The 123,257-nt window shown below is 43.5% G+C and overlaps 1 protein-coding gene across 3 annotated transcripts; it reads right to left on the reverse strand.

The window, feature by feature from the left end:
• Nucleotides 1-58,400: 58,400 nt before the first annotated feature.
• LOC140209500 (1-phosphatidylinositol 4,5-bisphosphate phosphodiesterase delta-4-like) lies at nt 58,401-101,600 on the reverse strand. 3 transcript variants are annotated; one of them, XR_011889003.1, is made up of 6 exons: nt 100,316-101,600; nt 88,464-88,614; nt 78,134-78,366; nt 76,175-76,273; nt 72,808-72,953; nt 58,401-58,980 (listed from the first exon to the last, which is right to left on the reverse strand). XR_011889003.1 is itself a non-coding variant. In XM_072277743.1 (2 exons), the coding sequence occupies exons 1-2, from the start codon at nt 62,309-62,311 to the stop codon at nt 58,646-58,648; spliced, it is 399 nt and encodes a 132-aa protein (XP_072133844.1). In that variant the 5' UTR covers nt 62,312-63,325; the 3' UTR covers nt 58,401-58,645. The 3 variants fall into 3 exon arrangements, 1 of the variants encoding a protein (XP_072133844.1); XR_011889002.1 differs by lacking the exon at nt 100,316-101,600 and adding an exon at nt 92,207-92,467; XM_072277743.1 differs by lacking the exons at nt 72,808-72,953; nt 76,175-76,273; nt 78,134-78,366; nt 88,464-88,614; nt 100,316-101,600 and adding an exon at nt 62,248-63,325.
• Nucleotides 101,601-123,257: the final 21,657 nt, after the last annotated feature.

Here is a 123,257-nt window from a genome sequence, read left to right on the forward strand (position 1 = left end):
GGAACTGTTCATAGTGTAAATTATTTAGTTTGCCCTATTGCAAAAGGCTTGGGAAATTCAGAGGTGAAGATCGCGAATAATATTTCTTATTTTGAAGATGTGAGAAGATTTGATTCCTGTACAGCTGTTGGATATCAAGTTAAAACATACACTTGCAAAGATTCGGATGGAGCAAGAACATGGAGTGAGGTTATGTAGGTGGGGCGTCTGGGAGGTGAGGCATCCAGTGTGGTATTGATTTTTAAAAATATATCTTTTCTTGTGTTTCTATGTGCCGTGGTTCATTGAACTGCACCAGTGTGAGAGAAATCTGATAAACTTAGAATCGTGGTGGATGCAGCATCAAGATACTTGCGATTAGTGGAATTACTGCAGAACAGGTACATGAAGTACTTTGGGGAGAAGATTTGGGAATGACAGTAGAGGGAATGGGCTGGTGGTTGAGGGTGATTGTATATGGGGTGCTACAGACTGATCTTTACAGTTCTTACATCAACTTCCAGTTCTTCATTGGAATGCAAAAAGTCTGTTAGCCAGTGGACTGGAATTTAAAGCATATGTGTCACGTTTTGGTGTTCCCTGAAGTGATATTTCTATACAAGAAACTTGATTGCAATCTTATTATTCTTTAGAATTGATCAGGAGCATTGAATCTAATATGTTTAATTTTTTTGTGAAGGCCCTGAGTTCAGTTGCTGATATCTTTTACAGATGCCAGACGGAAAGTTTTATGTCCTCCCTGACTTGGTTTGCTAATTTATTTATGATTACGAGATCTCATTGCTTACTTGTAAGTTCACAGCTGTTGTTGATTACTTATTATCACATTGTTAAGCGATTAGGTTTCATTCATCAGTCCAGTTATTTTATATCGTTTGTACATTCCATTTAGCCGCTATTAGTTAGAAGCACTCTGTTAGAAGTCGAAGGAATCTTAATCAGTATTTGAATCTACCTTTCATGAGCACGCCAAGATGTACTGCCTTTATTCAGCTCTTTGTGTACTGTAACACATTGGTGAACAGTAAAATCATCTTCAAACTACAACAATGCCAGGACTGGAGTTTACCTATCTATCCAGCTTAAGAAAACGGGGATACCAGTGAATGAAGGCAGAATGGGATTGTCGGTAATATACAGGCAGCTGAGGCAATTATTGGGTAGATCTGGGGTTCCTAATTTGTAGTATATTCTGGGACCTGAGACAGGGACGGTTAAATCGTATAGGACCCTGGTGAACTTTTTAATGAAAAGGGGCTTGTGAGGGAGGATCTGATCCCCATCATGGCTCCCTTCATACTCCATTACAGTAGGTGGCGGAAATGCACCTTCCTGATAGGTGCAAGCCACCATTAGCACTAAAGAAGAATAGTCTTTTGAACCATTCCACACTACAACGAGATGGACTCATCACTTCACAATCTCCCTCATTATGATCTTGCCCGTGACTACAAGAAAATGCAGAGGATTATGGATACTACTGAGCACATCGCAGAAATCAATCTCCCTCCATGAACTCTTTCTACACTTCTCACTGCCTCAGTAAAGCAGCCAGCATAATCAACAACACCTCCACATTCTTTCTTGTACCCTCCCCCATCCAACAGAGTATACAAAAGCCCAAAAGCACCTTCCACCATGCTGAAGGACAGCTTGTACTCATCTGTCCTTGACAATAGGACAGATACAGTAGGGACAATGAAGAAACTCTGCAAAGTTCAAAGTAAATTTATTATCAAAGTCCATATATGTCACCATATACAGCCATGAGATTTATTTTCTTGCAGGCATACTCAATAAATCCAATAACCATAACAGAATCAATGAAAGACCACACCAACAGGATGGACAACCAGTGTACAAATGACCACAAACTGCAAATACAAAAATAAGATAAAATAATTATATAATTACATATAATAAATAAGCAATAAATATCAAGAACATGAGGGCTATGAGGGGGGAAGATTTAGATGGATCTTACAGCCCTTTAAAATGTCGTCATAACAACATGGGTTGAATGGTCTGTACTGTGCTGTGATGTTCTATATTCTGTTGATAGATTCTTGACCTCACAATTTACCTTATTATGATTTTGCATCCTATTGTTTAACTGCACTGCACTGCGCTATCTCTGTAGTTGTTCAACTTGCTCATTGTAAACTCGTAAAAGATCTATAATTACCGAGATCCAATAGTTTTTGCCGCACTTTGTGGGTCCGGTTAGTTGAAAGAAACAGAATTCGAAGAATTGATTCGTTAAATAAAGCAATTTCTGATGCACATCCAGGAGGTAAGAGAGCTTCCTCCGTTCTTGAATTGTCAGAGAAATCATCTGATTCTGCTTCAGCACACCACTTAAAGGGAGTTTATGAGTGGGAACAAAACTGTATTTTACTTTGTTGTGGATCACTACTGAGAAATTACGAGTTGCAACTCTAATTGGCTAAGAGATGAGCCTTCATAGATCTGTGGGTTAAGAATAAGTCCTGATGAAATCTTGGGCACATCTGGCTGCCAGCCCTACTAAAAAATAAAGCAATTTGTAAGCCAATCATCATACCTTACAGCAACTATGACATCGAAATGTGAAGAGTAATCATTAAGATCAGACTTAAAATAATGGCCAAAGTTCTCCAAAAACCCCAGAGAACAGTTAACAGTGTGGGAATCGGTGGAGAGAGAGAGTGATCTTTGCGGAAAGATGAAATTAAGAGGGAGGGAAAGATGTGCTTGAAGGCGTGAACATTGATTCCTCAAACTTCCAGTGATTACAACTTCCCCTTTACCATTCCTCATTCTTGTTTCCTTCTCAAATATTTTCTTCTTACCTGCCCATCACTTCTCTCTGGTGCTCCTCCCCTTTCTGTTTCCTCCATGTTCTTCTGTCCTCTCCTATCAAATTGCCCTTTCTCCAGCCCTTTATCACTTCCACCAATCAAATGTCCAGCTCTTTACGTACCTGCACCCATCTCTTTCACCTTGTACTTTTTCCTCCACTCCCCCACCCTCTTATTCTAACTTCTTCCCCCTTCATTTCCAGTCTGGACAAAACATCATGGTCTGAAGTGTCATGCAACGGCCATTACATCAGCAAAATCAACAACAACAGTCCAACAACTTCAATCATTTTGGGTTTGTGCAATTGTAGCAGAGCATGGGTCGATTCATATGCTGAAATTGCTGTACCTCTCACTAGTCTGCTGAAAGCCAGCAAGTACTCCGACAACCCTGTGACTCTTAAAGAAGAACAGATGGAAGCATTTCAAACTTTTAAAGTGATACTAAGTACTGTATCTGCATTAGGAATCCCTGATACGTATGTCCATTTACCCTGTATGTCAAAGTGAAGCATGACTACATGACAGTAGTTTTATCTCAAAAACATGGAGACCAGCAGTGATCTGTTGCCTTCTTATGGATGTCCTGGATGAGGAAGAAGAAAGGTGGGTTCCTAAGTTTGGTGATAACACAAAAGTTGGGGGTGTTGTGGATTGTCTGGAGGGTTGTCAGAGGTTACAGCAGGACATCAATAGGATGCAGGTCTAGGCTGAGAAGTGGCAGATGCAATTTAACCTAGATAAGTGAGAAGTTGTCCATTTCAGTTGGTTAAATTTGAAGACAAAATGTACTATTGATGGTAAGACTCTCAGCAGTGTGGAGGATCAATGAGATTTTGTGGTTCGTGTCCATAGGACACTCAAAGCTGCTGCACAGTTGATGTTGTGAAGAAGGCGTATAGTTAGATGGCCTTCATCAACCGAGGGATTGAGTTCAAGAGCAATGAGGTAATGATAAATCTATATAAAACCTTACTTTGGCCTCACTTGGTGTACTGTGTTCAGATCTGGTCACCTCACTACCGTCAGGATGTTGATACTATAGAGAGAGTACAGAGGAGATTTACAAGGATACTGCCTGGATTGGAGAGCATGCCTCAGGAGAATAGGTTGAGTGAACTTGGCCTTTTCTCCTTGGAGCTACGGACAACCTGATAGAGGTGTATAAGATGATAAGATGAATTGATCATGTGAAAAGGCAGAGGCTTTCTCCCACAGCTGAAATGGCTAACACGAGGGGGCATAGTTTTAAGGTGCTTGGAAGTAGGTACAAGGAGGATGTCAGAGGTAAGTTTTTTTACACAGAGAGTGTTGAGTGCGTGGAATGCACTGCCAGTGACAGTGGTAGAGGCAGATACAATAGGGTCTTTGAAGAGACTCTTAGGTATGTACATGGAGCTTAGAAAAGTAGAGGACAATTAGGACAATTTTAGGCAGTACTGTACAAGTTGGGCACAAATTGTTCGCTGAAGACCTGTAATGTGCTGTCGATTTCTATGATTCTGTGAAGTGACAGCTGCTTGGTGGTCCAAGTATTCCACTGTTCTTGTGGTAACAGGGCAACCTACATCACTACTAGAAACTCTCGATCTCAAAGTCACTGATATACACATTATCTGAGAAGTTTAGTTGATTATTCTGTAAAACTAACCCCAGTTGTTCAGTCTGTTTCTCAACAGGTTTCTGCTGTTTGAAGTGGTCTCTTGGAAGGAGGACACACCTTGATTCCTGGCGCGTAGGTCCTGGTCAGAAAAAAAGGAACCACTCAGAGCTCGGTGGCAAGGTCCTTAGCAAGTACTGTTAATTACCAATTCAGCAGTCAAGGTAGAGGGTAAAAGTAGGTGGATACACACCAGCCACTACAAGTGAGCTAAAGTGACTCCAGATTAAGACACGTGCTGTGGGAAGACTTTAAGCACAAGTAATTTGTGAACTGTAAATGTGCAAAACCCAAAAATTGCTCCAACAAATTTAAACTTGTGTAAGTATTCCTAATGTATCCAATCATGACAGAATAGTATAGATGCTTTTAAGAACTCGTATTCCTTTTGTTACTGTACGATCACAGTAGTTTCTAATTATTCTGTAACGTAGGAAGTTCTAAGATTTTCTGTCTGAATTTTCAGATACAGTGATTGTAACATACTACCTCATTGAATCAAAGGGAAGACTGTTGGAATCGGTTTTATAAGATATCAGTTGAATTAATGCAAGACTAAGTGTTAATTGTAGTTTTTTATTGACATAATTTGTATCTATAACTAACTTGAGTATTTTTCACAATATCTGATGTTCATCCCCACTTACTGGCAGAAGACGATATAGCACTTACATAATATCTTTTCATTTTGCAATTGGCCAAGTGTTGGGCTCATTACCCATGCATCTGTCATTGTGCAACCACTGATTACATTGTACTTGTTTAAGAAATTTCCATTAACTCAAGTTTTGTGGTAATAGATTTTTCAAAGGCGCCATCTTTTCATTGAATCTATTGTATCTCTTTAATCTCTGCTTGCTTCTCGGCTCCTCACCTACTTTCAAATTCTCTGTATCTTGGTTTAAACTTTAAAATAAACGATTGTGAAGAATCAATGTTTCTTGCTCATTCCTGAACTAAAAGAAGCCAAGGATTGAAAATTACCGAAATCCGACACATGACATCCTGACCTCTGCATTGAGTACCTTGACTGATGAAGAGCACTGTGCCAAATGCGTCTCTTTCCATCTGGGCTACCCATTTTACCACATCAAGGAACTAAGTACCTGCATCCCTAGTTCTTTCTATTCTACAGCATATCTCTCAAGAGCTCAATCATCTACTGTGGATGTCCTGCTCCAAGTTGTCTTAACAAAATTGGACATTGAACTTAACTTTATTTCATGTAAACTTTACTTGTCACTCCTTGGCTGGTAAAGTCCAATTGATCAAGATTCCATCATAATCTTAGCTAACCTTCACTGTCCATCGTATCACCAATTTCAGTATCATCTGCAAACTTACTAGCCATACATCTAGATTCTCTTGCAAAGTAACGAATGAAAGACGGCACAGCACTGACCCCTGTGGTACACTGCTTGTAACTAGCCTCCCGTCTGAAAAGCCATCCTCTGCCACCCCTTGTCTCCCACTTCAAGCCAACTTTACACACTAATTGACAACATAGAACAGAAGAGCACAGTACATGCCCTGACACTTGTGTTGTGCCAACCTTTCAGCCTGCTCCAAGATGTTACCAATATGCCAGTAATTGTATAGAAAAATAAGGTCGTTTTAAATGACTTGGAGTTCTTAGGAGGTGAAGTCCTGTTTTAGCTGACAAAGCTGAAAGTTAATGGATCTCTGGGCCAAACAACATATATGCAAGGGTACTTAAAGAGATCTGTGATTATATATACAAAGCACTAACATGTACTTTTCAAAAGTCATTGAAGACTGGTGAAATTCAAACTCAATTGTAAGGCCAGTGATGTTGTGGGGATGGAACTAGACTCTCTGATGGTGGTGTCTGAAAAGAGAATGCTGTCCAAGTTGCATGCCATCTTGGACAATGTCTCCCATCCACTACATAATGGACTGGTTGGGCACAGGAGTACATTCAGCCAGAGACTCATTCCACTGAGATGCAACACAGAGCGTCATTGGAAGTCATTCCTGCCTGTGGCCATCAAACATTACAACTCCTCCCTTGGAGGGTCAGACATCCTGAGCCAATAGGCTGGTCCTGGACTTATTTCCTGGCATAATTTACATATTACTATTTAATTATTTATGGTTTTATTACGATTTCATTCTTTATGGTGCAACTGTAACGAAAACCAATTTCCGTCGGGATCAATAAAGTATAACAATGACTTGACTGGAAATGGGCTAATGTTGCCCTGGTATATAAGAAGGATGAAGAAAAGCAGCTGATGAGAACATGAATGTTAGCAAAAAGCAGCATGGGTTCAGAAAGGGAAAATCATGGTTTAGTAATATGCTGGAGTTCGATAAAGAGGCAACTAAAATTTATGATGACAATAGAAAGGTTAATATTATTTACGTTCAGAAGGCTTTTGACCAGAGGTTAATAATCAAAAGTAAGGTGTGCAAATGGGTGCAGAACTGACTCAAAACAGAAAACACCCAGTTATGGTGAGAGAATAATTTTCACACCTGTAAGATATCAAAATGGGGTTCAGCAGGGTTTGGTTTTGGGAGCACTGCTGATTTTAGTTTACACCAACGACCTAGCCTTTTAAAAAGCAGTCATATGCTATGGAAATGGCAAAATGCCATCCAATGTACCAGAGAGCATGAAAAGTCTAACCTCATTCACCCTTCCTCAAAGACAAAAGCCCAAGGTCACTTAATTTTTCATCATTAGATATGCTCTCTAATCCAGACAGCATCCTTGAAAATCTGCTCTGCACCCTCTCTGGTCCTTCCCCGTGCTTCCAATAATGAAGTGACTAGAACTGAAGACAATAATCTAAATAATCTAAAGTGTTGTCTACTGAGAATTTAATAGAGCTGTCCCTTGACTAATGAAGACCAACAGGCTCTCCTCTCTCTCCGCACCAATCCCATCCTTACCATTACACCCTCAGACAAAGGAAGTGCTGTGGTGAACTGACCTCTACCTTGCTGAGGCAAGGCGGCAGCTCCCTGACACCTCCTTATACCGACTTCTTAGAGACGACCTCACTGCAGACTATCAGAAAACTGCTGTACAATCACTGACCTCACCCATTGCCACCAAACTCATAGTTCTCAGACCCTGCATTGCTCGCTTCTACTTCCTACACAATATCCACAAACCAGACTGTCTGGGAATTTCTGTCTCCACCTGCTCCTGTCCTAATAGCTGTTCTATCCACATTGGTTCAGTCCCTTCCCACCAACATCCACAACACTTCCTATACTCTCAATCTTCTTGGTATTTATCCTGGCCATAAGTGCTTCATTTTCACCATGGATGTCCAGTCCCAGTATACTTCCAACCCCATCAAGAAGGGCTTAAGAAGAACCAATCAGTTCCGCTCCACCACCACCGTCCTCCTGAACTGGTCCTGATCTTCAACAGTGTTTCCTTTGGCTCCTCCTATTCCTTCAGACATGAAGGATAGCCATGGGCAGCCGCATTGCCCCCAGCTATGTCTGCCTCTTGGGTGGTTATGTAGAGCAGTCCATATTCCAAGCCTTCCGCAGTAATGCTCCCCAACTCTTCCTCCACAACATGGATGGTTGCATTGGTGCAGCGTCAAATGCCCATGCTGAGCCTGTCAATTTAATCAAGTTTGCCTCTAACTTCCTCCCTGTCCTTAAATTCGTTTGCTCCATTTCGGACACCTCCATCCCTGTTCTCGATCGCTCTTTCTCCATTTCTGAAGGCCACCTGTTGATCAAGATCTTTTATAAACCTACAGATTCCCACAGTTGTCTTGACTAAACCTCTACCCACCCTGTCTCCTGTAAAAATACTATTCCTTATTCTCAGTTCCTTTGTCTGTCCCATGATTCAGTTTTCCTTTCCAGGACATGAGTAAAGTCCTCCTTCAAGGAATGGGGTTTGCTTTCCTGCACCATTCTTGCTGCCCTCACCTGCATTTCCTTCATTTCCCAAACATCCACACTCACCCCATCTTCCCATCGCCTTAACAGAGTTCCTCCTGTCCTGACCAACCACCCCACGACGCTCCACATCTGATACACTATCCTCTGCAACTTCCGCCGGAAGGGATCCAACCACCAAAAATACTTTTACCTCCCGCTCTCTCTGCTTTCCACAGGAATCAACCCCTCCATGATTCACTTGTCTATCTGTTCCTCCCCACTAATCCCCCTCCTGGTACATATCCCTGCAAGTAGCTTCAGTGTGACACCTGCCCATTCACCTCCTCACTCACCTCCACTCAGGGCTCAAAACTGTCCTTCCAGGCAAGGCAACATTTTACCTGTGAATCTGCTGCGGTTGCCAACTATGTCCAGTGTTCCAGATGCAGCCTGCTCTATATTGGTGAGACGCATCCTAAATTGGGGTACTGCTTTGTTAAGTCCCTCTGTTCCATCCACCAAAAGCAGAAAATTCCCGGTGGCCAACATTTTAATTATGATTCCCATTGCTACATGTCGGTCCATGGGTTCCTCTTGTGGGTGGAGGAATGACACCTCATATCCAAATATACACCTTACACAGTATTCTGGGTAGCCTCCAACCTGATGGCATGAAGATTGATTTCTCTGTCTGGTAAAATAATATATTTCCTACCCCTCCCCTCATTTTCTATTCCCCATTCTGGCATCTTCCTTCTTCTCAGCTTCCTTTAACCTCTCTCAGGGTACCTTCCTCATTCCCTTTCTCCTATGGTTCAATCTCCTATCCTATCAGATTCCTTCCTCTCCAGTACTTTATCTTTCCTACCCCCCGGGCTCCACCTATCACCTTCTAGCAATCCTCCTTCCCCTTCCTGCAACTTTTTATTCCGGCATTTACCCCTCCCTTTCCAGTCTTGAAGAAGGGCCCAATATGTCGACTATTTATTCATTTTTATTGACTGTGTTCTATCACTAATCAGCAGTGGAAGAAGAAAAGGCGACCTCACACAGATTCACGAGTGAAAGTTTTAAAAAAACAATGCTTCATGGCAGTTTCCAGAGTTTCAATTGGGCCCAATCAGTGAACGGGATGGCACGAAGTGTTGACTTCATATCGGTACACAACTGAAGATTCAAAAAATAACAGAGCTTTGTGGCAGTTTAGAGTTCAAAGTCCAAAGTAAACTTTATTATCAGAATACCTACAGGTCTGCACATACACCCCTGAGATTCTTTTACTGTGGGAAAATCTATAAAACAGGAACTGTAAACAGCAAACCAACTGTGCAAATGCAGAGAAAAATAAATTGAAATAAATAACAAGCATGAAATAACAATATAACAGAGTCCTTAGATGAGTGTAGTTGTCCCCTCATGTTCCAGACCCTGATGGTTGAGGGGTAGAAACAGTTCTTGAACCTGGTAGTACAAGTCCTGAGGGTCATGTACCTTCGCCTGATGGCAGCAGCGAGAAAAGAGCATGGCCTGGGTGAGGTGCTTTGATGATGGATGCTGCTTTTTTACAGCAATGTTTTCATGTTGATGTGCTCAATGATTGGGATGGTTTTCCTGTGATGTACTGAGCCGAATTCACTACCTTTTGTAGGATTTTCTGCCAAAATGCATTGGTGTTCCCATACTAGGCTGTAATGCAGCCAGTCAGCACACTTTCCACCACACATCTGGAGAAGTTTGCCAAGGTGTGTGATGACATGCCGAACCTGCACAGACTGCTGAAGAAGTAGAGGCACTGTCGTGCTTTCTTCGCAATAATATTTATATGATAGGTCCAGGACAGATCCTCTGAGATAGTGACACTCAGGAATTTAACATTACTTCACCTCTGATCCTCCAATGATTAATGGCTCATGGACCTCTGGTTTCCCTCACCTGAAGATTACAATCAGTTCCCTGGTCTTATTGACATTGAGTGAAGGATTATTGTTATTGCTCCACTCTGCCAAGTTTTCAATCTCCCTCCTGTTCACTGATTCATCACCCCCTTTGATACTGCCCACAACAGTGGTGTCAACAGCAAACTTCTATATGGTGTTGGAGCTGTACTTAGCCACACATTCAGAGATGTGAAGTGAATAGAGCAGGGACTACAGTATGTACACATCCCTGCACTGCTCCTGTGCTGATGGAGATTGTGGAGATGTTTTTGCCATTCTGAACTGAATGGGGTCTACAAGTGAGGAAATCCATGAACTAATTGCACAAGGGAGTACTGAAGCCCAAGTCTTGGAGTTTACTGGTAAGTTTTGAGGTGATGATGAGCATAAAGAGCATTCTGGTGTATGCACCTTTGCTGTCCAGATGCCCCAGTGTTGACAGAAGAGTCAACAACATAGCATCTGCCATAGATTATTTGCTTTGGTAGCCAAATTGGAGTGGATGCAAGTCACCATTCAGACAGAAGCTGATACGCTTCAACATCAATCTCTCAAAACCTCCCTTCACTCTGGATGTAAGTCCCAATGGGCGATAGACATTTAGACAGGTTACCACGCTCTTCTTGGGCACCAGTATGATTGAAGCCTTCTTGAAGTAGGTGCTGGGGAGACTTTGGCTGCGTGGTTACTGAGGTTATGGGATGTGCTTGGGGCAGTGCCAGAGTGAGTCGAACTAATAGCTAATGTCCCAACATGCAATCAATAACACCCTGAGATCACTGCTTGCTTCCCCTGAGCACAATGCATCACCATGGATTTGGGTAATGGCAGCAGTTAAACTTGGTTATCCCACACTTGCTGAATGGAATATAAAACTCTACGCAGAATGGAGCAGAGTAGAGGAGGGTTCTAAAGTTGTACACCAGTGGGCTATTAGCACAGAAATATACCGTGACAGTGGTATCCCACCAGAGGATGTTGAATTAACTTCTGGAATGGGAGGACACATGATTCCTTTGGTGATTTTTCCAATAAAAGAGGAAGAGTTGTCTTTTAATAGCACCAACTGTTGGTTATCCTATAAGTACAACGATTCAATAATTACAAGGTTTAGAGAATAGCGAATAGGCTGCGTGTAGCCAAGTACAAAAGTTAGATAAGCAGCTGGGGTGGTGGGTGGGGGGGGGGGTGTGGGAGAAGAGAGGTCCCACATTTCCTGTAAAGAAGTTCTTTTTAGTGTTGTGTTACATGCCTCAAGGAGATCTGTGATTTTTTTTGTGATAATGATGTAATGGTCTTTTGGAGGTCACCTGATGTAATTTTCCCGCCAATGTGAGGTCACGTGATGACATGTGCACCACAGGTATATAAGGGCAGACCCCAGATGACGCAGTTAGTTTTTTAGTTTTTAGATGTCCAGCTAGAACGTACTGTGTCTCTGTTTCTGTTGCGTATTTGTTTTTATGACGCAGTTTCATTTTTAAAACGGAGTGCTGCGTTCTGTTGCAAAGTACAACGATTCAATAATTACAAGGTTTAGAGAATGGAGAATAGGCTGCGTGTAGCCAAGTACAAAAATTAGATAAGCAGACGGGGTGTGGGTGGTGGGGGAAGAGAGGTCCCACATGTCCTGTAAAGAAATAATCTTTGGCGTTGTGTTACATGCCTCAGGGAGATCTGTGATTTTTTTTTGTGAGAATGATGTAATGGCTTTTAGATGTCCAGCTAGAACGTACTGTGTATCCGTTTCTGTTGTGTATTTGTTTTTATGATGCAGTTTCATTTTTAAAACGCAGAGTTGCGTTCTGTTGCAAGGTACAATATTACTGGACGGGAAATTTTTGCTAGATGTGTTGATGTAACTTATTCCAGCAGTAGAAGGGAGAGTGAAGACTTTATCGAAGTACAGGACCCAAAGGATTGAGAGGAGTCGGTATCGTTCGGCAGTTTAACAAAGGATCGACCTTATTGAGTCTTCGTTGAAGGAGTAGTGACCTGCATCGCAGATAACTCTTGCCAAAAGAGCAAAGAGTTCATGCAAGGTTTGCTCTCTAAAAGAAATTAAAATCAGTTGTTTTAAACTGTTTATTTACTGCATCGTGAATCCTTCGGACAGACCCAGCAGGAAAGTCATGTCTATGAAGAAATCCTTCTCCAGAGAAGTCTCTCCCAATTGAACGTATAAATCCGGTGGACTTTCCAATTTACCATTTTAAGAACTATATCTGACTTTACTGCTTTAAGAACTGTTTGCGCATTTAACGCTTTAAGAACCAGTACCGAGTGACGATTTGTTGAACGGCTGCATAGCGGTTAACCTCCGGTTAAGGTTTTCATTTTTTTGATTTGTTTATTCGTGTTTAATAGATGTTTGGTTGTTTTTATATAACCTGTCTCGATTGATATTCATTGTGCCAGTTACATAACAGTAGCTTAATGCTGGGGTTCTGCAGGAGCAGGTAAATGAGGCCTCTATCCCCACCCTCTGTACAATATGGAAATACTGTGAGGAGGAGCGAAAAAGGGAGACTGTTGAGGGGGAAGGGTCTTACTTGAAGACCTTGGTAGATATCCTTTTGTTCTCTGCCAGATTCCTCACCTTCCCTTCAGGGTTCACTACAAAGGCTACTGGCTAACATTTGCCAGCAGAGGTTCAGGCCTCATTGGTGTTGATAGGGCGTTGTTTAACCTGCATCCCTCTTCCTGTAAATGGAGTGTGAGTGATTTGCATCTGGAGAAATGTGAGATGAGGCCACACACGTCACTTTGCTTGTGTGTCTGTGGACTTCACTTTAAGAAACTCTGTGGAAGTGTTGGGCCCTGCCCAGTTGCTTTTTCCTTATCAGTTGTTCTCTGATAAGTGTGCTCCTTCTCTGTGAGAAATGAACTGAAGTTTTTGCATTTCCATAGTTAGTTTTAAAGAAGAGCAGTACATCCTGGGCATTATGCTCTGGTTTCTAATTTGTTACTTTTTTCCCCGTATCATTGGTTTTAGGGATGACTCACTTTTCATACTGGGCATATGGAACTTGGGTAGAAATTTGGGCAACTTTATTTTACATATGAAATGCCCACAATTCAGTCAGACTGGAGCCTTTGGGAAGGAATTCTGGTAGTTTTGTCATTGCTGTGTTTTTTAAATATCCAGTGACAAACCAGGACTAAGTGTATTTGTATCTTCCTGCATCACAGAGTACCAATGTGGTGAATGCTGATTTGTGGAGGGAGATCCTGTAGAAAATCCTTCTGGATGGCGTTTGAATTTGTACACTGCACCAATGAGTTAGACTGCTGAATTTGTATGAAGACTCCTTACTAAATCAGTGAAAAGATGCCACTGATATCAATCGCTTTGATGACCATAAAAAACTGTTGGGGCAAATTATCTGGCTTCTCTAGTTTTGGCATTCTGTTTGAGGGGAGCTGGGAGGCAGTAGTCTAACTCAGCAACCGCTAACCAGAGTATGGTAACAGCCTCAAGGAAATTGAGCCTTAATAACCCTGTTGGAGTAAGTGCTTTAAGGGCTTGTATTTCCCTACATACCATTTACACAATTGTAACGTCTTGACCCTTCAAGTGATTTCCCCACCTGGCAGGGAGTGTTGGTGAAGGTGGGATGTTGAGTACAGGTACAAGGTATAACGTGGGTTGCAAGTGTCAGCAGGAGCAGTAATCTGTGATGGTTGTGTATGCTAAATTTTGTTGTGGAGCTGGGCACTTGTTGGAAGCTGAATGGCACTTACTGGATCTGCAGTTCCTAGGCTGACCTATTATTCCCACAGGGTGTCGTGCTTGATATGTGGTGCTATATGTATGCCATCTAGTGCCCTGGGTGAACACCTTGCCCATGCTGTCTGGTAAGAGGTTTATTAGAAAGAAAGGGTATTTCGAACGATAGCCTCTCTAAACATGGTACAGCCAGACTGTCTGGGAACTGATTTTGATGGCCTTGAATTACCTGCTCACAAAGGAAGGTGACACTTGAACTGGTATTGGTCAAGAATGCTGCACCTACATTCCTGATGGACTGGGTAACATCGCTCACCTGGTTGATCACATCTAAGAATTAGTGTGTAAGATTAAGTGGGAGACTATCTCATTGGCTATTACACTCTAGGGACACTCTATTACACTTTTGGGGCAAAAGGAGGCTGATGGACTACTGTAGAATACTGGGAGGTAACAACTGGGTTATTGTACTGGGAATTATACTCTTGTGTTTTATGTATAAATTAATTTGGAAGTTCGTGAGATTCATGCTGGACTGAGGGTTGGATCATCACGTTTGCAACTTTCAAAGGGAGGTTTGTCCTTTGGCAATGTTCCTTATTCTAACTGTCGAGAGTCATTTCTGTTGTGATATGTTAGCTTAGAAACTGCAGCTGCTTCTCCTACTTGTGTCCCGTATCAAATATCCTGGGTATATAAAATAGCACGTGGAAGGGGCTTGCTCTCTTCTTACTTTGTGTAAGGCAAGACGATTGGGAAGGTATGCTTTCGCGCACTTTTAACTAAGTATGTTTGTTGAATATTTGGATTTATAGTGCCTATAACTTGGGGGACATGAATGTTTGGTGAATTTTTACCATTTGCAATTAAATGGTTAATATACTGTACCTATTCACAGAGACTGCTTTCTGTATCTCTTGCCAGACCCACAAACCTGATTCAACATTATCCTGGAAGACCACAATCTGTGCGAATAGGTAATAACATCTCCTCCTCAGTGACAATCAACTCTGCCGCACCTCAGGATCGTGTGCTTAGCCAATTGCTCTACTCTCTCGAAGGCCATGACTGTGTGGCTAGGCACAGCTCAAATGCTGTTGAGAAATTTGCTGATGATGGCAGAATCTCAGATAGTGACGAGAGGGAGTAGCGGAGAGAGATATACCAGCAAGTAGAGTGGTGTCGCAGCTACAACCTTGCACTCAATGTTAGTAAGACTAAAGAACTGATTGTGGACTTCAGAAAGGGTAAAACGATGGAACACAACCCAATCCTCAGAGGGATCAGAGGTGGAAGGAGTGAGCAATCTCAGGTTCCTTGGTGTCAGTATCTCTGAGGATATAACCTGGTCTCAACATATTGAGACAGCTATAATGAAGGTGAGACAGCAGCTATATTTCATTAGAAGTTTGAGAAGACCTGGTTTGTCACCTAAAACACTGAAAATTATACAGATATACAGTGGAAAATATTCTGACAGGTTGCATCAGCATCTGGAATGGGGTAGGGCTACTGCACAGGAGCAAAAGAATCTATAGAAAATTGTAAAATTAGTCAGCTCTATCATAGGTACAAGGCACTGTAGTATACCAAGACATCTTTAAAAAGTATTGCCTCAGAAAGGGGGCATCCAGTATTAAGGACCCCCATCACCCAGACATGCCCTCTTCTCATTGTTAATGTCGACAAGGAGGTACAGAAGCCTGAAGGCAAACACACAGCAATTCAAGAACAGCATCTTTCCCTCTGCCATCAGATATTTAAATGGTTATTGAACCAATGAAGACTACATCACTTTTTTATTATTTTTGTTTTTGCACTGCTATTTTTAATTTAACTACTGAATATACATATATATTTACTGTAATTCAATTATTTTTCTAGTTTTTATCGTGCATTGCATTGTATTGCTGCCACCAAGTTAACAAATCTCACAACACATACTAGTGATCTGAAACTATTAAAACATCCAGATTGTATCAAAAATATTGACAACCACTGCATTATTGTCTTATGTAAGGAAACATGACTTGGATGGGAGCTTATTCCCATGTGCCTTCTGCTTTGACCTTCTACACGGGGTGGGAGCAGACTCGAGAGCCACTGTTAGAGAAGACATTTGGCAAAGTGGCACCCTCCCTCCGTGGTGTAACCCCTGGCACACATCGCAATCGATATTGGTCCAGTCGCACTCTCTTGTTGATGCTGCAGTCTCTCTTCTTGAACTTGGTGAAGACACAGATCCAGTGGCAGGCCTCTGTAGCATTGACGGCCACCAGGTCCACGTTTTTCTTCCTGTCTTTGAAGACAATGGTGAAGGAGATGCTGGTGGGCATCTCCTTGGTGCACCACTGCTTGACCTCTGACTGATGACCTGGCTTCAGCTCCTGGATGTTGTCAATCAGTACTGCAGGCGTTCAGGGATGGGGATGGGGGGAGGAGAAAAACAATAGCAGAGATCAGAACAAGAGATTCAGGTTCATAAAGACAAGAGATTCTGCTGATCCTGGGCGTTCAGAGTAACACACGCAATTTGCTCATTAGTTATTTAGAAATATAGCATGGAGCAGGTCCTTCTGTCTCAATGAGAAGCACTGCCCAACAGCCTACCTACTGAACTTAGCCGAACCACAGGACAATTTACAATGACTAGTTATGTTTCTGTAGCACAAATCCTTCACTATTGATGATGATGAGGGCCTCTGTCAGTCAGAGTTGACCATGGATGTTGTGTCCTAGCTGTCTAGGTACGCAAGTCTGGGCAGTGCCACATAGAGAGCAAACTTCCCCTCTCCACACATCTGATGAATCCAAAGGCAGACACCGATAGTTTGGTACCAGAAGCATCACAGAAGTTGCTGGTCAGCAATGAACTCAGTATTCCAGTTCCGGATCTTTCCCTTAGGGTTTACTCCCGAAACCTTCCGCATGAGTGGGTATAGCAGCAAGGCAGCAGAGCTTTGAGATCAAACTTTACCTTCTCCTAGATGAGCTGCCAACCACAGTTGATGAGCATCATCTGTCGAAAGTGACTGATTTAAGGCCACAGTAACTCTCCTTTGCCCCTTCTCACATTAGTAGAAATGGTTCCGCCGGGCTTGGTAGCAAAGCCACAGATGAGTGCCAGCAGGTGGATTTGGTTATCAGAGGCACATACCACTGGGAGCATTTAATAGATAATGGGAACTTGTCCCCATTACCACCCCTGGCTGTAACAATCTTAAAATAGTAACTAAATCCAAGCTAACCAAATCCTTTCTGCCTACACAATGTCCATATCTCTTCATGTACCTACCAAGAGCCTTTTCAAATACCTCCATTATAGTTCCCTCTACTACTAACCCCGGCAGCAAAAAAAGAACCTGTCCCATATATTTCTTCTGAATTTACCACTTCTCATCTTAAAGGTATGACCTTTAAGTGTACAACTTCAAATGGAGCTAGTATTAGTAACATCCTTTGGTACAGGAGACATTCCCTCTTCGGCAGGTACCCCTCATGCAGTAAATACCTATCCAAGTCCAAGTTTGTGGCTGTTGGAATCTCACCTGAATTACTCTGTTGCTCCTGGAACCAGAATAACTGTCACCCTAAAATATCTTTGGGGCCACTGAATATCTAAATTGTGGAAGGCTACATTTCAGCTGCAGACAATGTGCTGATACAGATGTATCTGCATTGAGATGTGGGTCAAAGGGCCTTTTTCCCTGCGGTAGGGCTCTGTGACACCTCATGGCCTGACAGATGCTTTAATTAACTGCACTCTCCCATAGCGTTCATTAGCTGTCAGTCAGTGCCAGCATTCACCACTCGAGGTTCAATTCCCATCGCTGTCTGTAGGAGGTCTCCTCATGACTGTGTGGGTTTCCTCACACATTTCAAAGTCGTGCAGGTCATAGTTAGTAGGTTGTACTCCTATGTCGGTGCTGGAAGCATGGCGACTCTTGCGGGTCATACCAGCACAATCCTCACACTGTTTATTATTGACGCAAATGACACATTTCACGTACTAAGGAATAAAGCCCCAGCCTGACCAAGGTGCAAAAAGCAGAGATACAGCTTACGTTTACACCTGTCTTCACTGTGATTCAGGATTCTTGATTGCACTCTGCTATTTTGTGCTCATCACTGTATTTGCTTGTGCAATTTCTTCCATGTGTACTGTTTACTCTGTCAGTTTCCCATAAGTAAGCAATTGCATTGCATCCTGGTGTTTCTGACAGAAACTGTCTGTACATAATCATAACCAAGCATTTTCCCTTCAGTGATATCAGCGGGTACGAGATGAGAAAGTGCAAGCTCAGCTTTATCAAAAACAACATTAGTTTTATTTCCCACATATACATTGCAACATACAATGAAATGCATTATTTTTACATCGATGACCAACACTGTGCGAGGATGTGCTGGGCAGTCTGCAAGAATCACCACACTTCCAGTCCCAACAGAGCACACCTACAACTTACTAAACTTAACCCGTACATCCTTGGAATGTGATAGGAAATCTCAGCACACGGAGGAAATCCATGCAGTCACGGGGAGAATGTAATAAGTCCTTACAGAGAGCGGCAGAATTGAACCGACTGGTGATCGCTCGCACTGTGAGAGTGTTGCACTGTTTCTCTACTGTTCTGTATCAGTGACAAGGGGCAGTTAAATAATTAATGCTGATAGGAAATGGCAGGTAATTAAAGGATCTGTCAGGCCATGAAGTGTAGTACAGCCATACAGCACAGAAAAAGGCCCTCAGCCATCTAGATATATTAGTCCCAGTTATTAGCATTTATTCTGTAACATTCTACAACCTGAATATTCAACTGCTGCTAAGGCTTTGACATATTGACCACTTTACTCCAGTTTCTGCACGCCTCCTTTTCAATCCTGACAAAGGATCTCCGCCTGAAATGTTGACACAATATTCACATCCATGGATGCTGCCTGACCTGCTGAGTTCCTCCAGCATTTTGTGTGTTAAGCTTCGAAACATAGTGATGGTTGCATTGTAAACAAAGATCACTTACTAATCAAGAACCCATCACCTTCACTTCATATATTCCCAATGAATTAACCTCTACCACCGTCTGCGGCGATGAGTTCCTTAGATTTATCAACCTCTGGCTGAAGAACTTCCATTATCTCTGTTCTAAAGGGATGTCTCTCAATTCTGAGTACGTGCCCATTTGCCCTCGACTCTTCAACTATTGGAAACATACTCTCCATGTCCACTATATCTAAAATTCCAATATTCAAAAATTTTCAATGAGATCCCCTCCCCCACTCATTCTTCTAAACCACAGAGCCATCAAGTGCTCTTCGTATGTAAATTGTTTCATTCGCAGGATCATTCTAGTGAACTTCCTATTAACCCTTTCGAATGCCAGCACATCCTTTCCCAGCTAAGGTCCCAAAACTGCTCACAACACTCCAGGAGCAGTCTGAGCAATCTTTATAAAGCCATCTTTGCATTATTCCATAACTTTATATTCCAGTCCTCTTGAAAGAATGCTAACATTGTCTTTACCTTCCTTACCACCGACTCAGTCTGCAAGTTACCCCTTAGGAAATCAAGTACAAGGTCGCACAAGTCCATTTGCAACACTGATTTCTGAATATTTTTCCCACTTAGAAATTCCTTGAAGAGTGCAAGACAGGAAATTGGAAGAAACTGGTACCTCCTCATTGAGTCGTTCCAGAAGCTCAGTTGAACATGGTTACCAAGACCTGTTGCAATCAAGCAAGAGTTCAGAACTCCCTCTATTAGTTACCAGCTAGGGTATCACTGTTGCCAAGTGGTTAGTGCAATCATTTTGCAGTGCCAAAGATCATAATTGGGGATCGATTTTCAGCAATACCTGAAAGAATTTTGTATGACTGGAATAGTTCCTTTCGGGTGCTATGGTTTTCTCCCTCATTTCAAAAATGTCCGGGTTCAGGTTCGTGAATGGTAGGCGTATTATGTTGGTCCCAGTACTGTGGGCTGCCCCACACTAACCGCATCCTCAGACTGTGTTGGCCGTTAACACAAAATCAGGCATTTCACTGACTGTTTCAATGCATATGTGATAAATAAAGCTAATCTTCAAAAGGACAGCCTAGATTACTTCACAGAGAGGTAAAAAGAGAGGAGGTGGCCAAGAAAGAGGTGGCAAACAGGAAGATAAATTCAGCACTAACCGGGAGCTGTCAGAACCACTTCCTGCAGTTTCAGAGTCATCTTCTACAACCACCACGGAGGAGGCCCCAGAACCTGAGGTTGTTTCACAACCACAAATCTTACCTGCCAAACAGAGTGACTCCCCTCGTCAGGAAGGACAGACTAGATTATTGCACAGAGAGGTAAAAAGAGAGGAGGTGGCCAAGAAAGAGATGGCAAACAAAGATGAATTCAGCACTAGCAAGAAACAGAATCAGCATTCATTTTTGAGTCACAGTCTTTTGTACTTAATAATACTGCCTAAACTTTACAGAACTGCAAATGATACTTAAAGTATACTCAATGGCCACTTTATAAGGTACAGCTTTACAACTGATTGTTAATACAACAATCTTATCAGCCAATCATGTGACAGCAACTCAATTAATGAAACCATGCAGATGTGGTAAAGAGGTTCAGTTGTTATTCAGACCAAACATTAGAATGGAAGAAGAAATGTGATCTCAGTTACTCTGACCGTGGAACAATTGTTGTTGCCTGATGGGGTAATTTGAGTATTTCAGAAACTGATATTGTTTGGGGATTTTCACTCACCAGTATCTAGAGTTTACAGAAAACAATGGGATAAACAATAAAGACATCCAGTGAGCAGCAGTTCTGTGGGTCAAAACACCATGTGAATGAGGGGTCAGAGGAGAATGGCCAGATTAGTTCAAGCTGACAGGATCATGGCAGTAACTCAGATAATCATGCAGTACAAGAGTGGTGGGCAGAAAAGCATGTCTGAATGCACAATATGTCAGTTTGAAGTGGATGGGTTGCAGAAGAAGACCACATATATACATTTGTGCCGATACGTATAATTTCTCAAACTCTCTCAAGCAAACATAGACAATCTATTTATATAATCCTTTTTACCTTCATCTCCTCCATAAGAATTGGGATTCCAGACATCTGTTTTTGATGAAATATAAGGACTCATCTTTTCAATTTCTTGATTGACTGTCCTAACTTCAGACAACAGTGTTCTAACTCCAGAAGCCCCTCTGTTGCCTTTGTGTCGCCCCAGTCCACTTCTCTGCCTGCCTGAATCTTCTTGCTGTTCGGAATCATCTTGGCTGTCCCCTTTTGCACCTTGACCTTCCTCTCCTCCGTCACTTCCACTCCCCGGCTGACCTCTGCCCCCACGGAGATCCTTCACTCACTTCCTCGCCTCTTGGCTGCAGATTCCATTCTCCCACTCAGCCACACAATTTCTGGTCCAGCTTGCTGGCCCTTCCCACTGAACCTCCAGCAAGCCAACCAGCCAAAAACAATGGTAGACACACCCGGCGATAATCCGAGGACCATCAGCACAGTGAGTACGCAGACTTCCATCGGTCAGATTCAGGACTGCCTGCCTGTCCCAAGGGAATATGATCACAGCTGCAAACGATAATTCAGAGAAAAGGTAGGAAGACACAGCCGTCTTCAGCTGCGCGGGGAATGGACTTGTCAGATACAGCTTCTACCTTGCAGTTATTAGACCTTTGAATAGTTCTGTAGTACAGTCAGATTGACTCATGACTTCACAATCTACCTCACTGCAATCCAGCACGTGACTACAGGAAAATGAAGTGTCGTGGAAACGGCTCAGCACATCATGGTAACCAGCTTCCCCCAGTACAATAAAATGGATTCATGTCTTCACAATCCATTTCATTACGATCTTACATGTGACTACAATCAATGTGCCATGTACCACGCATTTTGACTGGTTGCATAAACTTCATATATGGAGGTGCAATTGCACAGGTTCGGGAAAAGCGACAGAACTTCATAATTGCCACTAACTTCCTTGGCATCAAGGACTTCATCAAAAGGCGACACTAACAGGAGGCACTCCCATCCTTTGAATATGCCTCTTCTCTTGCTACCATCAAAAAGGAGGCCCATGAGACTGAAGACCCACACTCAACTTTTACAAAAATATTGGGAGAATATTTGCATGACCTACTTGTTTCTCTAAAACTCGCTTCCAATCAATTGCACTTCAAGATCGTCTTTCTCGACAACTTCGTGAGGAAAATCAAGATTATTATGAATGGCTTCCAATGCATACAGAGGTCCGATGGCTATGAAAAGGTAATTCTCTTCGCTGCATTGTTAAATGAAGTATTGCAGCATTTCTAAGTGATAAGCATCTTGGAGAACAAATTGTTGCTGCCAAGTCTGACATACTTTACCTGTCGGATCAATATGAAAAACTGAGTTTATTAAACCAACATTTAAAAGTAAAAAATGGCAATTTTATATCATGCAAGGAGGAGGCTGTTCCTTGTGAAACTTACATTTTTCAGTCGCAATATTGGACATTGAGTTCATGCAATTTCCTTCACTGGCCACTCAGCATAGAATTGCAAGATGATGATCTGATTGTATCTTGATCATTTGAGATCACGGCAAACTGCTATGCAATTTTGGTTCACAGACCTGCTGGAGATGCATATACCAAATTGGGTGGTGGATTCATTTCAGGAGAATGTGAACGACATTGACACCAAATTGCAGGAATATCTTATTAAGTTGCACAGTGAGATAACGAAGCAAAATTCAAATGCAGCAGGCAAAATTTCTGCATTCTAGTGATATTACGTTATTTACCATATTACTTACGTTATTTGTTGTATTTTTTCACGGTAACACGTTGAAGCTGCACCCTCTCTAACATGCTGGTGGAGAGAGTTTTATTTGGGCTTTTAGCGCTGTGATTAGTTACATTCGGACACGTCTCATTAGCGGGGCACCAGTATGGTCACATTGTTTATTCCAGGGACCAGCTGATTGCGCTTATGCCGGCCTGTTTAGCGAAGAGCGGCGGACACCCCTGCTGAAATCTGGAGGAAAACACACAGAGGATGCAGAGGGGGATCACAAAGTCGAGGAAAGAGGACTGGGTCGAGACAACAGAGACTTATGGAGAAGAGGATTTCGGTGGGTAATAAAATGGATGAGTTGACGGCGCTAGCCAGGAGTCAGAGAACATTTCGGGAGTGCAGTGTTATGTGTTTTACTGAAATGGGGCTGCACGAGGACATACCCAACCAAAACTATTCCATGCAGGGCTTCCAGACCGTTCGGGCTGACTGGAAATGCACTGATAGAGGTAAGCATAAAGGAGTTGGGGGCTTGCTGTTCTGGTTAACAACGGATGGTGCACTCCTGGTCATATTACGATCGAGGAACGTGTTTGTAGACCGGATATTGAACTTTTTGCTGTTGGACTCCGGCCATATTCCACCGAGATACAACACTGGGTGTAATGGCAGGTTGTGCTTGCCTGTGGCCATCGAACTTTGCAGCTCCTCCCGTGGAGGGTCAGACACCCTGAGCCAATAGGCTGGACCTGGACTTATTTCCACCTAGCATAGTTTGCATATTGTTGTTTGATTGTTTGTGGTTTTTGTATTGCTATATTTATGCTCTATTCTTGGTTGGTGCAGCTGCAACGAAACCCAATTTCCCCCGGGATCAATAAAGTATATCTATCTACCTATCTATATTCACAGTAATTTTCCGCAGCTCCGGGAGAAAGCAAAATTGATTTTAATTGGACTTCCCATCACTTCTCTAGATGAATGTGCTTTTAGTCAATCCGTTCACCTGTCATCAAAACATTGAAACCATCTTGATTTTGCAAAAAGAGGTGCTCTTCAATTATTTTTAACTAAATTGCAACAGGTATTTAAAACCTCACTAGTCTGTCCTCAGTCACAAGGATCTCACTAATGCCCAATGTATAAATATTATACACAGTATTATAAATAGAGTACATATAACCTTTTAAAACATAAAAGTTGATTGTAAATAATTATTGACAACCACTGCCTTATGGTCTTATGTCAGGAAACGTGACTTGTGGAGGGGGTGAAGGTGATTCCCATGTGCCTGCTGCCTTTGACCTTCTACACAGTGTGAGGGCGGACAAGGGCAGCTTTTGGAGAAGACAGTGAGTGAAGTGACACGCTCTCTCCTTGGTACAACCCTGGCGCACATCACGAATGATACTAATCCAGTCACTCCCTCTTCTTCAAGCTGGAGTCTCAGTTCCTCAGATTGGTGAGGCCATAGTTCAATTGCCAGGCCTCCTTCGAGTCGGTGGCTACCAGGTCCAGGTTCCTGCCTTTAAAACTAATGGTTAAGCAGTGGTCAGTGGGCATCTCCATGGCATTCTGCTGCTTGCCCTCCGACTGGTGACCTGGCCTCAACTACTGGACGTTAGTTAGTGAGCTTGTATGATGGAGATGAAGTCTTGACTTCACAATCTAATTTGTCATGACCTTACAACTTATTTTCTACCTTCACTGCACTTGCTCTGTAACCATATTCTACATTTTGTTGTTGCTTTTCCGTCTGTACTATCTCAATATAACTATGTTTTGAAATGATCCAGCTGAAGTATCAGTTTATCGTCATTCAACCATGCACATGTAGAGCCAAATTAAACAATGCTCCACTGGAACCAAGGTGTCAATCACAGAACAGATTACAAACATAAGTGAATAAAAGGTGCAAAACAGAGCAGAAATATGAAATTTGTGTTCATGGGTTCTTACCTAAAAACCTGAGTGTGAGGCTTCAGACTCCTGTACCTCCTCGCAGATTGTAATTATGCAAAAAAGACATGCCCTGGGTGGTGGGGATCTTAAATGATGGATGTCACCTTTTAAAGGCATCGTGCAGGGGTTGGTGTCCACGACAGAGCTGGCTAAATTTAAAAGTCTCTGCAATTCTTTCCAACCCTGTGCAGTGGCACATCCATAGCAAGGCAGTAATGCAACCATTTAGAATGCTCTCCATAATACCATAAGACATTGGAGGAGAATCAGGCCATTTGCCCATTGAGTCTGCTCAGCAATCTGTACATCAAAGAATTGGGAGGCTGGAGAAATCAATTGGAGGGCATGCAGGTAAGATGCAAGGATGCTCATATGGAGCACAAATAGCAGGGATCAGTGGGCTGAATGGACTGCTTATGCTCCAACTTTCTGATGTGCCAGTGAATGCACAAAGAAAATAGTCAACCTTTCATCAACACCTTCACCATTTAGAAACTAAATCATTTGTTTTCCTGAAAGCCTTGAACATGCCACCACAGACAGTATCTGATCTCTTCCAGCAAATCTGAGCTGTAAACTCCTTCATCGTGACCTGTCCTGAGTCCTGCACATTGATGCAATCATCAGGAAAGCACAGCAGTGTCGTTAATTTCTTGGGAGTTAAAGGAGGTTTGTATTGTCATGAAATAATATTCTACAGATGTACTAATGAAATTATCCTGACTCGTACCATCATAGTCTTTTATGACAATTCCAATGAGAAGGAATGCAAGAAGCTGCAGGGAGTAGTGGACCCTGCCTGAGACAACACAAACACATGCCTCCCCCACCTGCAGTAGTATGTACAGGAGGTGCTGCCTCAAGAATGCAAATTCCATCATGAAAGATCCCACCATCAAGTCACTAAGACCAATGGGTAGGAGGTCCAAAAGCCTAAAGTCCCACACCACCAGGTTCACAAACAGCTACCTCCCTTCAACCATTTGTTTCTTGAACAAATCGATACAACCGTTGGTATAATAATACTCAGACCACTTTGGTAACGTTGCCCTAAAATTCTCTTTATTTTGTTCAAATTCTTCTTTCTTGTAGGAACTCTGTATAAATTATGTTCGATTTATGTTTTTCCAGTGAACGTTGCTATTCTGATCTGCTATGCCTGTGACCCTGCTGCAATTAAGTTTTTCATTACATCTGTGCACACACGACTTGTGCAGATGACAATAAAGTTGACCTCATCTTTGTCATAATACAACACTTCAAGTGCTCTCACTTTCTCCTGAAAGACCATAAGACAGAGGAGCAGAATTAGACCATTTGGCCCGTTGTGTCTGTTCCACCATTCGTTCATGGCTGATTTATTTCACTCTTTCAACCACAGCTCTCCTGCATTCTCCCCATGACCTTCGACGCCCTGAATAGTCAAGCTCTTGTCAACCTCCACTTAAAAGATACCCATTGTCTTAGTCTCCATGACTGTCTGCAACTGTTACGTACGTGTAACGGTTTAAATGAACCAACAGCTACAGAACACACCTGGAGTCTGATCTTGATGTTAAAACCACTATTTATTAGTAACTAGTTAATATAGTAACTTAAACCAGGTAAATCCAAATTTAGCAGTGTTATGTGTATGTGTACATATATTAATATACGTGTGTGTGTGTAAATATATTTCCCAAACTCGTTCAAGATCGGGTGGCAAGATTTAAAGTCTTACCATGGTAATGTAAGGAAGTTCAGTTCAATGCACGGAGTTGGTGGGGGGGAGAGAGGTGTTTGTAAGCCGAGGTGAAATCCACAATAGGAGAAGAACGAATAAACAGGTGCCATTGGTCTTCAGTCATCGGACTCCGAATCCACTCTCGAGTTAGCGAAACGTAGCTTATCACAAAGGGGACCATCTTCGAGGGCACTACCACCCAGGCAAGGGTAGACACACCGGTAGCCTCCACCGGATCAGCCCTTCTACACACAGTGATAGCCACTGATCGAACCTCAACCCACCCTTGTGGGCACTCGAAAGTTCCACCCAGTGACTCTTCTGTCACTGGCTTCCTTTCGTTGACCGGTCGCCTTAACCGGTGTTCCACTCTCTGTCCGTGAGAGTCATCTGACCTTGCTTAAATAAATGCTGCAAAGGAACTGTAAACATCGAACTGTCCATCACATAACTCCATCTCTCTCTCACCATAGCAACCCAGAAGCAGGCAGCAGTACTGTGGTTAGTTTTTTTTTTCTTTCTCTTTCTCTCTCTCTCTCTCTCTCCCTCCCTCTCCCTCTCCCTTTTAAAGGGACAGTCCATGTTCGTCACACAACAATGAAGTTCACAGATTAACCACCCACTGGCTAAAGAAAATTTATTCCATCTCCTCAGAATAGAAGGGATGTCTTTCTATTCTGCAGCTGTATCTTTTGCTCGTAGACTCCCCTACTATAGGCACCATCCTGCCCAAACCATTCCATCTTGCCTTTCAATATTTGATAGGTTTCAGTTAGATTCCCTTAACTTTTCTGAACTTTCGTGAGTCCAGGCCCAGAGCCATCAATCACTTCTGATATGTTAACCCTTTCATTCTTGGGTTTACTCCCATGCTCCTCTGGACCCTGTCCAAAGCCTCCAATGCTAGCAAATCCTTTATTACCTAAGGGCATCAAAACTTCTCACAATACCCAGAATAAGAATCAGGATTGATATCACTGGAATATGTTGTGAAATTTGTTAACTTTGTGGCAGCAGTACAATATTGATAATATGGAAAGCAAACCACTTATTACATCAAGTTTAAATATGTATACAAAATAGTTAAATAGTTAAGCAGTGCAAAAACAGAAATTAAAAAAGTAGTGAGGTAGTGTTCATAGTTTCAATGTCCATTCAGAAATTGGATGGCAGAGAGGGAGGAGAAGATGGCGGCGCGACGAAGCGCGCGGCCGTTCCGAATGAATATCGATTATGTGTAATTAGGGGCCGTGCACAATCTGGATTTGATGGAGACGGCCGTGAGAAGCACAGAGGAACATCTGGAGTAATGTCTGAAATGCCTGCTTCACTGCCGCTGCTACTGTGTGATCGAGAATCTCTGGAGACGAAGGCCTCAAATCCTCGGCTTTGCGTATCGCTTGTTGCCGGGACCGGGGTAGAAGCACTCGGCAGAGATGCTGCTCGGTGCTCGGTGTCGAATAGGTGGTCGGAGGCTCGGAGATTTCGGACGGACTCGGAGTTGGACTGTGGTCTCATGCTTCCAGGATGCTGCACTGGCAAGTTGGCGGCGCTGGAGGTTTACCGTCTGCGTGAGATGATGGGACTTTAGATAGACTTTGAGACTTTTACTGTGGCATGATCTGTTCTTATCAAATTACGGTATTGCTTTGCACTGTTGTAACTATATGTTATAATCATGTGGTTTTTGTTAGTTTTTAAGTCGGTTTGTCATGTGTTTTCGTGATATCATTCTGGAACAACATTTTATCATTTCTTAATGCATGCATTACTAAATGACAATAAAAGGGGACTGCGTGTCCTCATAATCATAAATAAGCTGTTCCTGAATGGCTGAGTGTGTGTCTTCAGGTTTCTGTACCTTCTTTCCAATGGTTAACATGAGAAAGGGGCATCTTCTGGGTGGTGGAGGTCCTTAATGATGGACACCGTCTTTCCAAGGCACCGCTTCTTGAAGGTATCTTGAATACTACGAAGGCTAGTCCCCATGATGGAGCTGGCCAATTTTAGAACTCTCTGCAGCTTCCTTCAATCCTGTGCAGTAGACACACCCCATGCCAATTAGTGATGAGGCCAAACAGAAATTTTCAAATGTTTCAGGTAACATTCCAAATCTCCTCAAATTCCTACTGAAACATCGCCGCTGTCTTGCCTTCCTTATAGCTGCATTAGTATGTTGGGACCAGGTTAGGTCCTCAGAGATACTATCACCGAGAAACTTCTAATCCCTCTGAAAGGATTGCTGAGTGTTCCCTCATTTTATTCTCTCTGAGGACCACAATCAGCTCTTTGGACTTACGGACTTTCATTGCAAGGTTGCTGCTGTGACACTACTCAACCAGCTGGTGTACCTCGCTCCTATCCACTGTTTCATCACCATCAGACATTGACATATGAGAATGGGCAATGGACATGGAATTAAAATGTGTGGCCACTGGGAGATCCTGCTTTCTCTGGCGGACAGAGCGTAGGTGTTCAGCAAAGCAGTCTCCCAGTCTGCGTCGGGTCTCGCCAATATATAAAAGGCCACATCGGGAGCACCGGACGCAGTATATCAACTTGAACAGCAACTTCGATGTGTGTTGCTTGAATTTCCAGCATCTGCAGAATTCCTGTTGTTTGTGTTTTTAAATTCACTACTGGCCAGAGAAAGCAGGATCTCCCAGTGGCCACACATTTTAATTCCACATCCCATTCCCATTCTGACATGTCTATCCACGGCCTCCTCTACTGTAAAGATGAAGCCACACTCAGGTTGGAGGAACAACAACTTATATTCCGTCTGGGTAGCCTCCAACCTGATGGCATGAACATCGACTTCTCTAACTTCCGCTAATGCCCCACCTCCCCCTCATACCCCATCTGTTACTTATTTTTATACACACATTCTTTCTCTCACTCTCCTTTTTCTCCCTCTGTCCCTCTGACTATACCCCTTGCCCATCCTCTGGGTTCCCCCGCCGACCTTGTCTTTCTTCCCGGACCTCCTGTCCCATGATCCTCTCGTATCCCTTTTGCCTATCACCTGTCCAGCTCTCGGCTCCATCCCTCCCCCTCCTGTCTTCTCCTATCATTTTGGATCTCCCCCTCCCCCTCCAACTTCCAAATCTCTTACTCACTCTTCCTTCAGTTAGTCCTGACGAAGGGTCTCAGCCTGAAACGTCGACTGCACCTCTTCCTAGAGATGCTGCCTGGCCTGCTGCGTTCACCAGCAACTTTGATGTGTGTTGCTTGAATTTCCAGCATCTGCAGAATTCCTGTTTGCGAAGATGATAAAAGGCATTGATCGAGTGGATAGCCAGAGACTTTTTCCCAGAGCAAAAATGGCTAATGCGAGAGGGCATAATTTGAAGGTGTCTGGAGGAAGTACAGGGTGCATTTCAGAGGTTGTTTTTTTCACTACACAGAACAGTAAGTGCGTAGAACACACTGCCAGCACATTAGGGATATTGAAGAGATCTCGTCCATCTATCACTTCCAAGCTTCGTAGTTCATCCCCTTTCACACATCTACCCACTAACCACTCCACCTCCTCCTCTCGCCTTCTTCTTCTGGCTTTTGCTCCCTTACTATGCCATCCTAACGAAGTGTCTTGGCTGAAATGTTGACTGTTTATTCTTGTCCACAGATGCTGCCTGACCTGCTAAATTTCTCCAGTATTTTGCGTGCGTTATTCTCCACAGCTCCACATCAACACCCCCTTTATTCTACCACTAACCTACTCACTAATGGCTATTGACAGTGGCCAATTAATCTAAAGGCCTTTAAAGCCACCAACATAACCAGGGAATCCTACCACACGAGTCATTCTCTCTTCTCCCCATTCCTGTTGGACAGAAGATATAACAGCTCAAGAATACAAGCACAGCTGCAGCCCGATAATAAGACTCTTGAAATGTCCTCTCACCAGTGGGAGGTGGTGCTTTAGCACTGCTGGCCCACCACCTCAAAGGAGTCTTGATCATAAGCTGGCCGAAACTCCTGAAGACAGGTGACAGATCAACTGATGATCCCACTGGTGATAGCACAGGACAGTTAACATCTTAGTCCACGTGTATTTTGTAACCTGTAATCCCTTGTACAACATCTCTTGTCATATGTAAAGTACACGTGTGAACAGGGGCAAAGAAAAACTTACTTGCAGCAGCATCACAGGGTCATAGTATTAGATCAGTACCACTCCTTAGAAAATAAAATTATATGCAATATATTGAAGAAAGAACATAATTACAAAAAACAAGGTCCATTTCAGTGATGTGATTTATGCAAAACAGTTGTTCGCTGTATCTCATCATGTGTGAGAATAATAAACCAATTATTAATAAGTGGAAGGAAACTGAAGCTCCCAGGGTAAACCCTACGGCGACAGGGAGAAGCTGCAAACTCCACACAGACAGCATCAAAGGTCAAGGGGTGTAGTGGTTCGTGCAACACAATTACAGCTTGGGACATGGGTGCTTGGACCGGTAACCCATCTGTAAAGAGTTTTTACGTTCTTCCCGTCAGTGCGTGGGTTTCCTCCGGGTGCTCCGGTTTCCATCCACAGTCCAAAGACGTACTAGTTGGTAGGTTAGTTGGTGTTTGTAAATTGTGCTGCGGTTAAGCTAGTGTTAAATAGGTGGGTTGCTGGGCAGCACGGCTCAATCCGCCAGAAGGGACTGTTCCACGCTGCTGTTCAAATGAAATAAGTAAAATGTATACTGGTGCCTTGATGTAGAAACTCCACTGGCTTCAGCATGGAGCCATATCAGGAATCAGGGACTAATCACAGGCAGGGCTGTTGCTCTGGACAAATACTTTTGTAAACTTTCTTTAAACATGCTGCGTCTCCCATCATCCCTCCAAAACTTGTCAATACTCACAGACTGATTCCTGGGCAACATCAAGATCTTTTCAGAATTGTACCACACTGTCTGACAGTCAACCTGGTGTTTGTAAAAGCGGGACTTCATCCATGAGCCAGATTTCATCTTCTGTATGCCCTGAGCATGGCTTTCATACCTTCATCCTTGATGAGGAGAACAGAGGGGAAGCGTCAGTCAAAGAGATGTTGTCAGGGAAGGGGAGGGTGGGATGCAAGGTAGTGAAGAGAAGGCCAGTGGGGTTTCAGATGGGGAGGCAAGTAGACAGTGAGGAACTGGAGAGATAGGCATCAGGAGTTGGGAATCAGGAAGGTAGGGGTGAGCAACGGAGAGAAGGGGAAATTTGTTAATGTACGGGGAGGTCAAGAAATTGCATTGAATGAGACTGAACACAGTATGGGCCTTTCAGCCAACAATATTGTGCAAACTGTTAACTGCACCAAGAACAAACTAACCCTTCCCTCCTACAGTAGCACGCAATTTTTCTACCATCCATATGACTCTAAGAGTTCCTTCAAAGTACCTAATTTATGTATCTCTATCAATCCCTGGGGTTGTTCACCATACCCATCAGGCTCTGTAAAAGAAAAAACCTTTCTTACCTCTTATTCATAACTTTAAATTACTCCACTTGTTATTCACCATTTCCGCCCTGCGAAAAAGCCTCTGGGTATCCACTCAATCAATGCGGGTTATGATCTTGTAAACTTCTATCAAGTTACATCTCATGCTTCTTTACCCTAAAGTGAAAAGCCTCAGTTCACTCATCCTATCCTCAGAAGACAATATGAGGATAGGTTGAACAAGTGCAGGCAGCAACCTGGTGAACATCCACTGCACAACAGATAGGAGAGAAGAGGAACAATAATGGTTGAGTGAAAATTGTAACTTGTGATTGATCTTGGAGTTGGTTAATAAGTTGGCACAACATCGAGGGCTGAACAGCCTGCTGTAACGTTCTTTTAAAGAGTCCAGCAGAGGCTCAGCAGAATGGTTCCAGGAGAGAAGGGTTAATGTTTGAGGTGCGTTTGAAGGCTCTGGGCCCGTACACACTGGAATTCAGAAGAACGAGGGGATGTCATTCAAACATTGAATATTGTCATAGCGTAGATGTGTAAAGGATGTTTCCTGAAGTAGAAACTCTTGAACCTGAGGGGACAGCCTCAGAACTGAGGTACATCCATTAATAACAGAGAGGAGGATGAATTTGTTTTGCCAGATGGTGGTGAATCTGTGGAATATAAAGGTCGGAGAAGATGGTGGCGCGACGCAGCGCGCGCAGCTTCTCCGGTGAAATGATATCGCATTTGTTAAGTAGGGTACCGTGCACAATTCTGCTTTGATGGAGGCAGCCATGAGAAGCACGGAGGAACTTCTGCAGAAACTTCTGAAATGCCCGGTTCGCTGCCGCTTCTACTGTGCTGTCGAGAATCTCCAGAGGGAAAGCCGCAAATCCTCGGCTTTACCTGTTGCCTGTTGCCAGGGCCGGGGTCGAAGCGCTCGGCAGAGGTGTTGCTCGGTGTTGGAGGGCTGGTCGGAGGCTCGAAATTTGTTGGACGACTCAGAGTCGGACTGTGGTCGGGCATGGCAGGGGGAGTTTTCTTCCTTCTCCTGTCTGTGTGAGATGTGGGACTTCTGAAAGACTTTGAACCTTTTTTTACCGTGCCCATGGCCCGTTCTTCATCAAGTTACGGTATTGCTTGCACTGTTATAACTAGATGTTATAATTATGTGGTTTTGTCAGTTATTCAGTCTTGGTCTGTCCTGTGTTTCTGTGATATCACACCGGAGGAATATTCTATCATTTCTTAATGCATGCATTACTAAATGACAATAAAAGAGGACTGCGTGTCCTCATGATCTAATCTAATCTAATCTAATATTTTGCCACAGACAGCTACACAGGGTAAGTCACTGGATATATTTAAAGCATAGTTTGACAAGTTCTTGATTAACCTGTGCGTCAAAGGTTACGTGGAGAAGGCTCCAATATTGGGTTGAGAGGGATAATAAACCAGCCATGATGGAATGGCGAAGCAGGTTTGATTAACCGAATAACCCGATTTTGCTCCTATGTTTTATGTTCCAAGCAAAGATGAAGTGGGGGTGGAAGGTGGCATGAGAAGGCAAAGGGAGGGGAGGAGAAGACCAGAAATGGCCACAGATGTTGTGGGGGGGGGGGGGGGGGAGGAAACAGAGAATTTAAGGATAAGGGTGAGGAAGGGAAAAGTTAGACGGGAGCAGAGAGTAAAGTGGAGAAGGGTAAAAGCTGCAGGGGAGAGGGCAGGGAGCTGAACTACTCTCATCGTATACGACAATCACACATTGACTGTTTCACCATGTGCAAAGTCGAGCTACTGGAGAAACTCAGCAGGTCAGGTCAAATCCATTGAGCAGAATGATCTCAATGCGAATTTTCAGTCATTCATTTCTCTCCTTGGATGCTGCCTGACCTGGTTAGTACCTCTGGTTCCGCCTGTTTTCGCACTCCACATCCCAGCATTTGCTGCCCCTTGTGTCTCTGTTTTTTGGGCTGAATGTCATTGTCTATATGGTAGCAATCAGTTACCCAAAGCCCAGCTCTCTTCATCGAAAGTGAACAAGCACCAAGATGCCTGGTGTCACTGAGATGGCAATGTCTCAATCCGAGGGAACACAAGGCCCTTTAGGCTCTTCTGAGACCTTGAAGGTTCTGGTCCAAGCACACAGACTCCATGGCTACAAAGCCCACCGGCACCTCTCCTTCCTCAGGATGCTAAAGAAATTCAACAAGTCCCCTTTGACCCTCACCTGTTTCTCTCAATACATCATGTAGAAAAAATCCTATCGGGATGTATCGCGGTTTGGTACGGCAACTGCTCTTTCCGTGAATGTAGGAAACTGCAGTGAGCTGTGAACACAACTCAACATATCACAGAAACTAGTCCATGGATTCGGCACACAGCTCTCACTGCCTCAGCAGAGCAGCCAACATAATCAAAGACCCACCCACCCTGCACAATCTCTCTGAAAGCATGTACCATCAGTCTCAGGAACAGTTTCTCTCCCACTGTTATAAAACTATTGAACGCTTCTCTTGTACACTACAAATTGCACATGACCACATAATCTATCACATCATGGTCTTGCAGCTGCACTGCACGTTCTCTGTAACTGTAACACTTTATTCTGCATTCTCTTATTGCTTTTCCAGTGTACAGCCTCAATGCACTAATGTGATAAAATGATCTACATGGATGGTGTGCAAAGCAAAGTTCTATCAGTGCATCTTGGTACATGTGACAATAATAAACACTTACGGTTATTGAACTGTCTGTATCGAAGAGCCTTTCAAAACACCTCTATTATAGTTTCCATTAGTACCATCCCTGGCAGCCACCACTTTCTCTGTGAAAAACAACTTGCTCCACACATCTCCTTTGAATTTACCCTTTCTCATTTGAGATGCATGCCGTACACGCCATTATCCAGTCTGAGTATAAAACTCCACTCTGGAACTAATATCAGCCAGTGCTCTTTGGCACAACAGACATTCCCCCTTCGGCAGGTGTCTCTCGTGCAGTAAATGCTCAGCTAAGATTGTGCTTTTGGATTCCCAACTGAATCACATCTGTCTTAAGCCACTGCTCTTGGAAGCAAAATCAGTGTCATCCCAAAGTAGTTTTGGGGCCCCTGTTGAAGGCAACAAATCTATGACACTTCATGGCCTGACAGATGCTTTAACGAGCTGCAGCCCCCCATGTCATACAGTCGCTGTCAGTTTGTGCAACACTTCACTGTGCCAGCATTCAATAAATGGGGTTCAATTCCCACTGCTGTCGATAAGGAGTTTGTAAATTCTCCCCATGACTGTGTGGGTTTCCTCTGAGTGCTCCCATTTCCTCCCACATTTCAAGATCATACAGATTATGCTTAGTACAATGTGGGACTGCCATGTTGGTGCTGGAAGCATGGCGACTCTTGTACGCTGTCCCCAACAGAGTCTTCAGACTGTATTTACCATCGACACAAACAACATATTTCACCCTATGTTTCGGTGAAATTGTGACACATAAAGTTAACCAGAAATCTCTCCTCTCTTGCTTAAACCTATGCCCTCCAGTTGTTGATTCAGCAAAGCTAGGAAAAAGAGAGAGTACCATCACCCTATCTGAGCTCCCTATGATCTATAAGATCACCATCAGTCTCCAATGAATAAAGCCCTCAGCTGACCAATATTGAAGATCTAAGATGCAGAAGTTCAGCTTATATTTACGTCTGTCTTCACTGTGATTCAGCACTCTTGGTTGAACTCTGATGTTTTGTACTCATCACTGTATTTATTGCTGGAATTATTGAGCAAGCAATTTCATTATTTCCGTCACATAAACCAAGATGCAAATTGTACAGAGTGAACCTCAAGCATTTTTCCTTAACTGATATCAGTGGTGTACAAGATGAGACAGTGCCAGATTTCCTTGTTTTCTTATATATGTATATATCAAAATGTACAATGAAATGCATAATTTCTGTGTCAATGACCAACACAGTGTGATGATGAACTTCCTTACCACTGACTCAAACTGCAAGTTACCCTTTAGGGAATCCTGCATGAGGTCGCACAAGTCCTTTTGCAACTCTGATTTCTGTATGTTCTCCCCACTTAGAAATTCCTTGAACAGTACAAAGGCAGGCACTGGAAGAAGCTGGTACATCCTTATTGAATCCTTCCTTCAGCTCATTTGAACTTGTTTCCCAGGACATGTTCCAAGCAAACAACAGTTCAGAATTCCCTCTGGGGTATCACTATTGCGTAGTCAATACTGAAATCGCTTTGCAATGCCAAGGATCACAATGGGGCTCAATTCCTACCCATGTCTGTAAGGAGTTTGTATGGCTGCACGGATTTCCTCTGGGTGCTCTGGTTTCCTCCCACATTCCAAAGACATATAGGGTCAGGTTGGTGAATTTTGGGAATACAACGTTGTTACCAGAAGTGTGGTGACACTTGTGGGCTGTCTACCAGCACATCCTCAGACTGTGCTGTTCGATGACGCAAAATGATGTATTTCACTAAATGCTTCAATTTACATGTGATAAATTAAGCTAGTCTTTAAAAGACTGGCCTCAATTACTTCTTTGAGCAAGGTAAAAAGGGAGAAGCAGGTTGAGAGTGAGATGCGTAAAGAGAAAGATGAACTCAGCATTACCCAGGAACAGGCAAGTCAGGTAGTATTCAAGTCAAAGTGTGGGTGATTGTTGATACCAGACAGGATGGTTTGAGTATCTCAACCTACTGACCTCTGAGGCTTTTCACACACAACAATATCTCCACTTTACAGAGAACGCTCGGATAAACAACAACAATAAACATCCTGAGTGGCAGTACTCTGTGCAAAAGTGCCTTGTTAATGTGAAGGTTCAGAGATGCATAGCCAGACTGGTTGAGGCTGACAGGAAAGGAACAGTAACTCAAATAATCACTTGTTGTAACAGTGGTGTGAAAAACAGCATCTCTGAATGCAAGCACCACACACAAAACGCCGGTGGATCCCAACAGGCCAGGCAGCATCTGGAGGAAGAAGTACAGTTGACGTTTCGGACCGAGACTCTTCATCAGGCCTCCCTCCCGCCTCTGATCCCAGCTCTCATCCGTGCCAGGTCTTTACCATCCCCTCCGACCTTCAACTCTCTGAGGCAGAGCACTCTGTCCTCAGTAAGGGCCTTACCTTTGTTCCCCTTTGCCCAGACCTCAGCGAGTTCTGCGGGCACCATGACGCTGAACTCTTCTTCCACTGGCTCCATCTTCGAGCCTACTTCTTCGGCAAGGACTCTCCCACCCCCAATGACCCCTTCTCCTGCCTTCAACCCTCCTCCTCTTCATGGACACCCCGCTCTGGTCTTCTGCCTGCTCTGGATCCCTTTATTGCTAACTGCCGACGGGACATCAACCGTCTCGACTTCACCACATCTTGTTGCAATTCCAACCTCACTCCTTCCGAACGCTCTGCTCTCCACTCCCTCCGCAACAATCCTAACCTTACTATAAAACCCGCCGATAAGGGGGGTGCTGTTGTAGTCTGGCGTACTGACCTCTACCTTGCCGAGGCACAGCGACAGCTGATACCTCCTCTTATTTACCCCTCGATCATGACCCCACTAAGGATCACCAGGCCATTGTCTTCCACACCATCACCAACCTTATCAGCTCTGGGGATCTCCTATCCACTGCCACCAACCTCATACTTCCCACACCCCGCACTTCCCGTTTCTGCCTTCTACCCAAGATCCATAAACCTGCTTGTCCAGGTAGACCCATTGTCTCGGCTTGCTCATGCCCCACCGATCTCATTTCTGCATACCTCGACACTGTTTTATCCCCCCTTGTTCAATCCCTTCCCACCTATGTTCGTGACACTTCTCACGCTCTGAATTTTTTCGATGATTTTAAGTTCCCTGGTCCCCACTGCCTAATTTTCACCGTGGATGTCGAGTCCCAAAATACCTCCACCCCCACCAGGAAGGTCTCAAAGCTCTCCGCTTCTTTTTCGATTCCAGACCTAACCAGTTCCCCTCTACCACCACTCTCCTCCGCCTAGCTGAATTAGTCCTTACACTTAATAATTTTTCCTTTGGCTCCTTCCACTTCCTCCAAACTAAAGGTGTAGCCATGGGCACCTGTATGGGTCCCAGCTATGCCTACCTTTTTGTTGGCTTTGTGGAACAGTCCATGTTCCAAACTATATCGTCTCTATTTCCTGAGGAGACTGAGGTGCTTTAACATCTGCCGGACGATGCTGATGATGTTCTACGAGTCTGTGGTGGCCAGTGCGATCATGTTTGCTGTTGTGTGCTGGGGCAGCAGGCTGAGGGTAGCAGACACCAACAGAATCAACAAACTCATTCGTAAAGCCAGTGATTTGTGGGGATGGAACTGGACTCTCTGACGGTGGTGTCTGAAAACAGAAGTTGCATGCCATCTTGGACAATGTCTCCCATCCACTACATAATTTACTGTTTGGGCACAGAAGTACATTCAGCCAGAGACTCATTCCACCGAGATCTAACACAGAGCGTCATAGGAAGTCATTCTTGCCTGTGGCCGTCAAACTTTACAACTGCTCCCTTGGAGGTTCAGACACCCTGAGCCAATAGGCTGATCCTGGACTTAGTTTATAATTTACTGGCATAAGTTACATATTACTATTTAACTATTTATGGTTTTATTACTATTTAATTATTTATGGTGCAACTGTAACAAAAAACAATTTCCCCCGGGATCAATAAAGTATGACTATGACTATGACTATGATACTGGTATCTGTCCCCCACATTTCCTTCACTACATCGACGACTGCATTGGCGCTGCTTCCTACACGTATGCTGAGCTCGTTGACTTCATTAACTTTGCCTTCAACTTTCACCCTGCCCTCAAATTTACCTGGTCCATTTCTGACACCTCCATTCCCTTTCTTGATCTTTCTGTCTCTATCTCTGGAAACAGCTTATCTACTGATGTCTACTATAAGCCTACGGACTCTCAGAGCTACCTAGACTATTCCTCTTCCCACCCTGTCTCTTGCAAAATGCCATCCCCTTCTCTCAATTCCTCCATCTCCACCGCATCTGCACTCAGGTTGAGGCTTTTCATTCCAGGACGAAGGAGATGTCTTCCTTTATTAAAGAAAGGGGCTTCCCTTCCTCCACAATAAACTCTGCTCTCAAATGCATCTCTGTCAGCATCTGCAGATTTTCTCGTGTTTGCGTCTCCGAATGCAAAACATGTCAAACCTTGAAGGGATGGGCGACAGCAACAGAAGACCATGAACATTCATTCAGGAACCACTTCATTCAACACAGGAGACAAATGCGTTAATTTTATATTAAAACTTTGACGATACAGCATTTTCTCCTTGACATTTAATCGCTCAAACTCTCTCACGCACGCAGACAGATCGACTTTAAGATCATTTTTACCTTCATCGACTCCATAAGATCCATGATTCGGCCTTCTGTACTTTTTTAGGAGATCTCTTCGGGACTGGTTTCCAAGCTCCGGAAATCCTCTGGTGCCTCTGCATGGCCCCATTCTTTATTTTTCCATGCAAGAGTCTGCTAAGTTTCTGATCACACGGTTGTCTCCTTCTGCGTCTTGACCACCCCTTCTCCGCTCATTGACAGGCCTCTCGCCCGAGACCATTCTCCCGCTCAGCCAGGTCCTTCCCCAACCCCGCAGCTCGAAGTCGCTCACACACAGATAGACCTATTTTACTATCATTTTTACCTTCATCTGCTCTGTAAGAGTTGGGATTCGACTTTCTGTATTTTTAATGAGAAGCCCTTTATTTCAATTACAAACCAACCAAAAGCAACTGCCTTACACTGATGTCATTACATTAGACACCATCTCTTAAGGTCAATTTATAATTTGGCATCGAAGCTAGGCCACAGGTATGGCGTAGCCGCGTACCCTACACCCGTCCTACCGCCGGCCTCTCTTCGTCGTTCAGCTCCTGATGATCTCCGACCGTTCCCCTGCCCTGACTTCACACTTTCACTCTCTCATCACCAGGATCCCAGTTTCTATCCATCGTGTTCAACTTTGGGCCAACTGCCTGTTCCTGAGGGTCGACTCCCTGCCTCTTTCCTCAGACCCTGGCTCCATATTCCCGCCTGTAAATTGTGGCATCCAGATCCAGATCCAGATCCAGGTCCTCTGCCTCCATCGAGCTCCTCAGGATCAGTCTCCCCTCACCCACATGCAGGTTCCCTACTTCCTGATCTGATTCCCTCTCCCCTGGATCCAGGCTTCCAGCCTCCTGATTCTCACGTTTGGTTCTCCAGTCTCCCGGCTTCGCTCCCTCAGCTTGGGGCTCCGCTCCCCGACCTTCCGACTGGGCCGTGCCGCCCCAGCTTGGGGCTCCCCGGTCGCCTCCTCTCCCCCACGGGCACAATTCCCCCAATTCCTGACCTCTTGGCCACCGATTCCCTTCTCCCGCTCAGACTCCGGCTCGGCGACCCTTCCTGTCGAACACCCGGCGGGCCTAAGAGCCGAAGACGAAGGCGGCCCCGCCGGCCGACAGTCGCAGCCCCCAGCGCGGTGAGTGTGCGGACTGGCATGGGTCGGACGCGGGGCCCGTGTGTGGGGACGGTCAGCTTCGATCTTGCAGTTATCAGACTATTGAACGGAGTGTGGCGGACCGACACGGAGGTTGAGAGAGTGTGGGGGGAGGATTGGGCCGGGAGAGCGGCTGACGGGGAGCGGAGACAACCGGAGAGTGTTGGCGCCACAGTGACGGGGCTGGCGGTTCGCAGCACCGGGAATGTGACTGAGGGCAGCCGCTGGCGGGGAATTCAAATGGGAGAAAAGTGATGGTCTGGGATGGATTTTGGCAAGGAGTGAAAGGAAAATGAGTCGGGGATGGGCGGGTTCGGATCAGAAAGGTCACCCAGTGCAGGGCATTAGGACTGGGCTAACTGATGATGTCAACCTAAAGTAATGATTATTTTCATTTCTAATTGTGATAAACAGCTTCATCGGGTTCGTGAACGTGAATATGGGAATTGTGAAGTTGGTGCTGAGGCAAGATTCTGCAACTGTCGGGACGTTCATAGTGCAAGTTATTTAGTTTGCCCTATTTTACAGAAGGCTTGGGAAATTCAGAGGTGAAGTTACTTCACCTCTAATCCTCCAATGATTAATGGCTCATGGACCTCTGGTTTCCCTCACTTGAAGATTACAATCAGTTCCCAGGTCTTATTGACATTGAGTGAGAGATTATTGTTATTGCTCCACTACACCAAGTTTTCAATCTCCCTCCTGTTCACGGATTCATCACCCCCTTTGATACTGCCCACAACAGTGGTGTCAACAGCAAACTTCTATATGGTGTTGGAGCTGTACTTAGCCACACATTCAGAGGTGTAAAGTGAATAGAGCAGGGACTACAGTATGTACATCCCTGCACTGCTCCTGTGCTGATGGAGATTGTGGAGATGTTTTTGCCAATCTGAACTGAATGGGGTCTACAAGTGAGGAAATCCATGAACCAATTGCACAAGGGGGTACTGCAGCCCAAGTCTTGGAGTTTAGTGGTAAGTTTTGAGGTGATGATGAGCATAAAGAGCATTCTGGTGTATGCACCTTTGCTGTCCAGATGCCCCAGTGTTGTCTGAAGAGTCAACAACATAGCATCTGCCATAGGTCATTTGCTTTGGTAGCCAAATTGGAGTGGATCCAAATCACCATTCAGACAGAATCTGATATGCTTCAACACCAATCTCTCAAAACCTCCCTTCACTCTGCATGTAAGTACCAATGGGTGATAGACATTTAGACAGGTTACCACGCTCTTCTTGGGCACCAGTATGATTGAAGCCTGCTTGAAGCAGGTGGGTACCACATACTGCCAGAGCAAAAAGCTGAGGATGTCTGTGAATACACCAGCCAGTTGGTCGGCACACGTCTCAATTCTTGGCCAGGTTTTCCACATGGACCAGATGCTTTCCTTGGATTCACTCTCTTGTAGGCAACCTGCACATTACCTTCAGATTCTGAGAACAAAGAATCATCTGGAAACATGGGGTAAATGATGGCTCCTCCTTGCTCTGGTGGTCAAAGCGAGGATAGACGGCAGTGAGGTCAGCTGGAAATGATTCTCTGCTGTCCGCTCTGTCGTAAGGTTTAGCTTTGCAGGAGCTTATGGCATTCAAACCCTGCCACAGCTGTCCAGCATCCCTCATTGATTCCAGTCTAGTCCGGAATATCCATCGCCTGAGTGATGGTTTTCATGAGATCATACCTGCACCTTGTACAACTCTTGATTTCCAAATTTGAATGCCTCTGATCGGGCTCTCAGCAGGTTCCGGATTTCATTGTTCATGCAGGGCCTCTGACTGGGGAAAGCCCTGAATGATTTTGTGGGGACACACTCATCCACAGCTGTTTAAATAAAGTCTGTAATGGCCCTGGTGTAGTCATTCAGGTTCTCAGATGGGTTCTTGAACACGGCCCAGTCCACTGACTCAAGGCAATCCTGTAACCATTCCTCTGCCGCTCGTGACCACCTTTTGGTTGTCTTGATCTTTGGAGCCTTGCTCTTTTGGGTCTGTCTGTTTGCAGGAAGCAGGAGTACAGACAAATGGTCCAACTTGCCAAAACGCAGTTTGGGGAAGAGGCGAGAGGCATTCCTTATCACAGTGTAGCAGTGGTCTAGTGTGTTGGGACCTTTGGTGCAACAGGTTATGTGCTGGTGACAACTGACCAGGGATTTCTTTAAACAGGCCTGGTTAAAGTCACCGAATATGATTTGAAATGAGCCAGTATGGGCTGTTTCGCGAGTGTGTGCTTATAATTGGCCACCGGTGGTATGTAAAATGCAGTTAGGATCACAGATAGTAACTCCCGTTGCAAATGAAATGTCTCATTTAATCGTCTGTTAGAAGCACAGAAAAACTACAACACAATACAGGCCCTTTGGCCCACAAAGCTGTGCTGAACATGTACTTATTTCAGAAATTACCTAGGGTTACCCATAGCCATCTATTTTTCTAAGCTCCATGTACCTATCCAGGAGTCTCGTAAAAGACCCTATCGTATCCACCTCCACCACCGTCGCTGGCAGCCCATTCCACACACTCACCACTCTGCATAAAAAATTTACCCCTGACATCTCCTCTGTACCTACTTCCAAGCACCTTAAAACTGTGCCCTCTCATGTTAGCCATTTCAGCCTTGGGAAAGAGCCTCTGACTATCCACATGATCAATGCTTCTCATCATCTTATACACCTCTATCAGGTCACCGCTCATCTTTCATCGCTCCAAGGAGAAAAGGCCAAGTTCACTCAACCTATTCTCATGAGGCATGATCCTCAATCCAGGCAACATCCTTGTAAATCTCCTCTGCACCCGTTCTATAGTTTCCACATCCTTCCTGTAGTGAGGTGACCAGAACTGAGCACAGTACTACAAATGCGGTCTGACCAAGGTCCTATATAGCTATAGTATTACCTCTCGGCTCTTGAACTCAATCCCATGGTTGATGAAGGCCAATGCACCGTATGCCTTCTTAACTACACAGTCAACCTGCACAGCTCCATCTGCCTCTGATACAGCAGCTTTACCCTGAGATTATCAATCTTATTTTCAATGGACAGTACATTCACTAACAAGAGAGTTGGCAGAGGACGCCTCATACCCCTGCACTCAGTCTGATTTGAATTCCGTCTTAAGTGCACGCTTTCAACCTTGGCGTTGACCCTTAAAGGTGCCGCACTTAACTGCTCCACATTTAACCGTTGAACGTAAGATCTGAAAATCATTGTTGTAATTTCGTAGTCCGTTGTTAGGAGGAAATTTACCTGCTGCATATTGTTGTGAAAGCATTTCAAAAGGAGTATATTTATGGACAAATTCCTGCAGCCGGCAGAGAGCTGACAATATACACCAATGCCACAGTTTGAACTGTGCCCAATCAATGAAAGGGATTCAATAGCAAGGACGATTCAAAACAAGGCAGGTGATTGCAGAGCAGCCATTGTGTGAGTGGGCCAGTGTTACGTTGGGTTTGGCTCATCAGGCTTGGGCATGGTGAGTATCTGGTAGGTCTCTTCATCCCTTGTCTGTTAGGGCAGAGTTAGTGCAGTGAAAATGGCTCCAGGGCTGTGTTGTATTCATTGTGTGGGATGTAGGATTGCAGTTTCCCAGCCAACCACATCAGTACCAGGTACACCAAGCTGCTGTTCCTCAGAGAACATCTTAAGGATCTGGAACTGCAGGTCAATGATCTTCAGATGATACGGGAGAGTGAAAAAGTGATAGGTACTACAGGGAGGTAAACACCCATAGGTTGCAGGAGGCAGGTAAATGGGTGACTGTCAGGAGAAGAAAGGAAAATGGAAATTGGGCAGCCAGTACAGAGGCTGTTCCCCTCAATAATAAGTGTACCATTTTGGATTCTGTTGGGGGTGGATGGGAGCCACAGTGACTGGGTCTTTGGCATTGAATCTGGTACTGGTGAAGAGAAGGGAGCTGAAGAGGACTGCAGCACTGATTGCAGCAGATCCCAGAGTTATACAAATAGAGCGGAGACTCTGTCCATGTGACTGAGAAACACAGGTGGTATTTTGCCTTCCAGGTGCCAGGTTCAGGGCTGTCTCAGGTCAGATTCACAGCATTCTAAATAGCGACTATGAGCAGCCAGAAGTCTTGGTACATAATATCACTGACATGGGTAGGAAAGGGGAGGAGGTCCTGAAGAGAGATTTTAGGGAGCTAGGTAGAAAGCTGAAAAACAGGATGTCCAGGGTAGTAATCTCTGGATTGCTGCCAGTGAGGGTAAGAATAGGAGCATTTCACAGAAAGCTGTGTGGCTGAGGAACTGATGCAGGGGCAGGGTTTCAGATTTCTGGATCATTTGGATCTCTTCCAGGAAAGATACGTCCTGTACAAAAAGAATGCTACATCTGAGTCCAGGTGAACGTATATTACTACAGGCAGGTATGCCAGAGCCGTTTGGGAGAACGTAACTAAGTTGGCAGATGGTGGGAACTTTACAGGCTGGGCAGAGGTTTACAAACAGAGATAGTGTGTAGTGAGATTGCTAGCAAGGAAAGGCTGATGAGAAGGCAAAATTGGCATCAACGGTGTGAGTTGCAATGTAAAAGGGGGACCAATCAAAAAGGGTGATGAATACAGGACTGAAGGTGTTATATTTGAATGCACACAGTTTATGGAATAAGGGAGATGAACTTGTATCATACTTCTAGATTTGCACGTACAACTTTGTGAGCTGCAATGAATTGTGGCTGATTGAAGATGAAAGCTGGGAGCTTAACATCCAAGGATACAGGTTGTATCAAAAGGACAGGCAGCATAGGCAGAGAGGTGGCATTTCTCTGTTGGTTTAAAAAAATGAAATCATAAGCATAGAAAGAGAGGACCAGGTATTGTAGAATCGTGGGTAGAGCTAAGAAACTGCAAAGGTCAAGTGACCCTGATGAGAAGGGGAAGCTAAAATCAGATGTATCAATAGTACAGTGAGTAAAGGGAATTACAGAGGCATGAGAGAGAAGCTGGCTCAAAATGATTGGAAAAGAACACTGGCAGGGATGACGGCAGAGCAGCAACGGCCGGAATTTCTGGGAGCAATTCAGAAGGTGGAGGGCATATATATCCCAAGGAGGAAGAGTATTCTAAGTGTAAGGGGTTTCTTCTCATATGTTACTGCGTATGTTCATCGAAATGGCTTCTATGTTATGCTTACGTTTTATGTTACTGCGTATGTTAATTAAAACAGCTTCCTTGTTATGTTAAATGCTGATAAAGTCTCTAGCTACACTTTGCTTGGGTTATAATATAGATAACAGAACAAATGAACCAATGGGTCTCCATGTTATTCTTTCTTGGGGTGATATGCTGTCTCATATGGCTGGAAACCAGGGGGTTTTGGCAGGGAGATGGAGGAGAGACCGTGAGGACGACGGACGTACGGGAAGTGCTCTGGTCCATCACTTTGGGTGGTCCCGAGCTGCGAGTCGAAGGAGTCCGAGTGGATCGCAGGGAAGAAAGGAGGTCCCGAGCTCCAATGTGTGCACGAAGAAATTGAACTTTGATAAGTCTGGTGCCTTTTCCATTCCTTGTTGTATTGTACTTCTATTAATCTCATAGACTTAGTAATATTTATAAAGTGTAATTGGTAAAATGTACATTGTGTACTGTCTGATGACTGATGTTTGAAGCCGAATCAGGTGGCATTTGTACAGCAACCGACGTAACCGTGAACAATGTGGGCGGCGGACGAGGCTTCCCCCAGATAAATATGAGCCAATATAACTGAGTGTTACATAAAGACACGATGGCACATCCATGGCTGACAAGTGAAGTCAAAGGTAACATAAGAGCCAAAGAGAGGGTACATAATAGAGCAAAAAATTAGTGGGAAGATAGAGGATTGGGAATCTTTTAAAAACCAACATAAGGCAATTAAAGAAATCATAAAGAAGGAGAAGATTGAATACAAAGGTAAGCTAGACAATAATATTAAAGCAGATGCCAAAAGTTTCTTCAGTTAAATAACGTGTTAAAGACAGGTGAGAGTAGATACCAGACCATTGGAAAATGATGCTAGAGAGGGAGTAATGTGGGGCAAAGAAATGCTGGATGAACTGAATAAGCATTTTGCAACAGTCTTCACTCTGAGCAGTATGCTGGATGTTCGAGAGTGTCATGGGGCAGAAGTGAGTCAACTTGTCATTAATAGGGAGAAGGTTCTTGGGAAACTGAAAGGACTAGATAAATCACTTGGTCCAACAGTTCTACGCCCCAGGGTTCCAATAGAGGTGGCTGAAGAGATTGAAAGATTAATGATCTTTCAAGAGTCAATAGATTCTAGAGTGGGTCTCCAAGAAGGGAGAGAGGTAGAAGAAAGGAAATTATAGGACAGTTAATCTGACTTCAGTGGTTGGGAAGATGTTGGAGTCAATTGTTAAGGATGTAGTTTCAGGGAACTTGGAGACGTGATAAAATCAGCCAAAATCAGCCTGGTTTCCTTAAGGGAAATGCTTGCCTGACAAAATCTGTTGGAATTTGTTGAAGAAATAACAAGCAGGATAGACAAGTGAGAATCAGTGGATGCTGTATACTTGGATTTTCAGAAGCCCTTTGACAATGTGCCAAACATAAGGCTGATTAACAAATTAAGAACCCATGGTATTACAGGAAAGGTACGAGCATGGATAGAGCATTGGCTGATTGACAGGGGGCAAAGAGTAGGAATAAAGGGAATTTTTTCTGGTTGGCTGCCAGTGACTACTAGTGTTCCAAAGGGGTCGAGGTTTAGACCATTACTTTTATGTCATGATTTCGATGGCAGAATTGATGGCTTTGTGGCCAAGTTTGCAGATGACACAAAGATAGGTGGAGGGGCTCGTAGTGTTGAAGAAGCAGCCAGTCTGTAGAAGGACATTGACAGATGAGGAGAATGGGCAAAGTAATGGAAGATGGAATACAATGTCAGGAAGTGTATGGTCATCCATTTTGGTCGAAGAAATAAATGTATAAGTTATTTTCTAAATGGCGAGAAAATTCAAAAATCTGAGATGACAAGGGACTTGACAGTCCTTGTACAGGATTCCGTTAAGGTTACTTTGTAGGTTGAGTCGGTGGAGAGGAAGATAAATGCAATATTCACATTTATTTCAAAAGGATTAGAAAAACAAGGAAAAAGTGTTGGGGCTTTATAAGGGACTGGTGAAGCCTCACTTGGATTATTGTGAACAGTTTTGGGCCCTTATCTAAGAAAGGATGTGCTGATGTTGGCGAGGTTTCAAAGGAGGTTGATGACTATGACTTCAGGATTGACAAGCTTATCATATGAGGAGAGTTTGCTAGCTCTGGATCTTTACTCTCTGGAATTCAGAAGAATGAGGGGAGATCTCAATGAAATGTATCGAATCTTGAAAGACCTCAAAAGAGTGGATGTGGAGAGTCTGCTTTGTCTGTTGAGGGAGTTTAGGACCAGGGGACACAGCCTCTGAATAAAGGGACATTCATTTCTAACAGAGATGAGGAGGCCTTTCTTTAGCCAGAGGCTGGTGAATCTGTGGAATTCATTGCCACAGGTCACAGTGGAGGCCAAGTCATTGTTTTTAAAGGAAAAGGTTGATGTTGTGTGTTTAATATTTCAGTAATATTTGAGTAATCTTGTATATATGTTGAATGATTGAGAATACTTCTTTGTTTAATTAATTCATTACTGGTTATATGTAAAATTACGTGAATTGCATATGTAATCGTGTGATCTCATGATATATGTGCACCTCGTTTCAGGTCAACACAAAGTTAGACTCGCATTTTGGTCTCCTGTGTCTTACTTTGAATTGGTTTAATGTTTCAAAGTTATGACACATTGCAGTGGCTACAAGCTATTTTTAAAATGAGCCTGAGATAAATTCCAACTCTTGAAACACAGCAACACGTCTGAGTCAAAGAAAAGCGCCGTGACGAATATTGAGTGAAAAAACAGCTCAGTACGGGCAGAGACTGTCAAGTTCAGCAAAAGGCAGAAAACAAGAATTCAGGTTTCATAAACAGGGAATACCTGGTGATAAAAATCACCAAAGAGCAGAAATGACTGGCTACGTTGGAAAGATTGGTGCGTTTGGGTTTAAATAATATTTGTGAAGCAGCTTTTTTTGTTCCACAGGAAGTGGGAGTTTCGAGGAACACACTACTGCCAGGGGAGGTGGTGGAAGCAGACTCGGTGACAACATTTCACAGGCACGAGACAGACATGTGAGCAGTCTGGGAGCACACCCGGGCAGGTCTATTCCCTGCCTGTTAGTTAGGTTGACATCATGGTCAGCACAGATGTCGTGGGCCGAATGGCCTGTTATTTCACATCAGCCACCTCATCTACCACCCTGTAAAACAGGGTGTGTCACCAAAGACGCCAGGGATTTCTGTAGATGTACCATGGAGAATATTTTGACTGGTTGGATCACCATCTGGTTTGCAGGCACCAATGCACATGACAGAAAGACCAGCAGAACGTTGTAAACTCCATAAGGGGCACAAGCACCCTCACCACAAGAACATCTTCAAAAGGCAATGACTCAAAAGTCGCTATCTGTCATTATGGACCCCCATCATTCAGGACATGCCCTCTTCTCATCAGGGAGGGTACAGGAGACTGAAGATCCACATTCAATGGTTTACAAACAACTTCCCCCTCGCCATCATTAATGAATGGTCTGTTTGTCTTCCACTGTCGTAATACTTACGGAACATGACACGAAGTCTGCAGTTACCGCAGTGGGATCATCTGTCAGAAGCAGCCAAAATGCAGAGAGGCAACAATGCCTGAAGTCTGCCACTTCATCGCTTAACTACTACAACTTTAATTAAGTCACTGATCTCTTCACATTTTGAAAGGCCATTCAATTCACATTTTCTGTGCGTACACCCTCTTCATTGCCCCGTAGAATTTGAATATGTTGTTACATTTTAAAAAAATACTTATGACATGTATCTGAAATCTGCCTAAAACGCCAGTTTTATTTTTATTTTTATTTTATATTTATTCAATGCTGATACTTTTTCATGTGAAACTATACCAGTGAGAAAATGATTTTTTCCAAAAGGTTGAGATAGATGCAAAAAGTGAAACTATTTTTGAAGAGGTCAAGAGTTATTTCTTGGAAAACATTATGCCGATGGAAAATGTAATGGCTTGTGCATCTGATAGTGCTGCTTCAAAAGTAGGAAAATAGAGAGGATTCATTCTTCATATAACAAAATTGCTGTACCAGACATTTCTTGCACACACTGTGGCATCCACCATCAGCATTTAATTGCAAAAATATTGGGAGGATATTTCTCCAACATCTCTGCTGCTATCAACTTCATCAAGTCAAAGGTACTTAAAGGTTGGGCTTTTTCACAACTTTATAAGCGGAATGAAGAAGATTTTGAATGGCTACCAATGCATACAGTGGTTTGATGGTTATCAAAAGCTAATTGTATGCATCACTTTGTTACCCTTTAGAATGGTTCTGCAGCAATTCTAAGTGATAGGCAGGTTGGAGGACAACATGTTGCTGCTGTTGGACATATTTCACCTGTCAGATATGATTGAAAACCTGAGTTTATTAACCAAACAATTAAAAGGATAAAAAATGCAATCCTGTATCATGCAAAGAGGCTGCTATTACCACTTTCCTTGGGAAACAATCTTTTCCGCAGAAATATTGGATGTCGTGAGTTTCTGCAATTTTCTTCGCTGGCCACTCAGAACAGAATTGCAAGATGATGATCTGATTGTATCTCTTGATCATTTGAAGCCACTGCAAACTGACACACATACCAAATTGGCTGGTGGATCCATTTGGGAAGAATGTGAACAATGTTGACACCACATATAAAACTGCGGTGTGAAATAACAACACAAGCAAAATTCAAATACAGCAATCAAAATTTCTGGGTAACTAGTGATATTCACAATAAGTTTCCACAGCTCTGGGAGAAAGCAAAATTGTTTTTGATTAGATTTCCCACCTTCTACTTAGGTGAATGTGGAGTGAGGTGATCTTTGTGACAACAGACCAAATTATCAGAAGATTGATGCCAATAAGAGGACAATGGGGGCAACATTCAAAATGCTAATAAGAGAGAGATGAGAGAGATTACCGAAAGGAGACACGGTTCCGAGTATTGTTAGAGACCGGTGGCTTTGAACCCGAACTGTTTGAAGTTTGATGGACAGGCGATACCCCAGCAGGGTAATAAAAGGAACAGGTTCGCTAAGGCAAGACACACACAACACCACGAGGTAACAAGACCCTGGAAGTGGTGTGCCCCCACAAGTTGGTCAGAGTTTTGGAGGTCTGATAACGGGACCAGCCATAGACGCACAGGTGGAAAGGTGCGGTCGGGCGGGAACCTGGTGTGTGTGTCCACCCTTGCCTGGGTGCTGGGTTCACTGCAGAAGAACGATCGTATCTGGAACGGAGGGGTCACAGTTGGTGACCTCAGAAGACATTACAAAGAGCTCGCCTGAAAGCTAACTGCGAGGAATATCGAAGGTCTGTTTGGAATCCGATTTGCATATTCATTCGTTCTCTCTCTCCCTCCCCAACGGCACAACAGCAATTACTGTGAACTGAACTAAATTGAACTGAACTCTGTGTCACTTGAGACTGATCATTTTACCCCTAGACTGTGATACAGCTTGATTGATTCCTATTATCCTAGTTCTGTGTACATGTGTGTTTTATCATTGCTAACCTGTTGCATTTATATCCTTACAATTAGAGTACTGTGTTGCTTATTTCATTAATAAAACTTTCTTAGTTTCAGTCATCCAGACTCCAACTAAGTGGTCCATTTCTACTGGTTTGGCAACCCAGTTATGGGGTACGTAACATCTTCGATTACCTTTCGCCAAGTTGCAACCCGATATTCAGTAATTTGCATCAGTCACAATCACCTCACTAAATTTTGAGCAATATTATATGTGTCTCCATTGCTGAGTTAAAGAATATTATATACGGATTATTATAAATAAAGTATCTTTAGATTTAGATTATTTAGATTTAGATTATGAGGACACTCAGTCCTCGTTTATTGTCATTTAGAAATGCATGCATTAAAAAATGATACAACATTCCACCAGAATGATATCACAAGAAAACACAGGACAAACCAAGACTGAAACTTACAAAACCACATAATTATAACATATAGTTACAACAGTACAAAGCAATACCGTAATTTGATAAAGAGCAGACCATGGGCACGTTAAAAAAAACAGTCTCAACGTCCTGATAGCCTCATCATCTCACACAGGCGGAAGAAGGGAGAAACTCTCCCCGCCATTGAACTTCCAAGCGCCGCAAACTTGCCGATGCAGCAGCACTGGAAGCACGCGACCGCAGCGGACACTGAGTCCGTCCGAAAACTTCGAGCCTCTGACCAGCCCTTCGACACCAAGCACCGAGCACCATCCTCTGCCGAGTGCTTTGACCCCGCCCCGTCTGCTGAGCAACAAGCAAAGCTGAGGACTCGGGGCCTTCCCCTCCGGAGATTCTGGACCACAGAGTAGCAGCAGCAGCGAAGCAGGTATTTCAGAAGTTTCACCAGATGTTCCTCTGTGCTCTCACGTCCATCTCCATCAAATCAGGGTTGTGCATGGCACACTACTTGATAAATAATAGACATTGCCATCAGAGTGGCTGCTACAAGCTGCGTCGCGTCGCCACCTTCTCCTCCCTTTCTTATCTTATTCAGAAGTTTGAAATTGTTTCATTTTTCATATACACTTCTAACATTATATTTAACTGAAGGCCTTTTATTCCCGCTTTGAAAGGGAGGACATAAATACAGCTGTGAGGATCTCTGCTGCACTTGGTTGCCCTGTGATCTCTTGGGTGGCTGACGTCAGGGTGTCTTTCACGAGGGTATACCCTCGCAAGGCAGCAGGACCTGATGGAGTACCTGGTAAGGCTCAGAAAACTTGTGACAACAATCTCTCATGTCTGCAGTCAGAAGTTCCCACCTGCTTCAAAAGGGACACAATTATAGCAGTGCCCAAGAAGGGTAATGTGAGCTGCTTTAACGACAATCATCCAGTTGCACTCACATATACAGTGATGGAATGCTTTGTGGGTTTGGTCATAGACAGAATCAACTGCTGCCTCAGCAAGGACCTGGACCCAGTACAATTTGCCTGGGTCTGCAATAGGTCAACGGCTCTTCATGCAGCCCTAGGTCATCCGGACAATAAGAACACCTGTCGGGATGCTGTTCCCTACCTGTAGCTCAGCACTTAACACCAACATTACTTCCATCCTGATCGAAAAGCTACAGAACCTGGCCTCTGTACCACACTTCGGTATCATAGGCCAGACCTATGAACTTGATTCAACATTACATTTTGGCACTGCGAGCGAGCTGTGGCTTTTTGAGCATAAATGCATTTCTGTTAGAAGTTATTTAAAAGAGTGTCGGCACATGGCCAAGTGGTTAAGGTGTTCGTCTAGTGATTTGAAGGTCGCTAGTTCGAGCCTTGGCTGAGGCAGCGTGTTGTGTCCTTGAGCAAGGCACTTAACCACACATTCCTCTGCAATGACACCAGTGCCAAGCTGTATGGGTCCTAATGCCCTTCCCTCGGACAACATTGGTGGCGTGGAGAGGGGAGATTTGCAGCATGGGCAACTGTTGGTCTTCCATACAACCTTGCCCAGGCCTGCGCAACCAGGAAACCTTCCAAAGCGCAAATCCATGGTCTCATGAAGCTAACGGATGCCTATTATTATTTAAAAGAGAAGACCCTCTATTTGAGAGTTGCAGAGTCCCAGGGTGGACAAATAGCAGCGCAGGCTTCGGAAGTCTCGCTAACTTACTGATGGGTCCAACCAATCGGCATTCCAGAGCCAGTTAGATTTCACAGGGGCTGAAGCGGTGATGAAACATTGTTTCTATAATCAAATCGATGGTTTTTCCCATGAGGGAAGAGAACTGTCAGATGCTTGCTGGCTGTTTGCAACAATTGTGAGACATCAGTATAAAACGATAGCGAGCCTTAAGAATGAATTGGAAGATCTCAGTCAGCGCTGCATTGTTCTGAGCGAGTTGCTGTTGATGGCTCAGAGTAGGGGAATGAAGTTCAAAGATACGAATGTACAGATATTCGGTTAATAAAAGTACATGATTTAGAGTCGGCTGGAAGGGCCAGTTAGGAACCTGATCCTGTTAAGGGTCGAGCCATGTTGAGACGGGGTGATGATCCCACTGTGGTGCTGGAAGATGGGGATGTCTGGCTAGATGACGAAAATGCGGGAGAGATGAAAATGATGAAAATAGCGTGGACCACTCGGTCTAATCTTTGATGATCACCCTCTCCCACGTGTGTCTGAAACAGAACGGGCCAGGCCAGGGATTACGTATTCCCACACCTGCCATCGGGGGCAATGTACTGGAGCTTCTTCCTTTCAGGAGGGAGAAGGGGAAGGCTCAGAATATGTTGGGGATGGTGTAATGGAGACCTTTGAGACAACAGAGCTCAGGGAATTAGGGGATAGGTACAAACAAAAGGCTGGGGAGACTTTGGCTGCGTGGTTACTGAGGTTATGGGATGCGCTGGGGGCAGCGCCAGAGTGAGCCCAACTAATAGCTAATGTCCCAACGTGCAATCAATAACACCCTGAGATCACTGCTTGCTTCCCCTGAGCACAATGCATCACCATGGATTCGGGTAATGGCAGCAGTTAAACTTGAGTTATCCCACTCTTGCTGAATGGAATATAAAACTCCAAGCAGAATGGAGCAGAGTAGAGGAGGGCTCTAAAGTTCTACACCAGTGGGCTGTTATCACAGAAATATACCGTGACAGTGGTATCTCACCAGAGGATGTTGAGTTAACTTCTGGAATGGGAGGACACATGATTCCTTTGGTGATTTTTCCAATAAAAGAGGAAGTGCTGTCTTTTAATAGCACCAGCTGTTGTTTATCCGAAAAGTACAACCATTCAATAACTGCAAGGTTTAGAGAATGGAGAATAGGCTGCGTGTAGCCAGGTACAAAAGTTAGATAAGCAGACAGGATGCGGGGGGGGTGGGGGAAGAGAGGTCCCACATGTCCTGTAAAGAAATTCTTTTTAGCGTTGTGTTACATGCCTCAGGGAGATCTGTGATTTTTTTTTGTGAGAATGATGTAATGGATTTTAGATGTCCAGCTAGAACCTACTGTGTCTCCGTTTCCGTTGCGTATTTGTTTTTATGACGCAGTTTCATTTTTAAAACGGAGTGTTGCGTTCTGTTGCAAGGTACAATATTACTGAACGGGAAATTTTTGCTAGATGTGTTGATGTACCTTATTCCAGCAGTAGAAGGGAGAGTGAAGACTTTATTGAAGTACAGGACCCGAAGGATTGAGAGGAGTCGGTATCATTTGGCAGTTTAACAAAGGATCGACCTCATTGAGTCTTCGTTGAAGGAGTAGTGACCTGCATCGCAGATAACTCTTGCCAAAAGAGCAAAGAGTTCATGCAAGGTTTGCTGTCTAAAAGAAATTAAAATCAGTTGTTTTAAACTGTTTATTTACTGCATCATGAATCCTTCGGACAGAACCAGCAGGAAAGTCGCGTCCATGAAGAAATCCTTCTCCAGAGAAGTCTCTCCCAATTGAATGTATGAATCTGGTGGACTTTCGAATTTACCATTTTAAGAACTATATCTGACTTTACTGCTTTAAGAACTGTTTTCGCATTTAACGCTTTAAGAACCAGTGCCGAGTGACAGTTTGTTGAACGGCCGCATAGCGGTTAACATCTGGTTAAGGTTTTCATTTTTTTAATTGTTTATCCGTGTTTAATGGATGTTTGGTTGTTTTTGTATAACCTGTCTCGATCGATATTCATTGTTGCCAGTTACATAACAGTTGCTTAATGCTGGGGTGCCACAGAAGCGGGTAAATGAGGCTTCTATCCACATCCTCCATACAATATGTAAATACTGCGAGGAGCGAAAAAGGGAGACTGTTGAGGGGGAAGGGTCCTTCATCAAGACCTCGGTAGATATGGGTTCCTTTTGTTCTCTGCCAGATTCCTACCTTCCCTTCAGGGTTCACTACAAAGGCTACTGGCTAACATTTGCCAGCAGTGGTTCAGGCCTCATTGGTGTAGGTAGGGCGTCGTTTGACCTGCAACCCTCTTCCTATAAATGGAGTGTGAGTGATTTGAATCTGGAGAAATGTGAGATGAGGCCACACACGTCACTTTGCTTGTGTGTGTGTGGACTTTTTTTTAAGAGACTCTGTGAATGTGTTGGGCCCTGCCCAGTTGCTTTTTCCTTATCAGTTGTTCTCTGATGCGCTCCTTCTCTTGGAGAAATGAACTGAAGTTGTACAGCCTGGGCATTATGCTTTGGTTTCTAATTTGTTACTTGTTTCCCCGTATCATTGGTTTTAGGGATGACTCACTTTTCATACTGGCCATATGGAACTTGGGTAGTAATTTGGGCAACTTTATTTTGCATATGAAATGCTCACAACTCAGTTGGAATTGAGCATTTGGGAAGGAATTCTGGTAGTTTTGTCATTGCTGTGTTTTTTAAATATCCAGTGACAAATCAGGGCTAAGTGTATTTGTATCTTCCTGCATCACAGAATAGCAATGTGGTGAATGCTGATTTGTGGAGGGAGATCCTGTAGAAAATCCTTCTGGATGGCATTTGAATTTGTACATTGCACCAATGAGTCAGATTGCTGAATTTGTATGAAGACTCCTTACTAAATCAGTGAAAAGATGCCACTGATATCAATCGCTTTGATGACCAAAAAAAACTGTTGGGGCAAATTATCTGGCTTCTCCAGTTTTGGCATTCTGTTTGAGGGGAACTGGGAGGCAGTAGTCTAACTCAGCAACCGCTAACCAGAGTATGGTAACAGCCTCAAGGAAATTGAGCCTTAATAACCCTGTTGGAGTAAGTGCTTTAAAGGGCTCGTATTCCCTACATACCATTTATACAATTGTAACGTCTTGACCCTTCAAGTGATTTCCCCACCTGACAAGGGAGTGTTGGTGAAGGTGGGATGTTGACTACAGGTACAAGGTATAAGGTGGATGGCAAGTGTCAGCAGGAGCAGTAATCTGTGATGGTTGTGTATGCCAAATTTTGTTGTGAAGCTGGGCACTTGTTAGCAAATTTTGCTGTGAAGTTGGGCACATGTTGGAAGCTGAATGACACTTACTGGATCTGCAGTTGCTAGGCCGACCTATTATTCCCACAGGGTGTCGTGCTTGATATGTGGTGCTATATGTATGCCATCTAGTGCCCTGGGTGAACACCTTGCCTATGCTGTCTGGTAGCAGGTTTGTTAAAAAAAAAGGGTATTTCAAATGATAGCCTTTCTCAGCATGGTACAGCCAGACTGTCTGGGAACTGATTTTGATGGCCTTGAATTACCTGCTCACAAAGGAAGGTGACACTTGAACTGATATTGGTCAAGAATGCTGCACCTACATTCCTGATGGACTGGGTAACATCACTCACCTGGTTGATCACATCTAAGAATCAGTGTGGAAGATTAAGTGGGAGAACATCTCATTGGCTATTACACTCTAGGGACACTCTATTACACTTTTGGGGCAAAAGGAGGCTGGTGGACTACTAGAATACTGAGAGGTAACAACTGGGTTATTGTACTGGGTATTGTACTCTTGTGTTTTATGTATAACTTAATTTGGAAGTTCGTGAGTTACGCTGGACTGAGGGTTGGATCAACACGTTTGCAACTTTCAAAGGGAGGTTTGTTCTTTGGGGATGTTCCTTATTCTAACTGTCAAATGTCACTTCTGTTGTGATATGTTAGCTTAGAAACTGCAGCTGGTTCTTCTACTTGTGTCCCATTTCAAATATCCTGGGTATATAAAATAGCACGTGGAAGGGGCTTGCTCTCTTCTTACTTTGTGTGAGGCAAGACGATTGGGAAGGTATGCTTTTGCGCACTTTTAACTAAGTATGTTTGTTGAATATTTGGATTTATAGTGCCTATAACTTGGGGGACAGGAATATGTGGTGAATTTTTACCGTTTGCAATTAAATGGTTAATATACTGTACCTATTCAGAGACTGCTTTCTGTATCTCTTGCCAGACCCACAAACGTGTTTCAACATTATCCTGGAAGACCACAATCTGTGCGAATCGGTAATAACATCTCCTCCTCAGTGACAATCAACTCTGCCGCACCTCAGGGTTGTGTGCTTAGCCAATTGCTCTACTCTCTCGAAGGCCATGACTGTGTGGCTCGGCACAGCTCAAATGGCCGTTGAGAAATTTGCTGATGATGGCAGAATCTCAGATAGTGACGAGAGGGAGTAGCAGAGAGAGATATACCAGCAAGTAGAGTGGTGTCGCAGCTACAACCTTGCACTCAATGTCAGGAAGACTAAAGAACTGATTGTGGACTTCAGAAAGGGTAAAACGATAGAACACAACCCAATCCTCAGAGGGATCAGAAGTGGAAAGAGTGAGCAATTTCAGGTTCCTTGGTGTCAATATCTCTGAGGATATAACCTGGTCTCAACATATTGAGGCAGCTATAATGAAGGTGAGTTAGTAGCTATATTTCATTAGGAGTTTGAGAAGATCTGGTTTGTCACCTAAAACACTTAAAATTATACAGATGTACAGTGGAGAACACCCTGACAGGTTGCATCAGCATCTGGTATGGGGCAAAAGAAGCTATAGAAAATTGTAAAATTAGTCAGCTCTATCATAGGTACAAGGCACTGTAGTATACCAAGACATCTTTAAAAAGTATTGCCTCAGAAAGGGGGCATCCAGTATTAAGGACCCCCATCACCCAGACATGCCCTCTTCAGATTGTTACTGTGGACAAGGAGGTACAGAAGCCTGAAGGCAAACACACAGCAATTCAAGAAAAGCATCCTTCCCTCTGCCTTCAGATTTTTAAATGGTTATTGAACCAATGAAGACCACATCACTTTTTTATTATTTTTGTTTTTGCACTGCTATTTTTAATTTAACTACTGAATATACATATATATTTACTGTAATTCAATTATTTTTCTAGTTTTTATCGTGTATTGCATTGTATTGCTGCCACCAAGTTAACAAATCTCACAACACATACTAGTGATCTGAAACTATTAAAACATCCAGATTGTATCAAAAATATTGACAACCACTGCATTATTGTCTTATGTAAGGAAACATGACTTGGATGGGAGTTTATTCCCATGTGCCTTCTGCTTTGACCTTCTACACGGGGTGGGAGCAGACTCGAGAGCCACTGTTAGAGAAGACAATTGGCAAAGTGGCACCCTCCCTCCGCGGTGTGACCCCTGGCACACATCGCAATCGATATTGGTCTAGTCGCACTCTCTTGTTGATGCTGCAGTCCCTCTTCTTGAACTTGGTGAAGACACAGATCCAGAGGCAGGCCTCTGTAGCATTGACGGCCACCAGGTCCACGTTTTTCTTCCTGTCTTTGAAGACAATGGTGAAGGAGATGCTGGTGGGCATCTCCTTGGTGCACCACTGCTTGACCTCTGACTGATGACCTGGCTTCAACTCCTGGATGTTGTCAATCAGTACTGCAGGGGTTCAGGGATGGGGATGGGGGGGGAGGAGAAAAACAATAGCAGAGATCAGAACAAGAGATTCAGGTTCATAAAGACAAGAGATTCTGCTGATCCTGGGAGTTCAGAGTAACACACACACAATTTGCTCATTATTTATTTAGAAATATAGCATGGAGCAGGTCCTTCTGTCTCAATGAGAAGCACTGTCCAACAGCCTACCTGCTGAACTTAGCCGAACCACAGGACAATTTACAATGACCAGTTATGTTTCTGTAGCACAAATCCTTCACTATTGGTGATGATGAGGGCCTCTGTCAGTCAGAGTTGACCATGGATGTTGTGTCCTAGCTGTCGAGGTACGCAAGTCTGGGCAGTGCCACATAGAGAGCAAACTTCCCCTCTCCACACATCTGATGAATCCAAAGGCAGACACCGATAGTTTGGTACCAGAAGCATCACAGAAGTTGCTAGTCAGCAATGAACTCAGTATTCCACTTCCGGATCTTTCCCTTAGGGTTTACTCCCAAAGCCTTCCGCATGAATGGGTATAGCAGCAAGGCAGCAGAGTTTTGAGATCAGACTTTTCCTTCTCCTAGATGAGCTGCCAACCACAGTTGATGAGCCTCATCTGTCGAAAGTGACTGATTTTAAGGCCACAGTAACTCTCCTTTGCCCCTTCTCACATTAGTAGAAATGGTTCCGCCGGGCTTGGTAGCAAAGCCACAGATGAGTGCCAGCAGGTGGATTTGGTTATCAGAGGCACATACCACTGGGAGCATTTAATAGATGACGAGAACTTGTCCCCATTACCACCCCTGGCTGTAACAACCTTAAAATAGTAACTAAATCCAAGCTAACCAAATCCCTGCAACACACATAAAAGTTGCCGGTGAACGCAGCAGGCCAGGCAGCATCTCTAGCAAGAGGTGCAGTTGACGTTTCAGGCCGAGACCCTTCGTCAGGACTAACTAAAGGAACCTGAATATTCAACTGCTGCTAAGGCTTTGACATATTGACCACTTTACTCCGGTTTCTGCACGCCTCCTTTTCAATCCTGACGAAGGATTTCAGCCTGAAATGTTGACACAATATTCACATCCATGGGTGCTGCCTGACCTGCTGAGTTCCTCCAGCATTTTGCGTGTTAAGCTTCGAAACATAGTGATGGTTGCAATGTAAACAAAGACCACTTACTAATCAAGAACCCATCACCTTCACTTCATATATTCCCAATGAATTAACCTCTACCACTGTCTGTGGCGATGAGTTCCTTAGATTTATCAACCTCTGGCAGAAGAAATTCCATTATCTCTGTTCGAAAGGGATGTCTCTCAATTCTGAGTATGTGCCCATTTCTCCTCGACTCTTCAACTATTGGAAACATACTCTCCATGTCCACTATATCTAAAATTCTAATATTCAATAATTTTCAATGAGATCCCCTCCCCCACTCATTCTTCTAAACCACAGTCAGTACAAACCCAGAGCCATCAAGTGCTCTTCATATGTACATTGTTTCATTCGCAGGATCATTCTAGTGAACTTCCTATTAACCCTTTCCATTGCCAGCACATCCTTTCCCAGCTAAGGCCCCAAAACTGCTCACAACACTCCAAGAGCAGTCTGAGCAATCTTTGTAAAGCAATCTTTGCATTACATCCATAATTTTATATTCCAGTCATCTTGAAATGAATGCTGACATTGCCTTTAACTTCCTTACCACCGACTCAGTCTGCAAGTTATCCTTTAAGGAATTAAGTACAAGGTCGCACAAGTCCCTTTCCAAACCTGATTTCTGAATATTTTTCCCATTTAGAAATTCCTTGAAGATTGCAAGACAGGAAATTGGAAGGAACTGGTACCTCCTCATTTAGTCGTTCCAGAAGCTCAGTTGAACATGGTTACCAGGACCTGTTGCAATCAAGCAAGAGTTCAGAACTCCCTCTATTAGTTACCAGCTAGGGTATCACTATTGCCAAGTGGTTAGCACAATCATTTTGCAGTGCCAAAGATCATAATTGGGGATCGATTCTCACCAATGCCTGAAAGAATTTTGTATGACTGGAATAGTTGCTTTCGGGTGCTATGGTTTTCTCCCTCATTCCAAAAATGTCCGGGTTCAGGTTAGTGAATGGTAGGCATATTATGTTGGTCTGAGTACTGTGGCAACAACTGTGGGCTGTCCCCCCGCTAACCACATCCTCAGACTGTGTTGGACGTTGACATAAAATCAGGCGTTTCACTGACTGTTTCAATGCACATGTGATAAATAAAGCTAATCTTCAAAAGGACAGCCTAGATCACTTCACAGAGAGGTAAAAAGAGAGGAGGTGGCCAAGAAAGAGGTGGCAAACAGAAAGATGAATTCAGCATTAACAGGGAGCTGTCAGAACCACTTCCTGCAGCTCCAGAGTCATCTTCTACAACCACCACAGAGGAGGCCCCAGAACCTGAGATTGTTTCACAACCACAAATCTTACCTGCCAAACAGAGTGACTCCTCTCATCAGGAAGGACAGCCTAGATTAGTTCACAGAGAGGTAAAAAGAGAGGAGGTGGCCAAGAAAGAGATGGCAAACAGAAAGATGAACTCAGCACTAGCAAGGAACAGAATCAGCATTCATTTTTGAGTCACAGTCTTTTGTACTTATTAATACTGCCTAAACTTTACAGAATTGCAAATGATACTTAAGTACACTCAATGGCCACTTTATAAGGTACAGCTTTACAACTGCTTGTTAATACAACAATCTTATCAGCCAATCATGTGACAGCAACTCAATTAATGAAACCATGCAGACGTGGTAAAGAGGGTCAGCTGTTATTCAGACCAAACATTAGAATGGAGGAAGAAATGTGATCTCAGTTACTCTGACCGTGGAACAATTGTTGATGCCCGATGGGGTGATTTGACTATTTCAGAAACTGATATTGTTTAGGGATTTTCACGCAACTGTATCTAGAGTTTACAGAAAACAATGGGATAAACAATAAAGACATCCAGTGAGCAGCAGTTCTGTGGGTAAAAACACCATGTGAACGAGGGGTCAGAGGAGAATGGCCAGATTAGTTCAAGCTGACAGGATCATGGCAGTAACTCAGATAATCATGCGTTACAAGAGTGGTGTGCAGAAAAGCATGTCTGAATGCACAATATGTCAGTCTGAAGTGGATGGATGACAGAAGAAGAAGACCACAGATGTACATTTGTGCCGATACGTATAATTTCTCAAACTCTCTCAAGCAAACATAGACAATCTATTTATATAATCCTTTTTACCTTCATCTACTCCATAAGAATTGAGATTCCAGACATCTGTTTTTGATGAAATATAAGGACTCATCTTTTCAATTTCTTGATTGACTGTCCTATCTTCAGACAACGGTGTTCTAACTCCGGAAGCCCCTCTGTTGCCTTTGTGTCGCCCCAGTCCACTTCTCTGCCTGCCTGAATCTTCTTGCTGTTCAGAATCATCTTGGCTGTCCCCTTTCGCATCTTGACCTTCCTCTCCTCCGTCACTTCCACTCCGCAGCTGACCTCTGCCCCCACGGAGATCCTTCGCTCACTTCCTGGCTTCTTGAGCACAGATTCCATTCTCCCACTCAGCCACACAATTTCCGGTCCAGCTTGCTGGCCCTTCCCACTGAACCTCCGGCAAGCCAACCAGCCAAAAACAATGGTAGACACACCCAGCGTTAATCCGAGGACCATCAGCACAGTGAGTATGCAGACTTCCATCGGTCAGATTCAGGACTGCCTGCCTGTCCCAAGGGAATATGATCACAGCTGCGAACGATAATTCAGAGAAAAGGTAGGCACAGCCGTCTCCAGCTGAGCGGGGAATGGACTTGTCAGGTACAGCTTCTACCTTGCAGTTATCAGACCTTTGAATAGTTCTGTAGTACAGTCAGATTGATTCATGACTTCACAATCTACCTCACTGCAATCCAGCACGTGACTACAAGAAAATGAAGTGTCGTGGAAACGGCTCAGCACATCATGGTAACCAGCTTCCCCCAGTACAATAAAATGGATTCATGTCTTCACAATCCATTTCATTACGATCTTATATTTGACTACAATCAATGTGCCATGTACCACGCATTTTGTCTGGTTGCATAAACTTCATATATGGAGGTGCAATTGCACAGGTTCGGGAAAAGCGACAGAACTTCATAATTGCCACTAACTTCCTTGGCATCAAGAACTTCATCAAAAGGCGACACTAACAGGAGGCACTCCCATCACTTTGAATATGCCTCTTCTCTTGCTACCATCAAAAAGGAGGTCCATGAGACTGAAGACCCACACTCAACATTTACAAAAATATTGGGAGAATATTTGCATGACCTCCTTGTTTCTGTAAAACTTGTTTCAAATCAATTGCATTTCAAGATTGTCTTTCTTGACAACTTCGTGAGGGAAATGAAGAAGATTATGAATGGCTTCCAATGCATACAGAGGTCCAATAGCTATGAAAAGGTAATTCTCTTCGCTGCATTGTTAAACGAAGTATTGTAGCATTTCTAAGTGATAAGCGTCTTGGAGAACGAATTGTTGCTGCCAAGTCTGACATATTTTACCTGTCGGATCAATATGAAAAACTGAGTTTATTAAACCAACATTTAAAAGTAAAAAAATGGCAATTTTATATCATGCAAAGAGGAGGCTGTTCCTTGTGAAACTTACATTTTTCAGTAGCAATATTGGACATTGAGTTCATGCAATCTCCTTCACTAGCCACTCAGCATAGAATTGCAAGATGATGATCTGATTGTATCTTGATCATGTGAGATCACTGCAAACTGCTATGCAATTTTGGTTCACAGACCTGCTGGAGATGCAGAAACCAAATTGGGTGGTGGATTCAATTCAGGAGAATGTGAACGACATTGACACTAAATTGCAGGGATATCTTATTAAGTTGCACAGTGAGATAATGAAGCAAAATTCAAATGCAGCAGGCAAAATTTCTGGATTCTACTGATATTACATTACTTACGATATTATTTACGTTATTTGTTGTATTTTTTTCACGGTAACACGTTGAAGCTGCAACCTCTCTAACATGGAGAGAGTTTTATTTGGGCTTTTAGCGCTGGAATTAGTTACATTCAGACACATCTCATTAGCAGGGCAGCAGTATGGTCGCATTGTTTATTCCAGGGACCAGCTGATTGCGCTTATGCCGCCCGGTTTAGCGAACAGAGCGGCGGACATCCCTGATGAAACCTGGAGGAAAACACACAGAGGATGCAGAGGGGGATCCCAAAGGCGAGGAAAGAGGACTGGGTCGAGACAACAGAGACTTATGGAGAAGAGGATTTCGGTGGGTAATAAAATGGATGAGTTGATGGCGCTAGCCAGGAGTCAGAGAACATTTCGGGAGTGCAGTGTTATGTGTTTTACTGAAATGGGGCTGCATGAGGACATACCCGACCAAATCTTTTCCATGGAGGGTTTCCAGACCGTTCGGGCTGACTGGAAGTGCACTGAGAGCGGTAAGCATAAAGGAGTTGGGGGCTTGTTGTTCTGGTTAACAACGGATGGTGCACTCCTGGTCATATTACGATCAAGGAACGTGTTTGTAGACTGGATATTGAACTTTTTGCTGTTGGACTCCGGCCATATTCCACGAGATACAACACTGCGCATAATGGCAGGTTGTGCCTGCCTGTGGCCATCAAACTTTGCAGCCCCTCCCGTGGAGGGTCAGACACCCTGAGCCAATAGGTGGGTCCTGGACTTATTTTGTTGTTTGATTGTTTGTGGTTTTTATATTGCTATATTTATGCTCTATTCTTGGTTGGTGCAGCTGTAATGAAACCCAATTTCCCTTGGGATCAATGAAGTATATCTATCTATCTATCTATCTATATTCACAGTAATTTTCCACAGCTCCGGGAGAAAGCAAAATTGATTTTAATTGGACTTCCCATCACTTCTCTAGATGAATGTGCTTTTAGTCAATCCATTCAACTGCCATCAAAACATTGTAACCATCTTGATTTTGCAAAAAGATCTTCAATTATTTTTAACTAAATTGCAACACATATTTAAAACGTCATTAGTCTGTCCTCAGTCACAAGGATCTCACTAATGCCCAATGTATAAATATTATACACAGTATTATAAATAGAGTACATATAACCTTTTAAAACATAGAAGTTGATTGTAAATAATTACTGACAACCACTGCCTTATGGTCTTATGTCAGGAAACGTGACTTGTGGAGGGGGTGAAGGTGATTCCCATGTGCCTGCTGCCTTTGACCTTCTACACAGTGTGAGGGCGGACAAGGGCAGCTTTTGGAGAAGACAGTGAGTGAAGTGACACACTCTCTCCTTGGTACAACCCTGGCGCACATCGCGAATGATACTAATCCAGTCACTCCCTCTTCTTCAAGCTGGAGTCTCAGTTCTTCAGTTTGGTGAGGCATAGTTCAAGTGCCAGGCCGCCTTCATGTCGGTGGCCACCAGGTCCAGGTTCCTGCCTTTAAAACTGATGGTTAAGCAGTGGTCAGTGGGCATCTCCATGGCATTCTGCTGCTTGCCCTCCGACTGGTGACCTGGCCTCAACTACTGGACATTAGTGATCGAGACTACAGGAGTCTAGGGGTGGCAGTTGTGGGGGTGGTGGGAGGAGTAAATCAGCAGCAAGAGAAGAACAAAAGATTCAGATTCAGAGGTATAAACACAAGAGATTTTGCAAATGCTCGAGTAACACACACAATATATTCTTCATTTATTGTTTTATTAAGAAATATAGTGTGGATCAAGCCCTTCCAGCCCAAAGAGTCAGTCTGCAATGCAATCCACCTGTTTCACACCAGCATAATCACAGGATATCTACAATGACCAATTAACCAACTCCTCGGTGTGTCTTTCGATTGTGGGAGGAAACCAGAGCACCCAAAGGAAACCCACGTGGCAGAGGGAGAAACTACGAACCCTTATAGACAGTACTGGAATTGAACTATGAACTCTGATGCTGTGCGCTGCAATAGCGTCATGCCAAACGCCACACTGCCATGACGCCCTAAAATGCCGGGGGAACTCAGCAGGTCAGGCAGCATCTATGCAGAGCAATAAAGAGTCAAGAGTTTTGGCCTGAGACCTCTTATCAGGTCCTGATTTAGCAACTCAGCCTGAAATGTCAGCTCTTCATTCTCTGCCTATAGAGCTGCCTAACCAGCGGATCCAGAATTTTGTCTCACATGTACATCAAAAGATACAGTAAAGAACTTCTCTCACCCAAACATGCACATTTCTCCTCGTTCCCATCAAGATAAAAAAAAGCTTGAAAATACATACCACCAGGTCGACAGTTCCTAACCCACTGTCATATTTCTGGTGACCTCATTAAAGGAAGAATGTGTAAGCTTTGGAGAAGCAAGTTTCAGACAGGGTGCAGAGAGATTAACCAGGATGCTGCCTGGACTGGAGGGCATATCTTAGGAAGATAGGTTCTGCAAGCCAAGACTTTTCTCTTTGGAGTGAAGGTGGATGAGAGGTGATTTTATAGATGTCTACAAGATAATAAGAGGCACAGTATTTATAGCCAGAGATATTTTCCCAAATTTTCCCAGGGTGGAAATAACTAATACAAAGGGGCATACCTTTTAGGTGAATGGAGAAAAATTGAGGGGGGAATGTCAGAGGAAAGTTCTTCATAAAGACAGTGGTGAGTGGGTGAGTGGAACACCCTGCCAGGTGTAGTGGAATACACATTGAAGAAACTCTTAGACAGATACATGGATGATAGAAAAATGGAGGGCTATGTGGGAGGAAAGGGTTAGATTGATGTTAAGACCAGGTTAAAAGCACAGCACAACAAAGGGATTGTACAGTACTGTGATGTCCCATGTTCTATATTATAGGACTCTTGAATGGAGCTTGTATGATGGAGATGAAGTCTTGACCTCACAATCTAATTTGTCCTGACCTTACACCTTATTTTCTACCTTCACTGCACTTGCTCTGTAACCATATTCTACATTTTGTTGTTGCTTTTTCGTCTGTACTATCCCAATATAACTATGTTTTGAAATGATCCAGCTGAAGTATCAGTTTATTGTCATTCATCCGTGCACATGTAGAGCGAAATTAAACAATGCTCCACTGGAACCAAGGTGTCAATCACAGAACAGATTACAAAAATAAATGAATAAAAGGTGCAAAACAGAGCAGAAATATGGAATTTGTGTTCCTGGGTTCTTACCTAAAAACCTGAGTGTGAGGCTTCAGACTCCTGTACCTCCTCAGAGATTGTAATTATGCAAAAAAGACATGTCCTGGGTGCTGGGGATCTTAAATGATGGATGTCACCTTTTAAAGGCATCGTGCAGGGGTTGGTGTCCACGACAGAGCTGGCTAAATTTCAGTCTCTGCAATTCTTTCCAACCCTGTGCAGTGGCACATCCTTAGCAAGGCAGTAATGCAACCATTTAGAATGCTCTCCATAATACCATAAGACATTGGAGGAGAATCAGGCCATTTGCCCATTGAGTCTGCTCAGCAATCTGTACGTCAAAGAATTAGGAGGCTGGAGAAATCAATTGGAGGGCATGCTGGTAAGATGCAAGGATGCTCATATGGAGCAGAAATAGTAGCAGGGATCAATGGGCTGAATGGACTGCTTATGCTCCAACTTTCTGATGTGCCAGTGAATGCACAAAGAAAATAGTCAACCTTTCATCAACACCTTCACCATTTAGAAACTAAATCATTTGTTTTCCTGAAAGCCTTGAACATGCCACCACAGACAGTATATGATCTCTTCCAGCAAATCTGAGCTGTAAACTCCTTTATCGTGACCTGTCCTGAGTCCTGCACATTGATGCAATCATCAGGAAAGCACAGCAGTGTCGTTAATTTCTTGGGAGTTAAAGGAGGTTTGTATTGTCATGAAATAATATTCTACAGATGTACTAATGAAATTATCCTGACTCGTACCATCATAGTCTTTTATGACAATTCCAATGAGAAGGAATGCAAGAAGCTGCAGGGAGTAGTGGACCCTGCCTGAGACAACACAAACACATGCCTCCCCCACCTGCAGTAGTATGTACAGGAGGTGCTGCCTCAAGAATGCAAATTCCATCATGAAAGATCCCACCATCAAGTCACTAAGACCAATGGGTAGGAGGTCCAAAAGCCTAAAGTCCCACACCACCAGGTTCACAAACAGCTACCTCCCTTCAACCATTTGTTTCTTGAACAAATCGATACAACCGTTGGTATAATAATACTCAGACCACTTTGGTAACGTTGCCCTAAAATTCTCTTTATTTTGTTCAAATTCTTCTTTTTTGTAGGAACTCTGTATAAATTATGTTCAATTTATGTTTTTCCAGTGAACGTTGCTATTCTGATGTGCTATGCCTGTGACGCTGCTGCAATTAAGTTTTTCATTACATCTGTGCGTGCATGACTTGTGCAGATGAGAATAAAATTGACATCATCTTTGACATAATACAACACATCAAGTGCTCTCACTTTCTCCTGAAAGACCATAAGACAGAGTAGCAGAATTAGACCATTTGGCCCATAGTGTCTGCTCCACCATTCGTTCATGGCTCATTTATTTCGCTCTTTGAATCACAGCTCTCCTGCATTCTCCCCATGACCTTTGAGGCCCTGACTAGTCAAGCTCTTGTCAACCTCCACTTTAAAGATACCCATTGTCTTAGTCTCCACGACTGTCTGCAACTGTTACGTACGTGTAACGGTTTAAATGAACCAACAGCTACAGAACACACCTGGAGTCTGATTTTGATGTTAAAACCACTATTTATTAGTAACTACTTAACATAGTAACTTAAACCAGGTAAATACAAATTTAGCAGTGTTTTGTGTATATATGTGTGTGTGTGTGTGTGTGTGTGTCTGTGTGTAAATATATTTCCCAAACACATTCAAGCTCGGGTGGCAAGATTTACAGTCTTACCATGGTAATGTAAGGTAGTTCAGTTCAATGCACGGAGTTGGTTGGGGGGAGAGAGGTGTTTGTAATCCGAGGTGAAATCTATAATAGGAGAAGAACGAATAAACAGGTGCCGTTGGTCTTCCGTCGTCAGACTCTGAATTCACTCTCGAGTTAGCGAAACGTAGCTTATTACAAAGGGGACCATCTTCGAGGGCACTACCACCCAGGCAAGGGTAGATACACCGGTAGCCTCCACCGGATCAGCCCTTCTACACATAGTGATAGCCACTGATCGAACCTCAACCCACCCTTGTCAGCACTCGAAATTTCCACCCAGTGACTCTTCTGTCACTGGCTTCCTTTCGTTGACCGGTCGCCTTAAATGGTGTTCCACTCTGTGCCCGTGAGAGTCATCTGACCTTGCTTAAATAAACGCTGCAAAGGAACTGTAAACATCGAACTGTCCATCACATAACTCCACCTCTCTTTCACCATAGCAACCCAGAAGCAGGCAGCAGTACTGTGGTCAGTTTCTTTCTTTCTCAGCTTCTTTCTTTCTCTCTCTCTCTCTCTCTCTCTCTCTCTCTCCCTTTTAAAGGGACAGTCCATGTCCGTCACACAACAATGAAGTTCACAGATTAACCACTCACAGGCTAAAGAAAATTTTTTCCATCTCCTCAGAATAGAAGGGATGTCTTTCTATTCTGCAGCTGTATCTTTTGCTTGTAGACTCCCCTACTATATAGGTACCATCCTGCCCAAACCACACCATCTTACCTTTCAATTTTTGACACGTTTCAGTTAGATCCCCTTAATTTTTCTGAACTTTCGTGAGTCCAGGCCCAGAGCCATCAATCACTTCTGATATGTTAACCCTTTCATTCTTGGGTTTACTCCCATGCTCCTCTGGACCCTGTCCAAAGCCTCCAATGCTACCAAATCCCTTATTACCTAAGGGCATCAAAACTTCTCACAATACCCAGAATAAGAATCAGAATTGCCATCACTGGAATATGTTGTGAAATTTGTTAACTTTGTGGCAGCAGTACAATATTGATAATATGGAAAGCAAACCACTTATTATATCAAGTTTAGATATGTATACAAAATAGTTAAATAGTTAAGCAGTGCAAAAACAGAAATTAAAAAAGTAGTGAGGTAGTGTTCATAGTTTCAATGTCCATTCAGAAATTGGATGGCAAAGAAGGAGGAGAAGATGACGGCGCGATGCAGCGCGCGCGGCTGTTCCAAATGAATATCGATTATGTGTAACTAGGGGCCGTGCACAATCTGGATTTGATGGAAACAGCCGTGAGAAGCGCAGAGGAACATCTAAAGTAACTTCTGAAATGCCTGCTTCGCTGCCACTGCTAATGTGCGATCGAGAATCTCCGGAGACGAAGGCTCCAAATCCTCGGCTTTGCGTATCGCTTGTTGCCGGGATCGGGGTTGAAGCACTCGGCAGAGATGCTGCTCGGTGTCGAATAGGTGGTCGGAGGCTCGGAGTTTTCGGACGGACTCAGAGTTGGACTGTGGTCTCATGCTTCCAGGATGCTGCAACGGCAAGTTGGCGGCGCTGGAGGCCTACCGTCGGCGTGAGATGATAGGACTTTAGATAGCCTTTGAGACTTTTACTGTGCCATGCTCTGTTCTTATCAAATTACGGTATTGCTTTGCACTGTTGTAACTATATGTTATAATCATGTGGTTTTTGTTAGTTTTTAAGTCGGTTTGTCATGTGTTTTCGTGATATCATTCTGGAAAAACATTTTATCATTTCTTAATGCATGCATTACTAAATGACAATAAAGGGGACTGCGTTGGGAAGTTGAAGATCTAGTTGCAGAAGGACATACAGTATCCTCAGAACAAGAGATGGGACACTCAGCAGATTAATAAACGGAGGGACTGGTGCACAGTGAGGCATTCAGAAATGTCTCACTGTTCTTGACATATGACAATTCTTGTACATGTTGATGCTCTGGGACAACCAGATCAAAGTCTCAAGAGAAGATGTAAATGCCATGTTTATCAAAGCTCCTGTGTTATAACATAGGATCTGCTTGCAAGTTTGGAACACAACCAACTCACATCCATAGTCCTCCTGTGTTTACCTATTTTCAGCTCATGCCCTCTCCCACCTCGTGGTGAAGCAGCTCACACCATTGCCTCATTATAGAAGGGATGTGGAAGCATCCCTTAGAGAGTGTGCAGAGGAAATTTACAACGATGCTGTCTGGACTGGTGCACATATTTTATGAGGATAGATTAAGCAAGTAGAGTGTTCTGTTTGGATTGAAGGAGGACAAGAGAAGACAATAAAAGTGTACAAGATGATAAAAGGCATTGATCGAGTGGTTAGCCAGAGACTTTTTCCCAGAGCAAAAATGGCTAATGCGAGAGGGCAAAATTTGAAGGTGTCTGGAGGAAGTACAGGGTGCATGTCAGAGGTTGTTTTTTTTCACTACACAGAACAGTGAGTGCGTGGAACACACTGCCAGCACTAGTGGTAAAGGCAGATACATTAGGGATATTGAAGACATCTCGTCTATCTATCACTTCCAAGCTTCGTAGTTCATCCTCTTTCACACATCTACCCACCAACCACTCCACCCCCTCCTCTTGCCTTCTTCTTCTGGCTTTTGCTCCCTTACTATGCCATCCTAATGAAGTGTCTTGGCTGAAATGTTGACTGTTTATTCTTGTCCACAGATGCTGCCTGACCTGCTAAATTCCTCCAGTATTTTGCGTGCGTTACTCAAATAAATTCACATCAACACCCCCTTTATTCTACCACTAACCTACCCACTAATGGCTATTGACAGTGGCCAATTAATCTAAAGGCCTTTAAAGCCACCAACATAACCAGGGAATCCTACCACACGAAGATATAACAGCTCAAGAATACAAGCACAGCTACAGCCCGATGTCACAAGACTTTTGAAATGTCCCCTGACCAGTGAGAGGTGGTGCTTTAGCACTGCTGGCCCACCACCTCGAGGGGGTCTTGATCATAAGCTGGCCGAGACTCCTGAAGACAGGTGACAGATCAACTGATGATGCCACTGGTGATAGCACAGGACAGTTAACATCTTAGTCCATGTGTATTTTGTAACCCGTAATCCCTTGTACAACATCTCTTGTCATATGTAAAGTACATGTGTGAACAGGGGCAAAGAAAAACTTACTTGCAGCAGCATCACAGGCTCATAGTATCAGATCAGTAGCACTCCTTAGAAAATAAAATTATATGCAATGTATTGAAGAAAGAACATAATTACAAAAAACAAGGTCCATTTCAGTGATGTGATTTATGCAAAACAGTTGTTTGCTGTATTTCATCATGTGTGAGAATAATAAACCAATTATTAATAAGTGGAAGGAAACTGAAGCTCCCAGGGTAAACCCTACAGTGACAGGGAGAAGCTGCAAACTCCACACAGACAGCATCAAAGGTCAAGGGGTGCAGTGGTTCGTGCAACACAATTACAGCTTGGGACATGGGTGCTTGGACCTGTAACCCACCTGTAAAGAGTTTTTACGTTCTTCCCGTCAGTGCGTGGATTTCCTCCGGGTGCTCAGGTTTCCATCCACAGTCCAAAGACGTACTAGTTGGTAGGTTAGTTGGTGTTTGTAAATTGTGCTGTGATTAAGCTAGTGTTAAATAGGTGGGTTGCTGGGCAGCACGGCTCAATTGGCCAGAAGAGCCTGTTCCACGCTGCTCTCCAAATGAAAGAAGTAAAATGTATACTGGTGCCTTGATGTAGAAACTGCACTAGCTTCAGCATGGAGCCATATCAGGAATCAGGGACTAATCACAGGCACGGTTGTTGCTCTGGACAAATACTATTGTAAACTTTCTTTAAACATGCTCCCTCTCCCATCATCCCTCCAACACTTGTCAGTACTCACAGATTGATTCCTAGCCAACATAAGGATCTTTTCGGAATTGTACCACACTGTCTGACAGTCATCCTGGTGTTTGTAAAAGCGGGACTTCATCCATGAGCCAAATTTGATCTTCTGTATGCCCTGAGCATGGCTTTCATACCTTCATCCTTGATCAGGAGAACAGAGAGGAAGTGTCAGTCAAAGAGATGTTGTCAGGGAAGGGGAGGGTGGGATGCAGGGTAGTGAAGAGGAAGACCAGTGGGGGTTCAGATGGGGCGGGCAAGTCAAGAGTGAGAAACTGGAGAGATAGGCATAAGGAGTTGAGAATTAGGAAGGTAGGGGTGAGCAACAGAGAGAAGGGGAAATTTGTTAATGTATGGGAAGGTCAAGAAATTGCATTGAGTGAGACTGAACACATTATGGGCCTTTCAGCCAACAATATTGTGCAAACTGTTAAGCTGTTCCAAGAACAAACTAACCCTTCCCTCCTACAGTAGCAATTTTTCTATCATCCATACGACTCTAAGAGATTCTTCAAAGTACCTAATTTATATATCTCTATCAATCCCTTGGGTTGTTCACCATACCCATCAGGCTCTGTAAAATAAACCTTTCCTACCTCTTATACATAACTTTAAATTACTCCACTTGTTATTCACCATTTCCGTCCTGCGAAAAAGCCTTTGGGTATCCACTCAATCAATGCCGGTTATGATCTTGTAAACTTCTATCAAGTTACCTCTCATGTTTCTTTACCCTAAAGTGATATCGTATTTGCTAAATAGGGTACTGTGCACAATTCATTCATCCTATCCTCAGAAGACAATATGAGGATAGGTTGAACAAGTCCAGGCAGCAACCTGTTGAACATCCACTGCACAACAGGTAGGAGAGAGGAGGAACAATAATGGTTGAGTGAAAATTGTAACTTTTGATTGATCTTGGAGCTGGTTAATAAGTTGGCACAACATCGAGGGCTGAACAGCCTGCTGTAACGTTCTTGTAAAGAGTCCAGCAGAGGCTCAGCAGAATGATTCCAGGAGCAAAGGGTTAATGTTTGAGGTGCGTTTGAAGGCTCTGGGCCCATACACACTGGAATTCAGAAGAACGAGGGGATGTCATTCAAACATTGAATATCGTCATAGCGTAGATGTATAAAGGATGTTTCCTGAAGTAGAAACTCTTGAACCTGAGGGGACAGCCTCAGAACTGAGGTACATCCATTAATAACAGAGAGGAGGATGAATTTGTTTTGCCAGATGGTGGTGAATCTGTGGAATATAAAGGAGGGAGGAGAAGATGGCGGCGCGACGCAGCGCGTGCAGCCTCTCCGGTGAAATGATATCGTATTTGTTAAATAGGGTACCGTGCACAATTCTGATTTGATGGAGAGAGCCGTGAGAGGCACGGAGGAACTTCTGCAGAAACTTCTGAAATGCCCGGTTCGCTGCCGCTTCTACTGTGGTGTCGAGAATCTCCGGAGGGAAGGCCCCAAATCCTTGGCTTTGCCTATTGCCTGTTGCCGGGGCCGGGGTCGAAGCACTCGGCAGAGATGGTGCTCGGTGTCAGAGGGCTGGTCGGAGGCTCAAAGTTTTCGGACGACTCAGAGTCGGACTGTGGTCGGGCATGGCAGGAAGAGTTTTCTTCCTTCTCCTGTCTGCGTGAGGTGTGGGACTTCTGAAAGACTTTGAACATTTTTTACCGTGCCCATGGCCTGTTCTTCATCAAGTTACGGTATTGCTTGTACTGTTATAACTAGATGTTATAATTATGTGGATTTGTCAGTTTTTCAGTCTTGGTCTGTCCTGTGTTTCTGTGATATCACACTGGAGGAATATTGTATCATTTCTTAATGCATGCATTACTAAATGACAATAAAAGAGGACTGCGTGTCCTCATGATCTAATCTAATCTAATCGAATATTTTGCCACAGACAGCTGCACAGGGTAAGTCACTGGATATATTTAAAGCATAGTTTGACAAGTTCTTGATTAACCTATGCGTCAAATGCTACATGGAGAAGGCTCCAATATTTGGTTGAGTGGGATAACAAACCAGCCATGATGGAGTGTCGAAGCAGGTTTGCTAAACCGAATAACCCGATTTTGCTCCTATGTTTTATGTTCCAAGAAAGGTGATGAGAAGAGGGCAAAGATGAAGTGGGGGTGGAAGGTGGCATGAGAAGGCAAAGAGAGGGAAGGAGAAGGCCAGAAATGGCCACAGATGTTGTGGGGCAGGGGGGTGGGAAGGGACAATTTAAGGGTAAGGGTGAGAAAGGGAAAAGTTAGACAGGAGCAGAGAGTAAAGTGGGGAAGGGTAAAAGCTGCAGGGGAGAGAGCAGGGAGCTGAACTACTCTCATCGTATACGACAATCACACATTCACTGTTTCACCATGTGCAAAGTCGAACTGCTGGAGAAACTCAGCAGGTCCAGTCAAATCTATTCAGCAGAATGATCTCAACACAAATTTTCAGCCATCCATTTCTGTCCTCGGATGCTGCCTGACTTGCTGCGTACCTCTGGTTCTGCCAGTTTTAGCACTCCACGTCCCAGCATTTGCTGCCCCTTGTGTCTCTGTTTTCATGAACAGCATTGTGTATCATGAGATAATCTGTGGTACTTTGGGCCGAATGTCATTGTCTATATGGTAGCAATCAGTTACCCAAAACCCAGCTGTCTTAATCGAAAGTGAACAAGCACCAAGATCTCTGGTGTCACTGAGATGGCAATGTCTCAATCCGAGGGAACACAAGGCCCTTTAGGCTCTTCTGAGACCTTGAAGGTTCTGGTCCAAGCACACAGACACCATGGCTAACAAAGCCCACCGGCACCACTCCTCCCTCAGGTTGCTAAAGAAATTGAACAGGACCCCTTTGACCATCACCAATTTCTCTCAATACATCATGTAGAAAAAATCCTATCCGGGACGTATCGCAGTTTGGTACGGCAACTGCTCTTTCCGTGAATGTAGGAAACTGTAGTGAGCTGTGAACACAGCTCAATATATCACAGAAACTAGTCCATGGATTTGGCACACACTTCTCACTGCCTCAGCAGAGCAGCCAACATAATCAAAGACCCACCCACCCTGAACAATCTCTCTGAAAGCATGTACCATCAGTCTCAGGAACAGTTTCTCTCCCACTGTTATAAAACTACTGAACGCTTCTCTTGTACACTACAAATTGCACATGACCACAAAATCTATCACATCATGGCCTTGCACCTACACTGCACTTTCTCTGTAACTTTATTCTGCATTCTCTTATTGCTTTTCCCATGTACAGCTTCAATGCACTAATGTGATAAAGCAATCTACATGGATGGAGAGCAAAACAAAGTTTTATCAGTGCATCTTGGGACATGTGACAAGAATAAACACTTACAGTTATTGAACTGTCTCTAGTTGTTGCCATCTTGCAGAAACGTGAGACGCCTTGTGCCGTCAGGACTTTCAGTTCCCAGAGGACAGAGGATGCATTCTCCTGCATGGTGGGGAAAGAAAGGGTTAAATGATGGATGGGTGTGGTGATGAATACCAGTTGATTGGACACCCTGCTACTGAGATATAGATCACGTTAAACGACAGTCCATGGAAGGTGGCTTTTCACTAAAGTACGAAGTAACATTGTGACAGATTAGAAAACAAAAAATACCAGTTGGATGGAATGTCTTAAGATTGCATAACAAAGGACACACAAAGAGGTTCAGGTTGGTGAATTTTCAGAATACGACATTGTTACCAGAAGCGTGGTGACACTTGTGTGCTGTCCACCAGCACATCCTCGGACTGCGCTGTTCGATGTCGCAAAATGATGTATTTCACTGAATGGTTCAATATACATGTGATAAATAAAGCTAATCTTTAAAAGACTGGCCTCAATTCCTTCTTTGAGCGAGGTAAAGAGACAGAAGGAGGTCGTGAATGAGACGCGAAAAGAGAAAGATGAACTCAGCATCACCCAGGAACAGGGAAGTCAGCGCCAGTATTCAAGTCAGAGTCCCCTTTGTCCTTATTAATTCTACCTAAACCTTACAGAAGTGCAAAAGATACTCAGAAGTACAGTGAATGACCACTTTATTAGGTACACCTATACACCTGCTTGTTAATGCAAATATCTATTCAGCTAATGATTTGCCAGCAACTCAATTCATAATACTATGCAGACAGGTAAACAGGTTCAGTTGCTGTTCAGACCAAACATCAAAATGGGGAGAAATGTGTGGATGATTGTTGATGCCAGGCAGGATGTTTTGAGTATTTCAAACTGCTGATCTCTTGGGCTTTTCACGCACAATAGTAACTCCATTTTACAGAGAACAGTCGGATAAACAACAACAACAAAAAACATCCTGAGTGGCAGAACTCTGTGCAAAAGCGCCTTGAAAATGAGAAAGTTCAGAGGTGCAGGGCCAGACTGGTTCAGGCTGACAGGAAGGGAACAGTAACTCAAATAATCACACGTTATAACAGTGGTGTGAAAAACAGTGTCTCTGAACGCAAAACATGTCAAACCCTGAAGGGATGGGTGACGGCAACAGAAGACCGTGAATGTTCATTCAGGAACCACTTGATTCGATACAGGAGACCATTGCGTTAATTTTATATTTTAAAAAAATTGATACAACACTTTTCCCTAAACATTTAATCGCTCGAACTCACTCACACACAGAGAGATCGATTTTACTATCATTTTTACCTTCATCTACTCCGTAAGAGTTGGGATTGGGCCTTCTGAATTTTTTTACCAGATCTCTTCAGGCATTGGTTTCCAAACTTTGGAAACCCTCTGGTGCCTCTGCATCACCAGATTCTTTTTCTATGCCACTTTCTGACCTCTTGGTTGTCTCCGTTTGGAACTTGAACCCCCACTCCCGCAGCTTTCTCTCCCTCGCTGACTTTCACTGCTCAGCCCAGCCCTTCCCTCGACCATCTGGTTGTGCTCCGTTGATTCTGTTGTCTTTCTTATCTTATTCTCACTCCATCTTTATATTTCCAGTTCGTCCCCTCCCCCTCCACTACTTAGTTTAAACACACACGTGTTGCAGTGGTAAACCTGCCTGCCAGAATGCCGGTCCCCCGCCTATTAAGGTGCAACCCGTCCCTTCTGTACAATTCATCCTTACCCCAAAACATACCCCAGTGGTCCAAGAATGTAAATCTTTGATTCCTGCACCAGTTCCTCAGCCACACATTCAGATCCATTATCTCCCTGTTGCTGCCCTCTCCAGCACGAGGAACTGGAAGCAAACCGGAGATAATTACCCTGGAAGTCCTGCTTTTCAGCCCTCTTCCGAGTAATCTTCGATTATTTTTAATGAAATTGCAACAAGATATTCAATACCTCACAAGTTACTCCCTCTTGTTCATGCTGAAGTCTCGTTTCTTGAGTTTGGTGAAGCGATAGTTCCAGTGCCAGGCCTCCTTGGTGTTGGTGGCCACCAGGTCCAGGTTCCTTCCTGCCTTTAAAGCTGATTGTGAAGCAGCGGTCGGTGGGCATTTCCATGGCATTCTGCTGTATGCCCTTCGACTGGTGACCGGGCCTCAACTCTTGGATGTCATTGATCGAGATCGAGACTACAGGGGTTCAGGGGTGATGGTGGGAGGGAGCAGTAAAATAACAGCAAAGGTAAAAATAAGAGATTCTCATTCAGAGGCATAAATAAACACAAGACATTTTGCAAATACTAGAGTAACACACACAATATGTTACTCATTTATTGTTTTATTCAGAAATATTGTGTGGATCAGGCCCCTCAACCCAAAGAGCTGCTCTACAATGCAATCCACCTATTTCACACCAGTATAATCACAGGAGATTTACAATAACTAATTAACCTACTCATCAGTACGTCTTTGGATTGTGGGAGGAAACTGGAGCACCCAGAGGAAATTCTCATGGGCAGAGACAGAAAATATAAACGCTTATAGATGGTGCCGGAATTGAAAACTGAACTCTGATTCCGTGAGCTGCAATAGTGTCATGCCAACTGCCACACTGCCATGACGCCCTAAAATGCCAGGGGAACTCAGCAGGTCAGGCAGCAACTATGGAGAGGAATAAAGAGTCGGAGTTTCAGGCTGAGACCTTTTATCAGGAGTCCCGATGTAAGATCTTGGCCTGAAATGTCAGCTCTTTATTCTCTCCCTAACCTGCACATTCAGATTTTTGTCTCACATGTACCTCAATACAGTAAAGAACCCCTCTCACCCCAAACTTGCACATTTCTCTCTGTTCCCATCAAGATTTTAAAAAAGCTTGAAATTTCTGGTGACCTCGTTAAAGGAAGAATGTGTAAGCTTTGGAGAAGGTGCAGAGAGGTTTACCAGGATGCTGCCTGGACTGGAGGGCACATCTTAGGAAGATAGGTTCTGCAAGCCAGGTGTTTTTTCTTGGGTGTGAAGGAGGATTAGAGGTGACTTAATGGATTGGTACAAGATGATACAAGGCATAGATAGAGTATTTATAGACAGAGACATTCTCCCAGAGTAGAGATGACGAATACAAACTTTCAGGTGATTGAAGAAAGATAGAGGGGAATGTCAGAGGAAAGTTCATCACATGGAGAGTGGTGGGTGGGTGCGTGGAACATCCTGCCAGGTGTAGTGGAAGAGGCATTTAAGAACCTCTTAGACAGGTACATGGATGATAGAAAAATGGTGGGATATGTGGAAGGAAAAGGTCAGATTGATGTTAGATAAGGTTAAAAGGTCAGCACAACAAAGGGACTGTATTCTGCTGCAGTGTTTCCTGTTCTATATCATAGGAGTCTTGAATGGCGCTTCTATGATAAAGATAAATTTTAACCTCACAATCTAATTTGTCCTGACCTTACACCTTATTTTCTACTTTCACTGCACTTGCTCTGTAACCGTATTCTACATTTTGTTATTGCTTTTCCATTCATGCTATTTCAATATAATTATGTTTTGAAATGATCCAGTTGAAGTATCAGTTTATTGTCATTCAACTGTGCACACGTATGCAGCGAAATCCAACAATGTTTCACTGGAACCAAGGTGTCAATCACAGAACAGAATACAAAAATAAATTAATAAAGTGCACAACAGAGCAAAAATATTGAAGCGTCGTTCATGAGTTTATACCTAAAAAGTTGAGTGTGAGTCTTCAGACTCCTGCATCTCCTCGCTGATTGTATTAATACAAACAAGACATGTCTTGGGTGGTGGGGATCTTTAATGACAGATGCAGCCTTTCTGAGGCATCGTGCATTGAAGATGTCCTCGACGCTTGGGAGGTTGGTGTTCACGATAAAGCTGGCTAAATGTAAAACCCTCTGCAATCCTGTGCAGTGGCTCATCCATAGCAAGGCAGTGATGCAACCATTTAGAATGCTCTCCATAATACCATAACACATAGGAGGAGAATCAGGCCATTTGCCTATTGAGTCTGATCAGCAATCTGTACGTGAAAGAATTGGAAGGCTGGAGAAATCAATCGGAGGGCATGCAGGTAAGATGCAAGAAGGCTCATATGGAGCACAAGTAGTAGCAGGGATCATTGGGTTGAATGGACTGCTTATACTCCAACTTTCTGACGTGCCAGTGAATGCACTAAGAAAACAGTCAACCTGTCATGAGCACCTTCACCATTTAGAAACAAGATTATTTGTTTTCCTGAAAGCCTTCAACATGCCACCACAAATAGTATATTATCAGTATCATATCTCTTCTGGCAAATCTGAACTGTTAGCTCCTTCACTGTGACCTGTCTTGAGCCCTGAACATAGATGCAATAACAAGGAAAGCATCCCAGTGTCTTTAATTTCTCGGGAGTTTAAGGAAATGTGGATTGTCATCAAACAATATTCTGGATGTACTAATGAAATTATTATTCTGGCTTTTGCTTCCTTCCTATGCCATCCTAATGAAGGGTCTTGGCCCAAAATGTCAACTGTTTATTCTAGTCCATAGATGCTGCCTGACCTGTTAAATTCCTCCAGTATTTTGCTATGAGCCTGTGATGCTCCACAGTTTCACCTCAACTCCCCCTTGATTCTACCACTCAACTATCCACTAATGGATATTGACAGTGGCCAATTAACCTAAAGGCCTTTAAATCCACCAATGTAACCAGGGAGTCCTACCACACGAGTCATTCTCTGTTCTCCCTGTTCCTGTTGGGCAGAAGATATAACAGCTCAAGAATACAAGCACACCTACAGCCTGATAATAAGACTCTTGAAATGTCCTCTCAGGCAATAAAAATGTACTTTAGATCTCACAATCCACATGACTTGAACTGATGCAAAATAACATATTTCACTGTGTCTCAATGTACATGTGATGAATACATTCCATGGCCACATTAATTGTTCCTGTACCCTAATAAAGTGGCCACCGAGTGGACACCCGTGGTCTTCTGCTACGGCAGCCTATCCACCTCAAGATGCAATGTGTGGTCCATTCAGTGATACTCTTCTCATATCACGGTTGCAACTTGTGCTTAATTGAGTTACTGTCACCTTCCTGTAACCTTCAAGCAGTCCGACCATTCTTCTCTGACCTCTCTCATTAACGGGCATTTTCTCCCACAGAACTGCTGTTCACTGGACGTTTTTAGCTTTTCACATCATTCTCTGTAAACTTTAGAGACTGCTGTGCATGAACATCCAGGAGATCAGCAGTTTCTGAGATACTCAAATCACCTCATCTGGCACCAACCATCACCAACGTTCAAATTTACTAAATCACATTTCTTTCCCACACTGATGTTTGGTCTGAACAACAACTGAACCTCTTGATCCTGTCTGCATGCTTTTATGCATTGAGTTGCCGCCACATAATTGGTTGATCAGTTATTTGCATTAATGAGGTGTACAGGGGTATTGAGTGAATATTATGCATTTTGGTATTGTTTTTCCCTTGTACGACCTCAATGTACTTACATTTTTTTTATTTTTATTGAAGGAATGACACAATACAGAATATATAATGCATTACATTTTCCTCCATTTTGCTTTTATATCGTACCCTCAACCAAACCTCCCCCCACCCGCCCTCCCCGAACATATCATGGCAGCTAATATATTTACAACACAACAATTCACAAATACAAGTACGGACATTTCACAACCATACCCCCACACTACTTCAAGACGACTGCTCACGCACATCTGCAACATGTCAGATGATCCAAAATACACTCATATTTACAATTCATCAACCATCCTGTGAGGTAAATTACAAGCGTGTTAAATGGGAGGCAACTTCCCAAGTACAATCAAATGCCTTCAACTAGTAGGTAATTCCTTAAGACTCCTAAAATATGATAAGAAAGGTCCCCATTTCGAATAGAACTTTTTCACAGATCCCCTCAAAGTGAATTTAATCTTTTCTAATTTCAGAAAAAACATTACATCTTCTAACCAAGCAGCAGCAGTTGGGGGAGTGGTAGATTTCCAAACCAGCAAAATTCTCCTATGGGCCAATAGCAATGTAAATACAATGATATCCAACTGGCTTGCATTTAAACCCAAATCATCATCTGCCACACCAAATACAGCTATAAGCGGGCAAGGTCTCAATGTCACCCCCAAAACCTCACTGATAATTTTAAAAATCAGTGCCCAGTAGTCATCAAGCCGAGCGCATGACCAAAATGCATGTACTAAACCAGCCGGAGAGAAGGAACACCTGTCACAGCCAGCGTCTGTCCCAGGGTATATGTCTGCAAGTCTGGCTTTACTTAAGTGTACCCTGTGTAAAACTTTAAATTGTATGAGCCCCAGTCTAGCACATGATGATGAGAAATGAACCCTATTCAATACTTTTGCCCAATATTCCTCAGCCAGATCCATACCGAGGTCATCCTCCCACCTACTCTTAGTTTTGTTTAGATCTTGAACTCCCAAAGACATCAGCTGAGAGTATAGTTCAGAGATCAGCCCTTTACTTTTAAAGCTAAGAGTTTTTCCCATAACATAGCAGGTGGTCGATCAGGAAAAGAGGGAAATTTTTCCTTGACAAAGTGGTGAATCTGCAGGTATTTAAAAAAATGATTATGCGGAAGGCCATACTTACCGCGCAGCTTATCAAAACTATCAAATATGTTATCAGTATACAAATCCTTAATGAGCATAAGACTGTTCAAACCCCATTGTCTGAAAGCTGAATTGAATGTGGAGGGAGGAAATAAATGGTTTTTATGAATGGGGCCCAAAACTGAAGTTGATATGAACTTATAGTGGCAGCGAAATTGATTAAAAATTTTGAGGGTGGACAGCATGACCGGGTTAGATGTGAATTGAGAGGATTTCAATGGGAAGGAAGAATACATCAAAGCTGGGAGAGATGAGGAGTGGCAAGACCATGACTCAAGCAGGCACCAGATTATATCTGGCCGGTGGAGCCAAAATAATATTTTTTGAATGTTCGATGCCCAGTAATAATGAATAAAGCTGGGAAGACCCATTCCACCTACGTCACAACCTTTTTGGAGAGTGTGATTATTAACCCTTGGGACCTTATTTTCCCAAATAAAGGAGGTTATAGCTTGGTCAACTGACTTAAAAAGTAACTTAGATAAGAAAACTGGCAAACACTGAAACAAATAAAGAAATCTAGGAAGTATAGTCATTTTCACTGATTGAATTCTCCCAGCTATAGTAAGGGGTAAACTGCGCCATCTCTCAAAATCAGCCTTCATTTGGCTAACCTGAGGCCTGTAGTTAGCTTCAAACAGAGATGTAAAAGAGCGAGTAATATGTATTCCTAGGTATACAAAATCATCTTGAGATAAAGGAAAAAGCAAAGATTCCTGTCGGATCTGTAGGGCCAAGTTATTAATGGGAAAGCATTTGCTTTTTTGGAAGTTCAGTTTATAGCCAGAGAAGGCTCCAAACTGACCTAATAATTACACAATAGCAGGACTACTACCTACAGGGTCGCTAACATAAAGTAAGAGGTCATCAGCATATAGGGATATACGGTGTTCCATGTCCCCTTTTCTAACACCTTGAAATAATATAGTTGACTTAAGTGCAATAGAAAGAGGCTCAATTGCAATTGCAAAAAGAAGAAGGGACAATGGCGAATGCCACGTGTTAATAGGAAATAGTCAGATTGAAAATGATTTGTCTGTATACATGCTAAAGGCGAGTGGTATAATAGCTTAACCCAAGCTACAAATATTCTGCCAAATCCAAATTTCTCCAAAACACTAAACAAGTATACCCACTCCACTGTACCAAACGCCTTCTTCACGTCCAAAGAGATAACAACCTCCAGACTTAGAGAATCACTGGGTGAATAAACCACATCAGCCAGTCGACAGATATTAAAAAAAAATGGCAATTTTTAATAAAACCTGTTTGATCGTCTGAGATTATATTGGGAAGGGGACGTTCTAAATGGCATGCAAGCACTTTAGCCAAAATTTTCACATCTACATTCAAAAGTGAGATGGGGCGATATGGTCCACATTGAGTCGGGTCCTTGTCCTTTTTAAGAAGTAGTGAAATAGCTGCCTGTGAAAGAGAAGGGTTTTTTTTAAATAATCTGTGTAGCTGTCAGTCGTATTTATTGTCATATCTAAAGTACATGTGTGAACAGGGGCAAGGAAAAACTTAACTTGCAACAGCAGCACAATCTCATAGTGTCAGATCGGCAGCATTCACTAGAAAATAAAATTATATGCAATGTACTGAAGAAAGAACACAATTACAAAAAAACAAGGTCCATTTCAGTGCACAGTTGTTCGCTGTATCTCATCATGTGTGAGAATAATAAACCAATTATTAATAACCGGAAGGAAACTGAAGCTCCCAGGGTAAACCCTACGGCGACAGGGAGAAGCTGCAAATTCCACACAGACAACATCAAAGGTCCAGGGGTGCAGTGGTTCGTGCAACACAATTACAGCTTGGGGCATGGGTGCTTGGACCTGTAACCCACCTGTAAAGAGATTGTATGTTCTTCCCGTCAGTGCGTGGGTTTCCTCCGGGTGCTCCGGTTTCCATCCATAGTCCAAAGACGTACTATTTAGTAGGTTAGTTGGTGTTTGTAAATTGTGCTGTGATTAGGCCAGTGTTAAATAGGTGGATTGCTGGGCAGCACGACTCAATGGGCCAGAAGGGCCTGTTCCACGCTGCTCTCTAAATGAAGTAAGTAAAATGTAAACAACAGGAATTCTGCAGATGCTGGAAATTCAAGCAACACACATCAAAGTTGCTGGTGAACGCAGCAGGCCAGGCAGCATCTCTAGGAAGAGGTGCAGTCGACGTTTCAGGCCGAGACCCTTCGTCAGGACTAACTGAAGGAAGAGTGAGTAAGGGATTTGAAAGTTGGAGGGGGAGGGGGAGATCCAAAATGATAGGAGAAGACAGGAGGGAGAGGGATAGAGCCAAGAGCTGGACAGGTGATAGGCAAAAGGGGATACGAGAGGATCATGGGACAGGAGGTCCAGGAAGAAAGACAAGGGGGGGGGGGACCCAGAGGATGGGCAAGAGGTATATTCAGAGGGACAGAGGGAGAAAAAGGAGAGTGAGAGAAAGAATGTGTGCATAAAAATGAGTAACAGATGGGATACGAGGGGGAGGTGGGGCCTTAGCGGAAGTTAGAGAAGTCGATGTTCATGCCATCAGGTTGGAGGCTACCCAGACGGAATATAAGGTGTTGTTCCTCCAACCTGAGTGTGGCTTCATCTTTACAGTAGAGGAGGCCGTGGGTGGACATGTCAGAATGGGAATGGGATGTGGAATTAAAATGTGTGGCCACTGGGAGATCCTGCTTTCTCTGGCGGACAGAGCGTAGATGTTCAGCAAAGCGGTCTCCCAGTCTGCGTCGGGTCTCGCCAATATATAAAAGGCCACATCGGGAGCACCGGACGCAGTATATCACCCCAGTCCACTCACAGGTGAAGTGTTGCCTCACCTGGAAGGACTGTTTGGGGCCCTGAATGGTGGTAAGGGAGGAAGTGTAAGGGCATGTGTAGCACTTGTTCCGCTTACACGGATAAGTGCCAGGAGGGAGATCAGTGGGGAGGGATGGGGGGGACGAATGGACAAGGGAGTTGTGTAGGGAGCGATCCCTGCGGAATGCAGAGGGGGGGGAGGGAAAGATGTGCTTAGTGGTGGGATCCCGTTGGAGGTGGCGGAAGTTACGGAGAATAATATGTTGGACCCGGAGGCTGGTGGGGTGGTAGGTGAGGACCAGGGGAACCCTATTCCTAGTGGGGTGGCGAGACGATGGAGTGAGAGCAGATGTACGTGAAATGGGGGAGATGCGTTTAAGAGCAGAGTTGAGAGTGGAGGAAGGGAAGCCCCTTTCTTTAAAAAAGGAAGACATCTCCCTCGTCCTGGAATGAAAAGCCTCATCCTGAGAGCAGATGCGGCGGAGACGGAGGAATTGCGAGAAGGGGATGGCGTTTTTGCAAGAGACAGGGTGAGAAGAGGAATAGTCCAGATAGCTGTGAGAGTCAGTAGGCTTATAGTAGACATCAGTGGATAAGCTGTCTCCAGAGACAGAGACATAAAGATCTAGAAAGGGGAGGGAGGTGTCGGAAATGGACCAGGTAAACTTGAGGGCAGGGGTGAAAGTTGGAGGGAAAGTTAATAAAGTCAACGAGTTCTGCATGCGTGCAGGAAGCAGCGCCAATGCAGTCATCGATGTAGCGAAGGAAAAGTGGGGGACAGATACCAGAATAGGCACGGAACATAGATTGTTCCACAAACCCAACAAAAAGGCAGGCATAGCTAGGACCCATATGGGTGCCCATAGCTACACCTTTAGTTTGGAGGAAGTGGGAGGAGCCAAAGGAGAAATTATTAAGAGTAAGGACTAATTCCGCTAGACGGAGCAGAGTGGTGGTAGAGGGGAACTGATTAGGTCTGGAATCCAAAAAGAAGCGTAGAGCTTTAAGACCTTCCTGATGGGGGATGGAAGTATATAAGGACTGGACATCCATGGTGAAAATAAAGCAGTGGGGGCCAGGGAACTTAAAATCACCGAAAAGTTTAAGAGCGTGAGAAGTGTCACGAACATAGGTCGGAAGGGATTGAACAAGGGGTGATAAAACAGTGTCGAGGTATGCAGAGATGAGTTCGGTGGGGCAGGAGCAAGCTGAGACAATAGGTCAGCCAGGACAGGCAGGTTTGTGGATCTTGGGTAGGAGGTAGAAACGGGAAGTGCGGGGTGTGGAAACTATAAAGTTGGTAGCAGTGGATGGGAGATCCCCTGAGCGGATAAAGTCGGTGATGGTGTGGGAGACAATGGCCTGGTGCTCCTTAGTGGGGTCACGATCGAGGAGTAAATAAGAGGAGGTATCCGCGAGTTGTCGCTGTGCCTCGGCAAGGTAGAGGTCAGTACGCCAGACTACAACAGCACCCCCCTTATCGGCGGGTTTAATAATAAGGTTAGGATTAGTGTGGAGGGAATGGAGAGCAGAGCGGTCGGAAGGAGTGAGGTTGGAATGGGGACAAGGTGCGGTGAAGTCGAGACGGTTGATGTCCCGTCGGCAATTAGCGATAAAGAGATCCAGAGCAGGCAGAAGACCAGAGCAGGGTGTCCATGAAGAAGAGGAGGGTTGAAGATGGGAGAAGGGGTCATCGGTGGGGGTGGAAGAGTCCTTGCCGAAGAAGTAGGCTCGGAGACGGAGACGGCAGAAGAAAAGTTCCACATCGTGGTGAACACGGAACTCGCTGAGGTGTGGGCGAAGGGGGACAAACGTGAGGCCCTTACTGAGAACAGAGCGTTCTGCCTCCGACAGTTGAAGGTCAGAGGGGATGGTAAAGACCCGGCACGGATGAGAGCTGGGATCAGAGGGGGGAGGGGGGAGGCTGGGGGTGTCAATGGAGAGGGGAGGGTTGGGGTGAGAGGAAGATGGAGCCTCTGAGTACCCAGGAGCTGACGGTGGGATCTGAAGGAGACGGGATTGCAGGGTATTGGTGGGGGAAGGGGAGACAGGAGTCACAACAGCGGCACATAAAGACCCGGCCTGGAGTTCAAGGCTGGCATCGCAGTTGGTGGTTGCTCAATCGCTGTGAATGTCTCCATGGTCGTTGCTGGAGTCCGGGTTTTGAATATGCCCTGAGGTGTTGGAGCCGCCGAGATCAGTGGCAAGGGCCGCAATCTGAAGTTCATGCCTGCTAGCGTCGGGGCCGGCAGGCTCTGGAGTCCGTAGATGTAGGATCTTGCAATCTTTGCCTAACATGACAAAGTCAAAAAAACGGCGATTGCAGGCGTGAATCCGACGGAGGATGAAATAACGGGTAGGACCATTACAGACGGTGAAGAAAGTGTCCCGAAGGTGTGGAAGGGTCTGGGATAGGGACACCAAGTACCTCCTCATGGCGGAGAGAGTCGCCTTCAGAGCTTGACGGGAGAAGTGGCGAGAGGCAGAGTCAATAAAATGTGATTATCTGGGATCCTCAGAAGGTCCAAACTGAGAGGCTTGGAAACCAATCCTAAAGCCAACTGGAGTAAGTTGGCGAAGGAGGCACGCTCCAAGAAAGGATATATGGCTGTGATAGCGAGTCTGAGTCAAATGTATACTGGTGCCTTTATGTAGAAACTCCACTGGCTTCAGCATGGAGCCATATCAGGAATCAGGGACTAATCACAGGCAGGGCTGTTGCTCTGGACAAATACTTTTGTAAACTTTCTTTAAACATGCTCCGTCTCCCATCACCGCTCCAAAATTTGTCAATACTCACAGATTGATTCCTAGCCAACATCAGGACCTTTTCGGAATTCTACCACACTGTCCGACAGTCATCCTGGTTTTGTAAATGTGGGACTTCATCCATGAGCCAGATTTGATCTTCTGCATATGGTTACCCCTCAGCATGGCTTAATATCTTCATCCTTGATGAGGAGAACAGAGAGGAAGTGTCAGTCAAAGAGATGTTGTCATGGAAGGGGAAGTGGGATGCAGGGTAGTGAAGAGGAAGACCAGTGGGGGTTCAGATGGGGCGGGTAAGTCGAGAGTGAGAAACTGGAGAGATAGGCATAAGAAGTTGGGAATTAGGAAGGTAGGGGTGAGCAACAGAGAGAAGGGGAAATTTATTAATGTACGGGAAGGTCAAAAAAATGCAATGAATGAGACTGAACAACACAGCACAGTATGGGCCTTTCAGCCAACAATATTGAGCAAACCACTTAAGCTGTTCTAGGATTAATCTAAGCTTTCCCTCCTACAGTAACACTCAATTTTTCTATCATCCATATGATTTGAGAGTTTCTTGAAAGTACCCAATTTATCTATCTCTACTTCGATCCCTGAGGTGGTTCAGCACATCTACTGGGCTCTGCAAAAAAAACCTTTCTTACCTCTTTCCACCCTGGGAAAAAGCCTCTGGATATCCACTCAATCAATGCCAGTTATGATCTTGTAAACTTCTATCAAGTTACCTCTCATGCTTCTTCAGCCTAAAGAGAAAAACCTCAGCTCACTCATCTTATCCTCCGAAGACAATATGAGGATAGGTTGAACAAGTCCAGGCAGCAACCTGTTGAATATCCACTGCACAGTAGATAGGAGAGAGGAGGAACAGTAATGGTTCAGTGAAAATTGTAAGCTTTTGATTGATCTTGGAGTTGGTTAATACGTTGGCACAGCATCAAGGGTTGAAGGGCCTGTCGTAATGTTCTATATAAGAGTTCAGAAGAAGGCTCAACAGAATGATTCTGGGAGAAAATCCCGGTGTTGCAGGAGGCGAGTAGCTGGGTGACTGTCAGGAGAAATAGAAATAGGCAGGTCGAGCAGAACACACCTGTGGCCATCCCCTCAAAAATAAGTATACTGCTTTGGATAGTCTTGCGGCAGATGACTTCCTGGGAGAATGTCACGGTGACAGGTTACAGGCACTGAGCATGAGTCCGTGGTGCAGAAAGGGAAGAGAGAGAAGAAGGGAGCGGTCATGATAGGGTACTCAATAATGAGGGGAACAGATGGGAGATTCTGTGGACATGAAAGGGGATGCAGTGAATGTTGTATATTTGGACTTTCAGAAGACCTTTGACAAGATGCCACACATGATGCTGTCTACCAAGTTAAGAGCCCATGGTATTACAGGAAAGTTACTAACATGGTTAGAGCATTGCCTGATTGGTAGGAGGCAGCGAGTGGGAATAAAAGCATCCTTTGGTTGGCTGCCAGTGACTAGTCGTATTCTACAGGGGTCGGTGTTGGGACCACTTCTTTTTATACTGTATAGAAATGATTTAGCCGATGGAATAGATGACTTTGTTGCCAAGTTTGCAGATGATATGAAGATTGGTGAGGGGCAGGTAGTGTTGAGGAAACAGGTAGGATGCAGAAGGATTTAGACAGATTAGGAGAAGGGGCAAGAAAGTGGCAAATGAAATACAAAGTTGGAAAATGCATGGTCATGCACTTTGGTATTAGAAATAAATGTGCAGAACATTTTCTAAATAGGGAGAAAAGCCAAAAATCTAAGATGCAAAGGGTCTTGGGAGTCCTTGTGCAGAACACCCGAAAGGTTAACTTGCAGGTAGAGTCAGTGGTGAGGTTTACAAATGCCATGTTAGTATTCATTTCAGAAGGTCTAGAATACAAGAGCAAGAATGCATTGCTGAGGCTTTATAAAGCATTAGTGAGGCCTCACCTTGAGTACTGTGAACAGTTTTGAGCCTCTTACCATAGAAAAGATGTGCTGGCATTGGAGAGGGTCCAGAGGAGGTTCACAAGGAAGATTCAAGGAATAAAAGGGTTATCATACGAGGAACATTTGATGGCTCTGGGTCTGCACTCGCTGGAATTCAGAAGGACAAGGGGGGATCTCATTGAAACCTTTCCAATCTTGAAAGACCCAGACAGAGTGGATGTGGAAAGGATGTTTCCTATGGTGGGAGGGTCCAATTATAACAGACAGAAGGATGAATTTCTTTTGTCAGATTGTGGTGAATCTGTGGACATTGTTTACCACAGACAGCTGTACAGGGCAAGTCATCGGGTATACTCAAAGCATAGTTTGACAGGTTCTTGATTAATCTCTGCATCAAAGGCTCAATAATCGGGCTGAGTGATAATAAACCAGCCATGGTGGAATGGTGAAGCAGGCTTGATAAACAGAATGGCCGATTCTACTCCTATGACTTATCCTTTATGGTCGAAGGAAGGTAGTTAGTGAAGGGCAATGATCTCAGCAGAATGATCTCAACCTGAATTTTCAGCCATCCATTTCTCTTCTTGGATGCTGCCTGACCTGCTGAGTACTACTGATTCTGCCCGTTTTCGCACTCCACATCCCAACATTTGCTGACCCTTGTGTCTCTGTTTCGATGAAGACCATTCTGTATCATGAGATGACCTGTGGTATTTTGGGCCGAATGTCATTGTCTATATGGTAGCAATCAGTTACCCAAAGCCCAGCTCTCTTAATCGAAAGTGAACAAGCACCAAGATATCTGGTGTCACTGAGATGGCAATGTCTCAATCCGAGGGAACACAAGGCCCTTTAGGCTCTTCTGTGACCTTGAAGGTTCTGGTCCAAGCACACAGACACCATGGCTGCAAAGCCCACTGGCACCTCTCCTCCCTCAGGATGCTAAAGAAATTGAACAGGTCCCCTTTGACCCTCACCAATTTCCCTCAATACATCATGTAGAAAAAATCCTATCCGGATGTATCGTGGTTTGGTACGGCAACTGCTCTTTCCGTGAATGTAGGAAACTGCAGTGAGCTGTGAACACAACTCAACATATCACAGAAACTAGTCCATGGATTCGGCACACAGCTCTCACTGCCTCAGTAGAGCAGCCAACATAATCAAAGACCCACCCACCCTGTACAATCTCTCTGAAAGCATATACCATCAGTCTCAGGAACAGTTTCTCTCCCACTGTTATAAAACTATTGAACGCTTCCCTTCTACACCTGACCACACAATCTACCACATCAGGGCCTTGCACCTACACTGCACTTTCTCTGTAACTGTAATACTTTATTCTGCATTCTCTTATTGCTTATCCCCTGTACAACCTCAATGCACTAATGTCATAAAATGATCTACATGGATTGTGTGGAAAACAAAGTTTTATCAGTGCAACTTGGTACATGTGACAATAATAAACCACTTAACCGTTATTGAACTGTCTCAAATTCTCGCCATTTTGCAGAGAAGTGTGAGACGCCATGTGTTGTCAGTACTTTCAGTTCCTAGTCCAGGAAAAGCTAGTTTATGACAGAGGGTACATTCTCCTGCATGGTGGGGAAAAACAGGGTTAAATAATGGATGGGGATGGCAATAAACACCAGTTGATTGGGCACCCTATCACTGAGCTATAGATCATGTTAAAGGACAGTCCATGGAAATTGGCTTTCCACTAAAGTACAAAGTAAAATTGTGGCAGATTGAAAACAAAAAATATTGCTTGTGTGGAATGTCCCAAGATTCCAAAACGAAGGACACTCTTTAAAGAGTCAAGTACCCACTCTGATGCTGGCTGGTGGCGCAAAGGCATCAGCGCCGGACTCCAGAGCGAAGGTTCCCCAGTTCAAATCCAAGCCGGGCCGCCCCCCTCCGAGCACGCTTTCCATCCCGGCCAGGCTGAGCGTCGAGCTAACCACTCTCCCTCGTAAAAGAAAAAAGGGTCAAGTCAGGAATGTTCATATCGTGACCAGGTTAATCTGAAAGGAGACCAATCCTGACACCACACACCAGACAAGAATGGCTGACTGTCTGGTGCAACATGCTAAAAAAAAATCCTACTCTGCAGAGATCACGATACAGGTAATGAGAGACTCTATCCAGAGTCTGCTAACTATCTAGAAAATGGAACAGCACAGCACTGAAAAAGGCCCTTTACCCCACCATGCCTTGACAAAATAATTAAAATAGTAATTAAATCCTGACTAACCTACTTTCTTCTGCCTACACAATGTCCATATCTTTCTATTCCATACACATTCATGTACCTATCGATGAGACTTTCAAAACACCTCTATTATACTTTCCTTTAGTACCGTCCCTGGCAGCCACCACTCTGTGTGAAAAACAACTTGCCCTGCACATCTCCTTTGAATTTACCCTTTCTCATTTGAAATTCATGTCCTGCAGTCCATTATCCAGTCTGAGTGTACAACTGCATTCTGGAACTATATCAACAGTGTTCTTTGGCACAACAGACATTCCCTCCTTAGCAGGTGTCCCTTGTGCAGTAAATGCTTATCTAAAACCAAGTTTGTGCTTTTGGATTCTCATCTGAACCACATCTGTCTCACACCGATAGTATTAATGGGTCATCATGGAGATTGTGGGCCAAAGAGCCTTTTCCCTGTTGTGGGGCTCTATGACACTTCATGGCCCAACAGATGCTTTGAGTAGGGGCAGCCTCCCACCTCGTTCAGTAGCTGTCAGTTAGTGCAACACTTCTCAGTGCCAGCATTCACTAAATGGGGTTCAATTCCCACTGCTGTCGATAAGGAGTTTGTACATTCTCCCCATGATTGTGTGGGTTTCCTCTGAATGCTCCCATTTCCTCCCACATTTCAAAACTATACAGATTATGCTTAGTACAATGTGGGACTGCCATGTTGGTGCTGGAAGCATGGCGACTCTTGTACGCTGTCCCCAACAGAGTCTTCAGACTGTATTTACCATTGACACAAACAACATATTTTACCCTATGTTTCGGTGAAATTGTGACACATAAAGTTAATCATAAATCTCTCCTCTCTTACCTTAAACCTCTGGTTCTTGATTCACCAAAGCTGGGAAAAAGACTGAGCATATTCACCCTATCTGTACCCACAATGACATTTTACACCTCTATAAGATCACCTTGAGTCCCTTAGTCTCCAATGAATAAAGCCCTCAGCTGACCAAAACTCAAGATCTAAGACGCAGAAGTACAGCTTATATTTACATCTGTCTTCACTGTGATTCAGCACTCTTGGTTGAACTCTGATGTTTTGTACTCATCACTGTATTTATTGCTGGAATTATTGAGCAAGCAATTTCATTGTTTCCGTCACACAAACCAAGATGCAAATTGTAGAGAGTGAACCTCAAGCATTTTCCCTTAACTGATATCAGTGGTGTACAAGATGAGACAGTGCCAAATTTCCTTGTTTTCTTATGTATGTATATATCGAAATGTACAACGAAATGCATAATTTCTGTGTCAATGACCAACACAGTGTGATGATGAACTTCCTTACCACTGACTCAAACTGCAAGTTACCCTTTAGGGAATCCTGCATGAGGTCGCACAAATCCCTTTGCAACTCTGATTTCTGTTTCTTCTCCCCACTTAGAAATTCCTTGAACAGTACAAAGCCAGGCACTGGAAGAAGCTGGTACATCCTTATTGAATCCTTCCTTCAGCTCATTTTTTTTTCTTTTTCAATCTTTTTATTAGTTTCATAAAATATAAAGATGACATAATAGTAGTACAAAGTTATTGCGAATATATTGTTATAATAACATGAGTAATTATAAAACCAAATAATACTTAATTGAAAAACTCCCAATCATATAGGATACCAATGAATAATACAGAACAAAGAAAAATACCTAGACAAAAATTATGAAAAAGGAAAAAAAATTAATAACCCTCTCAAAAAAATAGTAATCTAAACAGAATTAATCAACTAAACTAAAAAAAACCTAGGTTGTTTTAACATCGTAAAAATTGGGAGAAAAGAAAACCTTAGTGTCGACGACTCCGTTTCTCTCAACCAACACTACAGAGAAGTAAAATAAGTTTGGAAATGGTCAAATTACATCAAATGAAAATGCTGAATAAATGGCCTCCAAGTTTTTCCAAATTTAATGGAAGGGTCATAAACCACACTTCTAATTTTTTCCAAATTTAAACACAATATAGTTTGTGAAAACCAGTGAAATATAGTAGGAAGGTTAATCTCTTTCCAATTCAGCAAAATGGATCTTCTAGCCATTAAAGTAAGAAATGCAACCATCTGACAAGCTGAAGAGTTAAATGATTTGAGTCAATCATTGGTAACCCAAAAATAGCAGTAATTTGGTGAGGTTGTAAGTCTATATTCAAAACCGTTGAAATAATATAAAAAATATCTTTCCAATATTTTTTCAACAAAGGACATGACCAAAACATGTGAGTTAAAGAAGCTATTTCGGAATGACATCTATCACATATAGGATTTATATAAGAGTAATAACGAGACAGTTTATCTTTGGACATATGAGCCCTGTGCACTACTTTAAACTGTATCAACGCATGTTTAGCAAATATAGAAGATGAATTAACTAACTGAAGAATTTTTTCCCCATTTTTCAATTGGTATAATAATCTTAAGTTCTCTTTCCCAATCAGTTTTAATTTTATTAGATACATCAGGACATAAATTCATAATTATATTATAAATAATTGCTACAACACCTTTCTGAGAGAGATTTAAATCTAAATTTTTTTCCAAAAAATAAGTGTGGAAAATTAGGAGAAACAGTAATTAAGGAGTTTCTAACCTGTAGGTATCTAAAAAAGTGAGATATGCGTAAATTATATTTATTAGAAAGTTGATCAAAGGACATAAAACAAGTATCCAAAAATAAATCACAAAATCGTACTACTGCATACCTTTGATTTTCCAATCAAAGTAAGCCTGATCCATAGTGGAAGGTTGAAAAAAGAAATTAGGTATAATAGGACTTGCTAAATTAAATGGTTCAACCCAAAAAATTTTCGAAATTTAAACCATATACGTAAAGTATGCTTAACTATTGGATTATTCATTTGTTTATACAGTTTAGAAAAAATGAAAGGAAGCAAGTCCCTAAAACGGAACCCAAAGAAAACCCTTGTTATGAATTACATTCAAGATTTACCCAATGTGGACTTAAAGTTGCATCCAAGTCTCGTAACCAAAATTTTAAGTGTCGAATATTAATTGCCCAATAATAAAATCTAAAATTTGGGAGCACAAACCCCCCGCTCTTTTTTAGATTTCTGTAAATACCTTTTACCTAGCCTAGGATTTTTGTTCTGCCATATATATGAAGAAATGTTTGAGACAACGTTATCAAAGAAAGATTTTGGAATAAAAATTGGAACTGATTGAAATACAAACGTTTGTACATATAGAAATTTAGGCAAAATAATCTTAATAGCATTAATCTGACCAATCAAAGACAAAGATATTGGTGACCATTTAGTAAACAAAAGTTTAATCTGATCAATTAAAGGTAAAAAAATTAGCTTTAAATAAATCTTTATACTTTTTCATAATTATAATCCCTAAATATATAAAAGAGTCAGTAACCAATTTAAATGGTAAACATCCGTAAATAGGAACCTGTTTATTTAGGGGAAATAATTCACTCTTATTAAGGTTTAATTTGTAGCCAGAAAAATCACTAAATTGAGACAACAAAGCTAGTATAACAAGAATTGACTCCTCCGGATTAGAGAAAATAATAACAAATCATCCACATATAGTGATAATTTATGTATTTCATTTCCACAGATAATACCAAAAAATATTGGGCGAGTCATGGATAGCAATTGTTAAAGGTTCAAGGGCGATATTCAATAGTAAAGGATTAAGAGGGCATCCTTGCCTAGTACCGCGAAATAGACGAAAAAAGGGAGATCTTTGATTATTAGCGCAAACCAAAGCTACAGCGGTATGATATAACAATTTGATCCAAGATATAAATATCAAACTAAAATTAAATTTCTTGAGCACACTAAATAAATAAGACCATTCAACTCTGTCAAAGGCTTTTTCAGCATCTAATCAGATAATACATTCTGGAGTATTTAAGTGAAGGGGTATAAACAATATTCATTAACCTCCTAATATTAAAAGATGAATAATGGCTCATTTGAACTTGTTTACCAAGACATGTTCCAAACAAATGACAGTTCAGAACTCCCTCTGGGGTATCACTATTGCATAGTCAATACTGAAATCGCTTTACAATGCCAACGATCACAATGGGGCTCAATTCCCACCCATGTCTGTAAGGAGTTTGTATGACTGCATGGATTTCCTCTGGGTGCTCTGATTTCCTCCCATATTCCAAAGGTGTATAGGTTCAGGTTGCTGAATTTTCGGAATACTACATTGTTACCAGAAACGTGGTGACACTTGTGGGCTGTCTACCAGCACATCCTTGGACTGTGCTGTTTGCTGTCGCAAAAGGATGTATTTCACTGAATGCTTCAATGTACATTTCATTAATAAAGCTAACCTTTAAAAGACTGGCCTCAGTTACTTCTTTGAACAAGGTAAAAAGGGAGAAGCAGGTCGAGACTGAGATGCGTAAAGAGAAAGATGAACTCAGCGTTACCCAGGAACAGGCAAGTCAGGTAGTATTCAAGTCAAAATGTGGATGACTGTTGATACCAGACAGGATAGTTTGAGTATCTCAACCTACTGACCTCTTAAGCTTTTCACACACAACAATATCTCCATTTTACAGAGAACGGTAGGATAAACAACAACAAAAAAAAACATCCTGAGTGGCAGTACTCTGCAAAAGTGCCTTGTTAATGAGAAAGTTCAGAGATGCATGGCCAGGCCAGACCGATTCAGAATGACAGGAAAGGAACAGTAAATCAAATAGTCACTCGTTATAATAGTGGTGTGAAAAACAGCATCTCCAAATGCGAGCACCACACACAAAATGCTGGTGGAACCCAGCAGGCCAGGCAGCATCTATAGCAAGGAGTACAGTCCACGTTTCGGACCGAAACTCTTCATCAGGCCTCCCTTCCCCCTCTGATCCCAGCTCTCATCTGTGCCGGGTCTTTACCATCCCCTCCGATCTTCAACTCTCTGAGGCAGAGCGCTCTGTCCTCAGTAAGGGCCTTACCTTTGTCCCCCTTTGCCCAGACCACAGCGAGTTCTGCGTGCGCCATGAACTCTTCTTCCGCTGGCTCTATCTTCGAGCCTACTTCCTTGGCAAGGACTTTCCCACCCGCAATGACCCCTTCTCCTACCTTCAACCCTCCTCCTCTTCATGGACACTCCGCTCTGGTCTTTTGCCTGCTCTGGATCTCTTTATTGCTAACTGCTGACGGGACATCAACCGTCTCGACTTCACCACACCTTGTTCCAATTCCAACCTCACTCCTTCTGAACACTCTGCTCTCCACTCCCTCCGCAACAATCCTAACTTTACTATAAAACCCGCCGATAAGGGGGGTGCTGTTGTAGTCTGGCGTACTGACCTCTACCTTGCCGAGGCACAGTGACAGCTCGCTGATACCTCCTCTTATTTACCCTTCCATCATGACCCCACTAAGCATCACCAGGCCATTGTCTCCCACACCATCACCAACCTTATCAGCTCTGGGGATTTCTCATCCACTGCCACCAACCTCATACTTCCCACACCCCGCACTTCCCGTTTCTGCCTTCTACCCAAGATCCATAAACCTGCTTGTCCAGGTAGACCCATTGTCTCAGCTTGCACCTGCCCCACCGATCTCATTTCTGCATACCTCGACACTGTTTCATCCCCCCTTGTTAAATCCCTTCCCACCTATGTTCGTGACATTTCTCATACTCTGAATTTTTTCGATGATTTTAAGTTCCCTGGTCCCCACTGCCTAATTTTCACCGTGGATATTCAGTCCCAAAATACCTCCACCCCACCAGGAAGGTCTCAAAGCTCTCCGCTTCTTTTTGGATTCCAGACTTAACCAGTTCCCCTCTACCACCACGCTCCTCCGTCTAGCTGAATTAGTCCTTACTCTTAGTAATTTCTCCTTTGGCTCCTTCCACTTCCTCCAAACTAAAGGTGTAGCCATGGGCACCCGTATGGGTCCCAGCTATGCCTGCCTTTCTGTTGGCTTTGAGGAACAGTCCATGTTCCAAGCTATACTGGTATCTGTCCCCCACTTTTCCTTCGCTACATCGACAACAACATTGGCGCTGCTTCCTGCACACATGCTGAGCTTGTTGACTTCATTAACTTTGCCTCCAACTTTCACCCTGCCCTCAAATTTACCGGTCCATTTCTGACACCTCCCTCTCCTTTCTTGATCTTTCGGTCTCTGTCTCTGGAAACAGTTTATCTACTGATGTCTACTATAAGCCGACAGACTCTCAGACCTACCTGGACTATTCCTCTTCCCACCCTGTCTCTTACAAAATGCCATCCCCTTCTCTCAATTCCTCCATCTCCGCCGCATCGGCACTCAGGATGAGGCTCTTCATTCCAGGATGAAGGAGATGTCTTCTTTTTTTAAAGAAAGTGGCTTCCCTTCCTCTACGATCAACTCTGCTCTCAAATGCATCTCTGTCATTTCACACACATCTGCTCTCACCCCATCCTCCTGCCACCCCACTAGGGATAGTGTCCTCACCCACCACCCCACCAGCCTCCAGGTCCAACATATAATTCTCTGTTACTACCGCTACCTCCAACGGGATCCCACCCCCAAGCACATCTTTCCCTCCCCCCCCTTCTGCTTTCCGCGGGGATCGTCCCCTACGCGACTCCCTTGTCCATTCGTCCCCACATCCCTTCCCACCAATCTCCCTCCAAGCACTTATCCTTGTAAGCGAAACAAGTGCTACACCTGCCCTTACACTTCCTCCCTCACCACCATTCAAGGCACCAGACAGTCCTCCCAGGTGAGGCAACTCTTCACCTGTGAGTCGGCTGCTGTGATATACTGCGTCCAGTGCTCCAGGTGTGGCCTTCTATAAATTGGTGAGACCCGACGCAGACTAGGAGACTATTTCACTGAACACCTACACTCTGTCCGCCAGAGAAAGCAGAATCTCCCAGTGGCCACACATTTTAATTCCACGTCCATTGCCCATTCTGATATGTCAATCCTTGGCCTCCTCTACTGTCAAGATGAAGCCACACTCAGGTTGGAGGAACAACACCTTATATTCCGTCTGGGTAGCCTCTGACCTGATGGCATGAGCACTGATCTTTCTAACTTCCGTTAATGCCCCTCCTCTTTTTACCCCATCCCTTATTTATTTATTATTCCCCCCCCCTTTTTTCATCTCTCTGTCTCTCTCACAATCACTCCTTGCCTGCTCTCCATCTTCCTCTGAGCTCTCCTCCACCTTTCATTCTCCCTAGGTCTCCTGTCCCATGATCCTCCCCCTTCTCCAGCTCCGTATCCCTTTTCCCTATCAACTTTCCAGCTCTTAGCTTCATCCCTCACCCTCCTGTCTTCTCCTATCATTTCGGATATCCCCTCCCCCTCCCGCATTCAAATCTCTTACTCTTTTTTTAGTTAGTCCTGACAAAGGGTCTTGACCCGAAACATCGACTGTATTTCTTCCTATAGATGCTGCCTGGCCTGCTGTGTTCCACCAGTATTTTGTGTGTATTGTTTGAATTTCCAGCATCTGCAGATTTTCTCGTGTTTGCGTCTCCGAATGCAAAACATGTCAAACCTTGATGGGATGGGCAACAGCAACAGAAGACCATGAACATTCATTCACAAACCACTTCATTCAACACAGGAGAGAAATGCGTTAATTTTATATTAAAACTAAACTTGATACAGCATTTTTTCCTTGACATTTAATCACTGAAACTCTCTCACGCACACAGACTATCGACTTTACGATCATTTTTACCTTCATCTACTCCATAAGATCCATGATCCGGCCTTCTGTACTTTTTAGGAGATCTCTTCGGGACTGGTTTCGTAGCTCCGGAAATCCTCTGGCGTCTCTGCATCGCCCCATTCTTTATTTTTCCATGCTAGAGTCTGCTAAGTTTCTGACCACACGGTTGTCTCCTTCTGCGTCTTGACCAACCCTTCTCCGCTCATCGACAGGCCTCTCGCCCGATACCATCCTCCCACTCAGCCAGGCCCTTCCCCGACCCCGCAGCTCGAACTCGCTCACACACAGATAGATCTATTTTACTATCATTTTTACCTTCATCTGCTCCGTAAGAGTTGGGATTCGACTTTTTGTATTTTTAATGAGAAGCCCTTTATTTCAATTACAAACCAACCAAAAGCAACCGCCTTACACTGATGTCATTACATGAGACACCATCTCTTAAGGTCAATATATAATTTGGCGTCCAATCTACGCTGTAGTTATGGTGTAGCTGTGTACCCTACACCCGTCCTACCGCCGGTCTCTCTTCGTCGTTCAGCTCCTGATGATCTCCAACCGTTCCCCTGCCCTCACTTCACACTTTCACTCTCTCATCACCAGGATCCCAGTTTCTATCCATCGTGTTCAACTTTGGGCCAACTGCCTGTTCCTGAGGCTCGACTCCCTGCCTCTTTCCTCAGACCCTGGCAACATATTCCCGCCTGTAAATTGTGGCATCCAGGCTCCAGATCCAGATCCAGGTCCTCTGCCTCCATCGAGCTCCTCAGGATCAGTCTCCCCTCACCCACATGCAGGTTCCCTACTTCCTGATCTGATTCCCTCTCCCCTGGATCCAGGCTTCCAGCCTCCTGATTCTCACGTTTGGTTCTCCAGTCTCCCGGCTTCGCTCCCTCAGCTTGGGGCTCCGCTCCCCGACCTTCCGACTGGGCCGTGCCGCCCCAGCTTGGGGCTCCCCGGTCGCCTCCTCTCCCCCACGGGCACAATTCCCCCAATTCCTGACCTCTTGGCCACCGATTCCCTTCTCCCGCTCAGACTCCGGCTCGGCGACCCTTCCTGTCGAACACCCGGCGGGCCTAAGAGCCGAAGACGAAGGCGGCCCCGCCGGCCGACAGTCGCAGCCCCCAGCGCGGTGAGTGTGCGGACTGGCATGGGTCGGACGCGGGGCCCGTGTGTGGGGACGGTCAGCTTCGATCTTGCAGTTATCAGACTATTGTACAGAGTGTGGCGGACCGACACGGAGGTTGAGAGAGTGTGGGGGGAGGATTGGGCCGGGAGAGCGGCTGACGGGGAGCGGAGACAACCGGAGAGTGTTGGCGCCACAGTGACGGGGCTGGCGGTTCGCAGCACCGGGAATATGACTGAGGGCAGCCGCTGGCGGGGAATTCAAATGGGAGAAAAGTGATGGTCTGGGATGGATTTTGGCAAGGAGTGAAAGGAAAATGAGTCGGGGATGGGCGGGTTCGGATCAGAAAGGTCACCCAGTGCAGGGCATTAGGACTGGGTTGAAGATGATGTCGACTTCAAGGTAATGATTACTTTCATACTTAATTGTGATTAAAAATCTTCATCTTGTTAGATTGACAAAGGTTATTCAGAAGGATGTTAGTAAAGTCAGCAATATACGTAACAGCTAAACCAAACCATAACCAAGACAACAATCGTGCCAGAGACCCCACAAATTTGTTATACTTGCACAACACGCCCCCCAGCTCCAGTAAGGATTGTTCCAAAAGATGCGCGTTAGATCCTTTTATAGCAATTAGCAAACATACAATCCTGAAGCGATGAAACGTAAGCACACCAGTGTAAACTAGGTGTAATTGCGCGATCTTGAAAGGGCATCAAAAGATATGACATCAGCCAGTTCTCAGCTACTACAAACCTGTCACGAACAAAAAATAAATACTTGATTTAGTCTCTTCTAGTTTGACGGTTCCAGTTGCCCTGATACTGTTTCTCATGGACCGCAATTTCGTGGTGAAACCTTTCACCATGTTCATTCCTGACAGCGTCAAGGTTTGCAGGGAAGAATCTAAATGCAAATTCAGAAAATTAATCTTTACTGACATGTTGCACTTCTTGGTTTTGTATGCTTGAAGCATGTTGTCAACTAGCTACGTGTAGATTGGTGCTTTGCAGTTACCAAAAGACAAATTCAACAACCTTGAATGCCTTCCATGTGATCTTCTCTGGTCTCATTATAAGTTCTTAGAATTGCCTGTCTTTGCTGACCTGTTTGATTTGTGGTCCAACAAAAATACCTTCCTTAATCTTGGCATCACTTATTCTGGGAAACATCTGTCTCAAATATCGAAATATTTCATCTAACTTGTTCATTGCTTTCACAAAAATTTTCATATGCCCCAGTTTTACATGATGTGGAGGCAAAAATATCAAGTAGCTTATGTGCTACATATTTCTGCCCTGGAACCAACTGCTTACAGAGTGGCCAATCCTTTTTAATGTAATGAGATTCTATAGCATGGCTGTCCCATTTGCAAATGAAACAACAGTACTTGGTATATCCGAACTGCATTCCTAGTAGCAGCACTATTACCTTTTGTGATTTGGCTGTGAACTGTAGTTCAAACTGGACTCTTTTAGTTTTATGTTTTCTTTTACATTCTGCACTTTTCCCCTTTGTTGTTGTCATTTGGCGTAATTTGTTTGTTTTTTTTGTGTAGGGGGTGGGGCTGGAGTTTGATGTTGCCTTTTGCACAATTTGTTTTTCTGCATGGAGAAAGTTGATGTTCTTGATGCATTTTTTTCACGTGGGGGGGTTGATAGTGTTGATGTATGCGAGATTTGTTTTCTTTGTGCAGGGGGATGGTTGATGTTTTTCTTTGAATGACAACCATGGCTAGGTGGAGAAGGCAAATCTCAGAGTTGTATACTGCATACATACTTTGGTAATAAATTAATCTTTGAACCTTAGAACTTTCAGTTCTCCACAGATGTTCCAGTTGTAGTTGTTGTACCATAACACTAACACGAGAAAATCTGCAGATGCTGGAAATCCAAAGCAACACACATAAAATGCTGAAGGAACTCAGCAGGTCAGGCAGCATCTATGGAAAAGAGTAAACAGTTGACGTAAGCAGATCCTGATGAAGGATCTTGCCTGAAATGTCGACTGTGAAGGGTATCACCCTGAGATGCTGTCTGACCTACCGAGTTCCTCTAGCAGATTTTGTGTGTGTTGTTTCAACAAGTCTTCCAAATTTTGGTAGTTTTCTTTCACATGTAATGTATAGCTAATTGGTATTGAAGGATAGACATCGTCATTGTCGTGGGTCATGCTGACACCCCAAAGTATGCCCAGGCATGCCCGGACAAGATAGAAAAAAAACTTTTCAGGTTACACTGTGGGCAACATTTTGACTTGAAATGGGAATTGAAATGGGCAATTCCAAAACAATGCTGCATGATAGAGAAATTTCATGGTCAGTAGCCCCAAACCTACAAGGCACAGACAGAAGTTTTCAGGAAGCAAAATCATTGCTGTCCACTGTAACATACACAGGCATAATCGAGTGGCAAATATCACTCACTGAAATCTTGCTTTAAAATACAAACTCATAAAATATACCATACCTTACTATAAATACAAGCCACAGTACTAAACACCACTAGAATAGTCCAAAAGCTCCTGATAATTGAGAAATGAGTGTGCTTGGCTATGGCTGTACCTCAGCTCTTACCAGGTTGAGCTGAGAAAAAATAAATAATACAATAACTGAAATGAAATCACACCTTACTATAAATACAAGCCTGATCCAGTTTTAGAGTCAGAATGCCTCAAATTTAATAATTGCTAATCAGCTATTACAGATAGAACAATTCATAATAGCCGTCTGGATATAATAATACAGGATAAACAAGCAAAAACAGCTTACTTAATAGATATAGCCATTCTAAACACACATAACTTACAGAAATCAATGTGAAAAACTCCAGAAATCTGCTGAATTAAAAGAGGAAGTTGAAAGACGATGGAAAACGAACAAGGTGTACATTGTCCTGATACTATATCTACAACTGGTACCATCCCAAAGGCATTACACAATTGTATTAAACAATTAGGGCTACAGAGTAATATCTATGTAAATCTTTGGAAAGCCACAATCCTAAACACTAGAATAGTCCAAATGTTCCTAGCAATCGACAAATGAGCGCACTTTTGGCTAAGTCCGTGCTTCAAGTTTTACCAACTTGAGCTGAGAAAAATAAATCAAAATAATAATAGTGAACAATGAGGTGTTTTCTGTCCGTCCCCCATCGGGTCCATCCCCAGGTGGGGGATTCAGGAAAGCTCTGCAGATATGGAGGGCAGGTGGGAAATGAAATACCACCCCCAGACCAAAACAGAAACTACTCCAGTCACATCTGTACCCAGAGTGGGTGGTGCTCTGATTAGCGTCTGTTCTCCATGTTAGGGATGGCTGCAACCAAAACCTGGCTGCAGGTGTAAAGAGAAACATACTTTCACTTTAGAAACCGAGAGATGTCTACAGAATAGAGTGATACAGCTACTGCCTAGGGATCGCCAGGTTGTGCAGGGCATCACAGTAAGCGAACTGCTCGTGGTGCACTGATGAGTAGGTAGGTAGGCAACAGGAAACCCAAAAAATATACAGTCAGCTTTCAAAGCAACCTAACACCCCAAACTGCGACTGCTGCAGGTGTTTCTCAATGGAGCAATCCACTTACAACTGAAACCACTCAAGCATCTAAGAGAAGAAAGATGCACATGGAATGGTCATTAGAAGTAAACACATTCATAATGTGTGTATTTTAGTAACAGAACTTAAGCGTGACACAAGAGCATACAGGGACAAACTTCATCAACAGTTTGTGGCACAATGTTCCTACATACAAGTAAATGCGCAATGAATAGGAGATCAATGTAGAGTGATCATAAAAAATAACTTAATCCCTATAGGTATGTTAAACCAAATAAAACATGAAGTTGCACAAGAGCTAGAATGAAACCAACTTAAAGACCACAACAATGCTATACAAAATAGTGAAGAGGGAACCCGCTGAAGTGTTGATGAAAATACAATTACTTCAACCGCTCCACAACCTGATGGTAACAAGAACAACATTAATGTACAGCCTCTGCAGAATGCTGATGATGAAGCTGGGCTTACAGGCAAAATTATCCTAATATTTATCACCATACTAACAGAATATATTATTGTATTGGGGGTATTGGGGGTAAGGTATTGGTGTGGGTGGAGAGTTGGTTAGCAGACAGGAAGCAAAGAGTGGGAATAAACGGGACCTTTTCAGAATGGCAGGCGGTGACTAGTGGGGTACCGCAAGGCTCAGTGCTGGGACCCCAGTTATTTACAATATATATTAATGACTTGGATGAGGGAATTAAATGCAGCATCTCCAAGTTTGCGGATGACACGAAGCTGGGTGGCAGTGTTAGCTGTGAGGAGGATGCTAAGAGGATGCAGGGTGACTTGGATAGGTTGGGTGAGTGAGCAAATTCATGGCAGATGCAATTTAATGTGGATAAATGTGAAGTTATCCACTTTGGTGGCAAAAATAGGAAAACAGATTATTATCTGAATGGTGGCCGATTAGGAAAAGGGGAGGTGCAACGAGACCTGGGTGTCATTATACACCAGTCATTGAAAGTGGGCATGCAGGTACAGCAGGTGGTGAAAAAGGCGAATGGTATGCTGGCATTTATAGCGAGAGGATTCGAGTACAGGAGCAGGGAGGTACTACTGCAGTTGTACAAGGCCTTGGTGAGACCACACTTGGAGTATTGTGTGCAGTTTTGGTCCCCTAATCTGAGGAAAGACATCCTTGCCATAGAGGGAGTACAAAGAAGGTTCACCAGATTGATTCCTGGGATGGCAGGACTTTCATATGAAGAAAGACTGGATGAACTGGGCTTGTACTCGTTGGAATTTAGAAGACTGAGGGGGGATCTGATTGAAACGTATAAGATCCTAAAGGGATTGGACAGGCTAGATGCAGGAAGATTGTTCCCGATGTTGGGGAAGTCCAGAACGAGGGGCCACAGTTTGAGGATAGAGGGGAAGCCTTTTAGGACCGAGATTAGGAAAAACTTCTTCACACAGAGAGTGGTGAATCTGTGGAATTCTCTGCCACAGGAAACAGTTGAGGCCAGTTCATTGGCTATATTTAAGAGGGAGTTAGATATGGCCCTTGTGGCTACGGGGGTCAGGGTGTATGGAGGGAAGGCTGGGGTGGGGTTCTGAGTTGGATGATCAGCCATGATCATAATAAATGGTGGTGCAGGCTCGAAGGGCCGAATGGCCTACTCCTGCACCTATTTTCTATGTTTCTATGTTTCTATGTTAATATATGGGTATTGACCCAACAAAAAGAACAGACATATGAAAACATAATACATCATAGTGTGATAAAAGGAAAACTTCAACTTCAGAATTTACTTCAAGGCTTAAGAAAATCTGCCAACTGGAGCTCAATAGTAAAATATGACTAAGACAATAAATACTTTTGCTTTATCCATATTAATGTATTCTTTTGCATAATATCTTCGTCCAAAACCGATCTGGAAAATTTACAAAGAAAAATAGGAACTGAAATGATAAATTTTAGAAAAAATTATGTATATTCAAACATACCTAGGAGAGAAGGAAGAAGAGGAATAACAGAAAAAAAATACACAATAGTCAGATAAAACTTCTAAGGATATAGAAGTTTTCTGAAGAATGGTCTTTGAGAGTCCATTTGGTGTCATGGTCCTGATCGGTTCCCTCTAATTTCCTTTGATTGTGCCACAGTTCTTACCGTTAATTTCCCAATTGCTCCTAATTTTCTTTGATGACGGCATACCTGGTTTCCATCAGGACCTGCAGTATAAGAACCCCGGCGTTGCAGCCACTAGCCACCAGATCGCTGGTTTTGCCTGTGTAGTGATTAACGTTTCCTGGCTGCTTAGAACTGTATGTTCTAAGTTTTTCTCCAGTTTCAGGGTTTACCTATGAAACCCCATCTCTCCATGTCTAGGCTCTGTGTCAAGGTCCCTCCTGTTTGCTGTCCAATGTTCACGGCCGCGTAAGCATCCTAACTCAATCTCCGTGCCTGTGTCCTACACTTGGGTTCGCTTCATTCGCTCCTTGCAACAGAACGATCTGGCCATTATGGACCCAGCAGACACGAATACCCTGCAACAAGCCCTCGCCAGCCAGGACTCCCTACTGGGTCTGCATGATTAACTTCTCCGGGATGTCATGGAGAACCTCCATTCCCCGTCTGCTAACATAACGAAGATTGGTGACCAGGTGGACCGTGTATCCACTCATTTTACCCCATCCACTCCTGGAACTCTCTCTAACCAGCCCAGACAGCCTGTAGTGGCAACTCCCTACGTGTCAGCAACACCCCCGCCAAGACAGCCACACGTACCTGAACCAGAGCACTACGGTGGGGATTTGGGGAAGTGCCGGGCCTTCCTTCTGCAATGCTCCTTGGTATTCAACCAGCAGTCATCCATGCACTCCACGGATAAGTCAAAGATAGCTTATATCATGGGGTTGCTGTGGGGAAGTGCCTTAGCGTGGGCTACAGCTGATTGGGATAATCCACCAGCGATCTGCTCTTCTTTCCCCACCTGAGTGTTGCCAAATATTCCGTGGAGTTCCGGACATTAGCGGCCAACTCGGGGTGGAACGACGAGGCACTCCTAGGGGTATTTCGGAATGGTCTCAGCGACAGGGTAAAAGACGAGTTGGCGGCAAGAGATGACACCAACAGCCTGGATTCCTTAATCTCCCTAGCCACCAGGTTGGATAATCGTCTCTGAGAACGCCATAGGAAAAGATCTGGTCGTCCTTCACCGTTGACCACTCCACGGCATTCATTACCGTCTCCCACCAGCACAAGCCTCTCTTCTCCTCCTGCACCTAGAATAGCTCCCAGCCCGGCCGTTGCCACTGCCCCAGGAGAGGAACCCATGCAGCTGGGACAGAACCGTTTCTCTCCCACGGAGCGACTTTGGAGATTCAGAGCTGGGGAATGTCTCTATTGTGGCCAGTCTGGCCACTTCCGTGCTACCTGTTCCCTTCGGCCAAAAGGGAAGGTTCACCAGTAGAAAGGGGGACCCTGGTGAGCCAGACAACATTCCCTTACATCCCACAAACCCGGATACAGACCCCAGCTACTTTATGTTACAACCAACAATCCCTGCCTCTGTCAGCTCTAGTGGACTTCGGCGCTGAGGGAAACCTTCTGAATGAAGACATAGCTTCCCGGACCGGAATTAATCGGGAGCCATTGAGTACCCCTCTGGAAGCCTAGGCGCTGGATGGAAGACTTCTGGCCTGAGTCACACACTGCACACCACCCCTGTCTCTTATTCTCTCCGGGAACCATCAGGAGCAGGTACAATTTAACTTAATTTCCTCTCCTCAAGCTCCTATAGTTCTTGGGTACCTCTGGTTGGGCCGCCATAATCCTCATATCGACTGGTCCACCGGGAAGATAGCCAGCTGGAGTCCATTCTCCCTCCCGGCACTTATCCTTGTAAGCAGAACAAGTGCTACACCTGCCCTTACACTTCCTCCCTCACCACAATTCAGGGCCCCAAACAGTCCTTCCAGGTGAGGCGACACTTCACCTGTGAGTCGGCTGGGGTGACATACTGCATCCGGCGCTCCCGATGTGGCCTTCTATATATTGGCGAGACCCGACGCAGGCTGGGAGACAGTTTCGCTGAACACCTACGCTCTGTCCGCCAGAGAAAGCAGGATCTCCCAGTGGCCACACATTTTAATTCTACATCCCATTCCCATTCTGATATGTCTATCCATGGCCTCCTCTACTGTAAAGATGAAGCCACACTCAGGTTGAAGAAACGACACCTTATATTCCATCTGGGTAGTCTCCAACCTGATGGCATGAACATTGACTTCTCTAACTTATGTTAATGCCCCTCCTCCCCTTCACACCCCATCCCTTATTTATTTATTTATTTATTTATTTAGTAGTAGTAATATTTTACTTTTTTTTCTCTCTTTCTCTCTCTTTTTTCTCCCTCTGTCCCTCTCACTATAACTCATTGCCTACTCTCCATCCTCTGGGCCGCCCTCCCCCTTTCTTTCTCCCTCGGCTTCCTGTCCCATGATCCTCTCCCTTCTCCAGCTCTGTATCCCTTTTGCCAATCAACTTTCCAGCTCTTAGCTCCATCCCTCACCCTCCTGTCTTCTCCTATCATTTTGGATCTTCCCCCGCCCCCCCCCCCATTTTCAAATCTCTTACTATCTCTTCTTTCAGTTCGTGCTGACGAAAGGTCTCGGCCCAAAATGTCGACTGTACCTCTTCCAATAGATGCTGCCTGGCCTGCTGTGTTCCACCAGCATTTTGTGTATGTTGCTTGGATAAAGGGAAGTAGCTGTTCGTGAAGCTGGTGGTGTGGGACCTCCTGCCCAATGGTAGCTGTGAGAAGATGGCACGACAGGATAGTGGGGATCATTGATGATAGAAATTGTCTTTTTGATGCCGCAGCTCCTATAGGTACTACGGATGGTGGGGAGGGATGTACTCATGATGTCTTGGACATAGTCCACTACTCTCTACAGCTTCTAACATTCCTGCGCATTTGAATTGCCCTACCAGACATGTGATAGCATGAGTCAGGATACTTTCATTAGTACATATGTTTGGTGACAAACCAACCCATTTAATCTCTGAAGAAAGTAAAGGCCCTGGCGTGGTTTCCTTATGGTTGCATCTAGTGCCGGTCTCAGGACAGGTCACGATGGAGGAGCTTAACACCTCAGATTTGCCTGAAGAGATAAGATACTGAAATTATCTGAGGTGGCATGGAGAAGGCTTTGAGGAAATCAAATGATTTGTTTCTAAACAGTGAAGTGTTAACTATTTCCTCAGTGTTTTAGTGACACGTCATGGAAGTTATAGTATTGAAGTAGTCCATTCAGTCCATTAATCTGTGCTACATATGAACATCCTCGCTTCTTGTGCACATCTATCAAGTCATCTCTCATCCTCCTTCACTCCAAAGAGAAAAGCACTACCTCGCTCAACCCATCTCCCTAAGACGTGCCCTCCAGTCCAGGCAACATAGTAAATCTCTTTGGGACCTTCTCTAAAGCTTCCATATCCTTCCTATAATAAGGTAACGAGAAATGTGTCAGTGGGACAGAAGCTGTCCTTGAGTCTGTAGCAGTTACTTGAAAACAAACGAAAACTGCTGCGACTGAGCCAGGAGATCGACACTCTAGGACATGTTTCAAAATAATGAAGTTCCATATTTGAGAAAGGTACTTTCAATCCTTTATTACGAAACCAGGAAAGACAAAAGATCTTGTAGTGATGAAAATCATTAATTTAGTTTATAACTAAATTAGCAATATAACATTCAAATTAGCGAAGTATCAAAGTTAGCAGGTGAACCAACATATTTAAGCATTCTACGAGTGAAATTAGCTGTAAACAAAAAAAAAATCATTCTCCATGGCTTACCCCCTCTCAACTGGACTAAACGAAACAACTAACAAAATGAGAATACATAACCAAGCTCATTTGCTTCAACCAAGCCCCAACCCAGCCCCAACCCACGTGACAGAACATAGATACATGGTTCCAATGGACAGAAAATTGATACATCGCTCCTACCTAGTCGTACATGTTTTTAAGCTTTTTTATCGCAACAGGAAAGTGGAGAGAAGTACATGTTTGGATGAGAGGTGACTTTGATTATACTGTTATTTTCAATGTATGTGTGATACAAAAATCTGAATCTGAATATGCAGGTCAGGCGGTTCTGTATGGAGTATATAAAGAGTTGGTACACCAGACTGTCGCATAGTGATTGCAGCTCAGATAATCAGACTTGAGAGGTCAATTCCGGCACTGTAAGAGTCTGTTTGGCAGATTTTCTTAAGCCTTGAAGTAAATTCTGTCAAAAATTTTCCCTTTATCACAATAGGATCTATTTTCTTTGCTTGTTTCATTTTCATCCATTGGTTGTAGTCTGCTGCTCTGTTTTATATTCTACTAGCTCTTTTGCACTGTACTTTACGTATAATGTTCTGCACTTATCTAGCCCAAAGTTCATGTTTATATCCTTCAAGAATAGTTCTACTATTTGAATTAATTGTTTTGCTTTACTGATGAAGGGGCAAATAATTTCAAATTGTCCATTTATAGAAAGTGTGTTAAGGTATAATTAGTTTGGTTGTTTCTAATTTGATACCCAATTTTTGTTTGATTCAGTAAATTAGGGAGTGGGTTTAAAACTAGACAAAACTATAGCGAGCTTGGAAAGTTGGCCTGGAAAATGCCTTGGTTTATTTTGATAACAGTGGTTGTTCTTTTTTTTGGTTGTTAAAAGACTGCGTGATTATAGTATGCTTATGCTTCATCAAATGTTGCAGGAATTTGATAATTATTGGTTGTATTTTATATATATTAGAACTTCTATTAACCCTGAATGTTGGACAAATTCAATTGTGTGAGTGCATTCCTTTATCTCCCTAATCCAGTTTGCTTCTTGATTGTGCGTCATCCTGTTTGACCAGGTATTAAACCAAAAGTTCATTATCTCTGTGTTAGTCGGTAATTCTGTGCCAGGGTTGGTGACATTTTGGTGTGCTGAATTTAGTTTCAATGTCCAGTATAAACCTTTTTCATTGTTTCTGAACTGATAATTCAGTTTTCTTCATCTGGTAACTTTCATATGTCTATTTAGTCTGTATCTATATATTTAGTTATGACTTTGTATAATACACCAAGCTTTTGTTTTTGTGTATCTATACAGTGGCATGCAAAACTTTGGGCACCCCTGGTCAAAATTTCTGTTACCGTGAATAGTCATGTGAGTAGAAGATGAACTGATCTCCAAAAGTCATAAAGTTAAGGATGAAACATTCTTCTCAACATTTGAAGCAAGATTAGTGTATTATTTTTGTTTTGTACAATTTTTGAATAAAAAAAGGAAAGGAACACCATGCAAAAGTTTGGGCACCCCAAAAGATTTGAGCTGTCAGATAACTTTTACCAAGGTCTCAGACCTTAATTAGCTTGTTAGGGCTATGGCTTGTTCATAAACATCATTAGGAAAGGTCAGGTGATGCAAATTTCAAAGCCTTCTAAAAACCCTGACTCCTCAAACCTTGTCCCAACAGTCAGCAGCCATGTCCTCTAAGCAGCTGCCTAGCACTCTGAAAATTAAAATAAACAGACAACGGGGTGACCCGTTGGGGCACCCTTTGAGAGAAGAGTAGTGCAGTCTGATGTGACCAGAATGAACATTAAATTTTCCCAAATGCTATTGGTACCGCTTTGCTTTGGAAACTGAAGTAGAAAACGTCAGTTTATTAAAGAAGAACGATGCGTAACAAAGCAAATATAGCTGCTCTTCATTTAATGAAGGACACTTTTGATGGCATCATTTCTGGTTTATCTGCCACCCTTGTGCCTCTAGTTGTCATTCTGGAGATGTGCAGTCCTTTCATCCTCCGTCTCTTCATCTCTTCTGCTGTTTGTTGTTTGTCTCTGATCCTGGAGACGTGCATGCCTCTCCTCCTCTGTCTCTTCTTCTCTCATCTATTTTTGTCCTCTTTGATCCTGGAGTCGTGCGGCCCTGGCCTCATCCGATTCTTGTTCTCTCCCTCTCCTTGCCGCTTCCTGACGACATTTGGCGTCATCTCTTGACCATAGTGTCCGCCTTCCCTTTCCACACGGCATAATTAGGCTGACCATTTTATTTTTTTACCCTAATGCTGGATAGAAGATACGAAGCACCAATTCTGCACATGCTGATGGTGATTAGCAGAATATGACCCCTCGAAATAGAGCTGCCCTGCCCTTTTGCTCCGGTAGGTGTCGCTGCTGAAGCTGGCCATGCGCATGTGTTGGGCTGTCGCATCCCAATTTCCGTGATGGCCAATCGGGTCTTGGGTGAAAGGCAGCCTGTTGATTTTTGGTGAATGAGCAATTTTATATGAATATATATCCCCGAACTCTGCCTGCATTCCATAAGTTAGTGCATTTTAATTCGATTTAACCAAAAAAAGTGCTGCTGTAATGCACCATTTGCACTAATTGGAGGTCACAAACAGACAGACAGCATGAGAGTTTAAGTAGTATATAGATGATGCCTACAAAGCAGGAGAAGGCTTTAAGAAGATAGCAAAGTGTTTTCAGGTAGCCGTTTCCTCAGTTCATAATGTAATTAAGAAATGGCAGATAACAGGAATGGTGGAGGTCAAGTTGGGGTCTGGAAGACCAAGAAAACTTTCCCAGAGAACTGCTCATAGGATTGCTAGAAAGGCAAATCAAAACTCCTGTTTGACTGCAAAAGACCTTCAGGAAGATTTAGCAGACTCTGGAGTGGTGGTGCACTGTTCGACTGTGCAGGAACACCAACACAAATATGACCATCATGGAAGAGTCATCAGAAGAATACCTTTCCTGCATCCTCACCACAAAATTCAGAAGTTTGCAAAGGAACATCTAAACAAGCCTGATGCATTTTGGAAACAAGTCCTGTGGACTGATGAAGTTAAAATAGAACTTTTTGGCCGCAATGAGCAATGGTATGTTTGGAGAAAAAAGGGTGCAGAATTTCATGAAAAGAACACCTCTTCAACTGTTAAGCACGGGGTTGGATCGATCATGCTTTGGCTTGTGTTGCAGCCAGTGGCACGGGGAACATTTCACTGGTAGAGGGAAGAATGAATTCAACTAAATACCAGCAAATTCTGGAAGCAAACATCCCACCGTCTGTACAAAAGCTGAAGATGAAAAGAGGATGGCTTCTACAACAGGATAATGATCCTAAACACACCTCAAAATCCACAATGGACTACCTCAAGAGGCGCAAGCTGAAGGTTTTGCCATGGCCCTCACAGTTCCCCGACCTAAACACCATCAAAAATCTGTGGATAGATCTCAAAAGAGCAGTGCATGCAAGACGGCCCAAGAATCTCACAGAACTAGAAATCTTTTGCAAGGAAGAATGGGCGAAAATCCCCCAAACAAGAATTAAAAGACTCTTAGCTGGCTACAGAAAGCGTTTACAAGCTGTGATACTTGCCAAAGGAGGTGTTACTAAGTACTGACCATGCAGAGTGCCCAAACTTTTCCTTTGGGCCCTTTTCCTTTTCTGTTATTTTGAAACTGTAAAAGATGGAAATAAAAAAGTAATCTTGCTTAAAATATTAAAGAAATGTGTCATCTTTAACTTTATGCCTTTTGGAAATCAGGTAATCTTTTACTCGCTTAGCTATTCACAGTTACAGAAATTTTGACCAGGGGTGCCCAAACTTTTGTATGCCACTGTAAATTCAACAATGTTTTTGTTAGGTTGATCTTATCTTGAAGGGACCTTGTATTTCCTCAGTATTTCCTTAGCTTTTCTCTTAACTTTCTTGCTTGCAATATCCATTTTATACTCCATTGGGTGAGCTATTTCTGTTTTTAAGGTTTTAATTTTGTTTCTTAACATGTTCTGCCATTTCAGTGTTCTCATTTTATTACTCAGTTTTGGGTTTCTATTAATGAATGCTTCTATGGAGGCTGTGTACAAGAAGGGCCTGAGTCGCCTCTACTTCCGGAGGAGATTGAGGTCCTTTGGAGTATGCAGGCCTCTCCTTCACATGTTCTACCAGTCTGTTGTCACCAGTACAATCTTCTATATGGTGGTGGGCTGCGGCCATGGCATCAACACGGGTGATGCCAACAGGCTTAATAAACTGATTAGAAAGGCTGGCTCTGTTAAAGGATTCAAACTAGACACACTGGAGGCTGTGGAAGAACAAAGGACCCTACAAAAAATCCTGGCAATTCCGGGCAATATTTCTCACCCTCTGCATGCCACCCTGGCTGAATAGAGGAACATTTTTTTAGTAATAGACTAAGACAACTGTGCTGTTCCAAAGAGTACTATATGAGGTGAATCTTACCCTTGGCCATGGGGCTCTATAATGAGTCAATCTATAGCCAGGGGAGTGATGATTCCCCCCATTAGACTGTTTGAGGTAACTTATTTTTAATTCTTTTTTACTACTCTTCCAATATTTGTATATCTGTGCACTTGTAACGCTACTGTGACACTGTAATTTCCTCTGGGATTAATAAAGTATCTAACTATCTACCTATTTTGCAGCCATTGCACTGCACTGCTGTTAATGCGGCGGAGTATGTTACTATGTTTATTTTTCAAATGTTTTAAGTTTTCCTAAATATTGTGGTAATATAATATTGTTGGGAGTGTTAACAATTTTTTCAACTTTTGATGACATGTTTTGTTTGGTATGTAGGGTCTTTTTATTAATTTTTTCTCAGCTACAGCTAGTAAAACCTGAGGTACAGGCATAACCATTTCTCAATTGCTAGGAACTTTAAGACTACTCTAGTGGTGTTTATTTTTGTGGCTTTCTGGAGATTTACATGGATATTTCTGTGTAGACTTAATTGTTTAATGCTACTGTGTAGTAACTCTGTGATAATACCAGTTGTAGATAATATTATTGGAACAATGTATCACCTGTTCATAGTCCATGGTCTTTCAATTTCCTCTTTTAATTCAACATATTCCTGCTGTTTTTCACTTATTGATTTCTGTTTCTTTTGTGTGTTTGGAATGGCTATATCTGTTAAGTGAGTTATCCTTGCTTGTTTATCCTGTAATGGTTTATCTGGATGGTTATTATTAATTGTATACTGGTGCAGAACTGGCTTTGGCCTTTTTTTTTACAAAAAAACACAGAGTGATGAATGCATGGAACACGTTGCCAGGAGTGGTGGTAAAGGCAGATATATTAGGAAGATGGAAGAGAACTTATCTACCTGTCACCTCCAAGCTGTTTAGTTCATCCCCCTTCCCTCCTCCATCCACCTACCCCCGATAATGCTCACCTCTCACCTATCGGTTTGTACTCCTCCCCCTCCTCTCATCTTTTTATTCACAATTTCAATTTCATGTCAGAGAAATGTGTACAATATACATCCTTAAATGCTTTTTCTTCACAAACATCCATGAAAACTGAGGATTGCCCCAAAGATTGAACGACAGTCAAATGTAAGAACCCCAATGTCCCCCCACCAGCAAAAAAAAACATTGGCACCTGCCACCGAGCACTCAAGCGTGAGCGAAGCAATAGCAAAGACACAGACTTGCAGTTACCCCAAAGACTTTGTGTTTCACCTGGCATTCGACAGACCACAGGTTCTCTCTCTCCCTAATAAGAAAGGAGGTGTCTCCGTTTTTTTCCCAGCGAGCAGGGAGACATAACAAACAACTCGCTGGTTTACGATGTTAAAAGTCATTACGTCACTTTTTACAAGCTCTGTTCCCAAAGATCTCAAAGATCCCAGGTCTTTGGGCACACAGCAGAAGATTTTTCTACTCCCCCCCCCCCCCAATGACATACGGGTCTCCTGCTGTGACAGCGACCCTCGATCCGCTCATCTCCAGAGTCCCATTCCCGCAAAGAACCAAAGTCACAGTGTAAATCCAGGTCAAGGTTTTCAAAAGAACCCTGAAAGGGAAAAATAAAGATATTAAAGATGGAAATAGAGCTGTTTACGAAGATGTAAGCAAAGGAGTTGCTGTTTAGCGCCGTCTTGACTTGGCTCCGCCTTTGGCTTTTGCTCCCTTCCTATACTATCTTGATGAAGGGCCTTGGCCCAAACTGTCAACTCTATTCTTCCCCAAAAAGTTGCCTGACCTGCTGAATTCCTCCAGTATTTTGTGTGTGTTACTCTCCACAGATTTACCTCAACTCCCCATAGATTCTGCCACTCACCTACCCACTAATGGCTATTGATAGTGGCCAATTAACCTAAAGCCCTTTAAAGCCACCAACATAATTGGGGAATCTAAGTGACTTTAAGAATGGAATGAAGGTTGTTGGCAGATGGGGTGGTTTGAGTATCTCAAAAACTGCTAATCTATTGGGATTTTCACGCACAACAGTCTCTAGACTTTACAAAGAATGGTGCAGTAAACTAAAATCATGCAGTGAGTGGCAGTTTTGAGGGCGAAAGCACCTTGGTAATAAGGTCAGAGGAGAATGGCCAGACAAACTGACAGGAAGGTGCAAGTAACTCTCATAATCATGCGATAAAACTGCATTTCTGAATGCACAATACGTCAAACCTTGAAGTGGATGAGCTACAGCTGCAGAAAACTGCAAACATACACTCAATAGCCCTTTATTTAGTAGTGGAGGCCACCGAGTATATTTTATATTAAAGACGATACAGCAATTGTGCCTACACATTTAGTCGCTCAACCTCACTCATGCACACACAGATTAATCTATTTTACTACCATTTTCACCTTTATCTACTTCATAAGATTTGGGATTCTAGCCTTCTGTGTTTTTTGTGAGATCAAATGACTCTTCTTTCCGATTTCTTGATTTCATTCTCCTATCTTCGGTCACCGGTTTCCTTACCATGGAAACTCCACTGCTGCCTCTGTGTTGCCCCCATCCACTACTATGTATGCCTCTACTGGGTTTTTGACCTCCTCTTGGCTGTCTCCTTTTGCATCTTGACCTCCCCCTCCTTACCCTTCCCAGCCAAATTTCACCTTTCAGCCCCTGCTCAACGCTGACCGTTCTTTTGCCCTCATTTCAGGTTTCCACTCCCTCATCAGCAGGATCCCACTTTTCATCCATTGTGTTCATCTTTGGGCCAACCGCCTCCGGAAGGAAATGTCCAACAGCCAGCTTGAGACTTGTCCTTCCAACTGCCAGTTCCTTGCTCCTTGCTCTTTCCTCCAGTCCTGGTTCCATATCCTGCCTGTAAGTTCTGGCTCCCTGAGCCAGATTCTCTGCCCCTAGCTCCAAATACCTAGCCCTCAGATCCAGTCTCCCTTTATCCAGATGGAGGTTCCCCACTTCCTGATCTGATCTCCTTTTCCCTGGATCTAGCTTCCAGCCTCCTGATCCACTGTCTCAATTCTCACATCCAGTACTCCAGCAGTCTCCTGGCGTCCCTCCCCCAGCTTTGGGCTCCAGTCCCCGATCTTCCAGCTGGGCCGTGTCAATTCCAAGCCCAGGTGGCCTGGCTTGGGGGCCCCAACAGGTGAACTTCCCGTGGGTCCACCAGTTGAAGATAATGGTAGACCCACCTGTAAACAGTCCGAGGACCACCAGTCCAGTGAATATGTAGCCTTCCATCGGTCAGATGGGGGACTGACAGTTTGTCCCAAGGGAATACGGTCAGAGCTGAGAACGATACTCCAGAGACAAAGTAACAAGGTACTGTCCACTTCGGCAGAGAGGGGCACGAATCAGGGGTACGTATGGGCTGTGTCAGGGACAGCTTCTATCTTGTAGTTATCAGGCTACTGAATAGTTCTACAGTATCAGATCGACTTACGACAACCTACCCCCTTATGAGCTAGCACATGTCTACAAGACAATGAAGAGTGTTGTGGAAACGGCTCAGCACATCCTGGTAACCAAGTGCAGTAAGCTGGGCACATGACTTCACAACCTATCTCATTGTGACCTCGCAGGTGACTACCGTCAAATGCAGCGTGTTATGGATATAGATTAGGACACCACAGAAAGCAACCTCCCCATCATGGACTTGGTCTGCACTTCTCACTGCCTCAATAAAGCGTAAAGCATCTAGCATAATCAAAGACCCCTCCCACATTCTTTCTTATCCCTTCTCCCATTCGGCGGGAGATACAAAAGTCCAAAAGCACGTACCACCCAGGCTCAAGGAGAGCTCCTGCCCAGTCTGCCCTTGACCATAGGACAGATCCAGTAGGGAGAATGTGTGCAAAGGCCAATGAACTGTAAATCCAAAAAGAATGAGAAAATAATTATAATAAATAAGTAAGCAATAAATATTGAGAACATGAGATGAAGTGTCTTTGAAAGTGAGTCCACATGTTGTTGTAAGGGTCACTAACAAACTCAAATGCAGGAATCACAGAGACTTCAAGTCAAACAACACTGAAGATCTATGACAGAAATTAACCAACAAAGCTAACAAGATCTCAGGGAAACTATACAGACCCTTGAAGAACTGAAATCATTCCGGATACACAGAAGAACTTGGTGTGAGTTTCATCAGAGAAGGAATCACAGCGACTGGGCAAAGAGGAGTTAGCATGTCCTCCTGAAATACACCCTGGAGCACATGGGAATCCCATGCTAATTAAATTATCCCAGTTGAATAAAAGTGGTAAATACCAAGAGAGTTTAACAATCCCAGTAATCCCAATTGAGACACCTGCAAAACAAAGTGAAAACCCAGAGCTAGTCCAAAAACAAACAATTAGACATAAAAGGTAAACAATCCAAGAACACTGCATACCATGAGGTGACACTGAGAGAATACAGTCCACATACTAACTGGGAAAAAAAATCCCTTATTTTTCATCTCAAAACAACACTTGGTTGTGACAGTTGTGGGGCAGTTCAGTGATGGGGCAAATGAAGTTGAATTAAATTATCTTTTCTGGCTCAAGTGCCTAATAGTTGAGGGATAATAACTGTTCCTGAACCTGGTGTAAGTCCTGAGGCTTCTGTACCGTCTTCTTGATGGCAGCTGTGAGAAGAGAGCATGACCTGGTGGTCTTAGATAGTTACATGGATGAGAGAAACATTGAGGGCTATGTAGGAGGGAAGGGTTAGATAGATCCAAGAGCAAGTTAAAAGGCCAGTTTAACATCATGAGTTGAATGGCCTCCAGTGTGTTGTAATGTTCTATGTTCTATTGAATGGTCCTCTACATAAGATGGAGTTTTGACCTCAATCTACTATATTATGATCTTGCACCTTATTGTTGACATGCATTGCATTATCTCTGCAGCCGTTACACTTCATTCCACATTCTGTTATTATTTTACCTTGTTGTACCTCAATACACTGTAATGATTTGATCTGTATGAACAGTATGCAAGACAAGCTTTTCATTGTGTCTCGGTACATGGAACAATAATAAACTAATTCCAGTATCAATGCCAAATACTGTAAGTAAAGGAGGAGGTCCAAGGCCTAGTCACTGGTGTTCATTAGTGGGAGGGGAGGCATTCATTTTAGTTTCAACATGGTTATCTTGTAGCCAACATTTCCTGTGAGTTCCCACTCTCTCCCTTGACTGTGACCCTGAGCCTGAGGCAGTGCTGAAACGAGGAGACCTTGTATTACTGGAGACACCAGAGACTGCAGATTGGAGTCATAGTGTCATACAGCACACAAACAGGCCCTTCAGCCCAATTCTTCCATGCCCCTCTAAACCTTTTCTATCCATGTTCCTGTACAAATGTCCTTTAAGTGTGATAGCTCCCATCTCTACCACTTCCTGTGGCAGCTCATTCAATATAATCACCCTCCTCTGTGTAAAATGCTGACCTCCTAACTTTATAAACCTCTGTAAGGTCACCCCCTCAGCCTCCTGTGCTCCAGCCTTTAACTACAATTCCAACCCTCCAGTCCTGTCCCTGTAGCATCTTTGTAACTTGAGTTTGATAACCTCCTTCCTCTAGCAGGATGACTAGAACTGTGCAAAGTACTCTAAATAGTGTTTTTACCAACATCTTCTACAGCTTTGGACTTTGTTCTACAACACTCTCCAGACCCGGTCATTTACTGTGGAAGTCCTGCCTTAGTTGTCTTACCAAAATGCAACACTGAACTAAATTTTAGTTGTCACTCCTTGGCCCACTTGTCCAGTTGATCAAGATCCCTTTGTAATCTTGGATACAATTCTCATATCATCTGCAAACTTACTAACCATGTCATCTACATTCTTCTCCAAAGTAACGAATGAAGGAGGGTGCAGTACTGACCCCTGTAGTACACCACTCATAACAAGCCTCCCCTCTGAAGTACATCCCTCTGCCAGCCCTTGTTTCCTACCTTCGAGACAATTTTGCATACTTTGACTAGAAAAAAGAACAGTACAGCACAATAAATGCCCTGATCCATGATGTTGTGCCAATCTTTTTAACCTACTCCAAGACCAATCTACCCATTTCCCTCCTACACAGCCCTCCTTTTTCTATCATTCATGTGTCTTGTTTAAATGTCCCTAATGTGTCTGCTTCAACCACCACTCCCGGCAGGATGATCCATGCACCCATCACATTCTATGTGAAAAGCCGACTCCAGACATTACTTTAAAATGATGTCTTCATGTATTAGTCATTGTCACCCTGGGAAAAAGGGCATTGGCTGTCCACTCTATACCAGTTATCATCTTGTACACCTCTACCAAGTCTTTCATTCTTCTTTGCTCAAAGACAAAAGCCTGAGCTCACTCAATTTTGTCTCACAAACATGCTCTCTTATCCGGGCTGCATCCTCGTAAATATCCTGTGCACCCTCTCTAAAACTTCCACATCCTTCTGTTGGAAACTGCTGGTTTTGAAAAATATTTTTTATAAGATATTAGGTGAATTAATGTAAGACTAAAGTCGTAGTTTAATGGTAATTTGTACTTCTTTTAAACAAGCTCATGCATTTTTCACAGTATGTATTGGTATGTCCCCACTTACTGGCAAAAAGCAGTATAGCAGTCACATAACCATTTATCACCTTTCTCATTTTTCATAGGCTAAGCGTTGCACAGTGCTCACCCGATGTAATTTCGCAGCCGTTGATTGGTTTATTCGTATCTAAGGAATTTCTGTTACCTGGATTATAAAGGTGATGGATGTTGCAGAGGTGCCATTTCTCTCTTCATCGTTTCTTTTCATTGAATCTCTGCTTTGGTTCTCAGCTCTTCACTTAGTTTCAAATGTCTGTATCGTTGTTTAAATTTTAAAATAAACGATCGTTAAGAACGAAAACTCCTTGCCTTTATCTGATGCCCGGAAGAACCCCAAGGATCAGAAAAACAATGGAGATCAAACAATTTGGCGCCTGAGCGTGGAGCGATTACTTGAAGAAAATACAGACAAAAAGGAAGTATTAAGCACGCAATCGGCAGATGAAACAACTTCATCTGTTCTTAATTGTCCGAGGATAAATATTTTCAGTACATCGTTTAAATGGAGTTTAAGAGTGAGCATAGGCTATATTTTATTTTATGTGGCGGATCTTGTAAAATCTTTTGTGGTTATGCAACCAAGGTGCCGGTATAAATGACTAGAGAAACCGAGAGGCTGATATAAATTCCAAAGTATCGGACAGGTAAGTTTGCTTCATGTTTATAACCTAACATTATAGTCACAAAGGGGATGTGAGATTTTTGATAACTGTGACGTCTAAAAGTGAATCCGTAAGATTGTATCTAATACAATGTCCAAAATGTTGAACAAACCAGTGAATCCCTCGAATTCCCAGCTGGGAGGGAACAGTTAACTGAAATCTTAAGTATTTACTTAAGTGATGCAAATAAGCTTGATTAGGTTGGGAAAGAAATACGGAAGAAATGTGCTATCGTTACTAAATTTAGCGAGGATTGGCTTGTATGATTCTGAAATTATTTATAATAAGAAAGGTGTGGACGCTGTCGACCTAACAGAACCACAGAAACGGAAGCGCAATGAGCGGCAAGACAGGAGACATGCTTTGAAAGGCGAATGCGCTGAGTCAGAAAATCAGAAGGATGAACTGTATCAGCCAGTAAACGATTTAACTAAAAATATCTGAAAAGCAGATCTCTGCGTTAACGGTGTGTGTGAAAGAACAGCATACAAAGTATGTCCGTAATCAAGAGCTCTATTCAGAGTAGCAAAGTGAAATGAGGGCAGATCCGCGCTGCTCAGTAGAGACCTGTGGTGGGCGGTTCAGCTAACCAACCCAGTGTGCTGTGAAAGGCAGCCGACACTGAACTAACTCCCAGAAACAGCGAAACCTTAGGAACTACGAAGAACTGCTAAGTGATTCTGACTCAACAGAGACCTCTGGTGGCTCAACTGATGATGATAGTAATGAAGTGATTAGTTTGACAACCACATAGTCATTTAAGTCATAGTCATACTTCATTGATCCCA

The sequence above is a fragment of the Mobula birostris genome, chromosome 14, assembly GCF_030028105.1.
Source record: "Mobula birostris isolate sMobBir1 chromosome 14, sMobBir1.hap1, whole genome shotgun sequence".
Lineage (NCBI taxonomy): Eukaryota > Metazoa > Chordata > Chondrichthyes > Myliobatiformes > Myliobatidae > Mobula > Mobula birostris.

What these genes read in the sequence shown, in the direction of transcription:
- LOC140209500 (XM_072277743.1), bottom strand. Translation starts at nt 62,311, where the DNA reads ATGAGTCCTTATATTTCATCAAAAACAGATGTCTGGAATCTCAATTCT. An exon ending in TTCTTATGGAGTAGATGAAG is followed by an intron (nt 58,981 to 62,247) that starts GTAAAAAGGATT and finishes GAACCCCTGCAG; the next exon opens with TACTGATTGACAACATCCAG.